At 44.6% G+C, this 121,896-nt stretch overlaps 5 protein-coding genes and 3 pseudogenes across 12 annotated transcripts in view; 6 read left to right on the top strand and 2 right to left on the bottom strand.

Moving 5' to 3' along the window:
* The window catches only part of Hspa6 (heat shock protein family A (Hsp70) member 6), a 17,225-nt gene extending 16,843 nt beyond the window's left edge, over positions 1-382 (top strand). Inside the window, 1 exon segment of the mRNA XM_042054006.1 lies at positions 99-382. Within this exon segment, the coding sequence (XP_041909940.1) occupies positions 99-382 (284 nt within the window).
* LOC119827206 (low affinity immunoglobulin gamma Fc region receptor IV-like) lies at positions 357-8,752 on the bottom strand. Its single transcript, XM_038348622.1, has 6 exons — positions 8,670-8,752; positions 8,169-8,189; positions 7,572-7,826; positions 3,940-4,197; positions 745-919; positions 357-573 (listed from the first exon to the last, which is right to left on the bottom strand). Exons 1-6 carry the CDS (start codon positions 8,707-8,709, stop codon positions 504-506), a joined length of 819 nt encoding a protein of 272 aa, XP_038204550.1. The 5' UTR covers positions 8,710-8,752; the 3' UTR covers positions 357-503.
* Positions 8,753-45,458: 36,706 nt separating this feature from the next.
* Positions 45,459-58,913, top strand: LOC119827067 (annotated as a pseudogene).
* Positions 58,914-66,639: 7,726 nt separating this feature from the next.
* On the top strand, positions 66,640-83,070 carry Fcgr2b (Fc fragment of IgG receptor IIb). Of its 2 annotated transcripts, XM_038348621.1 has the most exons (8): positions 66,640-66,815; positions 72,071-72,091; positions 73,886-74,143; positions 75,474-75,728; positions 76,384-76,509; positions 78,620-78,760; positions 80,625-80,662; positions 80,760-83,070. In XM_038348621.1, the coding sequence occupies exons 1-8, from the start codon at positions 66,713-66,715 to the stop codon at positions 80,844-80,846; spliced, it is 1,029 nt and encodes a 342-aa protein (XP_038204549.1). In that variant the 5' UTR covers positions 66,640-66,712; the 3' UTR covers positions 80,847-83,070. The 2 variants fall into 2 exon arrangements, with proteins under 2 accessions (XP_038204549.1, XP_038204548.1); XM_038348620.1 differs by lacking the exon at positions 78,620-78,760.
* Positions 83,071-93,074: 10,004 nt separating this feature from the next.
* Positions 93,075-93,894, top strand: LOC119827068 (annotated as a pseudogene).
* A 2,199-nt stretch (positions 93,895-96,093) lies between these two features.
* Positions 96,094-100,567, bottom strand: LOC119827069 (annotated as a pseudogene).
* Positions 100,568-101,619: 1,052 nt separating this feature from the next.
* On the top strand, positions 101,620-109,281 carry Fcrla (Fc receptor like A). 7 transcript variants are annotated; one of them, XM_038349806.1, is made up of 6 exons: positions 101,632-101,710; positions 105,302-105,316; positions 105,577-105,738; positions 106,215-106,481; positions 106,973-107,276; positions 109,017-109,281. In XM_038349806.1, exons 1-6 carry the CDS (start codon positions 101,632-101,634, stop codon positions 109,279-109,281), a joined length of 1,092 nt encoding a protein of 363 aa, XP_038205734.1. The 7 variants fall into 7 exon arrangements, with proteins under 7 accessions (XP_038205732.1, XP_038205733.1, XP_038205735.1 ...); XM_038349804.1 differs by lacking the exon at positions 105,302-105,316 and having other exon boundaries at positions 101,620-101,710; XM_038349805.1 differs by lacking the exon at positions 105,302-105,316 and having other exon boundaries at positions 101,620-101,710; positions 106,973-107,257; positions 109,037-109,281.
* Positions 109,282-115,436: 6,155 nt separating this feature from the next.
* Fcrlb (Fc receptor like B) lies at positions 115,437-121,438 on the top strand. The gene is made up of 6 exons (XM_038349798.1): positions 115,437-115,467; positions 115,749-115,769; positions 116,107-116,361; positions 119,580-119,846; positions 120,340-120,618; positions 120,782-121,438. Exons 1-6 carry the CDS (start codon positions 115,437-115,439, stop codon positions 121,207-121,209), a joined length of 1,281 nt encoding a protein of 426 aa, XP_038205726.1. The 3' UTR covers positions 121,210-121,438.
* The last annotated feature ends 458 nt before the right edge of the window (positions 121,439-121,896 follow it).

The following is a 121,896-nucleotide window of genomic DNA, read 5'->3' on the forward strand; positions in this document are numbered from 1 at the left end:
TCTTCTTCTGAAAGAGTTTCTCCCTCTAACTTTCTTTTGTGCTTTGCTTGCTTGTTTCCCACTGAGTTTAATAATTTGGGTGACTTGCATGCGAACAGGTAGTAGGTTATCTAGTGGAACAGGGGGAATTTACAGAGGATCCACTATTGAAGAAAGGGACTCCATCCTCCCTCCAGAAATCATCAACTGGCTCTGGCCTCCCCTCCCCCAGCTCCCAGCTCTTTACCTTATCAGTTCAGCTGCACTGCCTAGGTCCCCTGGACTTCCCACACTCTGCAAGAAGTCTGGGGGCTCCATGAAGGTAAGCAGGCCTGAGGAAGAGATGCAGACAGCTCTCCCACTACCTGTAGCAGTCATTCACGTTTCTACAGAAGTTTATTAGGGAACAATTGCTAAGCATGAAAAGGGTCACCACCCAGAGCCCAGGCTGCTGCTTCGCTATGAGTGAATGCTTGGAACCGAAAACGTGTAAAACTCTGAAGCATCACTTCTCCGGAGGGCAGCTACGTACTCACTGGGGCTTCACTGTCGGCTCTCGAAGATCTGAAGCTTTTCTTTTCCTCAGAGGTGGTCCTTTAGAGACAAAAAGAAAACCGGGTTGTGGGAGGGGCCTTTGTTTGTCGTGTTCCTGCTGCTCAATGCATGTTGCCCGATGTCGATGAGGTGGCGAGTTCACGGAGAGGTCCGTAGGTACTACCTCACCGCTCTTACCCCCCCCCCCCCCCCCACGAGATAAGGGCTCACTTGTCCTCGGGTTCCTTGCTCCAGTGCAACTCGGGCTCCTCATAGTCTGCCACTGGCCTCCGAAGACCCCTCTGCACAGAGAAATACAGCACTGTGTCTACTGCAAACAAGAGTCCTATCAGCAGGCAGAAAGTGATTTGAGGCCACAGTAAAGAGGTGGATGAAGATATCGGACCTAGTAGGGAAAATAGAGAGATGAAGAAGATGACTCTCATTAAGGCAGAGATTTGGAATAAACAGTGAGGTCGACACTACCAGGCCGTGTTCCTCCTGATGCCTGCCGGGAATCAGGTAGGGGGAATCGATGGGAGAGCCTGGGCCAGTTCTTTGCCCCCTTGCACTGAATCTCCATCCTAGTGTGACCTAGGTGGGAGCTCAGCAGGCCACACATATAGGCACTGCTTCTGCTTGTTCAGTGGTGACACAACAGGGGGTTGCTTGGCGAGGTAAGTTGCCTACAGGAGTCATGTGACAGCCGTGAAGTTGTCATGTTGCTGTCGTCTAGAAAGAAGACTGATTTGTGTATTTTATTTTATTTTATTATTTATTCTCTCTCATTTTCTCTCAGTTAATTTTTAAAGACAGGGTCTCATTATATAGCCCTGACTGTTCTGGAACTCACTATATAAACCAGACTGTCCTCAAACTCAGAGATATCGACCTGCCTCTGCTTTCCTGAGTGCTGCGATTAAAGATGTGCGCCACCAAGTCCAGCTCAATACTTTCCCTATTTAGACATTTTTAATTTTAATTTTATGTGTACCAGTTTCATGTCTGGTGCTCGCAGAGGCCAGAAAAGGGTATTAGGTCCCATGGAACCGGAGTTGCAATTGTGAGTCACCATGTAGGTGCTGGGAGTCAAACCCAGGATCCCTGGAAGAGCATTCAGTGCTCGCAACCATTAAGCAGTCTCTCTAGCTCTGGGTTCAATATTTTTCAATTAAAAATTGCATGCACATGGGGTGTGTGTGTGTGTGTGTGTGTGCGTGTGCGCGCTTGTATGCTTGTGCATTTGTGTCTCTGTGTGTGCACTTGTGTATGTATGCATGGGTATAAGTGAGTGTGTATGTGTTTGAGTGTGTGTGTGTGTTTATGTTCATGCATATGGAGATCAGAGGACAACCTTGGGTATTATCCTCATAAATGCTGTTCACAGCTGGGCAGTGGAGGTGCATGCCTTTAATCCTAGCACTTGGGAGGCAGAGGCAGGTGAATCTCTATGAGTTCAAGGCCAGCCTGGTCTACAGAGCTAGTTCTAGGATTGCCAGGACTACACAGAGAAACCCTGTTTTGAAAAAACCAAAGAGAAAGAGAGAGAGAGAGAGAGAGAGAGAGAGAGAGAGAGAGAGAGAGAGAGAGAGAAAGAGAGAGAGAAATGCTCGCTTCCTTTAGACCATGTTTTGGTGAGTTTTTACTCTCAATATGACACAACCTAGGGTCACAAGGAAGAGGGAACCTCAGTTGAGTAATTGCCCAAGTCAGAACGTCTGTGAGAAAATGTCTGGATTGATGATCGATGTAGGAAGGCCAGCCTACTATGGGCAACACCGTTCCTAGGCAGGCATCCCTATACAGACACCATTCCTAGGTAGATAAACTATACCTATAAACAAGCTGAGTACAAGCCAGAGAGCAAGGAACTCTGCAGTGTTCTTCCATGGTTTCTGCTTCAGTTCTTGCTTGTGTTTCTGCTGTGACTTCCCTAAACGATGAACTATGCTAGAAGTATAAGCTGAGATAAACCCTTTCCTCCTCCAAGTTATTTTTGGTCATTTATCACAACAATGGGAAGCAAACCATAAGTCTCTCATTGGCCTGGAGTTCACCACTTGGGTAACTGGGAGTGCCCCAGGGTCCCTGGTCTCTACCTGCTCAGTGTCAGGATTAATGTGCTACCACCCACACCTGGCATAGTTTCCTGGCTCTAGGGCTCTGCTCCAGGCCCCGTGTTTGTGATCACTTTAATATGAACTGAGCTAGCTGCCTAGCTCTAGTTGTGCTTGTTTGTTTGTTTGAAACTCTGTGGCCCTGGCTGGCTTGAAACCCACCTCCAATTCACAGAGATCCACTTGCCTCTACCTCAGAGTGTTAGGGTTAAAGGCATGTGCCACCATGCCTAGCCCAGTTTTAATCTTAATTTTTATGTATGTGTGTGTCTGAGTGAATGTATTTTTATTTTTATGTATGTGTGTGTGTGTGTGTCTGGGTGTACGTATTCACCACATTCATGCAGTGCCCTGGCAGGTGAAGAGAGGCATTAGAGTCCATGGAACTGGAGTTGTAGATGGTTGTGAGAGACCATGCGAGTGCCTGGAATTGAACTCAGGTCCTCTGCAAAAGCAGATAGTGCTCTTAACTGCTGAGCCATCTCTCCAGCCTCTTAATTTTAAATTTTGATATAGTTTTAAACTATGAACAAATTTACCTTAGTAACATAAGGAACTCTCAAATGACTTTTACTTAGATTCATTCTCTCATTGTTTACATTTGACTTTTTTCCCTCATTATTTGGTCTTTACCACCTTTCATGGTGGTTTGAAGGAAAATGGTCCCCAGAGGTTTATATATTTGAATGAGCCTAGTTGTTGTTCCCTAGTTGGTGGAACTATTCTGGGGAAGATTCATAGGTATTCATAGTGAGGTATGTCCACACTAGGCAGAGTCTCTCGTGCTCTCTGCCTGCTATGTGGAAGATAGCTAGTGGAGAAGATATGGTTCTCAGCCTACTACTCTAGTGCCACACCTGCGGCCATGCTCCCCGTCACGATGGTCATGGACTTGCCCTCTGAAACTGTGAGCAAACTGCCAATGACATGCCTTCTTTTATAAGTGACTTTGGTCATGGTGTCTCTTCTTGGCAATATAAAAGTAACTAAGACAGCTTTTGAGAGTACAATAGGTCCTCCTTGTCTGTGCCAGATTAAGAGTAAACAAAAATTGGCAAAGGCCAGCAAAGGCTCTCGCTGCCAATCCTGACCACATTAGTTAGCTCATCAACTCTCAGGACTCAGGTGGTGCAACGAGAGAACTGAGTCCTAAAAGTTGCCTTCTGGCCTCCACAAGCTCACTGTGGCATGTGCACACAGACATGCACATATATGCACACACACACACACACAAATAACAGTAATAATAACAGATGATAATAATAATGAAAACCCTAGCACACTGTAAAAGCTTCCGAAGAGCTCTCACCTCTTACAATGATTCTCAAGGCCTCTGAAGACTTGTTATTCCGTCCAATTATCCCCCTGCAGAAGTAGGAGCCACTGTGATTTTGCATAGCGTTTGGAATGTATAATTCAGAGTTCTGGTGGAAATACTTCTTGCCTTTGCCGTTCTGTAAATAGGTGACCTTATATACAGGTCTGTTTTTCCAGCTGTGGCAGTTCAGCCGAATGGAGTCCCCCTCCTGGAATTCAGGCCGCTGAGTGGTTTGAAGCAACAGCCAGCCTGAAAGACAGATGGGGGTCTTAGAGGGGGAGCAGACGCGGAGTGCAAATCTCTTCTGAAGGGGATGCTCTGAACCATTCAATCCTGGATGCAATGGAAAACCAGACTGAGAGAGAACTGTCCTACACTGCGCCTCAGATCACACCATGACCTTTTGTTTAAGGAAGAAAAGGGACACACACACACACACACACACACACACACACACACGAATGAAAAACTAAGAATGAAGGAGGTGAGAAGCAAAGTTGATGATGTCTGCAGGGTCCCTATATGCTGGGCTCACATTTTGTTTGGCAGCTAATAAGGACTCACAGCGTTTCTAAACGAAAGGGTAAATGTTACATTTAAAAATGGTTTTCTAGGGGCTGTAGAGATGCTGCTCGCTGCTCTTCCAGAGGTCCCAAGTTCAATTCCCAGCAACCACATGGTGGCTCACAACCATCTATATAATGCATTCTGGTACCCTCTTCTCATACATGCAGGCAGAACACTGCATACATAATAAATAAAAAATGGCTTTCTAGCTGGGTGGTGGCGGCACATGCCTTCAATCCCCGAAAGGCAGAGGCAGGCAGATCTCTGTGAGTTCAAGACCAGCCTGGTCTACAAGAGTTAGTTCCAGGACAGACTCCAAAGCTAAAGAGAAACTCTGCCTCAAAAAAACCAAAACAAAACAAGAAAAAACAAAAAAAACTAAGTAGGAGGGTAGTGAGGGGAGGAAGAGAGGGAGACCATGACTGAACATGGCTTTCAAGGGAGAAATGACCCTGCTCTCACATCACCTTTAGTAATCAGACTCCACAGAGAAAATGTGACACCAAGGTGGGAGGGTAATTGGGGAAATAAAAATTATATGTTGGATAAGCACTGAGGGCAGGTGCAAACACTGATGCTTGAAGATTAACAGGAGTTACTTCTTATTGATTTTTGAAATACAACCCTAATGATGTTTATAGTAAGAACAAAGCAAAATATTTGGTGGCTTTTAAATTTGACTGCTCAGTGCTAAACAAAATTGGTAGAACATTTTGGTGAAGATTCTTTACCAGGAAGACTTGCCAAACAAAGGGCAATTTCTAATATTTAATAAGGTAGGTCATTTATCAGTGAAGACAGTATACAAGAAGCAGAGGCAAGAAAAACAGGAGTTTAAGACTAGCCTAGACTCCACAGAGAGTTCCAGGCAACTCTGAACTACATTGTACTTATTATTAAAGAAATGCTCCCAAATAAACAAGATATATTGGTTATCAAAAATATCAAAAGTCTATTTAGCTTCTTTTTTCAGCTAAGGGATGCATTTTGATTAGCATAAGATTGTGACCGTCATGGATGTAGTTTGATATGCTTTGCTACAATGGCTCAGGGAATATTCTTGTTTTATCTGCCTTGCCGTGACATAGCTAATACACCGACAGATGCTTATTCAGCAAACATGTGACAGGCATTTTACACTAGGGATTTTCAGATGGCGAAGGTGCATGGTTCCTAATCTCGTGGAACCTACAGTCTAGAGCTTAGAAACATGTACGCTCCAAAGCATTACACGGCAGTGTGGTAAGTTCTAGAATGGGCTAAGAGAAAGGGAAGGTAGAACCAATGAGATTAGAATAATAATAATAAAAATCCTACCCAAAGAAAGTCCAGAGCATGAGCGTAAGGCAAACTGGCCCCAAAAGACAATCTGGGGCTTCCCCGGTGAACTTAGTGCTCACAGTGGTGGCCTCATAGAGGTCTTGTTAACAAGATGTCCAAAGCCCATTTCAGGAGCAAAGTTGAGGCAGATTAATAACCCTTAGCCTTGAGATTTATTTTCTTTCCTCTTTTTAACTTTCATTTTTATTTTTAGGTGGGGTCTCACTATATATCTCTGGCTGTTCTGAAACTCACTATGTAGACCAGACTCACAGAGATCCTCCTGTCTCTGACTCCTGAGTGCTGGGATCAGAAGCATGAGCCACCCTGCCTGATCCTTGATTTTTCTTTTTTTTTTTTTTTTTAAAGTATGTGTGTGCATGTGTGCGTGCATGCGTGTGTGCATGCGTGTGTGTGTGTGTGGTGTATGTGTGCATGCCACATCACATTTGTAGAGATCAAAGGGCAACTTACAGGAGTGGCTTCTTTCCTTCCACCCTGTGGTTTCTGGGAACAGAATTCAGGCTTAGCAGTCTTAGCAGCCAGCATCTTTACCACCGAGCCACCTCCTTAACCCTGAGACTTGATTTTTCCTGTTGCCTCCTCCCATTAATTCGCTTCATTCATAGCCATCTCTCACCCAACAAGATAGTTAATATTCCTTCTTGAGCCTCTGCCGGGTGAGAACCGTGCTGTCCGGGTGGTCTGGTTAGAGGCAAAGGAGCCACAAAAGCCAGCTGTTTGAGAGGCCCAATTCAATGAAACCGCACTGTAGATCCACTTCTGGGTCACCTTCTTCCCCTCCGGGCCTCTCCACCAACTCACACTGCACAAGTGGCACAGCCGTGTACACAGTGCAAAACTGGCGGAATCTGATGCGGTGCCACGCATACCGGGAGAGACCTACGCCTGGAAAAGCCAGTCCTCTTACCGGCTTGTGATACCAGGATGCTGCTAACTGACACAGACATGTTCATCCTATGATAAATGTAGATGAGTGTGTAGACACTCCACACAGCCGTGCTGAGAACTCTAGAGCCTCAGACCCACGGGAAGATGACAAGGACTTCGAGGGACAGCCTGAGTGTAGATGCTGACCAGTGTGTGCGGGAAATGTCCACCATAGCCCTCCCCACCCCCGGATGCTTATGGCCTGAAGATAGCTTCAGAGACTGTCTCTAAACCTGCCCCCGTGACCATCTGTGTACAACAAGAACCCTGCCTCCTTGTTTATCTGTATGTAACAACCCAGATTTCTTGTTCAGTTGTGTGTAGTAACTCCACTCCCTGTTCTGCTGTATATGACAAACAAGCTACATATAACAACCACGTGAGTTCCAGCATGGCATTGGTGGGAAGATAGTACAGACAGACACTAAGTGCTGCGGTCACAGACGGTGAAAGATCTGAAATCGAGGAGGACCGGGTCTAATAGCTAAGATCCTAAGAAGAAATTCATCGGTCTAACTAAAGAGTGTTATGGAGCATGCCCCGACCTCAGAGCACCTGCCTGTGTTGTATGTATTCTATGAAAATGCCCATTCCTGCAATCGTTCCACGTCACCATCCTGTCTGCACCACATGACAGGTTTGGATGCTCTGCTTAGGGCTTACTTACAGTGATAACTACAGTTCTGCTCACATCTGATGGGACACATATCATCCCGCTTCCTTATTAACCCAAACCGCAGGGCTTTCTCCAAGTGATTCAGGGCCCTTCTTTCCCCTCAACTCACCTGTACGGACTTCTAGGTTCACCGGGTCACTGAGCGTCGAGAGGGCTGTCTGACACTTGTATTCTCCACTGTCCTTCACTCTGGCCGTACTAATGACATAGGTGGCGTGCTGGTGTGGGATGAGGCTCCCATTATGGAACCACTTGGTAGAATTGTCCTCAGGGGAGTAGGGGGCCTGGCACCTGAGGGTCACACTGTCGTCCTCGAGTACCCTGACCCATTTAGGGTCTAGGATCACCACAGCCTTTTGGAAACCTGATGAGAGAAGGTAGAGTAAGAACTCAGATGAGTGGGCCTGTCACTGACACTCCCAGGGCAAACACAGGCAGAGTGAACAAACCCACAGTGCTCTCCAGCCATCTATGACTCACTCTTAGGGCATCTAGGCAGGGAGGCACTTGACCCCATTTTGACACTTTCTGTAGTTGGAGAAAAACCAGCCGGAGAGACGAGAGACGTAAGGCTGATCCCAGCTGTGTTAGGGAATTGCTCCTAGCCCCCAGACATGCCAGACACCACACAGCAATCCTTTCCCAACTTTCCATGGCCTTTGTGTGTGCCACACTCAATCAGTCTAAGACCCTGAAGCAAACTCACCAGCTCGAATGCCAGAGGAAACTGCAAGGGAAAAGAAAAGCATGCATCAGGTGTTGAGCAGGGTGGCTCCCTCCCACCTGTACTGCAGGAAACTCAAATCTTAGTTTTTGGACATTGTTCCCTTTATCCTGTTCCTCATTAAAACTGTTGGGTTAAAAGTAAAGATTGCATTGCCCTCAATCAAGCCACAGAAACCACTTTGAACCCAAGCCCCACCTGGAAAGAGAGGAAACAAAAAGGGAAGCCTGGGATGTCAGACGGGAAGACCCAAAGCGCAGGAATCGCCTGGTCCTTGCTCTTTGATTTCCACCTAGGGAAATGGAGACCCAGATGGGTGAACTCACAGTCTGCTCCTGATGAAGCACAGGTCAAAGCCAGGATGCTGCTTATCTAACAATCTGTCCTAGGAGTTAAATCTGGGCCTGGCCTGAAAAGAGGAGAGGTCTCTGCTGAACACAGACCACCCGAAGCTTACCTTCATCCAGACTGAGCCCCACTTACCTATGAGTAGCAGAGCTGTCGGTAGTAGTCGTGGACACATGCTGCCGGACTGTGCAGAAAATGTCACCACAGATATCCGGAACCCTTAAGGGCCTATTTGACTAGAAGAGAGGAAGTAAATAGCTTTTCCCCAACCTTCCCCAACCCCCATCATCACCCCCACCCCGTCTCTCTCACTAGTTTTATTTTCCAGAAAGAGCATCTGATTCCTAAAACAAACTCTGATGAGAGAGCCCTGTGGCAGGGCAGGAGCAGGAGGGAGAGCTCCCGGAGAAGATACCAAGAGGGATGGGCCCACTTGTTCTGTGGATGTCACAGTTTAGCAACTGGGCGACACGCACAGAATCTATCAGAGGTACTTTTGGCAGTCTCAGGGCACCCAGGGCCAAGAATGGGACAGCATGACCTGGTGATGGCCTTCACAGCAAGGGTCATGTCCCGGGGTCCCTTGGCTCTCTCCTGCCTGGTCCACAAACAGACCAGGGTCTGACTGTGTGTGTGTGTGTGTGTGTGTGTGTGTGTGTGTGTGTACATGTGTGTTTATATTTAAAATAGTAATTTAAACTTTTCAATTCACTAGTAACCCTTTTCAATATTATCTCAACCTACATTTTCTTTCAAAATGTCCACCCCTGGGATATATAATCTGAAGGAGTTACCAGCTTCTTAGTGTGAATCTGAACACTAAATGATCATTGTGTTGTTGTTATTGTTGTTGTTTTGTGTTTTTGAAGAAAATCACACAGGAAGGAGTGCTCTGGAAAGAGAAAATGGTGGTAGGCTGGGAGACTCACAGAGAAGTGGGCACGCCAGGAGAGGACAAGAGCTCCTTAGAGGTGGTTTTCCCCTGTATGGTTCCACTGGTTGTAGAAAGAAATCGGCCAGAATCCCAAGCATACATTCTTCTCTTATGGAAAAACCAAGGTGAAGGCATGAGCTTTGAGGGCTTGGCCACTGGTTTGGGGATGAAACAGCAGCTACTGGCGCTGAACCCCAAACCTTGTTGCTGCTGTCACGGTAAAGTATGCAGTAAGGACTGAAGGAAGTGGGGGGCTCCCCTATTTGATATGCCACCATCTTTTTTGACACCACTCTCAGGGCATTATCTTTTTCTATTGAGCTTGAAAGGGGACCAGAGGTTCCAGTCCACGACCGCTTGGTGCCGTGTGCCAAACCTGTGGGGAGGCAGGACACTGTGACGGCAGGAACATGTAGCAGAGGAGGTTGCTCAGCTCATGGCTACCGTTAAACAGACAGCTGGGTTAGGCGTTCTATGTTTGCTCTAATGTGGCTGTGGCTGTGCTTACCACAGTAGCTCAGGGTCACTATATCTTTAACCATTCTCTGGGTTTGGGCTGGTTTATAGGTCACAAGGCCAGAGTGCCAGGCTCCTCAACAGAAAACATGGAGGGAGGAACAGGAAGTGGTAAGATTGGTTAACATCTTCTGATTCCCACCTCCTCCCTAGCAATAGTCACACATCGTTCTCCCTCACCCCCTTCTTAGCAAAGCTAAGTGTTTGACAATCACACCAACTCAACCCCCAGACTAAAAGAAATCAAATGGCACTGTTTGGTAGGGCAGTTCCCCCAGGGGGTTCCTAGGACTCTAGGCAGCAATCACCTGACTTAGGGGAGCAATTCAAGCAGGGCAAGTGAGGGTTAGCAAGGGTTGAGTGGAGTAGGGGCTGCTAAGGGGGGCCTGCTGACCCCTGCTTTGGGCTAAGGCCCTCTCTACTCCAGAACCATAGAGCAATCACTTCTCAGGTTTTTGCTTGTGGATAGAGCTTGTTGATTGTTGCCCATTGCCATCCAGTCCTACTCGTGATCTCGCTGAAGCCCCTCCCTAACTGGCCCATCGTTTAGATGTCTAATGAAGGTGGACAATAGGCATGATCCAGACAGTCGTTAGAATGCTGCTTAATAAATTCACATTGTGTATAATACAGCTGAGGGTCTGGAAACTTCAAGCTCTTTGCTATAGTGCTTTGATACCTGTCTAGAAAACCTAAAACGGGAAGAAGAAAAAAAGATGTTGGTCAGCCTGTGGGCAGTCTCTAAGGTAAAGGGTGTGCATTCCCAGGCTCTTTCTGCAGTTTCTTGGTGGCTTGCTGCTGTTTGACTTGTGACATAAGGGTCCACTTTACTTTTCCTTCTTTGACTTTCGGTTTTGTCTCTGACTCATCTTTTCTCCATGGTCCTCAAATGAAGGAAGAAGTTGTTAGTAGCAAGGGCGTAAGCTAGATAGGAAAGAGAGGAGAAGGCACACAGGAGAAGAGAAAGGGGCCCAAGATGGATCATATCTTAGTTCTTTTTTATTGCTGTGATAAGATACCACCATGAGCAAGGCAACTTATAGAAGAAAGAATATTGGAGCTTGGAGTTTCATTGGGTAAGTCTATGACCTGATGGCATAATTGGCAGCAGGTTGGCATGGTGCTGGAGAAGCAGCTGAGAGTTTACATCATTATCTGTGGGGAGGAGGCAGGGGAAAACACTGGCAATGGCATGGACTTTTGAAACCTCAAAGCCTACAGCCAGTGACACACCTCCTCCAACAAGGCCACATCCCCAATCCTTCCTAAACAGGTCTACCAACTGGGGCTTAGGTATTCGAATATGTGAGCCTATAGGTACCATACTCAATCAAACCATCACAGGCAAGCAGCATCCAGAGGGATTTTATGAGTTCTTGTTGAGTCCTTAAATGGAACATCATTGGGGCTGTTGCTGGATTCATTTTACAGTGTGGGGTATGGTTAAAGTCTTACAGAGAAGCGTGATGCACTTGGGATGTCTTATACAGAATCTGTGAACACGTGATTAGCTTCACCTTCAGTTTTCTCTCCTTCCTCTCCCCCGCCACATTCTTTTCCTCCTTCTCCCTTTTTTTCCTTCAGGGATATAATTTAAAAAACCCTGTGGCGAGAAGTCACACCATGCAACAAGGCTCTCATGGGAGGTTTATTGAAAGAAGGGAGAGAAGGGTAGAGGAGGGGACAGAGGGGGGCAGAGACCAGTTCTTGGAGACAAGAGTGGCAGAAGAGAAAAAGAGGAGGGAGGGAGGGAGGGAGAGAGAGAGAGACAGAGAGAGAGAGAGAGAGAGAGAGAGAGAGAGAGAGAGAGAGAGAGAGAGAGAGAGAGAGTAAAAGAGAAAGAGAGGGAGGATGAGCAGGCCCACCTTTTGAAAGGAAATGTAGCGAATGTGCACAGGGGGTGCTCTTAGTGGCTGCAGAGAGGGTGCATCTTCTCAGGACCTCAAGGGCAGACAAGTACAGATGCCTAAACACTAACATTCCTCCCTTTTGTTTATTATAAAAAGGTAAGGAGTTAGAAAGGTGTAGCGGGTGAGGTGGGGATGAGGATGCCGCGTTCTCCAGACTGCTTCATGCTGATCAGGGGGCATCACAATCTTTGGGGGTCCTGAGAAAACTGGGGGGCTGGCCACTACCTGGGGTATCTGGCTGTTTCGGTTCACTGTCCAGGCTCTGTAGAACCGTCAAACGCTGGCAAGATGCCGTTGGAGGTGGGTGCAAGTCGACTCCCTGGAGCTCACAAGAACTTAAAGCACCTGCTCCTTTCCCACCACTGCAGCGGCTCCTGGGCACCCTCTTTCTAGCTGATTCACCAGGACACACAGGTGGTTGGTAACTGAGGGCAGTCAATAGTCAAATGTGAAACAGAACAAATTTGTACCAAAAGAGTAAGGCTGTCTCCTGAGAAGGCCAGGAAATGTGACAGGGGATGGATCACCAGGTCCAAATGGAAACAGGAGCTGAGTAACTAGAAAGAAAGGGAGAACCGGTGTGTGCCAAGCAAGAGGAAGCTGGCTTCTCCATCTGACCTGCACATTGCAGCAAATGCACAGGACATTTAGAGAGGGAGAGGAGACAGAAAAAGAAAGAAAGTAGAGAATTCTTTCAAGGAATACTGAGGCCAGAGTTGATTTGAAAAGAGTGGTCAGTGGGTCTCCAAAAGACATCCCAACGAGAGTAGGGAGGAAAGACATGATACAGTTCCCATGAGTGAACAGAGAAGACCCAAGGGTCTGCAGTTCCTAGCATCCCAGGAATCCAGGGAGGATCAGACTGTGTGGGCACAAGCTGTTTCAGCATGTTATCATGCAAGAACAGGGGCCAAGGGCTCTGAGCCCGAGAGAGACACAGTCGCCTGGTACCAGAACTTCGAGAAAAGCAAGAAAGTGAGGAGAGGACTGTGCTTGAGAAATGCGGCTTCACATCTAGGGAAAGAGTCAGAGGTGGAAACCCTGCCAGAGACCCCTTTATTGGTATCGAAAAAAAGACAAAGATAACAGCGAATGAGAAAGCAGGTTTGTTGCAGGCGGAAGAGAGCAGATCAGAAAGCAGCATCAAAGGGGAACAGATCTGACTGCAAAGGTGGTGGAGTTCAGAAGCCCTTAAATCGAGCTCTGAATGCAAACGTTGGAGGAATAGATGATGTAAACATTCCCATGAGTGAGGCAGCTAAGCGAGGGTCTGTAATTCTAGCATCCTAGGTATTCAGAGACGGTTGATTTCAAGAAGGCACAGGCTGCCTCAGTGATTTGTCAAACACAGAGCAGGGGCCAAGGACTCTCTACCCAAGAGAGCCATGACAGAGCCATGGTTGTCTGGTACCAGGGCTTAACAAGGCCTAAAGGTGAGAAACCATGCCCGAGATGAGTCTTCACTTGTGGGAAATGGTCAGAGGTGGAGAAGAGGGGACTCACCAATCATGTTGGTGTCGGATGGAGGGGCCCAGTGATCCATTAGTTGGAGAAGTGAGGCTGTCATATGAGAGGACTGGTTCCAGGGTCCTAGCACACTTTAGACTGCCGGCGGGCAGGAGGAAGTGCCAGGAGAGCCTTTCCTGGTCAGGGAACCAATGTTGTACCTTAAAATAAATCCACAAAGAGAAGTCACACTATGCCACAAGGCTCACATAGGAGGTTTATTGGAAGAGAAGTGAGAAGAGGCATAGAAGGGGCAGAGACTTGTTCTTGTCCCTGGGGACAAGAGTGACAGAAGAGAAAGGGAGAAGGTGGGGAGAGAGAGAGAGAAAAAAAGAAAAGAGATGGCAGGTGGGCACCTTTTAAAAGGGAATGTGTAGATGGAAGTTTCTGACCTGCCTGGTTCCATCCACAGCTGTCTAGTCCCAAATAGACACACAGAGGCTTATATTAATTATAAACTGTTTGACCTATTAGCACAGGCTTATTGTTAGCCAGCTCTTAAAACTTAAATTAACCCATAATTCTTTTCTATGTTTAGTCATGTGCCTTTTCTCAGAAGGCATTCTCATCTTGCTTCTCAGTGTCTTGCCTGTGAGTGACTCTCTGCCTTTCCTTGTCCCAGAATTCTCTTAGTATGTCCACCCCACCCATACTTCCTGTCTGGTTACTGGCCAATCAGCATTTTATTAAACTAATATAAGTAACAAATCTTTACAGTGTATAAGAACAATGTCCCACAGCAGGAATGTAGCGAGTGTGCATCGGGGGTGCTTTCAGTGACAGCAGCTGAGGACGCTTCCTGTAAGGACCAAGGGCAGGCCGGTCCAGATGCCTAAACACTAACATTCAGTACTGGGATTTAAAGAACAGCACGAATTACTGAGATTACAAAAGTCAATCAGCTGCAATTCCACAACACTTACAGATTCCTGGAGAGGCACCACCACCAGGCAAGAATCTCAAGTGCTCTGAGGATAGCAAGGGTGCTTTGGATGCACTACACATGCACAGAGAAGGTGATGACTGATCCATTTAGATGAAGGGTCTACATAGAAGAGCATGTGCTAGTTGGACCACAACAGATGAAGAAGAAGCCTAGACTTTTTGTTCATGTGACATCCGTCTGCTCTCAAATGAGCCTGGGTCAAATCTCAACTTCAACCAGTTACTTAACCTGTATAGGACTCAGTCTTGGTCGTAAAGTGGGACTAGTAATAATAGCACTAAGGCCAGGGAGTTGTGGAGTTTAAATGGGACAATTCAGACAGAGTTGTTGCTTTGGTATCTGGAGCCATACCTGTTGGTTAGAGGAAGAAGATGGGCAGTTGAGGATTTCCTTAGTTTTCTAGATTCCGTGGTATTTGTCATTTTTTTCTCTTTACTATGACTGAAGGGTTTGTTTTGGTGTATGGTTTACATAAGACACAGTCCAACATGGTGGAGAATGTACATCTGCAGCAGCACCGTGGCCATGGGAGCAGCAATTGGGACTCGATCTACTCATGGCTTGGCAGAGAAGAGGGCAGAGACAGAGGGCCTAGAAGCAGGGTGAGGCTATAAACCTCCCCACAGTGAGCCAGTTTCTTCAGGTGGATAGATGTCACTTCCTAAAGGTTGTGCCACCAGCTAGGGGCCAAGGGCTTGTTGGTGACATTTCACATTTAAACCGCAACCATTGCAACACAGCTGGCCTCGGAAACTCTTTTAGGTCTGTGTTTCAATGTGACTCATCTCATCGTGGACTGCAAGGCCTTGGAGGGAGTGGGGTTTACTCATCTTGTTTAATGACTTCATTCCCAATATTCAGCTCAGGGACTGGCACCTAGTAGGGACTCACTTAATAGGTAGGCAGGAGAGGTTAGGTGGGACTTCCTGGCAGAGAGAGGAACTCAGCATGAATCTAGGGGCATGTGAGATGCTAGTGAGATGTGGAGGGAGTCGGACTTACAGAATGGAGGAGTGGCAGAACGTAGATAAATAGAAACAGGTTAAGTTGTAAGAGCTAGTTGGGAACAAGCCTAAGCTAAAATCCAAGCTTTCATAATTAATAATAAGTCTCTGTGTTATTATTCTTGGGCTGGAAGTCCCAAAAGAAAGCCAGACTACAGAAAATTGTTTTTTATTTTTTTTATTTTTATGTGTATAGGTGTTTTGTTTGCAGGTTTATCTTTGCTCTCTCTCTGTGTAATGCCAATAGAGGTCAGGAATCCCTTAGAACCAGAGCTAGAGATGGTTATGAGCTGCCAGGTGGGTACTGGGAGCTGAACCCAGGTTTTCTTCTGGAGCAGCCGTGCTCTTAACCATTGACTCATCTCTCCAGCCCCCTAGCTAAATACATTTTTAAAAATAAAAAACATTGTCATATTTAAAAAGCACTCTAATTGCCTGAAAAGTGAGCGACAGGGCAGAGAGATTAAGAACAGGGAAAAGTCAGATTATGACAATTATTTAGTTGAAATTTAGGCTTCATATTGTAAAGGTCTTCTGTTTTGCCACTCATGGTGGCAAGTCTTTAGTCCCAGCACTTGGAAGGCAGAGGCATGCAGATCTCTGTGGGTTCAAGACCAGCCTGGTCTACATAGTGAGTTACAGAATGGACAGAGCTACCTAGAGAGACCCTGTCTCAATGAACGAACAAAGCAAACAAAAACACAAAAGATCTTTCTGTCCTAAAATATGCATTTGTAGAACATAAGAGAGGTGCCAAGAAGGTAGTCTTGACAAGACTTGAGTGCCTGTCGTTTGTAGGAGGTGATGGAGAGGGAGGTCCTAGGTGAGGCTCAACTCTTTCCTTCTTCCTGATTAGAAGGGTAGTAGTGTCTTCCATGGACACGAGAGATGCAAGAGGAGCAGGAAGCTTTGCGAAGGGGGATCGTGTTCTCAGCTTCTGTTGTTGCTGAGTGGAAGGCAGTTGTGGCGATTTCAGGGGAAGACGAGAAGGATTCAGTGCAACGTGAAGCCCTGAACTGCAGAAGGCAGATTAGGATTGACGATACAGTTTAGGAGGCACACATGTTTGATGTTCTAAACTTTAGATGAGAGTTTGGGTTCTTTCCCAAGATACCATGCATATGCACACTCTTTCCCCTCTAATTTAAGAAGATCCACGCTGACCCCTGCAGAAATCCTAGGAAGATAACATGTAGCTCAGTTGCAGAGTACTTGCTAGCATGTTAGCCTCCCGGCATTATAGGGAGAAGGACTCACAATAGAGTATGAGTAAGATCTACAGCATCCCTATACCCAACTATAAAGAGTATCTGGGGAGAGAAGAGGAGGGCAGTGAGGGAAAAGAAGGTGGGGTTGAGAAGGAGAGAGAGGCACCCAAAGAGAGAAACTTAGCACAAATTTCCACATCCTATAAAAAGAAAGAACAGCTAACATTTGGAGTTTGGGCAGAAGATGTCCAAAAAGAGAAAGTAGGAAGGTCATTAATAAGTGAGTGGTCCATAAAATTGGAAAGGGCACATGGGATTCCATCAGTGTTATGACTGAGGAACTAGCAATGGCCCAATGTCAGTCAGAGTTCAAGGACAGAAGCTTGATAGTTTCGACTGAAAATTAAGAAGAGGAGGGACCTTTTAGTTCCTACTCCCTTTTAGGATCTCCATCAGGAATGAATTCAGGACATTTGTCCTGGCTGTGCAGATCTCTTTGCCCCTCTTCCTGTGAACATTTCATTCTCTTCTGGGGAAGTCCCGCTGCTCAGTGTTAAAAAGCGGCTACTGCTTTCTACCACAGAAACTAAAGGGGTCAGGTCCTTCTTTGCTCCATTTTGAGGCAGTGTTATGGGCTAAAGTGTATCTACCCCAAAGCCATATATAAAAGTTGATGTGTTGAGCCTCTTGTACCAGGGATAGGGCTTTAAAGTGGCTAGTCATTAAATCAAAGCAAAGTCATTAAGATGGGTCCTACTAGAACATGATCAGTATAAGAAGGAATTCAGGAGGCTGGAGAGATGGGTCAATGGTTAAGAGCACTGGCTGTTCTATCAGGGGAACTGGGTTCAAGCCCCAGGACTAACATGGCAATTCAAAGCCTCTCTGACTACCTTGAATGGCAGTGGAATGTAGCAATAGGCCAGGCCTAGAATTCCAATAATTTACTATTTAAAGACCTAAAAAATTATGTGTTTAGTGGGGAGGGGTATGTGCACATGAGTGCAGGTGCCTGTGGAGACCAGAAGGTTGCACTGAGCTGGAGTTACAGGTGATTGTGAGCCACCCCGTGTAGGTGCTGGGAACTGAACTGTGGTCCTCTGGAAGAGCAGAGCGGTTTGTAATGAACCACTCTGAGACTTAGTGTCTTAACAGAGCAATAACTTCAATGTGAGAAACAAAGATCCTTACTTCATCGTCTGAGCACTGGGGAGTCAGCCGCAAAAGCAGTCACTGTGTATAACCAGAGACTAAAATCTTACACATCATCCAGGTCTAAGCTCTCCCCGAGAACTTATATTTGTCTTTTTCTCAACCCAAGCCTTGTGGAGGTCCATCTCTCTGTTTTAAATCCTGCTTCTTTTAAAGCTTATAAGGTGCATGACCCTGAAGGAAAGCTTGGCTGTTGATAATTTTCTATTCCATACTTATGGTTTGAAGAGCCTGGAAGATTTTGGGTCAAGGGTGGTGTGGTATAGACATCAGCAGAAGTCTAGTGATTTCTATCCATTTGTAGTTGGACCTAAGCTGGTTTGCGGCACCTTTGAGATAATTTTTGTTGTTGGTTTTTCAAGACATGGTTTCACTGTGTAGCTCTGACTGTCCTGGAACTTGCTTCATAGACCAGACTCGCCTCGAACTCACAGAGACCCGCCTGCCTCTGTCGCCTGAGTGCTGGGATTAGAGGTGTGCGCCACCTCCCTGGCAAGGCACCTTTGAAAACAAGCCACCAGACATTGTTTTTTACTGTTGATCTCAGGGATTCTGTTGAACAATAATTCAGACTGCCCAATGTCTGGTGCATTCTTTCAGAAGACTCGAATAGTTGGAGATGTTGAGGATTCATCCAGACCAGGAAAGCCTGAAGTCTGAGCTCAGCTGTGAACATCAACTGGAGAACCCACTTGTGCCATCTCTGTGTGTTGATTGAACTTCTTACACCGTAGCTCAGAGTTCTAAGAGTAAAAGCTCCAGAAAAAAACTATCTTTCTAGTTTGTTCACACGACCTTTATGAAGTCACACGTCCTCACCCAATTCAGATGTCTTCAGTTTAAATTACATCTCCTGAGAGCTCAAACAGCTCTTAAGTCTGGGCTGTTGCCACAGCTGAAAGAACCCATGGGATATATAGACATTCCCTGAGAATCTTCTCAAAGGATAAGAAACTCTCTGATTTTTTTTAAACAGGGTCTCACTCTGTAGCCCAGTTGGCCTTGAGCTCATAGAGATCTTCGGATTTTAGCCTGTTCAGTGCTAAATCCCAGGCATGAGCCATGACCCCTTGGCAAAGCTCTGTTTTGGGAGGGAACTAATGATGACTAGGGAGGAGGGGCAGTTAGTGAAGTAGAGAGAATCCTGACCTAGAGGCCAGGAACTCTAGATCTGGCTGTTCAACCCAGGTGAAAAGTTGAGTCTGACCAGATTTCATTGTTTACATCTGTCAAATGAGGAAGTGCTCTCTGTGTTTGCTAAGAGGCCCCTCTGGTTACAGGTCTTAATATACTGGCCAAGATGACCTTCATTCACTGTAAGTAAGAGGAGAAAATGGCATGGAATTTAAATACATATTGTGGTGTGACCTTAAACCGTAGCTTGTTTACTTTGCCTGTGGGTATTCAAATAGCATGTTGGCATATGAAAACTTTCCAAATCATGATGCTATTTATTAGGCTGACTTATAACCAGCCTACCTTATGTTACACTGCTTTAGAGCACAGTTAGACTCTGTGTGAAGGTGTATGCTGTGATTGGTGTAATAAAAAGCTGAACAGTCAAGAACTAGACAGGAGGTGTAGTCAGGATTGGCAGGAAGAGAGAGGAAGAGGAGGAGGAATCTAGGTACAGCGGAGACTCCAGGGGACACAGAGGGGAAACAAGAAGTATAAGACGGAAAAGGAGTAATATTTCATGATAGGATGTAGATCAATGCAAATGGGTAAATTTAAGTTTCAGGAGCTAGCTAGGAACAAGCCTAAGCTATACACCAAGCTTTCATAGTTAGTAAGTCTCTGTGTTGTCATTTGTGAACGGGTGGTTCAAAGGAAAGTCCAATTACATATGGTGTCCGACGTGGAGGCTGGAATACCCACATAAGGCCCGATAAAGTGGTCTCTCAGGTAGGCTCAGTGTGTGCGAAGATGTGTCACTGTGATTGGTTTAATAAAGAGCTGAACAGGCAGGAAGAGGTTAGGTGGAACTTCCAGGGACAGAGAGGACTCTGGGAAAAGAAAGGTGGAGTTACCACTCAGACTTGGAGAGGAAACAGGAGATGCAAGATGGAAGAAAGGCACGTGGCAGAACATAAGTTAATGTAAATGGGTTAATTTAATTTCTAAGAGCTAGTTGAGACAAACATAAGCTAAAGGCCAAGCTTTCATAATAATAAGAAGTCTCCCTATTATTATTTTGGAGCTGGCAGTGTAGAGAAAAACTTGCTACACTCTACTCAAATTGCTAAGTAATTTTTTAAAGATTTAAAATGTATATTTATTTATTTTTTAAAAATATTTTTATTTACTTATATTTTATGTATGAGTATTCTGCATGTATATCTGCATGTCAGAAGAGGGCATCAGTACTTATTATAGATGGTTTTGAGCCACCATGTGGGAATTGAGCTCAGGGCCTCTGGAAGAGCATCCAGTGCTCCTAATTGCTGAACCATCTCTCCAGCCTCATATATCTATTTCCATTATTGTTTATATCATGTGTGTATGTGTGTGCTTGATGAGTGTGTATGTCTGTGAATGTGAGTGCAGGTGCCCTCAGAAGCCAGAGGCATCAGATCCCCTGAAGATGGAATTGTAGGCAGTTGTGGGCCACCAGATGTGAGTCTTGGGAACCAACCTTAGGTTTTCTGAAAGAGTAGTATATGCTCTTAAGAGCTGGTCCATCTCTCCAAATGCTATAAAATAAATTCTTTAAACGTTAGTTTTAGGGGGCTGGAGAGATGGTTTAGCTACTAAGAGCACTGGTTGCTCTTCCAGAGGACCTGAGTTTGATTCCCAGCACTCACACAGTGGCTCACAACCATCTGTAACTTCAGTTCTGGGGCATCCAATGCCTTCTGACTTCCACAGGCACTGCATGCCCATGATGCACATATACACATGCAAGCAAAACACCCATACATGTAAAATAAAAAGGAAGGTTAAAAATTTTTTAATAGATAATTTTTTGAAAACTTGGTTTTTACCTTTTAAGTGGTATATTAAAAAAAAAAGAAAGGCTGTATGCATCTATGGGTACTGTGTGAAAATTCCACGCTGGTTTATAGCTATATAATGTTTAAATTAAATGAAACCAGTCTCCTGAAGCATTTACCATTTCTTTGAAACAGCAAAAATTTTAAAGTTTCAAAACAGAAGACTGCTGGTGGAGTGCTTACTTGTGAGACGAACTTGGATCTAGAAGGAAGGAAATCCAGGTTTTGGTTTCAGTCTCATGGGGCATCAACTACTTCCCTTCCCTGAGTCGGTTTCCTCATTCATAACGTTAGGTAATTAGGTTAGATGTGTCTGGCTCTTACTAGACTGTCTAGTCTATAGTTCTGGATTTGGCTTCCAGGTGAGCTAGGGCAGAAAGACAGGAAAAATTAAGGGGACATATGACAGGAAAGAAGCCCTTCACCCAGAAGTCTGAAACCTCTGTCAACAGAGAAGCAGGAATTGCAGTACAATGAACATTAGCTATGAAGGATGTCAACATAAAAATAACATCCCTTCCAGCACTCGGGAGGCAGAGGCAGGCGGATCTCTGTGAGTTCAAGACCAGCCTGGTCTACAAGAGCTAGCTCCAGGACAGGCTCTACAGCTGCAGAGAAACCCTGTCTCGAAAAACAAACAAAAAAAAAAAAAAAAAAAAAAAAAAATAACATCCCTTTATGTAGATGATATGTTATTTTAAAATAACAGTGAGCTAGGCTTAAGGACTGTATGCATATGACCTTGGATCCCAGGACCTCATTCCCTTGACAGTTTCTGAGACTCTCAACCAAGACTGTTAATTTTGTTTACAGTAAAGATATCTTTCTACCATGTATTCAGGTGAACCAGACTCTTCCTTTATCGAGTGCGATCCTGTCAGCCTCCCCGAATCTGTCCTCCGGGAGATCTCGTTTAGATTCCTTAGCAGATCTTTAAGATAGTAACTACAAAATCCACCCAAATGTTCGAGTACTGTGAAGATGAGGAAGAACACTCAGGCAACCCGCGCTCATGCTTTCAAGTGTATCTTGTGGCTTCGGCACCTCCTCCCTTCCTCTTAATCCTCATGCTAAAAGTCTCTGTCAAAATTTCTTTCTTAGACCCCGACTCTGCTTCATACTGACTACGCCTGAAATTGTTGACTGGGCCAAAGCCACAAATCCTTTATTAGACCAGAGTCAAGGAATCTAAAAGATGAATCGAGCTTTTGGGGTGCTGTGGGTGACAGAATGAGAGAGCTGGGCCTCCTGTCTCCACCCCCACACTACCGACAGCAATGATAATTTCTAGACAGTGTAGAAAGTGATTGTTTGGTTAGGGGCTGGCGTCCATTAAACCTGGACCTTTTGTTCTAATTGGGGTTGATATTTGGATTATTGCATCAACAAAGCTTGTTGGGCCGAAAAAAAAAAAAAAACTTAACATCTGGAGGTCCCACGGGGGGGGAGGGGGGCTGTTTTTCACCACTGGCCCAGGACTACGTGTTAAAAAAAAAAAAAAAAACAAAAGAACGCCCTTCTCGCCAGTGCGCTCCACCAGGCTAACGTCCGCTTCGTCTGGGTGAGTTCCTCTTTTTCAAGTACACGATGTCCCTGGGGCTCAGGGCCCATTCACCACGCTGACCCCCCCCCCCCACACTAAAGCAGAGATGCAGTTCTCACTCGGGTGGGATTCCGTGGGACACAGATGGCTGTCCACGGAATTCTCATGCTCCTCTGTTTTTTGACTCAAGAGTCTTATCACAGTGGACACATTGTGGTAGGCACTGAGTCCCAAGACTTGGTGTAGACGTGTGAAAATGTACACTTGCAATTTGAGGCCTGATCTCCAAACGTCCTTGGGCTGCCTTTTACAAAAATTCTTTTAAATTGGGGCTATCTAATGCCTAACGTAAAACAAACAAGGTACCATATACCCATAGTTTCTGGATGCTGCGCTCCCGCTCCCACTCTCCTTCCCTGTACTCCCCTCCCCCTTCTCTTGCTGTTTGCTCTATACAACGGATCCATTTCCCCCTGTGCTTCCGCTCTAAAACTGTATAGGTATTCCATCCTTATGTTTCTGTTCCCTCTTGCAGCGTCTGCTAGTCTGGTCGTTAATGGGATCACCTGTGTGCTTCCCTGGCTACTGCCACCTACGTACACCAGGATTTTTAAGTTGGCCAGCTGACACAGGTTCCTAAAAAAGGTTTTATATGTCTGTATGTTAAAATAATGTGACCACACTATGATTTTATGTCTACATGTGAACATGTATTTGTTTCCATAGTATGCTTGTCTTATTTCTGTGTGTATGTGTGCATGTTTTAAGATCTGTAAAATTTGTGACTCTAGATTACAACAGCTCTAAAAAGATACAAACATGTGGGTGACCACCATTTTGACCTCAGCTCCATCTTTGGTAAGAGTACCCACATGTGCTTGATCTACCAAAGAGACATTCCACCTCCAAAATTCTTTAATTTACTAAAATATTCCTTTTAATCTTTTTACATTTACTAGCATTGGTAAGCTGTAACTAATTGGGTAAAATACATGTCTAAATTTAACTTATATATTAATTTAAATATAACAGGTAATGGTACCCAATTCTCAAGTGCCTTTACAGATCTGAGAGTATGGTATTTAACAAAAGAACTTCTAATTCAAAGACTTGCCAGCTCCTGCAGCATCCTATAGCTCCTCCAAGAAAATGTATGGTTACAAAAGACCTTCCACCTGGAGGCTTGCCTTTGGGTTTGGCAAAGTCACCCACACAGCAAAAAAAAAAAAAAAAAAAAAAAAAAAAAAAAAAAAAAAAAAACAAACAAACCCCAAAACAGCCTTCTACCTCATCAGCTTCCTGAACGCTATACCTGGGGATTGATCTCATCCTGACAAGACAGGTAGACTAAATCATTCCCCCCACAGGAAAATCTTTGGGCCTCTTGTACTCAGCAGCTAATGGCAAGCACTGCTTCTAAGGCTGGTGTCCTTGGGATTGCCTGTGTAGCTAAAAAGCTGTCTCATTTCTACTCATTTATCCCCCTTATATCTGTCTAATGGCTTTTGATGACTTAAGTACTGGTAGCTCATTACTTCATTTGTTAAGTTTCCTGCTAAAAATACAGACAGGTGTGCCTCTTTCACAGGCTCCATAGCCCTGCATTAAGAGGTCTCAGATGTATCTTCAGAGATCCAGAGTTCCTAATTTCCTTTAATTGTCTTCTAAAATGTTCCTGTTCCAATTGTCTCACAGATACCTGCAAGTTCCTAAAAATAGTTCTACTGCTACATAAAAAAATCAGATCTGGTAAAAAAAAAAAAAAAAAAAAACAAAAAACTAACAATCTCCAGAGCCTATTTTAACCCTACCCATTTTAAAGCATATTTTACAGATCACTCCTGCTGTCTGGGCCAAGACCAACTTACAAAGGGCCCTCCAGACAATGCCAACACCTGCACGAGCTCCTGGGACTTCACCATTGGTACCAACTCTCCTAGCTCAAAAGGACACCAACCAACCAAAATCTGGTTTTGAAGGGCGTATCTGCTCTCGTGTCTCAGCTATTCACCCAAGTCTCACCTGTACAACAAGGGCACGTCTCAGTCCATTCTTTCGAGCAGTTAATGATCCTTTCCATGGCTAGTTCCAGTCATAGGGCCAAATTATATATTTCTTCTAGCCCCCTGCCTTCTCATCTCCCCCAAGAAACATATGCCTGAGGTCTCCAGGATGGCAGTAAACCAAATGCTTCTCCAACCACACCTCTCAATGAGAATGAGCCCACCAATATCCAGCTCTCCCCTCTCACTCCCATGTCACCCATGCCCACAGGAAGTAGCCAGACTTGAGCTGGTGCCCCCTTTATCCAAAGAGTCTGGAATGTTTGGTTGGAAGTATCACCTCAGCCCCTAACATCCTTATCAAAAAAGTCTGGAATGTTTGGTTAAAAGCATCACCTCAGCTCCCTGCCCCCCCCCATTATCCAAAGAGTCTGGAATGTTTGGTTGGGGGCTTCACCCCAGCCCCTGGCATCTGTTTTGGAATGTTGGGTGGAAAGCTCCATTTCAAAGTCCCCTCCCCTGGGAATTGCCTCAGTCCAAACTCCACCTCCGAGAAAGCCTGCCAAATGGTAACCCCTCCCCAGGGAGAGTCAAGACCACTCCCACGGGCTATTTATTTATTTTAAGAAAAAAATTTTTTTTTCAAGGCAGGGTTTCTCTGTAGCTTTGGAGCCTGTCCTGGAACTAGCTCCTGTAGACCAGGCTGGCCTCGAACTCACAGAGATCTGCCTACCTCTGCCTCCCGAGTGCTGGGATTAAAGGCGTGTGCCACCACCACCCAGCTTATTTTAAGAAATTTTATCTATTTATTATGTATACAACATTCTGCCTTCATGTATGGCTGCAGGCCAGAAGAGGGCACCAGATCTCATTACAGATGGTTGTGAGCCACCATGTGGTTGCTGGGAATTGAACTCAGGTCCTCTGGAAGGAACAGTCAATGCTCTTAACCACTGAGCCATCTCTCCAGCCCTCTCCCCCCCCCAGGACTATTTAAACTGCCCCTTAGAGAACAAACATGTGGTCGTTCCGGTCCACCTTTCCCCTCTCTGAAGGGGCCACCCAGGAGCACTGGCATCCATTAAACCTGGGCCTCTTTTCTAATTTGGTTTGATTTGGTCTGTTTTGGATTATTGCATTGGTGGAGAGGCTTGTCGGGCTGAAAAAACTTAACATTGGTATTCTTTCTTTCCTGAAAATCCAAATGAAGGGCTTTAGACAATGTCGGACAGTCAGCAAAGCAAACCTCTAACATGTAAAAATTACTATAAAATGGAATTCTTGCTTTTACTCAGATGCAAAATAGTCAGAGAGCCGGTTAGGAAAATGAAGACATGAAGACTTAGTTCTTGAAAAGGAAGTGGGAGCCTGGTGGTAGCAGAGCAAGCCTTCAATCTCTGCAGGCAGGTGGATCTCTGTGAGTTCAAGGCCAGCCTGGTCTACAGAGTGAATTCCAGGACAGCCAGAGCTACACAGAGAAACCCTGTCTCAAAACAAAAACAAAACAAAACAAAAAACAAATAAAATAAATAAGAGAGAGAGAAAAGGAAATGGAAGTACCGCTTTGTTTTAATTAGTGCGTTCTGCATCCCGGGGGGGGGGGGGGATTAGAAAGAAGGGTAAATGTAAGAATGATGAGAAGAGAAAAGAACTCCCATGACCAGAAGCCACTCACCAGGGAAGACCAAGAATCCCAGTGCAACCTTCAGTCATGTAAGGCCTTCCTCCCTCCCGGCCTCAAGTCTGTGATTTTCTCCGCATTACTACAGAAATCTTGTTTATAGGAAAGGACCTGCCCACAATTCCTGTTTAATCCTAATGGCTTCTGGTTTTGTTTCATCTGATTATAATTCTGAACAAGGTACCTCCAGAACCACCCTAGAGCCTCACTTAGCAAAAGAGTGGGTGGGTAGGTGGGTGGGTGGACTTACCAGCCACCTCTTGAGATGTCACCTGAGAGTCACCAAATTGGTTTACATGAGGAATTCTAAAACACCGAACTGCGACTTTCCTTCCAGGAGCACACACTAAACATGACGGAGTGTCTTTTTCTGTGTCTTTTAGAGAAGTCCATATGCACATCTTAGGTGTATCGTATTTTCTTTCCCTAAGTACCTTCCTTTCTCCTAACCTTACTACTTAAATTAAATCCTTTATTAAAATATCTTGAGCTGGGCACATCTTTGATTCCAGTACAAAGGAGGCAGAGGCAGGTGAATCTCTGTGAGTCTGAGGCTAGCCTGGTTTAACATAGAGAGTTCCAGGTCAAACAGGGCTACACAGAAACCCTGTCCTAAGAGAGAGAGAGAGAGAGAGAGAGAGAGAGAGAGAGAGAGAGAGAGAGAGAGAGAGAGAGAGAGAGAGAGAGAAAGGAAGGAAGAAGGAAAAGAAAGAAAGAGAAAACTTAAGGCCAGAGAATAGAAATGGCCCAATGACTCAGTTAGTAAAGGCTCTTATGGCCAGAAAGAAATTTGATCACTGGAGCCCCACACAGTGGAAGAAAAACCAGTTCCAGCAAATTGCCCTTGAACCTCCACAGGTGCAGGCACACACACTAATAGCGATAATAAGACAAAGCAGGGCATGTTCTCCAGCTCTCTCTCTCTCTCTCTCTCTCTCTCTCTCTCTCTCTCTCTCTCTCTCTCTCTCTCTCTCTCGGTTTCTAATTTTGGTAGGGCCTGAGAATTTGCATTTCCAGTAAGTTTCCAAGTGATGCTGATGTTGACCTGGAGAACCACAACTCTGACGCAATCCTGGGGATCTCCTGTCAGTCATCAGGCTGAGCATGAGATATGACTGTGGATAGCGAATCCCAGTCTCCTGGGTTCAGCGGCACGAGGCTGGGTGAGTTCTGTCTGTCTTTAGGTGTGGTACTATTTAGAGCGTGATGCCAGGAACTATTTCAGTCATCTTTGTCATACTTTTACGAGAAAAACAGCTGGCGTGTTAGAGAGAGCCAAGCAGAGAAGGAAGTGCCTGGGTTACTGCTGGCATTGTGGTCGGCTAGGGGCTGCTGCCACGGCAGCCCTGTGGTGCATAGGTATGCCAAGACTGCTTAATGAGTAAAAAGCAAGACCACTCAAAGCCGACTGGGACTCAACAGAGATGACAACTATCATTGGCTTCGTCAGGATGATGTCTCTGTATGATTAGCCTTGTAACATGGCGCCTTCCCTGTAGGCATCTGCTCTGACACCTCTGAGGACTCCATCTAAGGACGAAACCGGGCAATAACCCTGTGAGGGAAGTGAGAGGGATCCCAACCCATTCCTGGGGTTCCCTGATTTTTCCCTGCCTTTACTCATGAATAATCTTCCCCTCCATTCAAGTTTGCCCAAAACAAGCTGTTCGAAATCCCGTGTAGCGTGACTGTATCGGGGAGCCCTCCCTCACACACTGCCTGAGCCTCCCAATTCCTTACTTTGCCCCATTTGGAAATTATTTTTCTTTTCTTTTTATTTATTCTGTGTGTCTTTTACATCATGTATCTTCATCCCACTCATTTCCCGTCCCTTCACATCTGCCCTCCGCCCCTGAACCCCGACTTCTCTCAAATAAAGCAAAATTTAAGAAAAAAGAAGGAAAAAGGGGTGGTCTCATCATGGAAGCTGCAGTGTAACACAGTGAGTCATGCAACAACCCTCCTTTTTTGTCCGTGTATCTTTACTTGCAAGTGTTCATTGCAAAGAGTCATTGGTCTGGTCTGAGGCCTCTGGTTTTTGCTACACTATTGATGCTGGACCCTCACTGGGAATCTTCTTGGTTATCCTGTTGTTGCCCCGTGTTGTGGAGATCCTTTGGGTCTGCAGGTCAAACCCCTTCGTGTGCTCTAGCAGATCATAGATGGGGTGAATGTTGGGGCCGGCCTAGTCATGACCCTGATTCTGGGCCTGAGCAGCTGCAGGGTTGGTCCTCACCACCAGGATGAGCTCTCCAACATTGCCTGGGCTAATTCACCTCTAGCAGCAATGAGCAAGGTGTGGGGCCAGTTCTCCTGCTTTCAGGCCCTCAGGGTCAGTGCTCCCACACCTGTGCTTTCAGGGCCAGCTGAACTGTGTGGCTCAGGTGAAATACAGGGGCCACTCTCCCAAGTGTTGCAGTTGGTGAGAGGCAGGGACAATTCTCCCACTCTTATGACCCAGGGCCAGCTCCTCCACCTGTCCCAGGGGTTGATGCGTGGGGTGGGGGGAATGTGGAGGAGGGCATCTCTCCTCCAGCCATACCACCACATGTCAGATGAGTAATGGGGACAGTTCTCCCTTGCTCACAACACCAGGGTTGGCTAACCCTCACCTCCAGTGATTGCCTGACCAGCTCCGCTCTGCTGCCTAGACAAGGAACAGGGCTCACCTTCCTGAGTACTGCGGTTGGCAGGGAGGACGGTCAGCTCTCCCTTGCTTGTGCCACCACATGTCAGATGAGTAATGGGGACAGTTCTTCCCTGCTGGCAACTGCCAGGCTGACTCACCCTCACCTCCTCTAACAGAGCAGGTTCTACTGTGCTGCCCCAGGAGGTGCAGGGCCTGCTCTCCTGAGTGTTGCTGCTGGTGGGGGTCAGGGACAGTGCTCCTGCTCTTATGAGCACAGGGGCAGCTCTCCTACCTGCCTGAGGCATTGGGGTGGGGGACGTAAAATTATTTTTCTGATGATGAAGATGAGAAACTGGAAACACTAAGCAGAGGTTTCAGTGTGGTCTCTCTCTCTCTGACACTTTCCCAGTTTTACCCCCAGGCACATTATTACAAACTAGAATTCTGGGACTGTCTTTTTTGTTGTTTTATTTTATTTTGTTTTTTTGAGACAGGGTTTCTCTGGCTGTCCTGGAACTCACTCTGTAGACCAGGTTGGCCGCAAACTCAGAAATCTGTATGCTTCTGCCTCTCAAGTGCTAGGATTAAAGGCATGAGCCACCATTGCCTGGCTAAGCCATTCTTTCTATTTAAGCAGTTTTCTGGCATTTGCTGTGGAAAGTCGCCTTTTAATAGTCAAAGACCCAGTTAATGCAGCAGAGTCTAGAGGACCCATGGTCAACAGACCTCAGGCTGAGGACTATAATGCTGGTCAGTACTAAGCTCTAAGGAATCCCTACTTCTTGATCGTATAGCACAAAGGCTACAAAGAACTCTGGCTCCCACCAAGTCTGAGGGATAGGAACATGTAGGACTGACTGGAGACTGCCCATTGCCATAACCCAGGGTTAGGAATCTCTGCTTCCTAGATGAACAAATTAAGAGCAGCATTTGCAGAGGTCTTCACAAGGACAGTTGTAGGAGGCCACTAGTTAGTTCCTGGCTGCTCAGCCCTGAAATAATCACACAGAACCCATATTATTTGCAGTACTGTTTGGCCAATAGCTTAAGCATATTTCTGGCCAACTCATATCCCAAACTAGCCCATCTCCATTTATCTGTGTATCACCACATGGCTGTGGCTTACCGGGTAAAGTTCTGTCCTGAGCGTCTGTCTCCAGCAGGGCTACATGGCTTCTCTAAATTCTGACTTCCTTCTCCCAGCATTCAGTTTAGTTTTCCCCACCTAGCTCTATTCTTTTGCCCTATCACAGGCCAAGATAGTTTCTTTATTAACCAATGGTATACACGGCATACAGAGGGGAATCCCACATCACCTCTCCTTTTCTGTTTAAATAAAAAGGAAGGTTGTAATTTTAACATAGTAAAATTACATATAACAAGACAGGTATCAAGCAAGAATTACAGTTATAATATTTATATCTATTTATCTTTTATCATAACTAAGGAAAACTATAATTCTACTATCTATTCTTCAACTCCATCAAAGACTCCAAAAGGATATAATATTACCTAAGTAAACAGGAAGTGCATTGTAACTTTCAAAACTCTAGAATTGATGGAGACATCTCACTGCCTGGACAGTCACCCAAAGTTCTTCTGTACCATTGGGGCATCCATCTTCATCCTACAGGCCCATAGTATCCAGCAGACTTTTCCACGAGGCAGGAAATTTCAAAGACAGTTTCATCTATATTGGCAGTTTGTCAGTCACATTTTTCTGTGTCCTGCCGAATGTCTAGCAGACTTTTTCATGAAGCAGCACCCCAAAGGATTGTCTCACTTTTAGGCAAGTTCAGCAGTCATTTCTCTGTGGGTCCTGCGTGTCCAGTTCATACAGCATAGCATCAAGTAGTCCAGGCAAGAGCAGTTTCTTGCCCAGATGGCTAACCAATGCCATGAGGAGCCTCTTTGGTGCCCATCTTCCTCTTGAAGTTTCTCCGTGATTATCTCCACCTACCTCTGGAGATAGTGCCTGCCACCCTGCACTGTAGCCATCTGGAAATTGGCAGGCCTCAGCCTAAAAGGCCAGAGGGTGAGCTCCTGGCAAGATTCACAAGAGGAGAGGCAGACAGAAACACCTACAGAAGGAGTGCTGTGCCCCCTGGCGCTGACAAGAAAGCCTAGGCTGGGGCTGGCTCAGCCACTGAGTTCCAGTTTGGAGAAGGCTTTGGTTGTGGATATGGTCAGCCACTGCAGTGAGCTTGAAGACTGTTGTTTTGAACAAACTTTAAAGGAAAAAGGGCTGGAGAGATGGCTCAGCAGTTAAGAGCATTGCCTGCTCTTCCAAAAGTCCTGAGTTCAATTCCCAGCAACCACATGGTGGCTCACAACCATCTGTAATGAGGTCTGGTGCCCTCTTCTGGCCTGCAGGCATACACGCAGACAGAATATTGTATACATAATAAATAAATAAACATTTTTTTAAAAAAGGATTTCAAATTCTATTTAAAAAAAAAAAACTTTAAAGAAAAAAAAAACCTGCCAGGAGCAGATGTGTCTCATTGTCATGAAAAGTCCTAAGTCATTAAAACATTTTAAATGCCATATTCTGAAGGTCTTTGAAAGATTTAAAGAAATGTATCTCTGTACATCTAGAAAACCTAACTAACACAACTACAAGCTTGGCTCTTATAGATGACTATCTATTAATCTATATTTCTTAACTATACATTACATTTTTAAATGAGCTGTACAAACACAATACCTTAATCAAGAGCAGAAATATATATAAAACAAAACTGATCTTAAATTTGTATCAATAAACCAAGATCCATACCAATGCAAAGTATCCATCTCTATAGCGTATCTCTCTTTAAATGTAAACAAACAAACATTTATAAACAATATTTGGGGGACTGGAGAGATTGCTCAGTGGTTAAGAGCACTGACTGGTTTTTCAGAGGACCAGGGTTCGATTCCCAACACCCACATGGCAGCTCACAACTGTCTGTGACTCCAGTTCCACAGGATCCAACACCCTTACATAGACATATATAAAGGTAAAAACACCAATGTGTATAAAATAAATAAGTTAAAAAAAAGTATTTGGAAGTTTGGGTGTAGTTCTCTCCAAATTGCTTCCTGCATTTTGTTGGGTGAAGTTATTTTTTGTGGCTGTTTACAGTGACCTTTCTGGGGGTCTTGGTCCATAAAACCACATTAGTCTGGAATTAATCCACAGGTTCTCATCTTCTGTGGAAACAAAAGAAGAATCTTTTTTTTTTCCAAAGTAACAAATCCTTAGGCCCAAATTCTGAAGACATGGTACCTTTAAAATATCTATGCTGGCTTAGCTTAGCAGCCCATACAATGAAATGTCTCTCTGTACTTAGCTCCTTCACAGTCAAAAAATGTAAAGAAAACACAATAACATACACAATCTAGACTAGACTCTGTGTGTAGTCCATCTTTATGTGGGTTAGTTTTCTTAGTCTATTACTTTTGCTACAAGTTTACTCTGTCTTTTTAAGAATTTTGTTTTATTTTTTAAAATCCATTTACTTCTTTTTATAACTCTCTATACTCTTTTTGTTCACTCTCTCAAGCCTACGTACATTTATTCAACACTGTGACTCATTTAGAGGTCTTTCTAAAAATCCTAACCTATCTTTATTGTATATATGTAATTATTTTCTGACCAGAAGTGTCTTTTTCTTTTTTGCTAAGCAGGTGTGGCTAGGGCTAAGAAGACCTTGCCTGCTGGCTCTGCCCAGTCCAACATGGAGGAAGCATGTTTACTGCCTCTGAGACTGCCTGGTGGGAGCCGACCCCACCACCTCAACTCTGGGAAGCACTGTGCAGCATATAAACCATTTCAACTGGGTAAAAGCTAAATCTGCCATGCAGCACAATGCATGGCCTGGAAATATCTCAGCATATGGTGGTGGGAATCTGCCAAGCTCTCCTGCTTGTGTATGCCTAGAAGACCTGCATACCTTATTCCACCACCTGCCCAGGCGGGGAGCACTGAGCCCCAGGCATAGTCTCAGCCACTTTCCTCCTAACCCCAAGAGGGCATATAAGCACCCGGGCCAACAAACCCCATTCAAGTGCTCCTTAGTGTGCCACATCCACGGCTGCCTCGCCTGTGTGGCAAAATGCCTCTCAGGTGGTGGCCGTTTCAAAATGAGGGGCTCGTGCTTCCCGGAGCTTGGGCGGCTCCCTGGCAGTCTGCTTGAGTTGTGGTGCCTGGTCGGCCTCAACGACCCCATTCACTTTGTTCCTGGTGATGGTTCTTTGCATTGGCTCTGCTATTTTCTTTCTCTGTCCTATTTTTCTCTTACCAAAAAGAAATTAATCTGTTCAAGGAACCAGGAAATGTTCCCAACGGCTCCTTGAATACGGAGGAACTGATGTGTCAATTCCCTCCCTTGATTCAGGCCATTAATGTTATGATTTAGACTCTGGCTCGCTCTCTGGGGAACTTATGGATACCCTAGAACAGAAAGAGCTCATGATAGGAGAAGATGAGTAAATGATGAAGGAAAACGTATGGAGTGACATGAGTTACCATCTATGGAGAGGCTAGCCAGAATGAGAAACCCCTGGTGCATTTTAGATAGGAAAGAAAGGCAGGCTATTCTTGACAATATGAAACCAGCCATTCAATATTGGAGCAAGCTCTGGGGGTGGAATCCTAAAGAATAGTGTTTGGGTTACCATGAGAACAGATATGATTTAGGGCCATGAGAAAGTTAGCAGCTGGTTAATGGTGTGAGACAAATTTCAAAGAAAAGCTCTGCCCACATGGCCCTAACCACAAGACATACTGAAAACAATCAATTGTCTGTAATCATTTTTTTTCTTATTTTTTTTATTAAAAATTTCCATCTCCTCCCCTCCTCCTCCTCCTTCCCTCCCCTCCCTTCCACCCATACCCCCACTCTGCCCCTCTCCAAGCCAGAGAGCCATCAGGGTTCCCTTCACTATGTTAAGTCCAAGGTCCTCCCAGCTCCCCCTAAGTCCAGGAAGGTGAGCAACCAAACTGACAAGGCTCACAGTGAGCCCGTCCATGCTGTAGAGTTCATGATCATCGCCGTTGTCCTTGGTTTCTCAGTCTTCCTCCACCGTCAGCCACATTCAGAGAGTCTGGTTTGGTCCCCAGTTCCATCAGTCCCATTCCAACTGGACTTGGTGGTCTCCCGTTAGATCTGTCCCACCATCTCAATTTGGGATATAGGAAGGGTGGATATGGGAACAAGGAATTATATATCTTAATTAAGGGAGCCATTCTAGGGTTGGCAGAGACTTGACTCTAGAGGGGTTCCCAGGTGTCCAGGAAGACGCCCCCAGCTAGTTCCTTGGGCAGCTGAGGAGAGGGTGCCAGAAATGTCCAGATCCTTTTGCCATACTCATGAATATCTTGCATATCACCATAGAACCTTCACCTGGCATTGGATGGAGAAAATGACAGAGCCCCACATAGAAGCACCGGATTGAGCTACCAAGGTCCTGATGAGGAGCAAAAGGAGGGAGATCATGAGCAAGGAAGTCAGGACCGTGAGGAGTGTGTTTAATCATTTTTTTCATGTAAAGCTTTTGTGTTTGCCAACTTCCTTCTGTAATCTCATAAAAGTGATGTTTGAATTTTAGTAAATTTGCAGCAGATTCAAAACTCATTAGAGTTGTGTCTGTCTGTCATTCGCCACATCCCGGGTTCTCCTAGCCTTCACCCCTGTTCTCCCTCAGTCTTCGATCTCCAAGAGAGTCGGTCCGTGGCATTAGTGGGACATCCCAAAGTGTCAGAGTGGTTAGTGCTGGAGAACCAGGAAGCCTTCTTAAAGGAGTTGTGCAGCTTTTGCTGCTACCACTGAGTCAGGAAGCCTTGTCTTAAAAGAATTGTGCTTCTGCTTGTTTCTAGCAAACAGAGCCCACCCGAGAAAAAAAATGCAGCTAAACTTTGTTTTTTAGTGTCTAGAAGCCCTTTACCAGCCCTCTTATGTCTCATGTGGATTTTCTAGCACATGTTGGAGTGTCGACTTGTGGTAGGAGGCCGCTAGTTAGTTCCTGGTTGCTCAGCCCCGAAATAACAACACAGGTGATGGAGGACTCTCATTGGTTAATAAAGAAACTGCCTTGGCTTTTTGATAGGGCAGGATTTAGGTGGGTGGAGTAGACAGAACAGGAAGAAGGAAGTGAGGCAGATGGCTCAGACAGTTGCCATGCCTCTCCTCTCCGAGATGGATGCAGGTTAAGATCTCTCCTGGTAAGCCACCCCTTGTGGTGCTACACAGGTTACTAAATATGGATTAAAGCAAGATGTGAGAATTATTTAATAAGAGGCTGAAACTAATGGGCCAGGCAGTGTTTAAATGAATACAGTTTGTGTGTTGTTATTTTGGGGCATAAGCTAGCCAGGCGGCCAGGAGCAGGGTGGCAGGAACGCAGCCCGCAGCTCATCACTACACACAGGAACCATATTGTTTGCAATACTGTTTGGTCAATAGCTTAAGCTTATTTCTGATTAACTCTTATATCTGAAACTAGCCCATCTCCATTTATCTGTGTATCACCATGTGGCTATGGCTTACCAGGTAAAGTTCTGTCCTGAGCGTCTATCTCCAGCAGGGCTACATGGCTTCTCTAAACCCTGCCTTTTTCTCCCAGCATTCAGTTTAGTTTTCCCCCACCTAACTCTACTCTTTTGCCCTATCATAGGCCAAGTCAGTTTCTTTATTAACCAATGGTGTTCACAGCATACAGAGGGGAATCCCACATCAGACAGTAATGCTAGAAAATACCACTTGTTCACTGCTGCCAAGCGCTGGGGGAAAGGAAGCCTGCCAGAGCCCAGCACTTGGAGAGCTAACAAGCTCATTACTATGTCTCAACCTCGAAAAGCCTTACTAACTGCTAGACAATGATCTTTGGTGGCAACCCTTTGCTTGGGACCTACCCTTGCCTCTTGGGAGCTCTACTTGCCTTTCCCCCCAAACTCTTCCTTGTAAACCTATATTAAAATTTATAGACTTACCCTCCTATTGTTGCCTGTGAAAGTCATGCTTTGAGTTTCTAGAGACAAAGGACTCAGACACCTGCTGTGGGAAAGCCTCCATGTCTCTCAAGGACCTCCCACTTCTCCCCTGCACCAATATAAATGGCAAAACTTTCTTAAACTCTTCACCTTTAGGAAGGACAGGCATCTTGTGGACAAAGTGTCAAAATGAGATGAAAGACCCCTGTGCATTGAATGGGTTGCATTTTGATTATGAGGAGTGTAGCCTAGTGAGATGCAGGTAGAATGCCAAGAGGCGTTTGCACATCACCAGTGTGCTTCACAGGCCCTGATAAGTTTTGAATTTATCCCAAGGTCATGGGGGGCCACTCATCATTTTAAACAGAGACACTAAAGAGTCTTTCAGAAGACTCTTCTGGTACCAGTTTGCAGACAGGTTGAGGAATAAGACCGAGGGAAAGATGAATCAAGTTGTTGCAACAGTTCTGGTGGCAGATGAAGGTGGCTTCAGATTAAAGAAAAAATGGTGTAGTTTGGCTGGGGTGGAGCTGTGTGAGAGTTTGGGTATTTGGAATCTGGTGTGGGGTGTGTATCTATGGGTCACACCAGTGGCTTGGTTAGGACTAGCTGGGTATCTGCAGGAGAGGTCTTTGCTAGAACTAGATACATAAACTTGAGATGAATTGTGGTTTGAGAAAATCAACTGGAAGCTGAAAAAATTAGAAACTTAGTCTAGTACTCAGTAACTGATTCTCTAAAAAGCACTGACTCTCTTGGATCCATGTGGTAAAAAGTAGGAGAAAAACCTGGCATTTACTCTGAGATATACTATTTCCCTCTGCATAGCCATGTTGGTCTTCCAGAGTATTCCTCTAAAAACTGGTGATGCCCAACCGACCTCGTCCTTCTTCAAGGCTGGAGACAGAAAGATAAGAGTAACTGAAACTAAGTTTTTACAATGCCCTGTTCCAGGCACCCTAAAGTTTAGTAGAAATGGGTTAATTCACATTATAAGAGCTAGTTAGAAGCTTGGGTTAATTTACATTATAAGAGCTAGTTAGAAGCATGCTAAGCTAAGGCCGAGCTCCCATACTAATAAGAAGGATCTCAGTCATTATTTGGGAGCTGGCTTGCAGGGCAGAGAAAGATTCATTATGTTTTTGAAAACCTTTATACTGACTTTCATAGTGGCTAGAAGAATTTACATTCCCACCAGCAGTGTATAAAGTTTCCCCTTTCTCTGCATCTTCCTGCCTCTGCTCCCTGAGTGCTAGGGTTACTGGCATGCACAACCACACCTAGCTTTAGTGTAGTTTTGATTTGCATTTCTCTGATGGCTAGTGATGTAGAACACTGTTTCATATTTCTTGGCCATTGGTGCTTCATCTTTTAAGAACTGCCTGTTCGCCTTTCTAGTTTATTGATTAGGTTGTTAGGTTTCTTGGTATATAGCTTCTGGAGTTCTCTGTATATTCTAGATATTAATCCTTTGTTAGATATATAGTTAGCTAATGTCCTTCTCCCATCCTACGATCTAGTTATTTACTTGGCTGTCTCCCTTGCTCTGTAGAAACTTTAAAATTTCATGCTATTCCAGCTGCCGATTGCTAGCATTGTTTCCTGTGCGATTAGAATCCTTTTTATAAAGTGCTTGCCTATGCCTGTATCCTGAAGTGGTTCCCTTATTTTTTCCTTCTGTTTCAGAATTCAAGATCTTACTTTAAGGCCTTTGACCCATTTAGAGCTTGTTTTTGTGCAGGATGAGTGAAAGGGATCTAGTTCCATTCTTTTACATGATGACATCCAGTTTCCCCAGCGCCATTTGCTGAAGAGATTGTCTTTTCTCCAATATATGCTTTTGACATCTTTGTAAGAAACCAGGTGGCTGTTGTATGGGTTTATACCATCTCAGAATTCAGATGAACAAAAAGCAAGCTAGAGTTTCTGAATGCCACAGTCTGAGGCCATGCTGAGATCCAGGGTCACTCAGTCAGGGGCTGAAGAGATGGCTCAGGAGTTAAGAGCACCTGTTGCTCCTGTAGAGGACCAGGGTTTGGTTCTCAGCACACACAGCAGCTCACAACCATCTGTTATTTCAGTTCAAAGTAATATTATGTATGCCCTCTGGTCTCCAGTGGCACCAGGCACACAGTGTACAGACATATGTGCAGGCAAATTACTCTCTCTCTCTCTCTCTCTCTCTCTCTCTCTCTCTCACACACACACACACGTCACTCAGTCAACTGAGTGCGATGGTGCACACCTTCAGTCCCAGCACCCAGGAGGCAGAAACATCTTTGAGAGCTCAAGGCCAGCTTAGTCTATAAAGCTGGTTTCAGGATAGCTATGACTACATAGTGAGGTCCTGTCTCCAAAACAAAACATGAATCATTCAACCAGAAGAGAGGATCAAGCAGGTTAAAGCAAGGGTGTCCTTAGCTTCTCTTTGTTCCTGAAACTGACTCTCACTCCCTCAGACTACTAGCTGTCTGTTTCTTATGTTAACCCACTTGGATCTTCCTTCAGCAGCCTTAAATTCTCTCTGTTCCCTTGTCACATAGAAGCCAATATTCATTTTGTTTCAGCAGAGGGTGGTAGAGAGCGGCAAAAATGTCTATATTTTTAAGTTCAAAAAAAAAAAAAAAAAAACCAACATAAACCCCATGATCATCTCCAGCGTTACACAAGCTCCATTTCGAATGGGGGATCTTTGTGCAAAAAAAAAAAAAAAAAAACACAAACAGATAAAGAAAAGACAAACTTGATGTAGTTATACAAGAAAGATAAGGAAGGGACTTATAAGAAATATATAAAAGCAGGCAATTTTAATTTGTCATAAAAACAGTTTGAATTTACCTAGGTACCCAGAGACCCGATAACTTTATACTGCCTGGTAAAGTCAGGTACTCTTCATTTTTAAAACCTGTTAAATGGTATTTTGGGCTCTATTTAATGCTTCTTAAAACACGAAAATGCTTTGAACACAGTATTAAGGGACACCTGCACTTCAGTCTGGGGCTAGGGCTGGGGCTGGGGCTCAATTCATACCCTGCCTAGCATTCATGAAGCCCTGGGTTTGCGCTCCAGCACCGTACAAAGTGGGCGTGGTGAAGCAAGCCTGTAATCCCAGCACTTGGGAGATGGAGGATAACAGGTTCAAGGCCATCTTCAGCTACAAGCAAATTCAAAGCCAGACTGATGATGATGAGAGGAGACAGAAAGTGGTCCAGCATTTTGGATACAGGGACCTCAGAGTCCTTGGTCAGAAGGTGGAAATGTTCTTGGTTCTGTTGTGGTCTGAGGCCAGAAATGCAAAAGGAACTGTGGCTCTGGTTTCTTGTTATTTTTCTTCTTCTTTTACAGATCCTCTGGCTACTTGTGAGGATGTGACCAAAATGAAGTACATGGATATCTCATGGGTGGACCAATAATACCAATCAGTTCATCCTCCTTGCCTCAACCCAGCAAAGCCTTATTGGATGAGAAGCCTTGATGAGAATGCCCTGCTCTTGCTACACAGGAGCTCTCTAGGCTTCTTCCTCATAAGCCCTCATCCACGAACCTATAGTATATCCCTTTTTAAAAACCTTCATTCATTGTCTGCAAAATTTATTCTTCAAGTTCTTGAGACAAAGGACGAAGAAGCCATTGTCTTTAGGTGACCTTAGTAGCTGCTGATTTTTCTGGGACCTCTTTCCCTTAAGATACTGCCCATATGAGATGAGAAAACTTCTGTCATATTCAGAGATCCCCTGATCTTCTCCCATGTCCATATCACTGGGGTATATGAGACCCCATCTCAGAGAGGAGACAGACAGAGGGAGAGAGAGAAAAAGAGAGACTGAACTTTACTCTCTGAGCTACCTCACCAGCTATATTATTCAGGGGTCTCTAGAGTAACAAAACGTAAGGAATGAACCTCTCTCTATATATAGAAAGAAGATTGATGTTTTTCTGTTGGCTTAACAACTGCACATAAATTTACTGATATTTTAATTATCACCTGAGGCCTCAAGACCCCAAAGTCAGCACTCTGCCTCAGCTGCAATATATAGGTTTAAATTAAGTCTCTATCATTCTATTTACCAATAAGACTCAGAAGTCAAAGACTAGGGCAAACACCTGCTAGCTCAGAGAGGTTGAGTAGCAACTAGCTGATCTTGCTTTCTGGCCAGAGAAACTGCAAGAGTCTTTCTGTCCCAGAACCAAAAGGATGCTCAAACTCTAGTCCTTTCCCTTTCCTTCTTGTGTGTCTTCTCTATCCAAATCGCTAACTTCTCTATAGCTAATTCTGCTCAGCTAGTTGCTCGGTCCGCTGCCCTGATTCAAGGTAAACTTTATTTGACGGTTATTTCTTTAACAGTCTTGGAGTGTCACAGTGTGATCAAAATATTCCACAACAGGAGATTTATTATAGTTATTTACAGGCTGCACTACAGCTAATCCAGTACTAGCTGGCTGTGAACAAGAATCCAGTAGTTGCTCCATCCAGGAAGCTGGATGTCTCAGCTTATTTTCAGTATACATTGGAATCCCGAAGAAGCAGGCTCAATGCCAATGAAGGAATGGATTTGAAAGCAATATAAGGGCAAGCAGGCAAGAAGCAAAAACCTCCTCCTTCCATGTCCTTCTGGGCTACCAGTAGAAAGTGTGGCCCAGATTAGAGGTGTGTCTTCCTGTCTCAAGATCTAGATTAAAGGAGTATATCTTCTCCCCTCAAAATCCAGATTAGGAGTGGATCTTCCCACTTCAAATTAAACAAAAAAATTCCCTCACAGGTGTGACCTCCATTTTTGGATTTTAGCTAATTCCTGATGTAGTCAAGTTAACAGCCAAGTATAGTCAGCACAGCATTTGAAGTTGTATTTGAAGTACTTGAAGAGACAATACACATCTAAGTAAGCATCTAGTTGTGAAAGTACATTTGGTTTTTTTTTTTTTAAAACACCATTTACCAAATCAAACTATGTAATATTAAAGTATCCATGAAGGCCTTGGAGGATGGATATTAGTGTACTGTTGAGACCCATTAAGGAAAAGCTATTTCCTCCTGGTCAAAAGAATGGAATTTACCTCTGGATGAGGGTGGAAACACAGGAGTTTTGACATATTCTAATATTATAATTGTGTGTTCCCTTAAGAGGTAATCTAGGGGCTGAAGAGATGGCTTAGTGGGCAGATACTTGCTTCCAAACCCAGCAACCTAAGTTTGATCCCTCGTTCCTTCATGGTGGAAGGAGGGAACTGACTCTCACAAGTTGTCTTCTGAACTCTACACTTATGCCTTGGCACATTCTTCCACACGCAATATATATACCTGATCCAGCTGGGTCTACCAATCACTTAGCCAAGAGACCACCCCTTGGGGGGGGGTTGATTCATCTAAAGCCATGCTAAGAAGATGGGAGGAATAATTATCCCTTCAGTGGGATAATGTACTTACCCTTCCTTCCCAGAAACTCATCTCCCAGATATCCCTGCTAAGTCTGCTTACTTTCCTGAGTTACCCCGTTTTCTTCTCTTTTTCCCAGGGCCTATACATGCTTTCCTTGATGCCCTAGGCTTTCTCACTTTGTCTTTGAGGCTACCACATCCTTCCGCCACAAGGATGCTTACAAAAGGTGTGACTGTTTCTCTTCCTCTTCTCTGCCTCCTTCCTCCCGGCAACTGCCAAGATTTATAGTTTACCTATCTTGTTTTTCTCTCAAGTTTCTCTAAAACTTGTCATCAAACTTCCTTTCAAGTTCATTAAAATTTTTTTAATTAATGGATCTAAGAACCCCTGGAAGGGAACCCCAATCCCCAGAAACAAGGTTGTTGTGGGATGTTTGTACACTGAAGATGTGTTGCTCTGTTTGCTGTAATAAAAAGCTGGACAGGCAATAGCTAGGCAGGAGGGATAGGTGGGACTTCCAGGACAGGCAATAGCTAGGCAGGAGGGATAGGTGGGACTTCCAGGATAAGGAGAAGAAATCGGGATGATTCTAGGCACTCGAGAGAGGCGCCAACAAGATACAGAGGGAGTTGGGACGTACAGAATGAAAGAAAGATAAAAAGCCACAAGGCCAAAACGTAGACTAGTATTCATGGGTTAATTTAAGCTATAAGAGCTAGTGGGATAAGCCTAAACTGAGGCTGAGCTTTCATAATTAATAATAAGTCTCCATGTCATTATTCGTGAGCTGGTGGCCCAAATAAAAATGTGACTACACAAGATAAAAGTTTTAAGTTACACATTTTGGACTGATTTCATAGATGTTGATGATGATGTTTTTCCAAAGCAGGTTCTAGAAATAATTAAATTTTATCCATTAAAAGTCAAGGGTAAAAGAAAATTAGAGGATATTAGAAATAAATAACGTACAATAAAACCCCTTTTTTAGATTATTGCTATGAGGCTTTTTTGTTTGTTTGTTTCTATGCTGTTTTTTTGGTTTCGGTTTTTGGCTTTTTTGTTTTTGTTTTTGTTGAGACAGAGTTTCTCTATGTAACAGCCCTGACTGTCCTGGAACTCGCTTTGCAGATCAGGCTGGCCTCAAAGTCACAGAGATCCGCCTGCCTCTACCTCCTGCTGGGATTAAAGGCATGTGCCGCCACTGGCTAGTAGCTATGTTTTTTTTTTCCCCCCAAAAAAATGTTATCAGAAATTTTACGTTCAACACTTTGGACTGAGCAGGTTCAACAAGCTAAGTTCAGCTACTCATTCCAAATACATCAATTAAAAAAGCAAGTAATATCAAAAAATAGAGATAGAGGATGGATTTAATATGGCCACCTTGGGAAGAAGGAAAAATGAAGGGGTCTAATAAACCCAGATCCACCTCCAGGTTACTAACATGAAGTTTATGTTTAAATAGAGGCCAAGGAGGATGCATAGTTAGACAGTTTTGTTACAGAGAAGTCCCATCCATCCCTGACCCATCTCTCACTCCACTCCTGCCAGTCCAGCAAGATGGTCTGATAAGTATCGGGATTGTGTGAAGTCTCTTCCTGGAAAGCAAGTTCCTCCTCTGGCTGCCACCCCTTTCCCCCCAGCCCCCAGCAGGGGATTCCTGGGGAAATTTTAATTTTTTTGAGGTCCATTGTTTTAAAAATCCGAGAGCCCAAGAGAAGAGCACAAAAGTCCTCTTTTTATTTCCAGACCACAGCATTGAGGAATATGAGGTGATTTCACGGTTTGCCATTCTTACGAATTACCATTACCATTTGAGACTGGAGAGAAGGCTCAGCAGTTAAGAGTGTTCCTGGCTTTACCAGAGAACCTGAACTCATTTCCTAGGATCCTCAGACACCTGTAACTCCAGTTCTCCAGGGAAGCTGACACCCTCTCTAGCTCCATAACCACCCCACACATATGGCATATACTCACACAGACAACACTTACATGCATAAATAAAAATTAAAGATAAATCTTTAGAACGGCCATCATTTCACCAGGAAACTCAAACTTAGCATTTCAACAACTATATTCTACCTGGCTGAAGTTAGAATTTCCTTTGAGCCACCAACCAGCTCCCAAATAAAGACACAAAGAATTATTATTAATTATGAATGCTTGGCCTTAGCTTAGGCTTGTCCTACTAGCTTTTTTAACTTAAGTTGACCTGTTTCTATTCATCTATGTTTTGCCTCAGGGATTTTCATGTTTCTATCATTCTGTATGTCTTCCTTTCCTGCTTCCTCTGTGTCTGACTGGTTGCTCCCTGGCATCTCCCTGACATCTCTTTTTCTTTTTTTCTCTGAGCACAAGATCCTCCTCTTACATACTCTCCCTGCCTGGACACCCCACCTACATCTCCTCCCTTGCTATTGGTCATTCAGATTTTTATTAGACCAATCAGGTACCTTAGTCAGGCAGGCAAGGTAAAACAGCAGCGCATCTTTACATAGTTATACAAATGCACCATGAACAAATACAACACATCTTTACACAGTTAAACAAATATTCCACAACATAAACAAATGCAATACTTCTTTACACGGTTAAACAAATTCAACACATCTCTGCATAGTTAAACAAATATTCTGCAACAGCTGACCGAGATAAAACTCTTGAACAGTTTTTTTTCTTCAGTCCTGAATTCTACAGTTAACTCTTTCTGTCTTTCCTTTTTTCTTCAGTTCTGGGAATTGAACATAGGACCTCATGTGTATTAGACAAGTGCTCTAGCACTGAGCTATATTCCTAGCCCCAGTTAATTCTTAAATGCTAACATTTTAGCTAACAACTTTCTCAAAAGAAGAGGTAGATAAAGAAAGGCAAAAGCAATTAATGTAGTTCAAAAATTATCCCCAAGACAGATTCATACACACACACACACACACACACACACACACACGCAATCACGCACACATGCAAGCACATACACATGCAAGCACACACATGCAAGCACACACACACGCAAGCACACACACACACGCACAAACATTTTAAATATAGACTACCAAGAATAGTAATTTTAGTATATAGTAAGCTGAAAAAAATTCAAGTCAGTTATTTTTAGGAGCTCTGGGGGCAGATCAACTTTTGCCTAAACTGCTTCAGACAGAGAATGATACTCACAATAATAATTACATTAATTCAGACACATTCTTAGATAATTCATCATGTTGGCAACTGGCCAGCTAGAATTCTACTAGGAGCACCAGGACAGCACAGTGCTTTAATCTGTTTCCTCAACACTCTTGTTCTACACATTATATCCCCTTTTGCTAGTTACCAAAACAATTTAAATGTCCCTGCCATGCTGGCGGATGCCAGCTGTTGTGGGATATTTTGATCACACTCTGACATTCCCAAGACTGCCCAATAAAGTTATACCTTGAACCAGGTGTAACCAGTCAGTGACCGGCTGACTGGAATTGGCCATAGAGAAGCCAGCAATTCGGATAGAGAAGATGCACAGGAAGGGAAAGGAAGGGAATTAAGAGTTTGAACTCTCTTGGTTCTGGGCGAGATGTATCTCTTGTGCTGTCTCTGGCCACAAAGCAAGGTCAGCTAGTTGCTAACTCAGCCTCTCTGAGCTTGGAGTTTTCACCCCAGCCTCTGACTTCTGAGTCGTATTGATAAATAAAATAATAAAGACTTTTAAGTCTATCATAATCATGGCCAAGGCCGAGCCAGAGCTGCTGGACTAGAAGTCCTGCCAGCCATGCCCAGCAGGGTGCTGACTGAGGGGCTGTGGAGCAACAGATGATCATTAAAGTATCAGTAATGTGCAGTTGCTAAGCTGACAGAAAATGTCAGATGCCTAAGTAGTTTAACCAAATTCCAGATTCATTCAAGAGAGCTCCCTAAGATAAAGCCTGTTACAAAACATCAGCCTCCCAACAAGTTCAACAGAGTCCCAATTTGCTTTAAGAAAAAAAGAATGTCCAAATACAGGCGCTGTCATAAATATAACAATTACCCAAATGAATCAGTTGAGCCCCAGAGGCTCAAAAGAATCTCACAAGGAACCATGCTTACTGTCGGATGCATTGTAGGCATTCAAATCAGTTTAAGAGAAACCCAAACAGCGCCAAAGAACTCCCAAACTGACAAGAAAAAGGAAGGGTGAGGCCCCAGTTATGCCCACCTGAGAGTTCTTATAAAGGATTGAACTTTAGGGTATATGGAGTCCTCACACTTTCTCTGTCTTATTGAATAGTGATGGAGAGCAGGTGACACCAGCCATAAGGACTCTGGGATAGCGCAATTCCACATCTGTGTGGGACCCTTCCACCTTCCCTCTGCATTCTTCTGGATAAGCAACTAAAGTGTTGCCAGAGGTTTATAAGGTGAAAGCCTGGTCTCAGGTAAGCACAAGCTAGGCTCAGGCATCCATCTCCTCTATGACAATTAGAGAACAAGTGACAGCCTCTGCCAGATGGTCACCAGGATGGACATGAGCTGCTGGCAGCCTATCAAGTTGTCCAGGGTAGTCAACATGCTGAACGGGCTTGCAGGGACAGTGCACACATCTGTGCCTAGAATTTATGGATGACACCAGCCACTCCTTTATCTGCATCATGAAAAGTTCAGTGTGATGTGACAGGGTAAGGTGCTCACTCCTCTGGAGTCAGAAAGAGAGTCCCAGAAGTTGCACTGAACTTGCGACTGGGTCTCCTGTATATATGTGGACCTTTTGGCCCACGTGATGACCTGTAACAATTGAATAAAAGTTTTGGAGGGGGTAGGGGGAGGAGGAAGAGAGGGAGAGAGGGAGAGGTGAAGATGGACATTATAAAGTAATCCCACACTAGCTCAGAATTGAGTATAATAAAGAACTCTTTATTCAGGGACAGACTCATAGATCATAGTCCACTGCATGAACAGGGAACAGGAACTGAATCCAGTAGCAGAGAGAGAGAGTTCGTGCACAAGCATTATGGCTGCATTTATCGTATAAGACACCATGCCCAAGTGGGTTGGTATCTCAAAGGCTACTGGCTGAAGGAGTTCCCACAGAACCTCCTCCTTTTGTCTAAATAAGAGAGTTCTAAGCCTAATTCAAAACTATACAATAAGAACAAATATCAAGCATAAAAATTAGAATTACAACCAGCATAAGCAATATCAAGCAAGAAACATGTGCTAAATGTTTCAATAATTATCTTGTCCTAAGGAGTCTAAGTCTTGTATTAGCATATAGCTTGGCCAAGTTGTGAGAGGAAAGCAACTACAACTATCTACTTTTCAACCCCATCAAAGACCTGAGAAGGGAAATAGTATTACTTAAATAAGCAGGAAGTGCAATCAAGTAACTTCCAAAATGTGCAATAAAAGACAGAGACAACCAGCTACCTGGGCAATCATCCAAAGTCTCATTTGCAATGTTGGAGCAACCAACTTTGGCTAAGGCCTAGAGTAACTGACAGACCATTTTCAGGGGCAGGAAAATTTCAGAACCGCCTTACCCTGTCTTGGCAATGTTTGACAGTTTGATAATCTTTTTTCTTGTATCCTGCTTGTTTTGTCCAGACACCATTCATTTTGTCAGTGGTCAAGGCACGAACAGTTCCTTGCCCAAAGGCCAGTTTTGCCAAGAAGAAAAGAAGCTCCAAGTGGAGTGTCTTCAGTATTCAACATTCTCTTGGGAATAGATTGGTGCTGCCAGAAGCAATTGGGTCTCACATCAACAAAATGCTAATTTATTTAAATATTCTACAGTCCTTTGAAGTGGCTGAAAATTACCTACCTATGTGGAATACAATCTCCATGTATCTAAAGAACCTTATTAGTCTAGCTATAAGTATGATAAACATGAATGACTATTAGCCTATAATTCTTATACCTATATAGCTTAAAGACTAAGACTTCATATTAAAATATTAAACAATCTTTAAACAACTGTGCAATAAATGAGGACAAGAACCTCAAAATGGCCTGGTCTACAAGAGCTAGGTCCAGGACAGGCTCTAAAAAAGCTGCAGAGAAACCCTGTCTTGAAAAACCAAAAAAAAAAAAAAAAAAAAAAAGAAAGAAAAAGAACCTCAAAATGTAAGCAGTGTATAAGTATCTTGATCAGAAGTAGAAATGTATAGTGCAATATGATAAATATATCCTAAAATTGCATCATTATACAAAAAGTCTTAAGCAGAAGTAGAAGCATACATACATATAATATGACAAAATAACTTTGCCTAGGTATACAAATATTGTAAACAGAAATAGGAGCACATTCAATATAATTTGAATTTGCATCAATATACAAGAATCTATACCAATGTGATGTGGGAAGTACTTCTATATATGTGGTATCAAGGAGATGCTATGTAGCTACTGGAGGAGAAGGACGTGAGCTGGAACTTTGCCCAGTAAGCCACAATCATGTGGTGATACATAGATTAATAGAAATGGGTTAATTTAAGATGTAAGAACTAGTTAGAAATATGCACAAGCTAGTAGGTCAAGCAGTGATATAGTTAAATTAATATAGTTTCTGTGTTATTATTTTGGATCTGGGTGGCCAGGAACAAGTGAGCAGCCTCCACCAACAAAACAGCTTGCCAATGTGTGCCAGCTAAATCCACACAAAACCTGAGAAAGCTTGGAAAGGAATTCTAGACACAAAATAACAAAGTTAGGCATGACTTTTTGATAGTTGGCATTTTTTTAAAAAATTATTTATTAATTATGTATACAACATTCTGCTTGCATGTGTCCCTGCAGGCCAGAAGAGGGCACCAGATCTTATTGCAGATGGTTGTGAGCCATCATGTGGTTGCTGGGAATTGAACTCAGAACCTCTGGAAGAACAGTCAGTGCTCTTAACCTCTGAGCCATCTCTCCAGCCCTAGTTGGCATTTTTTTGATGGGCTCTGCTTACTGGCATCCGGCAGAAGTGCCACAACTCATTTAAGAGAAGGCTTACTGACTCAACATAAGAAACGACTGCTTCCTGGTTCATGGTGTCAGCACGAACTCTGGCTCTTTCAGGAGGCTAAGCTTTTGAATGGGGTTTGTGAACAGTGAGTTACAAACTGCTTAATGGCATGACATAGACCCACTGCATATCTGGAACTGGGGCAGTGTGCATGGCTCACAGAGGCAATGAACAGACCTCTGCCATATTGGACTGGGCAGAGCTAATAGTGCTTCAGAGTTGGTCCTATCCACACCCACTTAGCATTCCTGGTCCAAAAATAATTACAGATACACACACAATAAAGGCAAGTCCAGATGAAAAAGACCTCAAAATGTGCCACACTGTTGAATAAATGTACATAGGCTTGAAAGAGAGAAGAAAAAGAGTATAGAGAGTTATAAAAAGAAGTAAATGATTTATTAAAAATGTCTTTTAAAGAATCAGAGTACAGACAGTCATAGATTAAAGATGTGTAGAAAAATAAAAAATTTCATAGAAATATGAAATATGCACAGAGGGTCTGGATTATGTATATTATTGTGTTTTCTTTGATTTTTTGTTAAGATTTTTAATTATTTTATAAATAATACTATTCAAAATTTCCACTTCCTCCTCTCCTCCCATTTCCCTCCTGCTCCCCCACTCATTCTCTCCCCACCCCCTCCAGTCCTAAGAGAGGGCAGAGTACCCTGCCCTGTGGGAAGTCCAAGACCCTCCCCCCTCCATCCAGGCTTAGGAAGGTATGCATCCAAATAGACTAGGATCCCAAAAGGCCAGTACATGCAGTAGAGACAAATCCCAGTGCCATTATCATTGGCTTCTCAGTCTGCCCCAATTGTCAGCCATATTCAGAGGGTCCAGTTTGATTCCATGCTCATTCAGTCCCAGTCCAGCTGGATTTGGTGAGCTCCCATTAGATCAGGCACACTGTCTCAGTGGGTGGACCAACCCCTTACGGTCCTAACTTCCTTGCTCATATTCTCCCTTCATCTGCTCTTCAACTGGACCTTGGATTCTGCTGTTTACAAGAAACACACCTCAACCTCAAAGACAGATACTACCTCAGAGTAAAGGGTTGAGAAAAGGTATTCCAATCAAATGAACCTAAGAAACAAGTGGGTGTGGCTATCCTAATATCTAACAAAATTGATTTCAATCTAAAATCTATCAGACGAGATGGAGAAAGACACTTTATACTCATAACAGGAACAATTCATCAAGATGAAGTCTCAATCCTGAATATCTATGCCCCTAATATAAAGCACCCACATATGTAAAAGAAGCATTACTAGAACTCAAAGCACACATCAAACCTCACACACTAATAGTAGGAGATTTCAACACTTCTCTCTTACCAATGGACAGGTCAACCAGACAGAAACTTAACAGAGAAATAAGAGAAGTAACAGACGTAATGAATCTAATGGACTTAACAGACATCTATAGAACATTCCACCCAAATAGGAAAGAATATAACTTCTTCTCAGCATCTCATGGAACCTTCTCAAAAATTGATCACACACTTGGTAACAAAGCAAACATCCACAGATACAAAAAAAATTGGAGTAACCACCTGTGTCTTATCAGATCACCATGGAGTAAAGTTAGAATTTAACAACAAAGCCGGGCAGTGGTGGCACATGCCTTTAATCCCAGCACTCGGGAGGCAGAGACAGGCAGATCTCTGTGAGTTCGAGACCAGCCTGGTCTACAAGAGCTAGCTCCAGGACAGGCTCTAAAGCTGCAGAGAAACCCTGTCTCGAAAAACCAAAAAAAAAAAAAAAAAAAAAAAAAAAAAAAAAAAAAGAATTTAACAACAATTCCACTCCCAGAAAGCCTACAAACTCATGATTATTTTGACTGTGAATGAACTAAGACATTTCATTGTACAGGCTGCTAAGCTAAACTAACCAATATGTTTTAAAGGTATCTTGACTTCAAAATTTATGTCTAAGGATATGTTGCTTTGGAAAAGAAGTTCTGTTTTTGTTTCCACAGAGGATAAGAACCTATGGATTCCTTCCAGACTAATGTAGTTCAATGGACCAAGACCCCTCTGAAATGTCTCCATGAACCCCCAAAAGAAAATACTTCATCCAACAAAAATCAGGAAGCACTTTGGAGAAAACTACACCGAATTCCCTAAATAATTGTTTATAAATATTTGTTAACATTTAAAGGGGGATATGCTATAGAGATGAATACTTTGCATTGGTATGATCTTGGTCTATTGATACAAATTTAAGGTCAATTTTGTTATATATATATATATATATATATATGTTTCTGCTCTTGATTAAGGTATTGTGTTTGTGTAGCTCATTTAAAAATGTAATGTATAGTTAAGAAACAGGTTAATAGTTATCTATAATAGTCAAGCTTGTAGTCATGTTAGTTAGATTTTCTAGATGTACAAAGATGTATTTCAGAAGGATAGTTATTCTTCAAACCTTTCAGAGACTAACAGAATATGGTAATTAAAATGTTTTAAGAACTTAGGACTTTTCATGACAATGAGACACATCTGCTCCTGGCATCACCAATTACTTCAAGAGGATGATGAGCCTTAAAGAGGCTCCTTATGGAGTTTGCTAGCCATTTGGACAAGAAACTGCTCTTGTCTGTACTGTTTAATGTTATGCTGTATGAACTGGACATGCAGGACCCACAGAAAAATGACTACTGAACTTGCCTAAAGGTGAGACAACCCTTTAAAGGCCCAAGTATCTTTTTACATTCTAAGTTGACATTTTCCAAAATCAGAGATTCAATAAGCACTTGTCTAGCTTTTGAGTCTGTTACTCCTATTTGTACAGCCTTAGTTAATCTTGTAAAAAGTCACTAAAGTGTAGTCTTTGACTCTGTTTAACCCTAATATAAGACTCAATTCATTTTTTCCTGGTTCTTGAATCCTCTCCTAAGCATTTAAGGCTGCTGTGTGGTACAGGGACAAGGTGTGTTCATCATAAAGAGTTTGAGCCTGTGGGTCAGCATAAATGACCTCACCCAGAAGTTGATCTTGGGAAGTCTCAAATCCTTTTACCTTTTCCTGTTGTTCTAAAAATTTTGCCTTTTCTCACCAATAACATTTCCACAGTAGTTGTGGCCTGCCTTCCAGAAACACTGAAACTAATTGAAGCCAGTCATGTGGGGTGGCCTTATTGCTGGAAACCCATGTCTTTACTATCTCCCTAACAAATGGTGAATGCAAGCCACAAGATCCTAGTGCTTGCTTAATTTCTTTTAGATCATTGCTACCTATAGGTTTCCATCTACATTCTTTAAATACTTTAAGGCATTTAGAACTTGATGCTTTTTCAGATGTGATTACAGGGTAGGTAGGAAACTCAAACCCTGGGTAAGTCATCTCTGACTCTGACCGGTACTGGTGATGTTAAATCCTGTCCTTGTACATTCTCTCCCTGCTCATCAGCTCTGATAATTTCCTCAATCATTTCAAATCTTTTTTTTACTACTGTCTTTTGCAAAGCCCGAATCTCTTGGCCTATATATATTTCTAGTGATCTCATTGATACACCTAGCCTCTGGTTCTCATTCTACACATGTGATTCGAAGGTATGAAGTTTTTCCTTTAAAGATAACATCTCATCCTTGGACATTATTTGGATAGTGTACAGATTGTCTTCCTGAAGAAATACTCTCCCTGCTAACCTATCATAACTTTTTAAGAGATTTTTATTGCCAAGTTCAACAGTATGAATTATTTTAGATAATTTCTCAGTACTCCTTGATGTGGATTGAATTTTGTCTGTCAAATTAATGTTATACTTTTCAATGGTATTAATTTTTCACCTAACTTTTAATTTTTGATGGTATTAATCCTGTCAGCTGTTCATCATTAGTCTGTAAAGACTGTATCATTTCTAAAAGTGCCTGATTCTTGGTTCTGTTATCAAACCATTTTCTTAAGGATATAATATGAAAAACAGGGATAAAGAAATGTTTCAACTTGCTTTTTTATAGCACCCAAGACCACCAACCCTGAAGTAGCACCTCCCACAATGAGCTGGGCCTTCCCCCATCATTCACCAATCAATCAAATGTAGCCCAGGCTTTCCCTCAGCCAAGTTTCTTTTTAAAAATGTGTTAGTCTTTTTATCATTAGTGTGGGGATGGGGGTTGCCACAATATATATGAGAAGGTGTCACAAGACAACTCTGTGGGTTCTTTCCTTACCTTTTGCATGGTTTCTAGGGATAGAACTCAGTCAAGCAGACCTGTGTGGCAAGTACTTTTGCCTGATAAGCTATCTCAATGCCCCTGGAACAGGTAACGTTTCCTTATGATACAAAAACCACAAGAAATAAATAGTGAATAGGCTTAATCTACAAGAGAAGCTTTGTTCTTTGAAAGGAGCCTCTAAAGTGCACAAAATAACGAACTGCAGATCTGAAGAAATTGCCTCTGTGAATAGCTGATAAAAGATATCAGTCCGTAGCAAACTAAGAGCTTGTATTTTAACTGGCAAAGGAAAGAAACAGCTCAGAAATCTTAGGAACAAAGCATGAAGACATAAAATACATCCAGATGACCAATAAACAAATGAAAACACATCCCACGCTTGTGCTGGCTAGTTTTATGCCCACTTGACACAATCTAGAGTCATCTGAGAGAGGGAGCCTCAGTTAGAAAATGCCTCTGTAAGGTCTGGATGTAGGCAAGTCTGTAAGGTATTTTTTTAATTAGTGTCCCCTGGGAGAGGGCCCAGCCCATTGTGAGTGGGGCCACCCCTGGACTGGTGGTCCTGGATACTGTAAGAAAGCTGGTTAAATAATATTCTAATAAGCCTGAAAAAAACCCTGAGACTGAGGGATAGGGTGGTGCAGGCCTTTAATCCCTGCACTCAGGAGGCAGAAGCAGGCAGATCTCTGAATTCGAGGCCAATCTGGTCTACAGAGTGAGTTCCAGGACGGTCAGGGAGACACAAAGAGATCTGGTCTCCCCTTGCCCAAAAAGTGACAGTTCAAATCAGATCTATTTCATCTCTTGAATTTTAATACAGTATTTCACCCAAGGAGACATACCAGTCGCAAAACCCTCACCCTTTGTAGTCCTTCTTTGGGCTGTTTTACTCAACTTACAATAATAGTTTTTTTTTGGAAAACTCAAATAAATTTAACTGAAAATAAAACAGAACTCCATATTAACTAAAAAAACACAATATAAATTTGACATTATGGGGTTATAATATCATGGCCTATTTTATATACATATAAAACCAAACTCTGCTGGAAGAGTAGCACATACTCTTAGCCCCTGAGTCATTTCTTTGGCCCTAGATAATCAAATCTCAAAATTAACCAAAAACAAAACCTAAAAAAGCCCAAGAACTCATAATGAAGCTAAGTACACACTGCTGTTGAAGAGGCCCACCTCAACATTGGTGCAGCCATGACAGGCAGCAGAGTAACACTACTGGGAGTAGGCCTCACCCTCACAATAACCAGGAAAAGCCACACACTGTACCCAGTGGGACCAATCAGAACTGAGACAAACAAGTCCTAGATGCTCCAGAACATTAAGGATAGCTTACCTCACTATATGGGTGGCCAATTTCCTTGTAGCAACGCCAGTACCAATCCCTGTTTGACAAGACTTCTGTTGCCCCACTCCTGACCAATCAGGAGTTCAACCCCCATCTGAATCTGGAATTCCCCTATCCCCATCCTTGACTCCTTAAAAACCCTGTCATAGCTGAGCTCAAGGCTCTCCCTGACCCAACCGCTGTGTCAGAATGGACGGACAGAGAGCCCAAGCTAAAGCTTGCAATAAAGGCTCTTTCTTTGCTTTTGCAGACAAACTCGGACTCCCGATGGTCTCTGGGGAGCTCATGACGTGGGCATAACAGCTGTAACTGCAAACAAAGTCCATTTCTAACATTCATGGAAGCCAAAGTGGTGTGATGCAAACACAGACGGAAACTTTAGAAATTTCCTGAACGTAAAGAAATCAGGACACACTTAAAGTTCCCGCGGGAGCTATGGAGAAGGGCCTTGGTCTTGTGAAGCACACACACCATCACTTGCAACTGGAGCAAAAGGCTGCTCTAGGAGCCGTGCAGAACAGGCTGGGTGTGGCATGACTGGAATACTGTCGCAAGCAAAATGTGTGTTGACGACACACACCCAACAGTAAGATCAGAGGTGCTGTCACATATGAGAGGGGTGGCACAGGCTGGTGAAATGGCCCCAAATCACCACTTGATGAAGTACATGGGATTTTAATGAGTTCACGGGGTTATACAGAAGTGGAACTCAGAGCCTTACACCTGCTGGAAAAATGTTCTGCCACCACTGAACACACCTAGCCAATTTTATATTTTGAATGGAAATTCTCAATATATGGAGAGCGATTGCAATTTTGTCTTCTTGACCTCTTAAATGTAGACCGAATTTTAGCAAGGAAGTATGTGTCACTTTAGGAAAAGAATCGATAAACAGACCAAATTCATGATGAAGGCAGCGGGCCCAGTTCCCTCCCCCCAGGGAGACAATGAACAATGCGTGACAGTGAACAATGCTGTTGTTAGAAGTGTATAGCTTTGCTATTATCATCATTGTCAAACACACAGGGGTTATGTCATGTGTATGAGTGCTGTATCTGCATGTATACCTGCAGGCCAGAAGAGGGCATCAGATCCTGTTTCAGATGTTGTGAGCCACCATGTGGGTGCTGGGAATTGAACTCAAGACCTCTGGAAGAATAGTCAGTGCTCTTAACCTCTGAGCCATCTCTCCAGCAGCCTAAGGCTGCCACTTTAATACCAGAAACCCGCACTAGGCAAGGCTTATTGTCCACATCAAAAGTGGTTTTTTCCTTTTTTTTGAGACAAGGTTTCTCTGTAGAGTTGGAGCCTGTCCTGGAACTAGCTCTTGTAGACCAGGTTGGCCTCAAGCTCACAGAGACCCACCTGCCTCTGCCTCCCGAGTGCTGGGATTAAAGGCGTGCACCACCACCACCCCGCCCAAAAGTGTTTTTAAATATCTAGAGTGACAGACTAGAATTGAGAGATCCTCAAGAGACTTAGACCTGTTCTATTTCCCCACATCCGTCTTGGTATTTCTTGTCTCAGAGCAGAGAGAGAAGATTCTGGAGGCGAATCAGAGAGGTACATGCCCCGTAATGTGATGAGTGGTTTTATGCATTTCTAAGGCCCAGAAATAAGCAAAATGGCTTTTGTTGTTGTTGTTGTTTAGATTTTGTGTGTCCTGAAAAGGGCCTTTTGCATATGGATGACACAGCTGCCGAAGCCATAGAACTTGTGACATTATTGCTTGAACGTATTGACCGCGTCCACGGCCACAACCAACCCTGACGCTCCAAGTGATTGCCTAGCACTTGGTGTGTTCCATGTATGTAATGGTCTGGCAGATCAAGTTCTCCAGGTGTACTTCCAGACCCTGCCGGTTCCCAGGCACTTGACTCTGCTGCCAGGGCGCATTCAGGTTTAGTGATACCCAGACGTGGTCAGGTGGTTGAGTACAAGAAGAAGTTTTGCTAAGTCAAATGGCGTTTTTAATCATCCTGTATTTAAACATCCAAGAAGCCAAGCATGGTAGCACAGGTAATCCCAGCATTCAAGAGACTGAGGAAGATAGTAAATTCTAGGCCAGCCTAGGCAATGATAGTGACCTTGTCTCAAAAAACAAAACAAAACAAAACAAACAAACAAACAAAAATCCCAAATCAATAAGGATGCTTATTTTCCAAGACAGGATAGCCATGGCTGTTCTGGAACTAGCTCTTGTAGGCTAGGTTGGCCACAAACTCACAGAGATCCTCTTGTCTCTGCCTCCCAAGTGCTAGGATTAAAGGTGTGCACCACTGTTTAGGGGTGAGGACGCTGGTCAAAGAATTCCAGGCTAACTCCAAAATATTTTAATTATATTTTCTTTATTATAAGGGTCCCCATCATGCCACCACTGCCTGGCTCAATAAAGATTATTGAGAAACCTGCACAAACACGTACTTAGACAAACACATGTGTGCCTGCATGTGCGCAAACACACGCACATACAAAACCCACAAAAACGCACAATAAATAAATGTGAATATTTTTTAAAAATTTATTAGATTTTATTTTTTATTAAATTTATTTATTTTATACAAAGTCAAACAGTAGTTTCACTGGCCACTTGGGAGGTAGAGACAACAGATCTTTGAGTTCAAGGTCAAGGTGTTCTATGAGTGAGTTCTCTGACAGTCAGGGCTACACAGAAAATCCCTATCTCAGGATATAGGTAAAAATAAATAAACAGATAGATATTTTATTACAAAGAGAATTCCTTAAATCAATGTCTCATTTTTATCATATTTGAATGACATATGACTAATGACTCCATTAACTTATTTTTAAAAAATATTTATTTATTTATTTATTTATTATGTATACAATATTCTGTCTGTGTATATGCCTCCAGGCCAGAAGAGGGCACCAGATCTCATTACAGATGGTTGTGAGCCACCATGTGGTTGCTGAGAATTGAACTCAGGACCTTTGGAAGAGCAAGCAATGCTCTTAACCTCCGAGCCATCTCTCCAGCCCCCATTAACTTATTTTTGAATGGAGATTAAACCTGGGACTCTTGCATGGGAATCTAAGAAAGATCAGTGGAAAAGACCTTCTGTTTTTACTTAAAATATTTTTAACCTTTCGAGGAATGAGATGAATGGAGGAAGCAACACAGTAAGAAGTGAGTAACTTTTCTTACCAGTAAATGCTAAATTTAATATAAAACACCCATTCAGCAGGAAGAAGCCAGCACATAAATCATTGTAATATTTTACTTAGTAAAGACTATTCTAGAGTGCTAACATTACAATATATATGTATATATGTGTATATATCTGGTCCTGCAGCCATTCAGTTCCAAAGAAACACAGAAAGGCTTATATTGATTATAAACTGTTTGGCCTATTAGCTCAAGCTTATTATTTATTAGCTCTTACAACTTAAATTAACCCATAATTCTTGTCTATGTTTAGCCATGTGGCTTGATACCTTTTCTCAGTGAGGCATTCTCATCTTCACAGATTCATCATCACAGAGGAATCTGTGTCTGGCTGGTGCCTGACTCTCTGCCTTTCCTCTTCCCAAAATTTCTTAGTCTGGTTGCCCCACCTATACTTCCTGCATGACTACTGGCCAATCAGCATTTTAGTAAACTAATAGGAGTGACAAATCTTTACAGCATACAAGAGCATTGTCCCACAGTAGGGAACAGACAGAGAAACACAAAGTGGCCTGAATACCTCACTGCCTGAGAGAGTACTGGAAGGCACATTGTGCCCTAGGAGCCCTGGACTCTAAAAGGCCTATGATGTGTGCCTTTCAAGGCAGCTAGACCAAGCCTAGTTTAGGCTCATTTCTGGCTAGCTCTTTTATCTTAAATTAACCTGATTCTCTTTCTCTACCTTCTGCCTCAGTCCTTTTTACCTTTGTTTCTGTACGTCATACTCTGTGTCTGTGGGCTGGCAGCTGCCAGGCTGGCCTGGGGAGTCTCCTTTTCTTCCTTCATTCTCTCCTCCATCATCTTGTTCTTTCTTAGCCTAGATTTCTCCTCCTGTTTGTTCTCTCTGCCCTCCAACCTCACCTCCCCTCTCCTGCCTAGCTATTGCCCATTCCGTTCTTTATTAGACCAATCAGGTACCTTAGTCAAACAAGGTGAAACAAATGTAACACATCTTTACACAATGAAACACGTATCCTTACATTGTTAAACAAATGCAGCATAAACAAATGTAACGCATATTGAAATACGCGTTGAAATAATATTCCACAACACAAGCCTGTAGAGCATTTTCTTAATGATTGATGGGGAAGGGCCCATTCCACTGTGGATGGTGTCACCCCTGAGCTGGTGGTCCTGGGATCTATAAGAAAAGAAAGCTGAACAAGTCATGAAGAGCAAGCTATTAAGAGGCACTCCTCCATGGTCTGCATCAGCTCTGGCCTCCAGGTTCCTGCCCTTTTTGAGTTCCTGCCTGGCTTCCCTCAATGGACTGTGACATGTAAGCCAATAAACCCTTTGCACCCCACGTTGCTTTGGTCATGGTTCTTCATCACAGCAATAGAAACCACATCTAGGATACTCAAGTGTCAAACCTCAGAGGCCATTGAAGAAGCAAGTTAGAGTGAAAAGCAGAAAAGGAGACTTAGCCAAATGTCTCCACATTGGGGAGAAGAACAAGAGGTCTAATGACAAGCCCTCATTCCCCTGCAAAATAATCTGATGAGCTGTGAGAACCATGTGAGAACTGCTCCTGGCAGGCCAGCTCCTCCCCTAACTGCTACCAACCTCATCTTCCTCTTAGCACAAGCTTCATGGAAAAAATTAATTCTTTGGGGGAAAATTTTGCCAGTAATATGAGCGCTGAAAGGAGGAACATGTATGCCTCCTTAGAACGACTTTGTTCCTGCCATGATGACCAGACTTTAATGTACCCAGTGCGTGTCACCACACCCTGTAATGGCAGATTAAAAGTCTGTAGGGTTAGGGACGTGGTTCAATGAAAGAGTGCTTGTCTAGCACGCATGAGCTCATAAAATATCGCGAGTGTTTTAGCAGAGTTGTTTATTGAAGCAGTTCTCAAAAATGCAGCATTTGGATCTTCTCACACTAACTTACTTTTCCTCCACAAAGTATTTCAATAAAAGCTCTTAGGAAAGTTTCAGAAAATGTGACTAGAATCAGGAACACGAGCCAAAGGAGGCTGTGACAGAGGAGAGAGAGTGTGTGCTGGAAAGCGATGGCCCGGGGGTCTGCTTGCACTTGTGTGGGGCAACCCAGAGGCAGTGGGTGGAAGGGTGTCAGCCATAATTAGCATGTTCATGATCTTCCCATCCACAGGTTCCCTACCCTTGCTGCTGTGAATAGCACAGCAACAGACACGGATGTGCAGGTCTCTGTGGTGGGAAGCAGCTCTTCAAGTATGTATGCCCGCGTGGATCTTGTGGCAGTTTGAGTTTTAGGTTTTTCAGAAACCTCCATACTGATTCCCAAGGCTGTACTAGTTCCCACTCCCCTACAGTGAACCAGACTCACTTCTTTCCATTGTTCTTGCAGCTTTTGGTGACATCCATTTTCTTGAGAATGGTCATTCTGACTGAGACAAGATGCAATCTCAAAGTCATCTCATTTTGCATTTCCCTAATGGCTAAGAAATAGACTTATACCTTTGAGTCCTAGCGAAAAACATAGATTTGGGTTAAAAGTATGTAAGCCTATATTCAAAAGACAACCAAAAGAAATTTAAAATCTTGATCTTGTGACCCAAACAGTAAGCAGTCATCACTCAATCAGCTTATCAGAATTATAATGTAGAAGAAAGAAATCTGAAACATTTCTATATTTTAATTATTTATTTATATCATTGTATCTTGCATTTATATTTTAAATAATTTTTAAGACCCTTAAAGCTTATGAGCTTTTATATCTCCAGACCTTTATATATCTTAGAACATTTTTCTCATGCTGCCAAGGTAACAAAGCTATAGCTAGCTTAGCCATCAATACTGTCAGAGATCTCAGAAGGGTAAATAAATCATATGCAAGTACAGACCAAACAGTTCTTGAATCTATAAAAAAACGACAGGGACCAGTCCATACCGTCATACCCAGGTCTCCATAGCTTTGGAGGCAGAAGTGTCAGAGCAGCAGGCTTTGCCAGGCTCATAAGGTGAGAGGTTCCTGTGGAAGAGGGACACGGAAAAGACTGACCTTATTTTGTCAAGGCAAAAGTTGTGCAATCGATTCTCCACTGTCCACAGTCTCGGTTGGGTCCAGGTAGCACGTTGTAGCATTGGGGCATCTCACCCAGTGGTCAGCATCATCATTATCCAGGTGGAGACAACGTGGTGTCCCTTGATCTTCTTTGGAGACCTTGGATCACTGCTAGGATTTGGGAGTCTCTGTCTGATATGAACTTTTTAATTGTCATTTTAGATGTCATATTCCAAAGATCTCCGAAGTATTTTAGGGCTGCCTAGGTATATCTGATTAGACAAACTTTGTTATTAATTACTTGTTTTAAGCTTGATTTTAAAAACCTATACAGGGAAATAAGGCTTATCCCTGCAATTAATTATATTAGTACCTCGAGGAAATGTGACTATTAACTTGTGTTTTCTAATTGTCTACAATAAGTTAGTAGCTTTCCTAAGACTAGAACTTTATGTTCCATGTTTTTCAGGTTTTAGTTTTAAAAATCCTTTTAGTATTAATATAAAATATGACTCAGTTTTAAAAATTTAGTATTTGCAGGCAGAAGAAACCATAGAAAAGATATTTTATATCCTCTAGCCTTTTAAAAACTTTTTATTTACCTTTTATGACTTTTATATACCTTTTACAATGTTTAGGTCTGGCTCTCCCTGTAGACAAATTCCTCTTCTTTTCTTCACTTTACTGTTTCAGTCTCCTGCCTTCTCTTGCTTTCCAGAAAGCAACATAAAAACAAACCTCGGTCACACACTTGTCTTTCCTCTCACTTTTCAGACAACATGCAACATTTTATCAAAGTCTTTTTGTGACTTTCTTTTTTTAGCAGTTAAGAACATTTAAAACAAAGGCAGAAATATACATATATACATATATATATCTTACTTATTATTAATTTGTACCCAATTTTTTAAAAATGGTGATAAGTATTTGTAATCCATTGGAGCTAAATGACTAAAATCCATATATTTTTCCCCTGTGGAAACAGAAGCATAATTTCCCTCAAACATAATGTATCTTTGACTTTGACTTTAAATCAATGCTTTTCAAAGTATACAGGTTGGTATAATTTAACATTTCTTATAAGCAGTATCAAGATAGAAAAGGGCTTAAGATGGGAAGCTGCTGGTCAGCAGAAGAGACCTTCAATTCCCTGCCTCCTGGGCATGGGTCCCTTCCCCTGCATAATGTGGTGGAGACCTTCCAGATACAGAAACAAGGCCTACAGAGGGGAACGTGGAGAAAATGCTCACGTCCCAGGTGGCTCCCGGTCGTGTGGTTCAGCTGCGCCCCAGGTCTGTGCTGTATAAAAGCTCTCTCTGGACGTGGGCCTCTCACCATGCCCTCTCTCCCACTTCCCCACATTCAAGCTCTGGCCGGGTAGTGGGTGGAGAAAATTATCTGTCCCATAGTCAGTTAGAAACAGACATCGCAAAAGACCAGCAAAGCTTTTAAAAACAGTGAGAGCTTAGTAAGAGCGACCCTTTGGCTCTCAACCATGCCAGAAACAGTCCGGACTCGTGGCTCTCCTTTGATCAAACAAATTGCGGAGGATCCCACAGCCCTGCCCAAATAAATACTGAGGGGGATTCCACCTCCTTGATGGTGTTCAGAACATACTCTGGAACCCCGTGACCTGACCTACCAGCACGTCTGCCAGCTGTCTCTAGACACCGACCTTTAATGGGTCACTTCACAGATTCAGATTCAGCATGCCACAGAACAGAAAACAGAGAGGACAGACAGAACAGAAAACACTATGGCTGGCAAAACCCTCGGGATTCTGGGGGTCCGTGGAATCTTGGGGATCCCAGACAAGTTCCCAAGTTTCTGGCCCCCAAATGAATTCATGGAGCTGGATTTCCGATGCAAATTACATGAAGGTTTTTAATAATATTCAAACTTAAGTTTGGACCAACACCTTTCCAGCACCCCAGCATGGTGGGTGCAGAAAATGTAACAGGGAACCCTGGGAGGGTAGACTTTTTAAAGGGGAAACGCTGCTGTAATCAGGGGAGTTCATGTCCTGTCGTCTTGGGATTGGGTGAGGAGTACATAGGATAAGGTAGTTGGTTTCTGAAACCATTGGTTAGTTTTTGGGCACAAAAACCTAACAAAGAGCCATACATTACTGACAAGGTATCTTCAAGGACAGGATGCCTCCCAAGAACATCTGGACCTCATTAAATTTTATGGCCTTGCTCCCTATCTTTTTAATTGACCATTTTTATGATATCTGCTTAAATTTCTATTATGGCAGCACATTTCTGGAGCTGAGGCACTCCACTCCCCCTCCCCCGGGCCATTATATGACTTAAGATGAAGCCCCTTCTTTCAAATGGAGCTTGCAAAGTCAGGTCCTCACACTAGCTTACAAAAAATGCACATTCCATCCTTGTAGACTGAGGTTTCTGCCCTGCCTGGTTCCTGCAGTCGTCAAGTCCCAAAGAAATCACACAGAGGTCTACATTAATTATAAAACTGATTGGTCCATTAGCTCAGGCTTCTTATTAACTCTTATCTTAGCCTATAATCCTTGTCTATGTTAGCCGCGTGGCTTGGTACCTTTTTTTGGCAAGGCAGTCATATCTTGCTTCCTCTGTGGCTTGGTCACGACTGCAGAATGAAACTTCCCTCTTCCCAGAATTCTCATTGCTCCACCTCTGCTTCCTGCCTGGCTACTGGCCAATCAGCGTTTTATTAAAATAATACAAGTGACAGGATAAAAGACCATTGTCCCACAGCACATCCCCATCACTTCCTAGAGTCCAGAGAAGTGGTACTTTTTCTCAAGGTTATGTAGTTTTATTGTTGGGCAGAAAATCAAGTTTCCTCTGTCTCCCCCTTCCCCCATCCCCACCAGGTGATTAGAGATAAACTTTCCTTGTAGTTTAAATCTTCACTATGCCAAAGGTCTTGGCTTCCTTAGAAATAGCTGTTACTTCACCCCCACCCCCTTATTAGACCTCTTCTGCCTGTTGCTGCTCTGAAGAAAACCTGTGAACAACTTTATATTCTGGAGCTAATGATCCACAAAGCCTGGAGCGTTTGCATCTCTAAAAGGTTATTGGAGATGGTTGTGTTTGAACGAGAGGACCTGATTCCCTTGGGTGAGGCTGGTGATTGGATCTAGCTGAGATGTCTCCAACCAGTGTCTCTTTAACTCAACCGTCCTCTTTGATTCCTTCTTTGTGGTTGCTATCCCTCACAAGCCTGCACTTCCCTGGAGTTGGCCTCTGCTTTTATTGTTGAGGGAGACTCAGTTCATAGGGAAGTGGTTGTAACCAGGAAACCCTAGAGGGGACTGATAAAGTCATATCACAGGCATACACTGACATGGTGGTCAGGATACTAAGAGGAAGAGAAACCAAACTCAACCAAGAAGAAAGAACACTCAGAGAAGATGCAGGATATGAGAAAGTCTAGAACTGGAACCCTTTAGGTTTACAGCACTTACTACCTTCTGCAATTTGGGACAATAGATACCCTTGCTCCTGGAAGCTGGAAGCAGCAAACTTGACTTTTCTAGTCTTTAATGACAGTACTTTTAGAGTACTTTAAAGTGAACCTTTGTTTGTGTATTTTGCGTTAATCTTTACAGCATCATAAATACTGTTAAAAAAAAGAAGGCAAAGCAAAGGCTACTGCGGAAGCTGCCAAGGAATTCCCTTCAATGAGTTATTATGAGAGGGCCTCAAGGCCATGACAGCCTTGAGATGGGAGGAGAGCATCAAGCAGAAACAGTGTAATGTATGGAGTTATAAACATGGTAGGTCTTTAAAGGGGAAAAGCAAGCTTCCTTTCAAAGCTCAGAGCAGAGATTCAGTAATAGTGTAATAAGAGAGAGACCCAGGCGGGGTGGGGTGGGAAGCATCATGAGAGGGATAGTGGGAATAGGTCAGGGAATCCTCTTCTGAGAGTAGTAGCCTTCATTCACCTCTGGACCAAATCCCCATGGGGAGTCTCAGAGTGATCCCCCGAACAAAGGAAAGGCTGAGTTTTTGTAAACTTTCGAAGGTGGCGGGAAATTTCGTATGACATGATATAGTTCACCATAGTGCGTGTGACAAAATGTGGAGGAGCCTCGATTGAAAGCTGAGTGAGCTGTGAAGAGGCACAGCCCGAGTCAGGCCTTGTTTGGGCCTAAAGGTGCAGGCTGTGCTTCAACACTAAGAAAAATCTCCATTTCCCAGAGCTTAGAAGCAATGAAAAATGTATACCCAGGACCCTATGTCTGTGAGAGGATCAGGCTTTGGTTTTCATTCTTGTTGGTTTTAATCCTTTGAGATAGGATCTTTCTATGTAGCCCAGAGTAGTAGCCTTGGATCATTTTTTTCATCAACTTTTTAAATTGATTTTATTGAGCTATGTTTTTCTCTGTTCCCCTCCCTTCCTCTCCCCAAGCCTTGGATCATTATGTCATACAAGTTTCCACTGAGATCACCATCCTCCTGCCTCAGTCTCCTGATGGTTGAGATTGCAGGTGAATGCTGTCATGCTGGCCATTTTGTTCTTTAACCAATGGACTTCCATGATTTTTCTGCCACTTTGACCTTTTCCAGGACTAGGAAAACGCTTCCTGTCATGTGGCCCTTTTGAGGACTCTGCCTCTTCGGTTGGTCTATTCCAGTTTTCAGGTGTGTATCCCTGTGTTTGTAACCATTTCCTTTTAGACATGTCTCCTCTGTAGTCCTTTCCCAGGTGTGATGGGAAAGAAACTCCAAGTTTTGTTTCAGTGTAGCGTTCCTGGACATGCCCGAGATGGCTTTGTGAGGGTCTCACTTAATAGCTTATCCAGATGATTTTGTCTTCAGCTCGGTGAGATGTTTGGGCCCGAGAAAAATTCAAGAGTAACATGTGCAGCGTGCCACACTTTCCGGACATCTTCACATCTGGGTACTCAGAGAAAAAACCACACATGTCATGTAAACAAATGAGGCTCTTCTCAGCTGGCACCGCTGTGCCATCAAGCTAGTCTCAAGCCTGAGGGACACTCAACAGCTGTCCTGGTTAGGGTCGCATCAACTGGACACAAGTTAGAGTTACCTGAAAGGGGGAAACAGAGATAGAGACAGTGCCGCCGCCGTAAGATCCAGCTGAAAGGCATTTTCTTAATTGGGGATTGATAGGAGAGGGCCCAGACTGTTATGGGTGGTTGCCATCCCGTGGCCGGTGGTTCTGCGTTCTCTATGAAAGTAGGCTGAACACTCCACAGGCAGTGAGTCAGTAAACAGCGATCCTCCACGGCCTCTGCGTCAGTTCTTGCCTCCAGGTTCTTGCCCTGACTTCCTTAATAAACCCTTTCTTCTCCAACTCGCTTTTTGGCCGTGGTGTTTCGTTGCAGCAACAGAAACCCCAAGACAAAGGGTTAGTGCGAAAGTTAATGCACACAGGCCCAAAGGCAGTTCCTGGAGACATTGGAAATCTGCTTGAATGCTACAGTAAGATCAGAACCTTTAATAATGAGCACACTTGGCTTTGTATTCTGACTCTGCCCCATAGGATCTACATGTGCTAATGGAGGATAATAATACTTTCTTGTTGCATTAATCAGGCAAGTCTAGTGCATCCTTTATAGTTGGTTAGCATGCCTGTGTTTACAGAATGATTATCTATTTTGTTTCTTGCTATGTTAACTACATTCTGTTCTTATGTTTTAATTTCTAATGATGTTTAAACTGATGACATCCCGTTGCTCTTTCCCACAGGTTAAAAGTCAGATAAAAGCTGGCAGGGGCGGAGCTGGGAGGTAAGATAGCCCCAGTAGTAAAGTCATATGGTAGATAGGGTGGAACTGTTGAAGGTTTCTGAAGACTGCAGAATGTAAGATGGTTTTATGCCATTTCCTTGAGTATTACAGCTTGCTTCCTGAAAGGGAATTTGGGAAAGAGGCCCCAGAAGAGGGCCCTAAAATTGATCCCAGAACATCTCATGATCTGAGGACCAGGAAGTAAGAAAAACAAAAACAGCATCCACTCATGATACTGTCATATTCTTTTTATTTTCTAGTAACCTTTATTACAAGTGGTTCTTCAACAGTGACAGTTTTGCCTTATTCAAAGCCTTGGGACCCTTTTCTTTCACGGCTGAGGAATATCACTGTTGCTTGCTGGGTAGCAGCAGGGTGTGCTGCTAAACATCCCACAATGCCCAGGGGAAGCCCTCAGGAGAGTTATGTGACAACTAATGTGGGGTGGCCCACCCCTAGCCCCCCTCCGCTTCCTACATCCCTGCAACCCTAGTATCCTGGAGGCTGAGGCAGCAGGAGCTTAAACTTGAGGCTACTTGGGCAGCACAGCCAGTTCCAGGCCACCCTGGGTTACATAACAACTTGCTTAATATTTTTTTTTTCTGCTAAAAGTATGGGTGCCACAGAAGCTGAGAAACTTTGAGTGGGTAGAAATGATGATCTTCATTTTACAGCCCAGGAGCTAGGAGCTCTCAGGAGCTCCCTGATACTCAAACTCCGTCTCACAGCTTGGAAACGCATGATCTTTCACTAAGGCCATAGTGGTAAAGACCATTGATGGGGAAAACGGACCAGGGTTAAGAACCAGGGCACAAACTGGTGCTCAGGAGGTGAACAGAGGGGTGAGCAGAGGGAGATGTGGGGGATGAGTGCCTCCTATTGCTCGTCTCATATCTGTTCGTGCTTTTCGTCTACAGAAGTTCCAGAAGATTCTTGTCTACCATACTTCGTCCCCTTTCTTGAGGAACAGAGAGACTGAGGCAAATGATGCCTGAGCTGAGTTTGGGTGGCCATCTCCCGTCTGAGTCCCAGGTCGGCTATGGCTCCAGCAGAACAAGCAGGGAGCTGGGTCTCAGTTTATCAATGTTTTGTGACTTGAGCTGAGCCAAGTTCAATCGGTCAGTCCTGACTCTTCTAGTAAAGAAGAAAGGAAAGAGGGTGGAAGGGGAGGAGCCAATGATTAAACAGACCGTTTCTTTCTACTTCCTCTTTTGGACTCCAGAATTTGTTCTCTGGCTACAGTCTGCCAAGGCTGGAGAGAAGCCTGTGCCTGCAGCTGACTCGCTCCAGGAACGATGCGCATCCCATCATTCCTACCTCTCCCCCCGGAGAGCAACTGGGCTGCCTGTATGCTCTCCCAGACTTTGTGCCAAGTGCTACTGTGGGCAGCTGTGCTAAGTAAGTCAGAACCTCCAGAAGGGAAGCAGGGGCAAGGACACCTGGGCTGGGGTTGGGCTTGTGCAGGGATGGACTTAGCACAGGAAGCATGTCGGTAGGTAGCAGGCTAAGAACTAGGCTGTAACAGCCTGGCTGGGCTTTGAAAAGCAAAGCTGGCAGGAGTTTTTGTTAGTTGCTTGTTTTCCTGTCACTTGGTACCCAGGTCCCTCTTGCACCCTCCCCACCAGAACCTTCTCTAAGGGAAATCTAGTCAGCCAGTTTCCCTTTGAACTTGGGATTCACGCAGGACCAAATCTGGCAAGATGTCTAGTGCTGCCTTAGACACGAGTTGGGAGCGAGCACTAAGATGCATCTGAGGGGGTGGCAATGGATGTTCTCTGTGCTTACGAAGCCACTCTATCCACCAGAAGAACCCCCCTCCCTTTATATATAAGGGCAGGCACGAGAAGGTCTGGGCTGTCCTGGGATTTTAGGTTCAGATTATCACAAATCTGGCCAATTGGAGTTGTCAGCTATGGGGCCAAAGAAATATCTCTTGCCTCCTTCACTGTATAGACCATGGGGCTTGGTCTTGGCTCTGCATAGTAAGAAAGTCAGGGTTGGAGGTCTTAGACTGAGACGGAGGAAGATTCCTGGTCCTGGTCTCACCTGTGGGCCAGAGGGCAGAAAGTGATGGAGCTGGTTGATTAGAAGACTCTGGGTGAGGTACAGTAAGGGAGTCCTGTTGTGGGAGCATCTTCTAAGCTCAGTTCTGGGGTTTTACCCACATTTCTGAGAGGAGAGACACCCCACCCCCTGTCCCATGCTATGTTACGTGCTGTGACTAATAGTGAAATCTGGTCATCCCTGAGGGACCTCATCTGTCAGTGCTGGGTGGGATTCGGCTACCAGGGAGAGCGGTATGGAAGAGAGACTATTTGCTCACAAGTAGGTATATTAGAGTGACACCAGATAGCTCGGTTTTCACATGGGAAGGCTCAGTCCTAGAGATGCATATGCCTTTCTATTTGTGCTGTGCAGCCATCAATCATCTGGTGAATACTCCCAAGAATGGCATGGTGAAGGCTCCCAAGAATAGCATTTTCTTCCATTTTCTTTTGCTAAATCTCTATTTTTTTCCCATTGTTTTCTGGGCCTCCACACTTAGGATTTCATCCCTTGATTCAATACTATAACACCCTCTGACTGTGTCTTGCTTGCTCCTGCCTTTGACCCTGTGTAGCTCTGGAATCTTCCAGGACAGCTATGGGAAGACTTGGTGCTTTCTAAGTGTCTTCAGGGCTGGCCCTTTGGCTCCTGACAAACCTCCAGTACCATTTCCTCCACAAAGGACCTTCCTCAGCCAGCAGTGTGGACACTACACTTGCCTTTTACTACCTGTGTTTCAGTTGGTTCTTCTAAGTTCTCTGTGCCAGAGACTAGATTTGGAGACATGTCAGAGAACAGAACAGGCAGTTTTTCTGACCTAAAGTACAAGGTATTTGTTTCCCTTCTATTGACTGCATTGGACAAGAGCATAGTTTTCATATATGTTGAATATAGAATGAACATATAAATGATGCCTTCTCCCTTCCACATATCTGGTTTTTCTCCTTTCCATGCACTGTATGAGCCTCCATGCACTGTACTGGCCTCCATGCACTGTATGAGCCTCCATGCACTGTACTAGCCTCCATGCACTGTATGAGCCTCCATGCACTGCATTAGCCTCCATGCACTGTACTAGCCTCCATGCACTGCATTAGCCTCCATGCACTGTACTGGCCTCCATGCACTGATCTCACGCACTCAGGGTTTTCAGTTATTACTTCAATGTCGCTTATTTGTCCTTCCTTCCTCTGTAGACTTTAATTTCCCTGCCTGTTGATTAGACATCTATAAGTAGATTTGTCAGCTTAGAAACAAAACTATATCCAAAATCGAACATAGCATCATCTCCTTACAAATTTTCTTATATCTTTCTAATATTTCTAATTGCATGAGCAATGCCACCTTTCCCCTGCTCGTTCACATTTATCAGCTTCGTGCTTTATTAGATGCTAACCTCGTTAAGTTTTTCCTCACATGTGGGGCTTCTTTACTTCCTATTGTCAATGCAGATGAAGAAGCAAAGTCATGGGGGACTATCGATGCTTTTGATAGAGTCAAAGGGGTAAATAAGGGGATCCGTTCATGGTACCTGGGAAGTAGAAGCAGGAAGGACTGGAGTTCAAGACCAACATGGGCTACCTGACAAGTTTGAAGCCAGCTTGGGCTCCAACAACAACAGCAACAAAAAGATAAAGGGATTTGCAATGAGGTGAGGTAGTGACGAAACACGCACTCTAAGCTCGAGGTGTGGGGGGGTGGACTTAGAGGTAGATACTGGTGAGATAAAAGTTGTGGTCAGGTGACTATAGAGGCTGTACTTGGGCAAATGGGAGGAAAAAGGAGGAGGTTTATTGTTGTGACTGAAGCCTGGAACATTTGATTTTGTGGTTTTGAAGTTGGTGTGTCTGGGAGTGATAATCACAAGGCCTTGAGGCGTAACATGGGCCTGTGTGGCTAATCTATATGAGACCAGGGTCACTCCAGATGAGAAAGAAAGAAGCCAGATGTTGCACACATTCTAGATCACCGTCTTTTTCTTGCTAATCTCTTGCACTTCCTCTGTCCCAATGAGTCTGACACAGCACTTTCAGCCCCAACGTGAACTTCTCATTGTTTACCGAACTAAACATCAAACTTTGAAAGTTTGTTCGTCAACATTTAAAAGGTTTTCATGTGGTGCCTTTGGCACCACACAGATGCTGTGTCTGGTGTATCACTCAATCCTTGCAACAGTGTATGGCATGGGCATTGCCATAACTTTATACATTTCCATTTATAAGCAAGAAGATCAAAGTAGAGAGAAGTAAACTCACCTCTGCAAGGTCATTGTCCATTAGTTGGGTTTAATTACTTTTCTCATTACTTTGACAAAACACTAGGCAAAAACTACTTAAGGAAGGGGGCTTTTGGCATAGATTGTGGTGGGAAGGTGACAGGAGCCTGGGCTGGTCACCTCCCACCCCAAGTCAGGAGGCAGTCAGGAGAGAGAGCGTTAGTACACAGCTGGTTTCCTCCTCTTGTTTATTCAGGCTGGGACCACAGCCTACTGGACCCACTGGGCCACACCTATATTCAGGGTGGGTTTTAGCACTTATGTTAAACCTTTCCAGAAATACCCTTTTTGACACAGTTAAAGATGTTTCCATGGTGATGCTAAATCTAGTCAAGTTGACAATGAAGACTAACCACCACCATGATAAAGTCATGGCATAATTCCGTGTGCTCTGACTCGCTGCCTCTCACTTCATTTGGCAACAACGGTCCTCCAGAATATGGCATCTACCTCTATCTTCAGCTTTGTCCCTCATTACTGAAGGAGTCCTAAACAAACCAAATCAGCAACCAGTCTGTAACTTGCTAAGCATGTTGAGAAATATCTGAACATCTTTCTTAGGGAATATTCCTTTCTGTCTGTCACAATTACAGACTACTCGAAGCTTCGTGTCAAACACCACTCTCTCACATTTCTGCCTAGACAAAATCCAGTCAAAATCAAAGTTCTAGACTCTCTCCCTCCTCTGACGCTCCATAACATTTGTCTACATTCTTCTAAAGGCACTGAGAGCATCTCTTTTATAAGATGCAGTGGGGTAGCTCTAGGGAAGGAGAACTGGGTAGATAGATCTCTGTGAGTACAAGAAGAGACTAGTCTACATAGCGTGTTCTAGGTCAGTCAGGGTTACATAATGAGAGTGTGTCAAAACCAAAAAGTCTTTTAAGTATTATGTTGCACATATGTTTAGTTTTATCATCAGACTGTTGGCCTCAGTGGGGATCCGGGACTTATATCTTTTCCTTTAGGTGCGCTCAGGATTAACAGGCAGGGCAGTAGATAGTCAGTGCACTTTTTTGGGATTACAAAAGGATGGAGTGATTGTGTGTACATACTGAGATGCGGTGGCATGGGGATCAGAATCCCATTTTCTGGGCTGCCAGAGTATCGCTCCCCTTGCAGCACCCCCTTCTCAGCATTCACTTTCATACTTTTATCCCTGAAAGGATTCAGACTTGGGAGGCTTGTGATGTTTTCAGCACAAGTGCAAGCGAAAGCTCCTACCATGGACGGGTGCATAAATGTACCCACACAGCACATACATTGGGCTCTAGTTTATCTCAGGACCTGCTTTGCTATTATACCCAACAGCAGTGCATAGAGCTCCATCCTTCCATTCAGCATTCCCATTCCATGCTTGGCTTCTCCTTGGGTCATTCCATCTGCTCCCAAAGGAAGCTACAAATCTAGTGTTCTTTTCTTTTAGTTAAACTTTTGCGAATGAGTATTTTGCTACATGTATGTCTGTGCACCACACATGTGCCTGATCCAGGGAGACCAGAAGAGGATGCCAGATGCCCTGGAACTGGAGTTGGATGGTTGTGAGCCACCATATGGGTGCTAGGAATCAAACCCAGGTCCTCTGGGAAAGCAGCCTGTGTTCTTAAATGCTGAGCATTTTCTCTGGCCTCCTGGTGTCCTTCTATTGTTTCTTCCTCCTATCAAATTTGCCTATCAGCAAAAACTGGAAGACCAAATGTTAAGCAATAGGGATGTGAGATAAAATACAGGAAAATCAAATTGTAGGATAGGGCACAGGTGTTTAAAATAACAACATAGAACAGACTCAACTACTAGATCTTGTATTGCTTAGGGAAAGACCAGGCTGGAGAACAGTTTCTGGTATGGTCTCATTTGCTGTTCATCTCTTCGCAAACATTACACACACACACACACACACACACACACACACACACACACACACACACACACTCTTACATACATGTCCATGGGGGCATTCTAAGGACACATGTGCTAAGGTGATGATAGTTTGTCATGAGTATTTTCTCTTTTTCCCAAAGGATTATGGATTACCTGTGTGATCTGTAGACCCTCCCCACAAAAGAAAAACCCTGCTCTCGGGATGGACCTTGGCAAAGTCTACTGAAATACAAATCACATGTAAACACTGACAGTCTGAAAGTGTCACAGCACAGATGTTACTGGGGACAGAACTCAAATATTTCTGAAAGTGTATTTCATTTAGGCAATCCCAGGGGAAGGTATTGACATGAAGGTTGGGCTATGGGGGTCAAGGGACCTCTGGGTCTGAGTAAGCATGTCTCAGTGTGGAAGTCCAGACCCTGGTTGATGTTTGCTTCTTTTCCTACAGATCTTGTTGCTGGGACACATGGTGAGTCCTCTTTTCATCCCTTATCGCTGTCCTATGCGTCACCTCCCTCTTCCCCCAAAGATCTGCCCAGAAGTGCTCAGAATGTGTCAGCAACCAAGCTCAGGACCGGGTCAGGACCAGGAAAAGGCTATTGTTCCCAGAAGACTTCCTGCCCTTCTCCTTCTTCCCTCTGTCTGGGGAGGCAAGTGGTCAGAAAGCATGGCTTGCTAGTATAGCAATTCTTCTGGTTCTGTTATAGTGAGATGTGGCAAATTATCTCAAACAATGAGAGGTCTGTCCTTGTCCTCAATTGCCTTCTACTCTCTAAGTCAAATCGAGACTCTGAAGTTGATCTCAAAGAAACAGAGAGTAAATGACCAGAGCTTGGGAAGGGTGGAGGAGAGGGTAAGGATGGAGACAGGATGGTTAATGGGTATCTCTATAGAGTTAGATGTGAGGAGCAAGTTCTAATATGCTATAAAGAAGGCTGTCTTAGTTAGGGTTCCTGTGGCTGTGAAGAGACACCATAACCACGGCAACTCTTATAAAGGAAAATATTTAATTGGAGCTGGCTTACAGTTCAGATACTTACAGTTCAGATTGTCATCATGGTGGGAAACATGGTCGCAAGCAGGCAGACACGGTGCCTGAGAGGTAGCAGAGAGTCCTACATCTGAATTAGCAGGTAGCAGAAAGAGAGAAAGACAATGGGCCTGTCTTGAGCATCTGAAACCTCAAAGCCCACCCCCAGTGACACACTTCCTCTAATAAGGCCACATCTGTTCCAACAAGGCTACACCTGCTAATAGTGCCATTCCTATGCACGGAGGCTATTTTCATTGAAAGCACCACGAAGGGTAATTATGGTTGACAATTAATTGTATATTTCACAGTAGCTAGAATAGAGGATTTGAACATTTCAATGTGTGAGGTGATGGACATCCAAATAACTCTGACCATTACACATGTGTGCATGTACTGAAGTATCATATATAAATACAAAGTCATATGTATCAAAGACTTTTAAAAATCAAACAAAATCACACACAAAAACAGTTGTGTGTGGCAGTGCATGCTTTTAATCCTAGCGTTCTGGAGGTAGACATAGGTAGGTCTCTGAGTACTAGGCCATTCTGGTCTACAGAGCAAGTTCCAGGACAGCCAGGGCTATACAGAGAAACCCTGTTGCAAAAACAAAGCAAAGCAAAACAAACAAACAAATAAGAAGAAAGAAAGAAAGAAAGAACGAAAGAACGAAAGAAAAAAAAGCCACCAACCTCCCCCCTCTCTGAATAAGATTCAAGCACATAGAAAACTACTATCTGTCTAGACTGTCCCATGTGTTGGTAAGTCCTCTACTTTGCATGGGTGTCAGGACTTGTCTTATTTAGGGGTAACCAAGATGTCTGGATTATAGAGGGAAGACCCTCTTGGGGGAAGGGCAGCCCAGGACCTGGGTTGGAGAGTTCAGGGGAGGGAGCGGGATGTGCCAGCCCTGGATGCAGGAAAACCCTGGTGGGCAGGTATGCTTTAATGTATTAAATAGGCACCCAAGTTGTCCGGTTTGAAAGTTGACAGCCCTCTCCAGCCTTCTCCCTTGCTCCATCCTGCTGAGAGTCAATTACATTCCTTGTGAGTTCTCTGGGCTTGTGGAACGGAATGAGTAGAAAAATTTCGTGGAGGAAGTTTTCTTTATGGGATCCCACTTTTGGTGCACTCAGTAAGAATACTGGTGCCTTTTCACCGGAGACTCTGGGTCTGCTTTGGCTCTTGGGGCTCCCTTGCCTCATGTTGCCTTCTCTCTCCAAAATTCAGCGGATCTCCCCAAGGCCGTGGTGAAACTTGAGCCCCCATGGATCCCAGTGCTCAAGGAGGACAGTGTGACATTGAAGTGCGAAGGGACCCACAACCCTGGGAACTATTCGACCCAGTGGCTCCACAATGGGAGGTCCCTCCAGAGCCAGGTCCGGCCCAACTACACGTTTAAAGCCACAGTCAATGACAGTGGAGAATACCAGTGCAGACTGGAGCAGACCATCCTCAGCGACCCTGTACAACTGGAAGTGATTGCCGGTTAGTAGACGGGCCCAGGACGGAGCTGGGATACCAGGAAGTTGGGGGTGGGATGGAGTGGTGTGGGGGTGGGTCTGCTTACTGCAAGGATTGCAGGAAAAGGGGTCGCCTGGTTTCTGGGAAGCATCACTAAGAGTGGCTTGGAGGACTTTTGTCTACTCATTTCCCTTTTTACCCTCCCTTGTGCTTGGTCCGCCACACGGCACGTGGAGGGCTTGCAAATTCCTGAGAAATTCCTCAGCATGTGTGAATAGCTGTTTTTTTTTTTTTTTTTTTTTTTTTTTTTTTTTTTTTTTTTTTTTTTTTTTTTCTTGCGGTAGTCCTGATTGAGCAACAGAGGTTCATGGACAAAGACAGACAGCTGAATAAGACAGAAAAAGGAAGTCCCTATTTCATAGAAACCCTGCTGTTACACGACACTCGGAAAAATGCCCACAACTGAACCCAGGCTGTAGAAAGGGTCGTCTACACAAATACAGTTATTTATTTAACTTTGAGTTCAGCTTTCTCCTCTGCTCAGCCGAGAGGGCTACTGTCCCCTCCCCGAGGTTCTGGAGAGCACGGGTATTTTCCTGATCTCTTGCCTTCACAGCCCTGGGTGTCCTTGTCTTTCTTTTCCTTCCACCAGCTCTGAACACAGGAGGTGAAAACCTGTGCCTCATCCATTTCCATATTTGCAGGATCCGGAACAGGGCAGGGCCTATTGAATCTTTTCTGGGCAGATCAATGGTTTTATAAGGCTCCTGGCGAAAAGTAGATTTTTCTCCACAGAAAGGCCACTGCGAGACTGCACTGTCGACTACCGTTGCTGTCGCTCTTAGTGCCTTCCTCTCGCCAGTATGTGCACGGCAAGCTAACGATTTTCCTCTGGCCCTGCTGGACTGTAGGTCCACACCTGTTTCTATTCATCAAGGAAACCAACATTCCCCTAAAGGGAAGGCTCTGTTGTATTCTCTTCACACCCATCAGGCTGGATTCCTTCCTCTTTCCTGGATCTCCATCTCTTGAATTCTTCCTGACAGGACAGGGCCATAGCTGCCTTCTCTCAAAAGAGGAAGGAGACTATTATGCACCAAGAATTATTGTAGCTGCAAAATCTTGACAATGCCCATTTCATAGATGAGGAAATCGAGGCCCAGAAGAGTTCAATGACTTGTCCAAGACTGAAGAGCTTGTGAATGAGTGGAGCTAGTATCAGAGATCGAGATTGTCTGATGTCAAACTAAAGCTCTCTCACCCTTAGCAGATCATATCCCTCCAGGAAGGGTGACCTGTGTCTCAGGACTGAGCCCAGGCCCTCTGAGTCCAATGGTCTTTCTGTGTCACTCAGACTGGCTGCTGCTCCAGACCCCTCAACTGGTGTTTGAGGAAGGGGAAACCATCATCTTGAGGTGCCATAGCTGGAGGAACAAACCCCTGAACAAGATCACATTATACCAGAATGGAAAATCTGTGAAATATCGTCAGTCCAATGGCAACTTCTCCATCTCCAAAGCAAATCACAGCCACAGCGGTGATTACCACTGCACAGCATTCCTAGGAAAGGGAAGACACATGTCGAGGTCTGTGACCATCACCGTCCAAGGTACGGGGCCTCTGTCAGGATGTTGGAAAGGGAGAGGAGGAGACAGACAAAGGCTAAAGTTGTATAGTCCCATGTGGAGCTCTAGGAATGTCACAGCAGCAAAACTGTTCTGGGAGGCAAAGTGGAGAGCTGTGAAGGCCCTGCCAGGTGTCGGCAAGTGGGCTCAGCCCAGAGCTCCTCCCTTGTGGGTGGCGGGTGGCAGGACTGCTGGGCAGCAGAGAAACAGAGCTCTGTCATCGGTGCATGGGTTCTCTGCGTCCCTAGACATCCCGAAGAGCTGAAGTGTAACTCCTTGTATTTCATTTAATAGTCATTCATTCTCAAAGGCCAGACACGTTCTAGACAGTGGCGGTGCCACCAACGGTGGGAGGCTTCAGATCCTTCCTCCCCACTGCCTCTGGGCTGTCCCCTCTGCTCCTACATCTTCGCCCATGTGCCCTCATTGGTTTGGTGGAAGCACTCGGTTATTGGGGAGGTACAAGTCGGTGCACAGAAACCCATGCAGATGAGGTTTCAGGGCGATGTGTTACATCTCTGAGGTGACCCGGACTCAGCAACTCTAGGTGACAAACGTTGGGCATAGCATTGGAGGAAGGGTGGATACACAGAGAGGACTGACTACCTTCCCCCCCCCCCCCCACTCTGTCTTTCCTAGCCCCCAGATCCAGCGGCGGCTCTGTACCAGTCTTGACCATTGTAGCCGCCGTCACTGGAATTGCTGTGGCAACCCTTGTTATTATCCTGGTATCCTTGATCTACATCAAGCAAAAACAGGCTCCAGGTGGGTGGCTCTCTCTGAACCCTCTTATCAGTTCCTACTTAGCTGGGGCTAGCTAGGGCTTAGAGACTTATTCGCTTTTGATATAGTGCCATCATATTCATTCATCTACTTACAAATCCGTCTGTTAAACCAGACTTGAACAAGCTTGGTGATTTGCCACACCCTGTGCTGGACAATGGAGGTGTCCAGGTTCCCTTTCTGCCCTCAGCTAGTTCTTAGCACTGTGAAACAGAAAGAGGTGCAAGTGGATGTTTACGAGAGGGGGTTAGAGCGATGAGGTGCTAGAACTGTGATTGGGCACTGGAGATCGCAGCACATTCTGTGACCCCAGGATGGTAAGATAGAAGGGAGGAGAGGCTGAAGGCACGCCTAGTGCGATGGCTCGGTCAGTACAGGAGCTTGCAATACAAGCCCTGTGATCTTAGTTCACTCTCTGGTACTCAAGTTAAGGTGGGAAGAGAGAAACTGATCCCAGAAAGGTGTCCTCTGACCATCATAGATATGCTAGAGTTATACCACATACAACAAGAAATAAAGATTTTTTTCAAAGAGTCTGAAGTCAGACTGGGCTGAAGGATGAGTCTGAAGGCCAGCCTGTGCTACACAGCAAGATCCTGTGTAAAATTTTACAAAGGGAAGATTTCCTAACCCCATGTGTTTATCAGCTTTCTGTCACCGTGACAAGGCACTTCAGATCATCCACCCATGAAGAGAAATAGTTCCTGGGCATAATGGTAAATACATACCAGCATTCAGGAGGCCAAGGAGGATCACAGGTTCAAAATCCTATTCTCAAAATATTTAAGCAAATACGTCAATAAACAAAAAGGTTTATTTTTAACACACTTTTGTAGGACTCAGTCCATATTTTCTTGGCCCGCTTGCTTTGGGCCTATAGACTGTCATAGAGGAGGTGCACAGCAGGGCAAAGCTGCCTGCCTTATGGTCAGTAAGCAAAGTGATCAAGGAAGAGATGGGAGATGCCACAATCTTCAAGAGCATGTCCGTGATGACCTAAAGACTTCCCTCTCTATACATGATTTTAAAGTTTCCACTTCCTCCCAGTTATTCCACCTGGTGACCAAGCATTTAACACGAGATTTTAACGTGTTTAAAACACATTAAACACAATTTAACAAACTGTGGCAGGCAGTCTGGCTGGGGCAGTTGGGGATGGCTTCCTTGAGGAGCCTGGACAGTGTGGCGATTAAAATCCACACAGTGGAAACAGATTGCTGTGGTTCAAATCTCAGCTCACAGCTCAGCAGATATTCAATGTTGAGTACAGTGCTCAACCTCTGTGCTCAGTTCACTAGTCTGAAAAATGAAGAACACTGTGGGACCCACCTGACAGGAGTGTTATGACAATGAGTGAGTCTGAAGCCTTTGTACCGTGCCTAGCAGACAGTAAAGAGCACGGAAGTGTGAGCTGTTAACCAGGTGGAGAAGGGTGAAGTCTGGGGGTAGGGCAAAGTGGAAGAGCATTCTAGGACCTGTGGCCAAGGCATGGAAATGGGGAATGTTGTGGATAGGTTGATGGAAGTCACTGAGAAAGAGAAAAGGCTGCCACTGATTAATACCTAATACCTCATAACACACTTTGCAGTTGGAATTCATAGGGATTCAGTTCCAGGTGATAACTAAATATTGAGAGATGCAAAGAGAAAGATTACACTTTTTTTTTTTTCTAGGAAAGGTCTCACTTTGTAGTCCTAGCCACTCTGGAACTCACTACGTAGACCAGGCTGGCCTCAAACTCACACAGATCCTCTTGCCTCTGTCTCCTGAGTGATGGGATTAAAGGCTCAGTCAAAAGATTGCACTTTAAAAACTGAGGCTACCACACCCAACCAAAAGATTACGCTTCTAAAAAAGGCCAGGCAAACGTGAGAAAGATGCAGTGGAGTGGTTTTTGCGACGTCCCTTGGTGTTCTCTTGGGTTAGTCACCATGAACTGGAGAGGTTCCAGGCAGGGGAACTGGGAAGCTGGGAGGAGTGTTAGTGACCGCCAGAGGGAAAGGTCTATGTTGCTTTTAACTCATTTCTGACCCTGCTCCTTGATCCAGGACTCATCCCATAATCCTACTAACTTCCTACATGCCCCTCCTAGCTCTCCCAGGAAACCCTGATCACAGGGAAATGGGAGATACCCTTCCCAAGGAAGTAGGTGAGTACAGCGTGCCCTCTGAGGGTTCAGTGCCGGGCAGCCCAGGGCCTCCATGTGGACAGGAACCAGCAAGCAACAGCTATTGTGAGTTTCAGTGGGAGTACAGGAGAGGGAGGAGCAGTGGGAGCATGGCTGGGACTCAAATCTCTTGGTCAGCTCTGAGTCTAGCTCTTGGCCCTAAGGAGGCTCTTACTAGAGAGGAGAAAAGGAGAGAAAGAGGGTGGGCTCTGACTAAACTTCTAGACCAACAAGGAACCTGGAGACATTTCCAGAGCAGGACTTCAGAGGCATTTGGATCTTTCCGGGAAGATGTGGCAGATTTGGCAAAGGATAGGCTAAATGGCTGTACCATGGCGGCCGATGAGATTAAGAAGGGAGGCCCCTTAGAGGAAAGGAAGAGGTCTGAGGTAACCCTGGAGAATTCTTCAGGTGTGTTTCCCTGTGAAGGAGCAGGGGTAGGTGTGGTAAGGGTCAACTTTTAGCAGCATGTTGAGAGGAGATATGAGTTGAGGAAATTCTGGGGATTAGCAGTACTCACTGGTTACGCTCCGCAGGCACACCTTGGCTCCAATGCCTGCTCATTATGGTTTATTAAACACTGGCCTGACCCTTCCACCATCATACAACTGAATCTGAAGTAGATCACTTCCCATGAAGAAGCGGGTGGGTGGGTGAGCGGTTTAGATGACTCTGGAACCCTCATAGGTCCTAGAAGTGAAAGCCAGTGTGACCTTTCAGCCCCGGAACAGGGGGAAGCATGCAGAAGGATTGGGAGTATTTCAGGCGATTTTTTACTGTAGTGAAAGACAGAGCACACAGGCAAGTGAAGTTTTCTCTAGGGGCTTCCATAACAGCAGCAATAGGCAGGAGAAAGACTTTCTTGGAGAGTCCACTTCAGGGCACTGGCGCATGACTCAGAGCAAAGCCAACGGATATGAGAGCTTGAGCAAAAGAGCATTCCTTAGCTTCGCTTTGAGCAGGGTCTGCGTCCTTCAGCTCCATATGAGGATCCACATCTAGGATCAAACTAGGTCTAAAAAAGAAAAAGCTAAGCGTGACTGGATTCACCCCTCGCCTGGCTTTGTCTACTCTGCTGTAAACACATTTCCTACTGCGTTTATGCAGCCTGGTACTGGAGCTGGTGGTTTCCCCTAAAGGCATCGTTAGCTGCTGCAGTTGCTAAGAAGTGTATTAAAAGGGGGAATTCTGAACGTGTTGTGGGGGCAGAATTTGGAACATGGCAAACAGGGCTCTTTGTGTCCAGGGGCTGGGGGAAGAGACTGGAGGCATTGTCTCGGCCTTTTCCCCCACTTCCCAAAATGGTGATTCACTGATACTGGCGCTGCATTTCATACTGGCAAAGGGAACTTAGGGCAAAAGCATAAGAGAATGTGGTGTTTGGGATATTTTTCAGAGAAATATTGTCTCTTTCTTTCTTTCTTTCTCTTTCCCATCTTCCCTCTCTCCCTGCCTCCCTTTCTCTTTTCTTTCCTTTATTTCTCCTCCTCTATTTTTTCCATTCTTTTTAATGTTAGAGCAACTGTTCTTCAACGCTTCCACAAGAATGAACTACATTTGTCCGGTAGAGAAAAGCCATTCATTTCTAATCTGGACCCGATTTCACCCTGACCTGAATATTTTCCCACTCTCCAACCTCCCAGAGCCCCAAAGCTTCTGGTTTGCAGCTGGGAACATTCAGCAATTGTCTGAAAAGAATGTGGCACGTGTTTGTTTCCCTTTGCCAGCATGGCCAGTGGGGAAGGCTGGACTCCAAGACAGTCAAGGGAAGGAGGCTATACTGCCATACTGCATGGTCTGAAGGCCTGGGTTGCCGTTGGCAAGCCTGTCTTGGCTCTGCTTTGAGCTTTGGTTTTGCAGCCTCAATAGCAGTGCGTCAGGCCCTCCCTTTCCAGCAGTGCTCCAGCTGATCACTTGTTTTTCCCCACAGACAATACTCCTGATCTCAGAGAAGTTGCCAAAACTGAGGTGAGTGAGCCCAGGTGGGTCCTTTCCCCTCTCCCAGCTCCTCTGCTTTCCCCAAGACCTCTATGCAGCTCTCAGGACTCACCTCTGCTTTCTCTAGGTTGAGAATACAATCACCTACTCACTTCTCAAGCATCCCGAGGTTCCGGATGAAGATGCAGAATCTGATTACCAGAAACACATTTAATCTCCCTTGTCTTGACTTGGGACTGGAAAAAGCAAACCTTGCAGAAAGGCCAGGATCCAGTATCTCCTGGTCAAGAGGATACTGGAGATATTAAGGAGGCTATACACAGTCCCCTGTGCGAGTCCTGAAACCAACAGACACTATGGTACTGGTCCCCAGTGGTTGATTGTACTAATAACTTCTATGACTTACCACTTCCCAACTCAAGACTCTTCTGCCATAGATTCACATGGTCAATAAAATTAGTCAAATTACTGTCATTAACAGATTACTACAACATGGGAGCTGCTTATACTACAGGCTACATGAGAACAATTACATTAGGATACATGATCTCAGCAATGATAAAATTGGGTTGTACCAACATATCAAAAGTCATGCTTCAGGATGATGGAATTATAAGGGATTTTAATCTTCTTCCTTATTTTCCTATAAAGATCACATATACTTTTATACTAAAATGCTGTAAAAATAACATCCTATTTACTTTTTCAAGGTTGAGGTGATTGGAGTGTAGACTAAGATCTCTGGGGTTTGTTGGTCTTCTGTGAGAATAATCTTGGGGAGATGGGGTAGCTTCTTCTGGGGAGCTGTAAGCATCTCAGCATAAGGGCACTCATGACAAACCAAAGTAATGATTATACCCAAGTCCAGTTTGGTGCGCCAATGAGTTTATTGGGCTTACTTATGGGAACATTGGTGAGCGGTTCCTTAGACGGGTGTGGGTGACCTTAAAACAGCGGTCTTAGCACAGATGACAACTTCTTCACAGTTGCATAGATGGTGCCCCGCCCCCTTCAGTTAGTTAATCTTCCTCAAACTGTCATCCTCCTGCTGCCTTCAGAGCTCCACAGTGACAAGCAGGCCTTCACCACCCACCATGCCTGGCCTGGTAGCAATAGATGGGAGGGAGCGGGAGCAGAGGCTCAGTGTTTCTCTCTTTCGGTGACTGTGATGAGCAGAGTAATCACTCTGTTTTGTAACACAAGTCCCCTGGAAGTTAAACTTCAAATGAATGCCAGTGGGCACTGGAGGATGACCTTGAACTCCTGATCCTCCTGCTTCTACCTCCTAACTGCTGGGATTATAGGCATGTGCCACCACACAGAGCTGGTATATGTATTTTAAAAATTGGATCACATTGTATGTTTCTGTATGTTCACAAGATCACTCAGGTAGAAATTTAAGCATGCTGTAACCACATAAGTTCAGAGCACAGAGGTATAAAAGAAAAAAAGCAGAAGTTCTCTGTTGTCCTCATTCCCCTTAAATTTGTTCTTGTTCTATCTCTCTTCAATCATGAGTAACCACTGTTGCAGGTCTTATGCACATTTAGAGTTTTTCTATGTATATTTAACATATTAGAGTTTTAGAAAGCCTATGTATGGGACCATACTTTACACACGATTATGTTGTTGACTTATTTTGTTTAACAAGAAGATGGCTGGGACTTGCTTGGATGTCAGCCTGGCTCCAGGCTCACTGAAAGACCCTGTCTCAAAGGACTAAGCAGAGAGAGAGAGAGAGAGAGAGAGAGAGAGAGAGAGAGAGAGAGAGAGAGAGAGAATAGAATGCCCGATGGTTTCTTTGTACCTCTGCACACCGCACATAGGCACACTTCCATGTGTGTGCATCCAACAGACACACATAATAATAATAATAACCCTCTTTTGCACAGTGGTGGCATACATCTTTAATCCCAGCACTCTGGAGACAGAGACAGGTGGATCTCTGTGAGTTTGACGCCAGCCTGGTTCATAAAGAGACTTCCAGGACAGCCAGGGCTACACAGAGAAACTGAAACTCTCTCCATAATTTCTGCTTTGAAATCCCTGATAACGAAGACACCTTACATGGACCTTGGTGGTTCAGTGCAAACACATGAGACAGATAAGGTCATCTGACACCAGGGAGAATGCATCGAGAAGCTCTTGTATCCCTAATTTGAACCTTTAAGAAAAGCCTTGCATGCCCCATGAATCTAGTGAGTTCTTTTTCACATCCTCTTTAGCAAGGCCTCTCCTAACCACTGCTATTACTTTGTTTTTACTTTCTCCATGGTACAGTATGGGTGACTATGTATCTTCTTGTTTATATATTCTCATGTACACTAAAATGTAAGCTTAATACAGTCCTGTTTTCATTATTTACTAATGCACTCCAGAGACTAAGACAATGAAACAGATTGTTGAATCAATTCATAAATAAATCTTTCTTCTCATAATTTCTGGGTTATTTGATATTCTTGCATGCTGGTTAATTGCTCTACCACTGAGCTACGTGCCCCAGGTGTTATTTGATGTTCTTAATACTGTGGCTTAGATTTGTCCCCTTGGAATCATGTATTGGAAACATACTCACCAATGCAACAGGGTTGGGAGGTGGTATCTGATCGGAGGTGATTAGGCCCTGTGAAGTCCTTATAAAGAGGTGAATTTGGTGCCGTTTCGGCTCTGTCCTTCTTCCCTTTCTTCCCCAATCTCCCCCTTCTTAGGCCATAGAATGACACAGCAAGAATTCTGGTCCCCCAGGTTTGAACTTCTCAGCTTCCAGAACCACATGCTAATAAGGAATTACCGCAGTCTGTGGGATTTTTGTCATAGCAACTCAGAGAAGGCTTTCTGAATCTCAAGAGTTCAATAAAAGTCTACTTGTTACCTTTCCTTGAAACCTTACTAAATTAATCTAAAATTCTTAAACATTTTAGAAAGGATCTGAATTTAAATACACTTGGAAATCCTTTTTTGAGTTTGGTGTAAGGTAAGGATCTAACTTAATTTTCACCCATGTTAAGGTCAGTTATGGCCATGTTATTCCTTGAAAAAAATGACTGGAAATTCTACAGTTCATTATCAGCTTCCACACACAGGTCTACAGCAGTCTCTCTCTGTTGCCTTATTCCTTTTGGTTGTTTTTTTTTCTGTCTCAATAACACACACTCTTTTATTTTAGTCTTATAGTATATTTTCCAATGTAGAAAGTCCAGTTTTCTCTTATTCCTTTGTTTCGAGATTTTTTTGTCCATTATTGTGCTGTTTCTCTTCCAGGTAGACTTTAAAATTCCACATACTACAGGGTGCTAGGAGAATTACAATGTCTATGTATTTTGTAAGAATTACAATGTTTATATATTTGGGTAAGGTTTGACATCTGTGTTACATCCAGACCCCAAATGGTGGCTTCTGGTTTGTTTAGAATGTAGATGTCTCTAATAACATATGGCCTTTTTTTGAACTAAAGTTTAGACAACCTTTCCCCTTCATATCACTGTTACTCTTTAGAATTTTCTAGACTTTTTAAAGTCAATTTTGAAAATGTGTGTTTTTTTCCCCAGAAAATCATACATTTTATTAATTGGTATGCAGCAAAAATGCTTCTCTTTCTCCTCTCTCTCTCTCTCTCTCTCTCTCTCTCTCTCTCTCTCCTCTTGCTTTCTTTGTCAGGGTCTCAAGGAACTCACACTGACCACCTCCCCCCTTCTTAGCTTTGAGCTCTTTTATCAGGATGACTTTAGTTGAGAATAACAGGAACTCATGGTTCAAATTGGCTCAAACAATAAGGAAATCTATTATTTCCCATAACAAAAAGTTTGGAGACAGAGTGTCTCCTTGCATCAGGATTCTGAGTCCTTTTTTCTGCAATCCTCTGGGTAATGCTCTAGGACTGGCAGGAATACACAGTGATTCTAAATGTCACATCCTGGTTTCTAGAAGAATAAAGGGACTAATTACCTTTTTGATGTGTCCCTTGAGGACAAGGAAAATATTCTCAGAAGTCCTTGGTAATGCTTCTGTCATAGTGTATTGATCAGGACAGACCACACTTAAAGCATGGATTACGGAGAAGACTAAGATGATCTCAGGATACCTCGCTTACTGCTTTCAAAGTAGAATGACTATTGAGACTGAAACCCTTGACCTCTCTGTCTTTGTCCATCCTAGAAGCCTCACTAAAGGTTTGCCTGCTTGTTTGTTTGTCTTGTAATAGCTTTAACTTATTAATCAAGTATTTTGCCTTTTGTTTGCTTTCAAGCATGCTATTTTCTACTTTATTTATATTTATATATTATATTACTTATTTTTGAGTATTTTGTTTTCAAACAAATAATAAAAGATGGTAGCGTTTCCTCTACTGCTGTTTTGGTCATAAGCTTTTTACTTTGCTGGGTCCAGGGTCGCACAAGGATAGGGGGACAGACCATCAAAATCTATTAAACCAGAATCAAGTTTTATTTTAGAAAAAGAGGGAAAAAATCACCATGGGACACACAAAGCTTATCAGCTATAGCTGTGACCAGATAGATATCGGGCTTCTGTGGCTGTGGCCATGGTGGCTGGTTTTGGGCCTCCTTTTATAGTAAAATCAAGCACCAGGTGTAGGTCAAAGAGCTTTTACAATCTTGAGGTCAGGCTTAAAGTCACATTACATTTTAAGTTTTACAACTTTTGGTTATAGAACGTTAGAATGTTAACTCAGGATGTTTGCGAAAGCCTGTGGCTGACACAGTTGCTTTTCACTGTCCCTGAAAGAATGCAGGGCAGAGAGTAGTGTCACATAGGGGGATAGTTAAAAATTAAGAGAATACAAGCAGAGGGTCCCATAGAGGCAACAGTTAGAAGCTACCCTTTGTCCGTAGTACCCGCCTAACTGGGAAGCTGGGAGGCAGGAGACCATTGTTAAAAGTTTACCTCTGTCTACATGGCTGCCAGGATGTCTGCTCTCAAGGCAGAAAGTATTTGTTAAAGGTTAACAGTGGCTGCTAGCTTTATTTTTTTTCCCAAAATGTGTTTGGACTTACAATTTTATATTTCTATAGCTTTAGACCTGACCCTTTATTTCTATATTCTATTCCTGAACTCTTCATCTTCAATATGTCTGTCTGTCAATGTTCTTTCTCAACAGTTTATAATTTTAGCTTCATTTTCTTTTTTGAGATTTATTTTTATTGTTGAGTGTGGCATTTTTGTCAACTTGACCCAAGCCAGGGTCATCTGAGAAGAGGGAACTGAGAACATGCTTCCATCAGATTGCTTGTTGGCGTTTTCTTGATTAATGCTGATATGGGAAGGCCCAGCACACTGTGGGCAGTGCCACCCCTGCCCCCTTCCCCGTAGGCAGGTGGTGCTGGGTTGTACATAGAAGCAGGCTGAGCAAGGAAGGCATAGGGAACAGGCAGTAAATAGCATTCCTCCATAGCCTCTGCTTCAGCTCCTGCCTCAAGTTCCTGTCTTGACGTCTCTACGTGCGGGACTGTCAACTGTAATAAATTCTTTGCTTCCCAAGTTGCTTTTAGTCACAGTGTTTACTCATGCCTATAGAAAGAAAACCAAGACTGTGAGTGGGTGTAAATGTGTGTGTGTGTGTGTGTGTGTGTGTTTGAAGCTGGAGTTACAGGAGGTTCTAAGTTGCCACGAACTCAGGTCTCTGAAAGAGCATCATGTGTTTACAGCAGTTTAACCATCTCGCCAGCCCCTTTACGTCCTTCTTAGGCAAAAGTGGAATTTGAAGTGTCTGTTGTATTTATGTTGAGCACTATCTTTCTTATTGTCTATTTTTATTACACAACAGCCAGCAAACATGGCCTGTCTGATTTTTTTCTGAATGAATTTCCGTGTCTGTGTGAAGGCAATGCTCTTATTTGGAAAAGAAATCACATTTTGCAACGCTTCCACTTAATTTGAGTTGCATCATGGGGCAGGCATAGCACAAGACAACTCTGCCTTCCCTCTTTTCCCACATCCCCTCAGTCCTGCACCCCATATGGAACCATCTTCAACTCTTTTAACTGTGTCTTGCGAGAATTTACTTCCGTATTTCCAAACAATATACTGTGTTGCTCTTCCTTGTTTATGCTTTCAATATCAATATCAATATCAATCTCATCCACAATTGCCTGATGTAGAACTCAGTGACTGTTCTTGTCCCACTGCACTTCCTTGCTTCCCACTTTCCCATCAAATACTCTTGTATAACCTTGTCGCAATTTGATTATCACCATTTATCCTGGAGACCTTTGTCTGATTACACTTCTTTTCTTGAACAATCTTCTTCCCTTGCAGAGATATTCAAGGCTTCTTTTTGTCATTTTCTTAGTTGAATGTGTGTCTATTATTAGCTTTTCCTAGTACTGAAAAAGAAACACTGAAAAGTGACTTAACATTGTTCTCCATACAGTAAAATGCACGGAGCACTTGATTACTTTTTTTTCTTCAACACAATGTCCCTCCTCAACACTAATTTGAATGACTCATCTCTAGGGTTCTTGCTCAACTGTGCTCCTGGGACGTCTTATACTGGCCTTCTGCACTAAATCCCTTTTATTCCAAATCTTGTTTCCTATTTTGGCTTATATTCTTGATTGGCTAAAGTGTGTTTTCCAGGGGCATTGTAGGGAAGGGTATATAGGGAGTCTAACAGATACCATTGATGCCTGCTTCCCAGTCATGCAGCATACCTGAGTTCATCTGCACCTGCCGGCTGGTTTACTAAGAATTAAACTATGGCAGGGACCATCAGCCACCTATAAACAGTCGCTCTGAAGTTAAAGTTCTATACAGGCTTTGCAGCTCCCTCCCCTCCGCAGCTGCCTTCCAGGAGACGAGGTTTCATATTGTAGCCAGGCTACCCTAGAACTCTCTGTATAAGCCAGGCTGTCCTCAAAGGCATAATAATCATTCTGCTTTAGCCTCTCAAGTCTAGTAAGTGCCACCATGTCTGGTTGCTTTGGAGTTTTGTTGTTGTTGTATTTCCTTTGTTTCCTATCTCCTATATTTGAATACTTCTCAGTCTTGAATAATATTCCTATTCTTATTTTTAATTTTTTAAAGAGCCAGGGTCTTGCTATTTTGTCCAGAACAGTATAGTAGCTACAGTAGAGTGGGTATAGTCCCACTACCAGTGCTCGGTATAGACAGACACTGTAGCGTCTGACAAGGGCCTCAGGGGGTCCTCCTGTCATTACCTTCCAGGTATCGGGCACTATGTATATGCACAAACAAACCTGTATATTTTAGGCAAGAATTCACTCTGTAGCCCAGGCTGGCCTTGAACATTTGGATAATCCTCCTGCTTTAACTCCCTGAGTGCTGGGATTATAGGCAAAGGTCATCATGCCCAGTATATATAATCTTGATTATTGTAGTTATATAGTTCTAAAATTATTTATATTTATTCCTCCTACCATCTTTGTGTGTAAATGGTGGTTTATTTATTCTAGTCTCTTTGCCTTTCTATATACATTTAGGATAATATTGTATACACATAAAAATCTTGCTAGTATTCTGACAGGAACTGTGTTAAAGATGTTTATTAGTTTCAGCAGAAATGACTTTATGTGTGCATGTGTGTGTACACGTGAGCACATGCAGGCACACACTCATGCACATGTGCCTTGTGGATGCTAGAGAACATCCTCAGGTATTGGTCCTCACCTTGCACCTGGTTTGAGACAAGGTCTCGTGTTGTTTATTGCTGTGTACTTCCAGCTAGCAGGCCACCAACCTTTCAGCAATTCCTACCTCCAGTAGGGGTGCCCTGGGATTATAAATGTTTGTGCTATGGTGACTGTCCTTTATGTAGTTTCTGGAGAATCTGAACTCTAGACTCTTGCAGCAAGTGGTTTACCCACTTAGCCATCACCTCAGCCCCAGGAATGATTTCTATGTTGAGTTTTTTCAACCCTAATGTGATATAATATTTAGATAAAATATTTTGTCAGCAATAAGAAAAGTAATGAATACACTGTACTAGTCAATAAAATTACAAGCTCTATCTTTAAAGATGAAAACTTCAAAGCTAGATGTGGTGACAGACTTGTATACTCAGTACTTAGGAGGTATGGGCAGGTTGTTCTCAGCTACAGAGGAAGCTTGGGCTACACCAGGCCTTAAAAAATTTTAATGAGCTGGGTGGTGGCAGCACACGCCTTTAATCCCAGCAATCGGGAAGCAGGAGCAGGCGGATCTCTGTGAGTTTGAGGCCAGAGTGGTCTACAAGAGCTAGTTCCTGGACAGCTAGAACTGTTACACAGGGAAACCCTGTCTCGAAAAACAAAAACAAAAACAAAATTAATGCAAATTTCATCACTAATACAAAAGGATTAACTGAAAGAGATGTCCCACTTCCTTTTAATCAACAAGGGGAACATTATTCTTTTGTAGCATAAATGTGGCTCGAAAATATGATTTGGGGCTGGCACAAGCCTTTAGTTCCAGCATTTGCAAGGCAGAAGCAGGCAGATTTCTGTGAGTTCAAGGCCAACCTGGTCTACAAGAGCTAGTTCCATGACAGCTAGGGCTGTTACACAGAAAACCCTATTTTGAAAAGTCAAAATATATGTGGTGTGTGTGTGTGTGTGTGTGTGTGTGTGTGTGTGTGTGTATGTATGTACATATATATGTTTTGATAATGTGTTAAAGACTTTTATATAATTTATTGACCTTGTTTTCTTAGGTAAAAATTTGGCCTGGAGATATAGTTTAGTGGTGGAGCATTTGTTTAACACGCACAAGGCTTACCAGACAGTGATGGTGTATGCCTTTAACCCCAGCATTTGGGAGGCAATGACAGGCGGATCTCTGTGAGTTTGAGGTCTGCCTGGACTACAGAGTGAGTTCCAGGACAGGTTCCAAAGCTAAGAGAAACCCTGCCTCAAGAAGAAGAAGAAGAAGAAGAAGAAGAAGAAGAAGAAGAAGAAGAAGAAGAAGAAGAAGAAGAAGAAGAAGAAGAAGAAGAAGAGGAGGAGGAGGAGGAGGAGGAGGAGGAGGAGGAGGAGGAGGAGGAGGAGGAGGAGGAGGAGGAGGAGGAGGAGGAGGAGGAGGAGAAGAAGAGAAGAAGAAGAAGAAGAAGAAGAAGAAGAAGAAGAAGAAGAAGAAGAAGAAGAAGAAGCACAAAGATCTTGATCCAACCTCCCATCACCACAGACAGTTTTGCCCAACCCCCCTTCTGCCAGCAAGCAGATCTTCCTTCTGCTTCCAGCTGCGTTTTCTCTCTCTGTCCTATTCCCTCTTTGGAATAGGTGGCTGCTGTCTTTCCTCTCCCCCCCCCTCTCTCTCTCTCTCTCTCTCTCTCTCTCTCTCTCTCTCTCTCTCTCTCTCCTTCCCTCCCCCTCCCTTCCCTCTATAACCCACTTTCTCTGCTTGGCATCTATCCATCTTGGGTCACCTGCAATGGCTCCTCATGGGACCCTCTGGCCCTCGGGAAACTGCACCAGTTTATCTAAACCATTACACAAAGAGCCTTGTGTAAATATTTGTAATTGTTTACCAACTTGCTTTGCTAATATCTATCTGTCTTTTGAACTAAAACTTTACTGAGAAGGCCTAATGGAACTCCTTCAAGAAATGGTGCTAAGTGTAATGGTCCGTCCTGTCCCTTTAAGAGACAAGCCCCACCTACTCCCCCCGCAAGAAGATCTTCCTTCTGCTTCCAGCCTGAGCTCCTTCCTTTCTAGCTCTCTCCCAAGGCAGCTTCTGCCTCTCTCTTTTCTCCCCACTTCTCCCCTTCCTCCACCCTGCCTGGCTCTCTCTCTCTCTCTCTCTCTGCCTCTCTCTCTCTCTGTTCTTCTCCCTTCTCCCCTTATCTCCTTTCCTTTAACCCCTCCATAACCCACTAAATAAATACCCACTTTCTTTGCATAGCATGCCTATCCATGTCTCTGTCTCTCATGCTCCACATGGCTCCCTGCCTGGGACAGCTGCCTTCATGGCCCTCCGTGGTCTCGTGCCTGCTGCCCACTGCTGCCACTTGGGGACCGGCAGCATTTTATTTTTACCATAACACTACGTACATTATCTTTCAAGAACATTTTATTATTTTATGTGTGTTTGCCTGCCTCTATATCTGTACACTATGCCGTTTCCATGAAGGCCAGGAGGGAACCTCAGATCCCCTGGAACCAGAGCGGCAGATATTTGTGAGCCGCCATATAGGTGCTGGAAATCAAACCAAAGTCCTCTGGAACAGCAGCCAATGATCTCAACTGCGGAGCCATCTCTCCAATATCAAGAAAATTACCTTAAAGAACATAATTTTATTTGGTCATCGGTTTTCAGAATTTGTTGGCTGGACAACAATGCTGTAGCTAGTGTCCCTGCTGTAGCTAGTGTCCCTGTATTCACATGCAGAATAAATACCTGTCTCTAACAACCAGCTTCAGGCTGACCTGAGGTTCAGGGTCATACTCTTGCCTTAGCCCCCAAAGTTCTGGGATTACAGGTGTGTGTTAAGAAATTCTGTAAAACTTCTCTGTCGAATCAGAAGCCTATCGCGGATCCTTTCATTTCCTCGGCCATGTATGTTGGAGGTAAGAAGTTCTATTGCTTGTGGTAGTAGTCAGGGACAAAGCCTCTACCTATTTGTTTCCAGTTCTTCTTCTATTATTATTATTATTATTCTCATATATTACATCTGGATCTCAGTTTCCCTCTGTCCTTTCTACCCAGTCCCTTCCCCCTGTTTCTAGGTTCTTATTACCATCAAGGAAAGAATTCAGAGACATGACAAAGTAAGGAACTGGAATAACACCTTATTACAGACTGAAAACATAAACTCAAGAGGTGCTTATATGTTTCTCAAAGACTCTCATTGCTGGGGCTTTGGATAACTTGTTTTATGTATAATTTTAATGGAAGGAAGACCTTATTCATGAGTTAAGGTATGTATGGGGATATTGGATACACAAGAGTAGGTTAGAACTTTTCTGAGAATAGCATTTTCTCCCCTCTTCTGTTCTTATCTGAGGTTTTCGGATTGTCATAGTGTCCAGTGAAATGATGGGAACCTGAGACTTTGCAAGGTTGAGACGCCGTCACAGTGCAGCGACAACACATTGTGGTTGTCTTGGTAAGCCCTGTTGGTTCCTCCCAGTTGGGATGGTCTCATGAGATGCCTGCTGCAAGGCAGCCCTGCAATTGCGTCCATCTCTAGCAACCAGCTTCAGGCTGACCTAGAGTTCAGGGTCATACTCTTGCCTTAGTCTCCAAAGTGCTGGATTACAGGTGTTTGTTAATCCCACCAACTGAGAGTAAGACCACAGGCACAGTTTAAAGTCAAGTTTGAAACAAGTTTTAATTACATACTGGCCAGGAGGATGGGCTCTGGCCAGGTCTATAGCCAAGTTGCTAGGAACTGGCCCCAAGCCATGATTTGCAGCTGCTTAAGAAGGAAAACACATAATTAATTACATTTCTCATCAAATCCAACTGGGCAAGCATACATCCTGATGTACCTCCAGCTTACATCCAATAAGGACAAGCATACATCCTGATTTTTTTTTTCCTGCCTGTAAATCTCTTGCCCACGTGTGACCGATCAAGCACATCCAGTGCAGATGGGTCAAACAAACTTGTTTAGAGGAGTAGAAAACACGTGGTTTGTTAATGCGCATAAACAACAGCTTCCAGCCTTTCAGGAACTGACTATCCCTGGGCAATGGGCTTTCAGATCAGAGGCATTTTTGTTTCATGGCTCTCTAAGGCATAGTAATTAAAGCTTAAAGTGTAACTTTGGCTCTCACATGTGAGCCGCCACACCAGGCGCCCGCTTGTACCCCACATCTTCTCGTCTATTGCATTTCTGCTCCATATTTTGTTTCAACAATTATCTCAATTAACACGTTAAATGAGCCGATTAGTAGTGACTGAGAATTAATGGCTGGATTCTATGCTGACACTCTCGAGCAAAGCTACAAAGAACGGAAAGACAAACGTTCGTGTCGCGCCCCAGCCAGAGCCTGCCTGTCTCTGTGACTTACCAGGCAGAATAACCAGTCAAAGAGCTGCTTTGCTGAACAGATCTGCAGTCATCCGTCATTGTGAAGAGACTGTGGCAGTTCACGCTGATTGGCAGCCTGGTGGGAGCTAGAGTCACCTAGGAGACAAGCCTCTGGGCATGCTCATGAAGGACTGTCTGGTTAGTTTAAATGAGATAGGAAGATCCACCTGATGTGGACAGCATCATCAGGGCCTGAGGTCCAGAATTTAGCAAAATGGGGAAAGCTAGCTGAGCAAGGACTGTCATCTTTCTCTGCTTCCCGACTACAGATGCTCCTGCTCCCCACTACTTCCCTGCTGGGATGGATTAGAAACTCTGGTTCCCCAAACTCCGATTCCTAATAAACCTTTTATCTAACAACAGGACAAGCAACTGATATAAAAGACTAAGGCAAAATGACACATATTTGGAGGGGCTGGAGAGCAAGCACTTCCCACTGGGAAGGACGGCTTCCCCATGCTGAGGCACGTCTCTCTACTTGCCCAGGTTTGCCATGAGGTCAAGGCACAGCTGCTGGCGGACAGGGCCCACATCAGTGGCCTCGTGGCTGCCAAGGCCATCCCTTCACCTTTCAAGTATGCAGACATCGAAACCACCACCACTCACAAGACTCCTCGAGGGGCCAGGTCAGGGCTCATCTTTTACCGGAAGGGAGTGCGGACTGTAGACCCCAAGACTGGCCAAGAGATCTCTTACACTTTTGAGGAACGAATCAACTTTGCTGTGTTCCCATCCTTACAAGGGGGCCCTCTGGGGCCCCCCAACCATGCCATTGCTGCAGTAGCTGTGGCCCTCAAGCAGACCCGCACCCCCATGTTCCGGGAGTACTCCTTACAGGTGCTGAGGAACGCTCAGGCCATGGCTGATGCCCTGCTAAAGTGACGCTACTCACTGGTGTCTGGTGGCACCTGTTGACCTGCGACTCAAGGGCCTGGATGGAGCTCCAGCTGAGTGAGTGTTGGAGCTTGTATCCATCACTGCCAACAAGAACACCTGTCCTGGAGACCAGAGTGCCATTACTCCCTGGGGCCTGAGACTCGGCGCCCCAGCATTGACTTCTCGGCAGTTCCGCGAGGATGTCTTCTGTAAGGTCATTGATTTCATGGATGAAGGAGTCGACATTGACTTGGAGGTGAAGCGGAAGACTGCCAAGCTCCAGGATTTCAAATCCTTGCTGCTCAAAGACCCAGAGACAAGGCAGCGTTTGGCCAACCTCAGGCAACAGGTGGAGTGGTTTGCCAGGGCCTTCCTAATGCCTGGATTTGATGAACGCTGAGGCCCACACAGACTGGAAGTTACCTTTCTTTCTGCCTACCTGGACCACAAAAGAGACATCACTGATCTTTCTGGGTTTCAGTAGAGGGAGGAAGGCCTTCTATTTAGGGCAAGAGCCAGGTATAAGCCCCCTCCTGGAATTTGTAGCTGAGATTTCTGTTTTGTAGCTATTTCTAGAAGAAGCCCCCAACACACACCCAGCTTGTGTTTGAGACAGGGTCTCACTTAGCTGAGGCTGGCCTTGAACTGACCTTCCTACCTCCACTTCCCAAGTTCTGGGGTTGTAGGTATATACCATCACACCCAACTTTCCCCTCAGCTGTCTGTCCCAGCCCTCTGCCATATCTCAGCGTTAGACTCTTGCTCTTTTTTGAGGATGGGGAGCTGCGTGCTGAGCCAGAGGACAGGGTGGGCAGACACCCTCCTTCCTGTTTTTATCTAACAAAATGCTAACCTGCCAAAAAAAGACACATATTTAAAATTTGTCTGTAATCAAAAAACTTTAAATTTCTTTCTTTCCTTTCTTTCTTTCTTCCTTTCTTCCTTCCTTCCTTCCTCCCTTCCTTCCTTCTTTCCTTCCTTCCTTCCTTTTTCCCTTCCTTCTTTTTCTTTTCCAAGACAGGATCTTTATGTAGTCCTGGCTGTCCTAGGACTCATAGAAACCCTCCTTCTGGGTACTGGGACTAAAGGTGTATGCACCACTCCCTTCAAGACCTCTCCTTTCCAATTTGAAGAATCTAGAGCACAATTTGCTACTAGTTTCGTTGGTTTGTTGTGTTTTTTCTGTCCCCAAACTGTGTCTCTTTCCACTTTAGAGGGTGATGCTGTTTAAGAAGAGCAAACACTGAGCAGTGAGGGACACTTTCATTCTTGGTCAAGAATAGGAGAAGTGAACAGAGCTTGGCAAACCTCAACCCTTTGAAGCAGGAGTTTCTAGAGATAGCTGGGAGAAGTGAGGGCCAAAGGGTAGGTTCATAAAAGAGAGAAATATTCAGACCTTTTCTGCGACTGGGTGGACTTCCTCTGAGAATTTGGGGTCCACCTCTTCTCTCTCCTTTTGTGGTTCTTTCCGGTGATTTCTACGTAACTGTCAGTTGTCATGGCACCAGAGACTGCATACTTAGCATGGAGAGGGGATTATGACGAAGATGAGGGGACTCTGTGCTTACTCTGGTGGCCTTTTTGATCCAGCCAGCTGTGTGCTCGGAGGGGAAATTCTTAAAACGGTAGAAATTAAGCTAGGTCATCTAGACCTCAACTTTTTTAAATTTATTTTTATTTTATGTGCATTGGTGTTTTGGCTGCATGTGCGTCTGTGTGAAGGCGTCGGATCCCCTGGAACTGGAGTTACAGACAGTTGTGACTGGCCATGTGGGTGCTGGGAATTGAACCCAGGTCCTCCAGAAGAGCAGCCAGTGCTCTTAACTGCTGAGCCATCTCTCCAGCCCCTAGACATCAACTTCTTAAACTTTCTCACTCACAATCATTTCTCACTTGAGAAAAAAAAGTGTTGATTTTGTTTTATTTTTCAAGGTAAGATTTCTCTGGGAAACAGTTGTGGCTGTCCTGGAACTCAATCTTTAGACCAGACTTGCCTAGAACTCACAGAGATCCATCTACCTCTGCCTCTCGAGTGCTAGGATTAAAGGCGTGGGCCACCAGTGAGCTGCCACCACCCACCCAGGGAGAAAAAATTTAAAAGGTATGTTAGTTAGGGTTTCTATAGCTGTGAAGAGACGCCGTGACCATGGCAACTCTTATAAAGGACAACATTTAATTGGGGTGGCTCCCTTACAATTAGGTCAGCCGTTCAATCAGTTATCATGATCATAGCGGCATGCAGGCAGACATGGTGTTGGAGAAGTAGCTGAGAGTCCTACATCCTGCAGGCAACAGGAAGTGTCTGTCACATTGGGCGGTGTCTTGAGTATAGAACTCAAACTCTTTCCCCACAGCGACCCACTTCCTCCAAGGAGGCCACACCCACTCCAACAAAACCACACCTCCTAATAGCGCCACTCCCTTTGGGGGCCATTTTTTAAAACCACCACAAAAGATTTATTTTATTTTCAATTATGTATATATGTGCAGCTCTATGTGTGGGTGTATGTACACGGGTGTGCAGGTACCTGCGGAATACAGAAGAGTGGGCAGGATCCTCTGAACATCACGTCAGGTCACTTCAGAAGCTCTGCTTCTTTTATTTTTTGCTGGCTCCGACCTTAGGCCTTTGCAGTCTGATCTCCCTCATTATCTTCTCGAGTTCCTTTTGCTATTTTCTGGAGGTCTTTTTCTTCTCATAAAGGTCAGGTCTTGCAGGTCTGTGTTTAGGCTCATTCTTCTCTACATAATCCACAGAGTCATAGATCACTCTGAAGTCAGTTGTCTTTCCACCATCAAAATAACTTTTGAGTCCAAATACAGAGATGATCTCTGGTGTGATCCTGCAGATTTGGGCTAGCTTTCCTCAAACTTCTGTCTTTGGTCCTGTTGTCTTCCCAGGGTGAAGGACATCAGTGACCACTTGTTTTTTCTAACGCAGATGGTGGCTGCAAATTCAGTTGAGTTGACAATGCAGATTAACCATTGCATGCACTTCCTAAGTATCAACTAAGTCTGTCTGTTGTCCATTTGTAGGTCACAGGATGGCTACAAAGAGTTAAGAGAATTCTTCAGAGTTCAAGAAACGTCAAAGCAGCCGGAGAGGCTGAAGCTGGGAAATTGATCGGGATGTAGAGCCTCTTCAGGAAAAAGGCTGTGGGCCTGCTGGAAACACCAGGCCTACTACTGCTGTAGAGTCAGGGTGTAAGGACAGAGAGCCCAGAACAAGGTGTAGGACCATAGAAGCCCTAAAAGCAAAGAGCAGGACTGGGTCAGAGGAAGGAACAGGCAGATAGAGAGACAGCCGTTCAGATGGATGAGAAGCCAAACGGATGGATGACAATACAAGCAGTCTGTGCCGCCAGCAGGATTATGCTGAGCAGAAACTCCAGGGACAGTCAGGAGTTCTCTGGTCATCAGTCCTTTGACACACACACTAGGTATGTGCCATCGGCACTGCAGAGTTCAGTGTGTCCTCTTTTATGGGCCCCAGATGAAGGAGTGTAGTACCCTTTCCTCAGTTTGATGTGTCTAATACGTTCTTGGACCTGGCTCTCTTGATATGATCTTCATATTCCATGTTCCTTCAGTACCAATTTATTTTTGGTAAATTTATAGGGTATCACTTTTTCTATTTAGGGCTTATCATTTTGTGCCTCGTGGGTGGTGTTGGAATGATGGTGTCATTTACATGCCCCACAAGGTATAGAGTCACCCTACTCCTCTGTTTGCTTATAAGATAGTCTGTCAGAGCAAAGCTTAGCCTGTGAAAGTGTTGTTTTACACCGTATGGGGGTAATTCAGGGTATTAACAAACCCTCCCTAATAACTGGAGCTTTCCTGTACTGCTGGTGGCACTGTGCAGGCATCAGCCACTGGGAGGGCTAGTTTTATGTGTCAACATGCCTGGGCGAAAGGAGGCCCAGCAAGCAGATAGGACAATATTTCTGGCCGTGTCTATGAAGGAATTCATGGAAGAAATTAACATTAACATTTAGTCAGTAGTTTGAGGAAAGAGGATCTGCCCTCACCCACTGCGGGTGGCCCACACCCATTCCATTCGGGACCTGGAAAGAGCAGGAGGCATAGGAAGGGGCACCTGGTTTCTCTGTTTGAGCTGGGCTGTCTATCTTTTCCCACCCACGGATATCAGCGCTCTTGCTTCTCACTTCTTCTTTAGATTCATCTTGAGAAACCACAGAACTTCCCTGACAGCCAGGTCTTTGGACTTGAAGTATACAGCAAGCTTTCCTAGTTCTCCAGCTTGCAGAAAGCAGGCAGGAGTTGCTGTTTTTTATAAGCACGTGGGCCAAAATCTAGAATACATTCCTCACTTGCTTACATTAGTTTTATTTTTCATGGAGCGCTCTGACGGAAATAATCTGGAAAAAATGTTTAGTATTCTCCTTTAAGTTTAAAAATAAAGCCAAGATGTGGTGGTTCGTGCCTGTATAGCATCCTAAGAGGCTGAGGCAGGAGAGTTGTTGTAAATTTAAAGTCAGCCTGGGCTAGAGAGTGAGTCCCAAGCCAGTGTGATCTACAGCATAAGACCCTGTGTCAAACTGTTAAAAGTAAAAGGGGGAGGGGACTAGAGGAATGACCCTGCAGGTAAGAGAACAGATGCTATTCCAGAGGATGTGGATTTGATTCTCAGCAACCACACGGTGGCTCACAACTATCTCTAACTCCTCCTTCTGGTTTCTGTAGGTGCACAGCCAGACAGGCAGGCAAAACACCAACACACATAAAAGATTTAAAACAAACAAACAAACAAAAAGAAAAAAAAACAACACTTGGGGGGAAGAATCAGACTGGTTTCTGTGAGTTTGAGCCCAGCTAGTTCTACACAGTGAATTCCAGGACAACTAGGGCCATATAGAGAGATCCTGTCTCAAAAAAGCAGAAATAAATGAACAAAGTAAAATAAAAATTAAAAAGTTAAAGTATATAAATACCTAAAAACATACCTGTATGGATCCAATCAGTCCACTCTTAGGTGCTCAACATAAATGAAAGCTTGTGTCCATGTAATAACATGTACCTGGACACATAATAGCTTTGCTTAGCACAGCCTTAAATAGAAACCATCCACTGGTTAACCAGTATGTCAGTGGACGAGCAGAGTGTGGTATAGCCATATGCCAAATGAAAAGAGCTATTGACAGATGCAACAAAAAATGTATCTGAAAGCAGTTATACTGAGTGAGAGAACCCCAGACAAAAAGGATGTGCGATATAATTCAATTTATATATGATTACAGAAAATGTGCCAAAGGTCATAGTGACATTAAATCAATTAGTGTTTTTTTTTTTTTTCAAAAAAGGTAGGCGGAAAGTGTCCACAGAAGGACATTAAAAACATTTCAGGAGCCACCCCTTTGTTGATTTTATTCTGACAACAGCTTCACATGTGCATACTTTACCCAAATTCATCAAAGTCTACTGTTTAAATATGTGAATTGGATATATGTCTTCATAGCTAAATAAAGTGGTCTCAAAACACACAATGTGGGGCCAGGGTGCTAGTTCAGTGTGTGAGAACCCGTCCCACAAGTATAATGACCTGAGCTTGACCTCCAGTACCCACATAAAAGACTGGGCATGGTGGCACATGCTGAGGAGGTGGAGTCAGGTGGTGGACTCTCTGGCCAGACAGCCCAACTTAATTGGTAAGCCCCAGGTCCTAGAGAGAGACCCTGTCTCAAAAAGCAAGGTAGTTGGCTCCTGAGGAATGACAGCCAAGGTTGATACGCACTAGCACCCCCTAATACATGAGCATGTATACCCCTCCATATACTCCCCCAAATAAAAAGGAGGACATAACATGAAGAGGCCAGTCACATATTGAAAAGCATTTATAGTACATCCAATTTATAAACAATTCACATTTAAAGCAGCTATAGATTCCTGGGCTGATGAAATGGTTCAGTGGGTAAAGGACCTGTTGCCAAGTCTGACAACCTGAGTTAAAACTGCAGGATGTGGTAGAAGGAAAGAGGCAACTCCCACAAGTTGTTCCCCTGTGTCATGCTCCTGGTGTATGCAAACATGTATGTACACACACTAAAGTAAATTGGCAGGAGAAATGACTGAGCAGTTAAGAGCACTTGCTCTTGAAGAACACAAGAGTACAATTTCCAGCACCCACATAGCCTGTTCACAACCCCTTGCAACTCTGGTTCCAGAAGATTTAATGCTCATTTCTGGCCTTCCAAGGCACCTGGTATGGGAAGTCCTTCTGTATATGTGTTGCTTTTATTGGTTAGTAATTTTTGCACTTGGTGCCCATATAGACAAGCAGGTATACACACATACATAATAAAAGCAAACAAAGAATCTTGTTAAAATAGATAAATGGGCCCACTGGTGACAAGCCAAGAACAACCCAGGAAGGCCACAAAGTACTAATTGGCCATGGGTTGGGTTTGTCCCATGTCCTTGTGGGTAGTCTGAGGTGATCTGGAGAGCAGAACTAACTCCATGAACTATTTCTTTCCTAGGACAACTAATCTTGCTTCTTTGAGTTTCTTTGACATGGGTGTTCCACATTTATTCAGAATAGTACATTGATAGAGCTTCAACTGTGTGAACCTCTCCATGGCTAAGTGGATAATCAAGTGTAAAGAATATGATCTTCAGAGGCCTTCTTGCTTTCGGCGTTGAGATGAGGTTCTGTCAAGACCAGTGCAGATGGCATGGGTTGTAAGGGAACCCAAGTACAAGGGGTTGTAAGGGAAGGGAAAGATTATCATAGTTTTTCAAAATCCATTTTGTCCTGTCTCATGAGAAGATCTGGTATGCAGTCTTAGTGAAAGTCCATCTAAACATGGTTTCTTTGTTTGACTTCTCATAGAGCTGGCTAGATTGTTCTTCCTCTTCTGAGGCTGTTAAATCCACCACATCTGCTGCAAAACTTACTGCCTCACTGCCTTCCCCCACGCCCATATTCGACCAGCTCTGCATTCCCTAGGGCCATCTGCAAAAAAAAAAAAAAAAAACATACTTATTACATAATGGAAAATTTACTCTAACTGCTTCTACTAGAAGGGGAAAAGCTGTATGTACTCACCCATGCCCGCGTTGCTAACTGGCCTTCCCTGATCTGTTCTACTGTAATCTGTTTTATCTGACCGGCCACCAGTCCCACCCTCTACCTTCAAATCCCATATTTCTGATGGCACACCCCACTTTCAAACCTATCTGGACCTGGGTGTGAGTAGTGTGTCAAGTGAGGGTAGAGGAATGTGGTCACTGTGGTCCTGCAACTGAGCAGACAGTTGACATCAAGGGCAGTGATTCCCGTAAGTCCACATGGAGATAAAGAGAGATGCCGTGCTCTCCGCATGGCTCACGTTGCCTGATCTCATCCCATTGATCAAGGGCTGGGTACTTCTTGTCTTCAGGTTCCTCGGAATCAGTGCTTTGAGCTTTGCCAGGGAACCCAAGTGCTAGGCTTGCCACTGGGGCCTCTGGGAACGGATTTTCTTTTTCTTTATGCTCTTTCCCAGGGTAATAACTCTTCCTTGTACTCAGATTTCCCCGGAGACTAAACAGCCTACATTATGCTGTAGAAACAAAGCGAAGACACGGATCAGGAGAAATTTGGGTACAATTTTATTGGGTTTTAAATGTGCTGAGCCCAGAAGAGACTTATCTGTCCCCTGCCCTTATCAATCAATCCTCCTCTCTCTCCTGCCATTCTTTAATTCCTGGACATAAGCAAAGCTTGGAGCAGGACACTTCCACATCACATCTCTCATGGCCCAGTGGTTTTCTTCCATTAATTTTCCACCTCCTGTCTCCAGCGAGCTGTCATGTGGACCTTTTCCAGATGTGATATGGAGGCCAGTTGATCATCAATCAATCAATAACACATTTCGAAAGGCCCCTGAGCTCAACAAGAAAAGAAAATTTTTTTTAACAGTTGAGAGCCCTAGCATTTCATCTACAACCGGGAGAATGAAGATGACGTCAGAACCAACCTGGCCCAACCTGAGTAAGAAGAACCAATCTCAGACTAGGCCCCAGGTGTGTGGAGACAAGACAGTTACATTTATTTCCTCTTTTCTAATTTGAGAGGTTTCATGTAGAAGAAAATCAGTATGTTGGGGTTGTGGGAGATACAAACACCATCACCATGAAGCTGAGCTGTGTCCTGGGGGCATGGGCTCTTTATGTCTGTCCTGCAGTGCTCCTGGCAACCCAGATGTTCCCAGGTAAGTAATGTTTGAATGTTGGTGTGGAAATGAGATAGGCCTAATGTTGAGGGGGAAAAAAACCTCAAAGGTTAGAAAATGGACTGACTTTGGCTTTTCAAAGAAGCCCTGTTTAGGTGGGACAAGGACAGATAGAAGACAAGTCTGGTGTGCGGGACAGAATGGCTCTCTTTTTAAATAGAAAAATTCAGATATTTTCCATCCTGAAAGTCCCTTCTGCCTATGAATCCTTTGCCAGCCGCAAATCTTATCTCTTGTTTTTCTAGTACAACTTCCTTGGAAGCGTTGCGTGGGCTTGCTGTCTCTCCCTCATGTCTCACCCACCCTTCAGTGCTTTCTGCGTGACTTCCACCGAGTCCGGGACCTCTGCACTGATGAGGCTGTTGCATGCTTTTCAGATTTTACCCGGATGGATTTCTTTGATGGCTTAGTCTCTCTTGTAGCCTCTATTTTCCTGACTCCTGTCCATTTTTCCCTGTACACTGCTTGGGTGTCTTGTGGTCTGTCAGTAGATACCTTTCCCTCCAGTGAACTCAGAGTTCTCCACCCTTTGACCTTCCCCTCCCCCCATTCTTTCTTGCACAGTCTCCTAGTGAGACTGCAGAGATGTATCTGCATGGCTTTGCTGTGGCAGTTGTCTATTTTAGAGCCCCAGGGCACGCTCCCAGCTCTAAGCATACTTTTGACTTTTGTGTTCGAGTATTAAACCTTACACAAGACATTTGGACCTGTGCATGTCACAGGTACCAACACAGCATGACCAGAGATGAATTCATTTGTCCTCCAGACCCTCATATTTTTAATATCATCTTTTTCTTTATCTGATCTCAGTCCCTTGCACTGGGACTCCCCTGGGACCTCGGCTAGAAACCCAAGAGGCATTCTGAACTCTTAACGTCCTCTGAAGGCTCGACTTTGGCAAATTTCACCTCCTAAATTGCTTTCACAACCAGTTCCTTCCCTGAACAACTACCAATACTTCCTTGGGACAAGCCTCGGTCATCTGTGACTGAAGTTGAGCAATGACTTCCTTACTAATCGTGCCTCAGCCTTGTCTCTTTGGAACAAATTTTCCCTCTGCACCCAGAGTGACTTCTAAAATTCAAGCGTTTGTCATGGCACACGAAGTCCCAAACCTGGCATTTACTAAACCTCTTCAGCCCCTTCTTCCACCACCCCCAGAGCCTTCCTACTGCTACTCTGACCAAGGCTCAACCAACCCACATTTCTATTCAGAGCCCAGGTTCCTATCTGCTCCCAGGCTCTGCGCGTACTTTTAGCTCCATCTGAAATGAACTCTGCCAAGGCTCCCCAAGTCCCTTCCCTTTCTAAACTTCTTGGTATCCTTAATTACCCCACCTTGGTAGCATCTTCCCCAAGAAACCTTGGGGGACCCCCTTTCTGCCCCAGTGTCTGCCTGAGACATTTTGTTCTTATTGCTTGCATCCACATACTGCAACGATCCCTTCACGTGTTTGGTCTTCCACCAAACTGAGAGCTATTTGTGAGAGGCTCGGGGATTTTGGTTTTGTAGCAAGAACTACGAACTTGGAATGACATACTCTAATTTCAAGCCCCCTTTCTACTTACTAGTTCTGTATCACTTTGAAAAACTATCACTAGAACAAAGTAGTGTTTCGCCTGCATGTGTATATGTACCACGTGTACCGCCTGATGCCTGCAGAGGTCAGAAAAAGATGTCGGATCCCCTGAAACTGTAGTTGTGGATGGTTGTGTGCCACCATGTGGATGCCAAGAATTGAGCTTGGGTCCTCTGCAGGAGCAACAAGTATTTGTAACAGCTGACCCAACTCTTTAGCCCTGAAGTTTTCTTTTGTTTTAGAGAAACAAGAGGAGGCTGAGTGTAGTCTTATGACAGTGAAGGAACTGAAAAAAGGTAGCATAATAGAGAAGAGGGCTGAGAGGCGCAAAGGAAACACTGGGTACTGAACCGCCGAGAACTAGGAAGTAGACTTGATGAGGAAGTCCACTGGGAGCGGAGGAGAACAAAGGTGCCTGGGGCAGGAGAGAGTGGAGTGGGCAAAGAAGCACACATGAGTATGGGGCTGGGAGAGGAAGAGAGGGGCTAAGGGGACAGGAGCAGTCAGAGCTGGGAGAAATGACACTTATCTACCCCGGGTTAATCATCACCCTAAGAGGGAGATTGATGTGGGGAGGACTCTCTAAGATTCACTCTGGAGACAAAGAAATGTTCCAAGGTTACCAGTACAGCCTAAGTATAAATACTTAGCTGGAGAGAGTAGGATGGAGAAAGCTTTGCCATTGCCGGGGGAACTTCAAGGACAGAGAACATCTAGGTAAGAGAGAATTGAAAAAAAAAAAAAAAAAACGAAAGTTTGGCTGGGTGATGGTGTCACACTCTAGAAGCAGAGGCAGGCAGATCTCTGATTTTAAGGCCAGCCTGGTCTACATAGCAGGTTCCAGAACATCCAAGGCTACACAGAGAAACACTGTCGTGGAAAACCAAGAGAAAGAAAAAGAGAAAAAAAGAAAAATGAAGAGTTGAAAGGGGAAGCAAGGAGGGAAGAGGGGCATATGTAGAAAACGTGTGTAGACAACATATTCCAAGGCTAAAGAGCCAAGTGAGTTTTGGGAAAAGGAGAATGGGGGCGGGATGTCCCCAAGAAAGGTCAAAGGACTGAAATAAGCTATGTTTGGGCACTGAAGTAAGACAAACAAAAGTTCCTTTTGAACTTAAACCTGACATTCTTGCTCCATTCTTGACTCTTGGGGTGGTGCTGTTGCTGGGAATCAAACCCAGTGCCTCATGCAGGCTAGACAGATATTCTCCCACCAGGCTTGCCTACCTGCCTTCCTTCTTCCCTTCTCCCCCCCATTCCTTTTTAAATGTACATGCGTGTATGTGTGGGATGCATGTTTGTATGTGTGTGGGTGTACATGCATATATGTACATGTGTTAGTGTAGCTCAGGGAACAACCTCAAACGTCATTCCAGAGGTGTTTTCTTCTATTTATTTATTTATTTATTTATTTATTTATTTATTTATTGGCAAGGTCTTTCATTGGCCTAGTCATCACCTAGTGGCCCAGGCTAGCTGGCAGGCTAGCCAGCAACCACTGGGCATCTCCTGTCTTTAACTCCCAGCACTGGGGGTTACAAGGCTGTGTTTGATCCTCCTAGATACAAGTTAAGCAATTTTTCCAGCTGAGCTATCTCCCCAGTGAACCCCCACCCCAAGTCTTTCTTTACACTCCTTTAAACTTGATTTTGTAGGCCTGCTTCTCTAAAGTTTATGGGATGGAAAGCCAGGCATTGTAGTTTACACCTATAATCTAGTACTTAAGAGGCTGAGGCGGGAGTACAGTTGCAGGTTCATGGTCAGCCTGTGCCGCACAATGCATAAAACATCAACAACAGCAAAAATGATCCAAGGATGGCGGGGTCACTACCTGAGAGGCTCTTGGGGATTAAACAGAGTATGCAAGTGACAGCAGTATGTGACACACGTTAAGCATCCGGCGGATGCTATACTCTGACGTGCATCTTTCCTTCTACTACCTGCTATGGGGTCATGACTGTCATTGTCTGTTGGTTTCCTCAGCCAACAGCTGGATGTCATGCTGGTGAGTTCACTGGTCCTTCATCCCTTCGGCCCCCCACTTCCTTAAACCACAGTCCTTTTACTGGGAGGCCTGAACACCAGTGAGCCAAGATCACGGCCATCTGGCCGAAGGAGTCTCTTAGAGGGGTTTGGATACCTTTCTCTTCTGACCAGACGGTTCATTCCCTGGGTCAGAAGAGGAGTCCTTGTGGAGGGCCATTCCTAGGCTCTCTCTAAGTTGCAACATCACTTTCTGGTTCTCCCTGGGCCATCCCTCCTCAGCTGCCAGTTCAGAGACTCTGAAATGTGAAGGACCTGTCAGCACTGACCTTAGCAGCTGCCACACTGATGAGGAAGAGGAGGATGTGATCCATTCCGGTGACACTGACTTCCAGATCAAGGGCTACAAGTTCAGCAAACCCTTCCATCTCATCGTTTCCTATGGTGAGGTCCCAAGAAGGTCTGAGCAATGTCTCAAACTACTCCCGATAGCCGGCCCAGTCAGGAAATGACCCTCCAGGAGCCTGACATAGGTGGAAGTACTTAGTTTCCCATCCATCCTCCGCTTCCAGGAGACAGAATGTCCTCAGTCCTATCCCTTAGAGTTGTTCTTCCTCAACATTGGGGCAATCGTGAAGGCACTGGACAGGGTGAGGAATTGTGGTGAGCCATCCATAACTCTAAGTCCAATCTCTAAGCAAAAGCTGTGCCCAAGTCACCAGCATACTTGGGACTAGACGGGGAGGGCAGAGAATAAAAAAGGCTTTGCCATTATAAGTTAAGTTCAAGGGCACAGAGAGCATTAAGGTGGGCCAGTCAGAGTTGAACGTGCCCTGGAAAGTTTAGGGGATCTGTTAGGGGAATTACTTCGGACCTCCCGAGGGATGTGGATGACACTCCGCTCTTGCTCTGGGCTACAGACTGGCTGATCCTCCAAAGTCCAGCTACAGCCATATTTGAAGGAGACCCACTGGTTCTGCACTGTCGTGCCTGGCAAGACTGGCCCCTGACTCAGGTCATCTTCTACCGAGAGGGCTCAGCCCTGGGTCCTCCTGGACCTAAAAGAGAATTCTCTATCGATGTGGTACAAATGTCAGACAGTGGACTCTACCATTGCAGTGGCATCTTCAGAAGCCCTGGTCCTGGGGGCCGAGAGACGGCCTCCCCTGTGGCTATCACAGTCCAAGGTGAGAGCTGGCAGGAGTGTTGCTGTGGTAGATAAGGAGTAGGGAGACCAGAACCATCCAAAGCATAGGCTTTCTGGTACTCACAGATCCAGAACCTAGGCTGTTGTAGATTTGCTCATTTATAGGTCTTTTCTAGTCCTGCCTAGAAGGTAGGGAATTAGAAAAAAAAGGGAGGAGGGAGAGAAGGGAGGAGGGAGAGAAGGGAGGAGGGAGAGAAGGGAGGAGAGAGAGAAGGGAGGAGGGAGAGAAGGGAGGAGGGAGAGAAGGGAGGAGGGAGAGAAGGAGGAGGGAGAGAAGGGAGATGGAGGAAAGAAATAAAAAGGGAATAAAAGAGGAGGCGGAGGGGTTAGAACCTGAAAAGTTCAAGTGTGACCTTTCTAAAAGAACCCTTACCTAATGGAACCGAAGGAAAGAATAATAGGTGGAGGGAGTTGTGGGTCTGCTAAACACAGGATGGTTAAACTTTTCCTCACTGCTTGTCTTTTTCCTAGAATTGTTCCCAGCCCCAATTCTCAAAGCCTCACCTTCTAATGAGCTCCACGAAGGAGGCTCAGTGACCCTGAGCTGTCAGACAAAGCTGTCCCTGCAGAGGTCATCTTCCCGCCTCCTCTTCTCTTTCTACAAGGATGGACAGACTCTGAGTATCGAAGACATCTCTTCAGAACTCCAGATCAACAAAGCTTCAGAAGAGCACTCCGGCTCCTACTGGTGCCAGGCAGCTACTGAGGACAGGCAAGTTTGGAAGCAGAGCTCTCAGCTGGAGATCCGGGTGCAGGGTGAGTTAATGTGTATGTCTGCCTGTGGGGTGTATATGAAACAAGACCCTGGAGGAGGAAGATGAAGAGGGCATGCAAGAGAGACAGGGCAATAATCCAAAGTCATTGGTAATAGAAAGGAGCACAGAAAGAGACTGTCTCCCTCAGACCATGGAATATACCAATTCAAGACCTTGGCTGGCTCTTGTATCTCCCTATAGAAATCAGGATTCTATGTAATATGAACATCTATGGGAGTATCATACCTAGAATGCGGACAATATCTAGAAAGAGTCAGCCAGGACGGCACAGTGATACCTCATCTCAAACAAACAACCTCTAGGAAGAGTATCTATCATGTTCTTGAAGTTACCATTAGGAAGACTGTATTTGAGCTGGGCAGTGGTGGTGCACGCCTTTAATCCTAGCACTTGAGAGGCAGAGGCAGGTGATTCTCTGTGAGTTTGAGGCCAGCTTGGTCTATAAGAACTAGTTCCAGGACAGGCTCCAAAGCTACAGAGAAACCCTGTTTTTTTAAAAAGAAGAAGAAGAAGAAGAAGAAGAAGAAGAAGGAGAAGGAGAAGGAGAAGGAGAAGGAGAAGGAGAAGGAGAAGGAGAAGGAGAAGGAGAAGGAGAAGAGGAGGAAGAAGGCTGTATTTGACCTGACACACCTAAAAGAAACCGCCTAGGCTGATGAGAAAACTTGACAATGTGCCAAGTGAAACATGGGAGGGACTCGTGATAATCATACTGAAGAGCGGGTGTCTCGGGGACCCGCTCAGAGAGGACTGAAACAAAGATGAAGAACTAGAACGATGGCACACACAAGACAAGGCTGAGCCCAGAGCCGACTTGCAGAAGATAAATTCTGGCTTGAGAGAGAATCAACAGGCTGTCTAATGATGGGCTCCCTCACTAAGGCTTCTCAAGCAGAGACTGTCAAGACGGTCAAACCTCAGTCTAAAATTTGCCTTAGGATAGACCTAAGAGTCCTCAAGCCCTGGCTGCCAGTGGGTACCACAGCCACTTTCAGAAAAGAGGGAAGATTGAGTCTGTGGCCAAACACAGTGGGTTCACATCTTGTTGAGTTCAATACCAAAGTAAGCATAGATGAAGCATACAAGAGTGGGGAAGGATTTGTTATCAGTGTCAGGCAAGAAGAGTACAGGCGTTGTTTCCAAAGCAAGGCCCTCCTCAAACAAAGAAAGCATGGGGGGGGGGAGTTTCATTAGACATTTTTACTAATGTAAGGGTTGGCCCATTCTTAAACATGTTAAGCAGTGTATTCTGAGCATGGTCAGTTTAAACTCATGCGTTAAGAAAAGATAGTAGGCACATTTGGGGGCATGCTTCACTAAAATGAAGCACATGCTTGAAACATTAAGTGGATAGATGGGAATACCCCGGGGTATACTGAGTTTCATTCTAGAGTTTTAGCGGGGGTGACAGAAAGAACACTTTGAAGACACATTCATACAGGAGTTTGACCCTGAGTGTGAGGACAGGGCCAGAGTTAGACATCATCCTTATATAGGTTTTATTTATTTATTTATTTATTTATTTATTTATTTATTTATTATTTTAAGATAAGGTCTTACTTTGTATTCCTGGCTGACCTACAGTTCACTGTGTAGGTCAGGCTGGCCTTTCATTTGCAATGCTCCTTTGGCCTCAGCCTCCTGAGCACTGAGATTACAGGTCCACACCACCATGCCCAGCCAGACTTCACTTGTATATGCTTCCTGCCCATAATAATTAAGGTCTCTTAAATCCTGCTGCTTCCTCCCATCTTAAATCCAGCTCTTCAGAAACCAACTGCTTCAGAGACTCCTCCTACGGAGCCCCCTGGTCCTCCGCCTCCGCCACCCACTCCTTCTGCAGAACACCTGAGATTCTCCTCCTCCGACCCCCACTTCCATCACCAGATGCGCCTTCTTCTCAAACAAATGCAGGATGTAAAAGTTCTGCTTGGTCACCTGGTCATGGAGTTGAGGGACTTGACTGTCTACCTGAAGCCTGGTGTCACGAAGGCTGCTGACAAATGAACGCAAACTAATTTATCTGTGATGCTCAACCGACGTAGCAGTCCCAGCTGTTTCTGGACTGTGTGTATGCAGAAATGGTTCTGCGAGCTGCCTTGGTACTTTGTTAGGATAATGGAGCTGGCTGAGAGAAAATAAACACGTACAAAGTGATACCCAGAATGTGCCTATAGCTGTATATTTTCTTTTACCATGACAATGTTATTCTATACCTTAGACCAGGAATTCCTTTCTGTTTCCTAGAACAGAATTTAAAGAGAAGCAGTGGCGGTGGATTTAATACTGCAATATCAAATGGGGGAGGGAAATTTTTCCTCCCTATATTCCCATAGAAAACATTAAGCAATGTCCCCTAGACATTTTGGGTTTCACACATGGTGGAAAGGACAGATATGCTACTAGAATTTAATAAGTTAAGATATTTACAAGTCAAGGAGGCTGATGACCATCCTATAATGCACAGAACAGCCAATAAAAGACTTCCTGTCCCTAAATTTTATTAGTGATAAAGCTATAAATATGGGGCTAATAAAAGCTAGGTGTTAATCACTGTATCTCTTCTAATTACTCTCCTTCAATGACTATTACTTTACATGCTAGCATTTAATTAGTCCTGTGATTTGAATTTTTATGTGCCTCCTCCTCTAAAAATCTATGCTGAAGTCTCAGTTTTTTTTAATGTGTTTGTATATGTATATACCACATGTGTAAGTCCCGTGGAGGCCAGAAGAGGGCATCAGATCCCCTGGAGCTGTGGTTCTCGGCAGTTATGAGCTGCTCAGTATGAGCGCTGGGAACTGAACCCTGTCCTCTGACAGCATAGCAAGCACTCTTAGCTCGGAGCTATCTCCTAGCGCTGCCCCCTCCATGTTGAAATAGTAATCCCTAAGGCCACGGCGTGAGCAAGTGGAGCCTTGGGGAGGTGATTAGGTAGTAAGAACAGTCCTCATGATTAGGGTCACCATCTCTACAGAAGAAAGCCCCAAAGCTAGTGAAGAAGCTGCTTTTGTACACTTTGATGGAAATGAATGGCAGAAACAAGTTAAGCAGGGAAGATTTAGCTTGGCTCACAGCTTCAGAGGGTTGCTATCCATCACAACAGGGGAGCACAGTAGCCTGATTCAGTCCCTGGTGGTAAAGGGTGTATGTTCACATCTTGGTAGGCAAGAAAAAAAAATGGCCAGAACCAGGGGCAGGTATAGCCTTCAAGAGCCTACCCCATGTTATTTAATACTGCCAGGAAGGCTCCTCTGCTTAAGAGGTTCCACCGCCTGCAAAACTGTGCCAAATGCAAGCCCTGAACATTCCAAACATAAGCCTATGACGTCAAGTCCTAGCATCTCATCCCTAGCCCCAAAGGCTTATGGCCACCTCATAATGCAAAGTGTATTTAGTCTAATGTCAAAAGTCTCTATAGTCCTGACGTTATTCAAAAGTCTCAAGTCTCCTTTGAGACTCAAAGCAAAAACTTAGCTGTGACCCCCTGAAAAACATGTTTCCAATAGATGATGACACATGAAAAATAGCTAGGTCCTGTAGCTCCAGGTCTCAGTTACTTTTCTGTGATAAAACACCATGACCAAGACAACTTCCGGAATAAAAGGTTTTTTTATTTATATGGTTCTAGAGGAATACGAATCCCCCACCATCATTGCAGGAAACCATGGCAGTAAGCACAGCCATAGAGGCAGGAATAGCTGAGAGCACAAGCAGGAAACAGAGAGAGGGAACTCAATATGTCATGACTCTTTTGAATATCAAAGCCTGCCCTGGTGACATACTTCCTCCAGCAAGGTCACACCTCCTAAGTCTTCCCAAACAACCATCCATTAGGGACCAAGTATTTAAGTGCCCAGACTGTGAAGAACATCTCGTTTAAACCACCTCACTCCATGCCCCCAGCGTCCAGAGGCATAATGTGACCCTCAGTGGGCTTGGGCAACCCTACCCCCATGGTCCTGATACCTGCAGCACACATGGGCTCTCTCTTTGGCCAGTTCCATTCAGTGCCTGCAGTTTTTCCTGGCAGATGTTCCACATCTGGTATCTCCAACATCCTGAGGTCTCCAGTACAATTCGGCTTCACCTACACGGCATTCCCCCATTGCTTACTTAGGGGCTGTCTACAGGGAATCTGGCCATGCATGGCACACATTGCCTTGTTTCACAGACTTCTATCTGGAAACTCAATGCAATCCTTCATGACCCCTGTAACTGCATGCCTGCAAAGCCAGCACCATGTAGACAGCACGAAGTTCTGCTGGGAGGTAGTCAGGCTGTCTTTTTATCATGATCGCAGCGGGTGATTCAGTCTACAATAACACTTTCCTACACAGTCCTTTGCCAGCAGGGTTCCCAGGAACTTCTTTCTATTCAGGTCCTTTTTCTTCAGGCACTTGGAGCTCTCTCTCCCTCCAGCACCTTCTCTACTGTCTCACCGCAATGTGTTTGCCTTCTCGTTAGTGATGCTAATCTCTGCAGGGATGACAGCTATTTTTCTGACACTTACTTTCCTGTGGCTTTCATCGTTGTCATACTCCTTTGTTCTATGCATGGACTACTATTGTTCATTCTCAAATGTTAAGTGCTAGCCTGACAAATGATGCAGTAACCTTGGTTACTACAACCTTTGGTTGATGAATTAAAAACATCATGTTACTAAGACCTTAGTGGATTCATATTCTACCACGTTATTCTGCATTATGTAGAGTTGTGTTCCCACTGTGCTCTCTTTGTGCTATTTATTTTTTATGAAGTAGTCTATAATAATTTACAACAAACATATACATGATCATTTTTGATATACTACAAAGAAACAAAGAAATAGGATCACACGGATGGCAGAATGAATTTTATGGTGCTGCCTAGCATCTTCAAGGGTGTGATGATTCATCTTGATTGTAAACTCGATTAGATCTTGAATCAGTTAAGAGCCCTGCTACTGGGTAAGTCTGTGAGGAGAGTTCCAGGAAGGATCTGAGTGTAGAAGGCATAAGAACTACGTGCCAGTTTATTTTTAAGATTTCTAAGTTCTAGTTCTTCCTTTCAGCCCTCACAGTATGCACCAAAGGAGTTCACTGTAGCATTTATAATAGTGGAGAATTGGGAGGCAACCAGGGCATTAGGGAGTGGACAGGTACCACTTGGTGGAAGCATGAGGGAGTGGACAGGACCACTTGGTGGAAGCATGAAGCAATAAACGTGATACACACAGAGCAGTAAGAATAAATTTTACATGGAATTAATTCTAAATAAAGAAAAACATTCAGAACACACCACTTATATAAATTACTAATGCTAAATATTTCCTAAGATTCAATATATAAACATATAGGGGATGGAGAGGTGGCTCAGAGGTTAAGAAAAGAAGGACACGAGAGAGGAGACTTACAAAGGCTGAAGACCACCGCCTTCCCTGCTCAGCACCGTGGAGCCCTAACCAGAGATGGACTTGAGAACAGATTTTGGAGTGTGCTTCTCCCCAAGCATCCCTGTTTTCTGTATCCTCAGTTTCCTCACATGTAAAACAGAACTAGTAATAATCCCTCCCTCAGGGCCCCCCATGAGGAATGAATGAAGTAATTTTCCATACATGTGAAGCATGAACATGGTACCGGTCAAACACTGGTGCATTCTCTACATGTGAGCTCTTCTCCTTACCCCACGTCGTCTCTGAGAGCAGTCTACTTACCACAGTCCTTACCATATCTTGCCAGGAAGTTTTGCTGGGACAGACTTCAAAGAAGTCAAAGAATTACTCAAGCTCAGTGTGGTGATGCATGCTGGTTGACCCACCGCGAAGAGGGCTAAGGAAAAGAGGAACATTTGAGCTCACTTTAGAGCTTGAGACAAGGCCAGGCAGGATGACAAGACCCTTAAAGGGGAAAAACAAAACCCTAACAACAAAAATTTCCAAATTTGTCTGCGTACTAAAGGACTTGGCAATGTGCAAAGGAAGAAAACTGACAGGAGAAATTCGGAGGAAAACATAGAATAAACAAGTGCTGGTCGGGGTTGTTTTCAGGTCAAACTCTGGGTGTTATCTATGTGGTTAAAGGGCTCTGTGGCTGATTCCTGTGAGTTCACAGGACTACATATCAAATGAATTTTTGGTGTGATCAGGCTTCTTCTGAAATCCAGTAAAGGGGCTGAGATCTTTGTTCTGGCTTACGAGAAGTCAAAACAGAGTCTGCTTGTATGTGCGGCAAGGACAGCTGTCAGGTGTGTGGCACTCTTGTCGTAGAGGTGGTGGCCTTGCAGAAGTCAGACCGCGGGGAACGGCTGTGGCTGACATGATGAGTCCTGTACAGGCTTTTTCCTTTGGGTCACCAACCAGCTCCCAAATCATGACACAGAGACTTCCTATTAATTATGAATGCTTGGCCTTGTTTAGGCGTGTTTCTGGCTAGCTCTTTTAGCTTAAATAAACCTATTTCTCTTTATCTACCCTTTTCCTCAGAGCTATTCTTACTTTCTTACTTTCTCTATGTCTGATTGGCTAGCAGTTGCCTGGCTTCTTGCCCTGGGTGTAGTCCTTCTTTTTCTCCTCGCTCTTCTTCTCTCATTGTCTTCTCTCTAAGCCTAGATTTCTCTTCCTATTTATTCTTTTTGCCTGCAAGCCCCACCTATCCTTTCTCTACCTAGCTTTTGACTGTTCAGCTCTTTATTAAACCAATCAGGTATCTTAGGCAGGCAAGGTGAAACAACAACACATCTTTACATCATTAAACAAATACAGCAGAAACAAAAGTAACACATCTTTGCCTACTTAATGTGCCACGACAGAGTTCCACACTGATCCCAAAGGAGGAGGCAGGATGAGGAAGCAGGCAGGGTTCAGGAAGCATAAGAGCATTGCCTAGAGGGAGAATTCATCTCTGTTCTCTGTATCTAGCACTCTCTGTCTCCAACTCTTGCTCACCTTATCAGATACTTTCCTACTTTTCAGACTTACTTATCTGCCCCCATTCCCACCATCAAACCCTGCTCCCAAAGCAAGATCCAAAAGTGTCAGCATACTTTAAACAACTGGCCGTATTTTCCTCAGAGACATTTGCATTTTCACAGGGGAAAGCATCTTGCATCTAAAATATCAGGGAATTCTCAGAGTAACACTTGGTGCATTAGCAAAATTGGGGGACGCGATCTTGGCGATCTGATCACCGATCTCCTTCCTGCTAGAGTTCCAAGCAAAGCAGATGTCCTGGTTCTAAATGGCAGCAAGTGTGGGCAGGATAGAGCTCAGGGAGACATGCTATCGGGTTGGAAACTTTATTAAATATTTACATGAAAATTCAGGCTCCCCATTGCCCAGGTGTGGTCACGTGGCTCAGAGTGCATGAGAACCAGAGCACAGAGGTCGGATCTGAGCCGCCTTTGAGGGGCTGAGGTAGTGACTCTTCTTCCAGGCCACAAGCCCTGAGGACTAAGACGTGGCTGGGGAGGGGTCTAAGGGCCTGGGGAAAGGAAAGAAGAAAGGCACAAGGGAGTGGAGGTGTTATAAGGTGAGATCATTGTGGACTGGAAGGGAAGGCTTTTCTAATTTCTGAGGGTTTGGGATTCCAGGAAAGAAGGAGGAGAAAATACATTACACTTCCAGTTTTGACTGGGGAACGACAGATCAGCAGGGGCATGGCAGGAGGGTTGAATCATTCCTTTCTGTTTACTCATTTTGTGGGAGGATGTGAGCTCTGCTTCAGGGAACTCAGCATTGACCTCTCAGGAATTAGGCAGAAACAAGATGGGCTTTGTGGACATCAACACGACTGGTTGGTGGAGAAAGGACGAGAGTGAGAATGAGAAATCGAAGGCACCTGTTGGGGCCTGGGGTCCTATGGGGCTCTTGTGTGCTAGAGAAGACACAGCTTGCTCTATAGGCCCTCCCTGTAGAAGTCCAGGCAGTACTGAGCTGGGGGGATATGGCTCCAGAGGCAGCAGCTGGGATAGTGCCTGATGCTGAGGATAAATAAGTGAGTGGCGCATTCAGGTGATGTCCTGCTTTCTCTACTCCACCATCTTCAAGAAGTAGGAATGGACAGATGAAGCAACAGCGTCTCCTAGGTCTCAGTATCAGATCCTAGCTGCCTCCTCCCCCTCTCTGTCCCTCTTCCATGCCAGTGTATCCCCAATCTTCTACTGCTGCTGCAGGCAGACTCATCATGTGGACCCTTGCAGCCCTCCTGCTTCTAGGTGAGTTGGTGATGCTGCAGTGGCATCAGTAGGATTTGGGGAGGAGGGTAAGGCAGGGCAGGGTGTGTGGGATAAGAGAGCTGGCTCTGCAGATCTCAGGTTTCGGATGGCTCAGTATCTGCTTTGGAAGGATGGAACTGAGGTAGCTCTCTCAAAGCTAGGTGATTTGGCGTGGTCAAAGGAAAATGGGCTTTGAGACAATTCAGTATTTCCTGGGATCAAGAGTCTTTCCTATTGTAGAGAACATTCTTCACCTTCTTACTTCTTTCTTGCTTTTGCAGCTCCAAGCAGTGGGCAAGCTGGTGAGTCGTCTAAATCTCTCATCCAAGTTTTGATAAGTTCCAGTAGGGCAAACGCCCCAGTTCCCGGATGTCCTGAGATGGTGCTTTCTCCCCAGTCTTGCTCAATGTTGGTGACTAAGTCTTCTTGTGCATAGACAGTCAGAACAGGCTCTGATTAATAGAATCCTTGTTTGGAGTCCCATGACTGTGGTCTCCCTTCTCGCCAGGGTGGGTTCATATGTGGACTGGGTCCCAGAAATGGGTGTTTTCTAAGAATTCCCAACCTCAGGCTTCAGTTTTGAGTAGGCACCTCACTCTCCTCTTTTTCCTTACCCTGCCCCATGCCTCACACCCCCAGCTACTCTGGAGAAGCCCATATTATCTCTACACCCACCTTGGACTACAATCTTCAAGGGCGAGAGAGTAACGCTACGCTGTGACGGATACCACCCTCTTCTGCTCGAGCTCCGACCCATTAGCACTCTCTGGTATTTGGGTCATGTCCTCTTGCCTTCCCACCAGAAGAGCATTGAGGTGCAGACACCAGGGGTGTATCGATGTCAAACACGGGGAGCGCCCGTCAGTGACCCCATCCACCTCTCTGTGTCTAACGGTGAGTGATCTAAACACGGAAGGAGGAGAAGACACGGTGTTGTTTCTAGTGATACTGACCCTCCTGGCTGGGCAGACACCAGGCTATGCTCAAAGGACCAGAAAAAGGTCACACGGTGCCACTTTGGGTCTTTGGAGTAGGCAGAGAACTGCAGTAAAGTTTCCCTGGCCCCAAAGGACCCCTTGTCTTTCTGATGGAGCAGGAAGCAAATAAACATTATTAACATATTAAGTGAGGTGACCCAGTTTCAGAAAATTAAAAATTGCCCTCTCACTGTACTTCTGGAATCTTATCTTTCTTTCTTTTCTTTTTTCTTCCTTCCTCCCTTCCTTCTCCCCCCTCCTCTCTCTCTCTCTCTCTCTCTCTCTCTCTCTCTATATATATATATATATATATATATATGTGTGTGTGTGTGTGTGTGTGTGTGTGTGTGTATACATATATATTTCTACCTCTCTATTAATATTAATAGGATCCCTATATTAACATATTATTAATATAATAATAGGCTGGCCTGGAATTTACTCTGTAGACCAGGTTGGCTTTGAATTTACAAGGATTCCTTTGTGTCTGTCTCTTAAGCACTGGGATTAAGGCATGCACCACCATACCCAACCACAGTCCTTTTTGCTTGTTTGTTTTGTTTCTTCTTGAGGTAGGTTGTCACTGACCTAGGCCTGCTGGCTTGGAACTCACAGAGTTCTGCCTGCCTCTTCTTCCTAAATAGTGGGATTAAGGGTGTGTACCACCATGTCCAGCCAGGATTTTAACTTTTAATGTTTGTGTGTATGTAAATAAGAGGATGTGAGAATGGGGTATATTTCATATTAGGTAGGAACAAGAGTGCCAAAAGGTCAGTGCAACATGTAAGTATCCCTAGTGAACACTGCTACTAGAAATGGTAGGCCACAAGGAAAAGAGGGGGAATGGAGGTGAAGGGGGAGAAATAATTTAAAATATTTTTTGTTTGAAAAACAATACCACAGTGAAAGCTAATTATTTGTGATGTTTGTTTGTTTGTTTTGAGACGGGATTTCCCTGAGTAGTCTTGGCTTATTTGTAATGTTTAAAAAAACAAGGGTAGCCAGGTAGAGTAATACACACCTATAATCTCAAATTCAGGAAGCTAAGGTAGGATAATTGCCACAAGTTTGAGACCAGCCTAGGTGGTATAGTAATACTCTATCTCAAAGGTCTTCTTATAGAGAATGGAATAAGAGAGAAAAAGAGATGGGGCAGGGGAAAAGAAGGAGGGAGAAGGAAAAGAATAAAGGCAGGCAGAGGAATTGGACAAAGAACTTAATAAAACGCATATTGTTGGCATGTTTACGTGAGCACCCAGTAGTTGAATGAGAATTAACTCTGAAAAAGCAGAAGCAGAGGATGACTAGAAATCCACAACCCAGACATGGTTACTTAGAGAATAATATCCTGTCTTAAAACAAACAAGCAAGTAAGTCCACCAAACAAAAAACCAGGATAGGAAAAGTAATAAAAACGTACTCATTAAGATACACGATTAGTTGCTTCATATGGAAGATAGATGATCTTACCTTCGCAGGCAGTAATTTTTATTAAGCATCTAAAGAACACTGATTGATACTCAAATTATCATTTAACACTTCTAGAGCTCTCCTGTCTGAGGCCATGTGGAAGCCATGATGCCCACAGACAGTGACCACAGACAGATTGAGAACAGCACAGAAACTGTGACTGTGCCTTGCAGAGGTTTTGGGGACAGGATTTCCATCTGAAGCCCAGGCATGCCTTGTCTTTTAATCCTGCTTCAGCCTTCCAAGTGCTCGAATTACAGGTATACACCAGCATACCTGGTCTGCAGGAGTCTTTTTCAGTGTATAATACCTAAAGCAGGGCCTGGAGAGATGGCTCAGTGGTTAAGTATACATAATGCTCTTGCAGAGAACTCAAGTTGAGTTCCCGGCACCCGCATTAGACTATAACCACCTGTAACTTCAGATCCAGTGGATATGACTCCCTCTTCTGGCCTCCTCTGGCATCTGCACTCAAGAACACATACCCACACAGACAGAGGCATGACACGCAATTCCAAACAAATGAATGAAAGAATAAATAAATAATTAAAAATGTATAAAACCTAAAATGGCATCTAAGATACTAAGTGCTGACTTCAGTGACGATCGTGGAGGTGGTGGTGGTGGTGGTGTTGGTGGTGGTAGAGGCGGTGTAGGCGGTGGAGGTGGTGGAGGTGGAGGTGGAGGTGGTGGAGGTGGAGGTGGAGGCGGTGGAGGTGGAGGTGGAGGCGGTGGAGGCAGTGGAGGCGGTGGAGGTGGTGGAGGTGGTGGTGGAGGTGGTGGAGGCGGTGGAGGCGGTGGAGGTGGTGGAGATGGTGGAGGTGGTAAAGGCGGTGGAGGTGGTGGAGGTGGTGGCAGTGGCGTTGGTGGTGGTAAAGGCGGTGGAGGTGGTGGTGGTGGCTGCGGGGTGGTGACAGTGACGACTGGGTACATACAGGGTGTGTAGGAGATACCTAAGGCTGTTCTTAGAGACCTTTTCTTTGGGAGATAAGGCCTAAACACATGCAGGTCAAGTAGGCTTCAATTTAAGCTGAGAAGCAGGGTCTTTTGAATTTATGAAACAGCTTACAAGGGCCCAGGGCTCTGTACAGAGCCAATTTTCTGAGCAGTTCAATGTGGCTGGGCCTAGCTCATGTTGAATGAAATGGTGAAGTGGATAAAAGAAAAACGGGCACAGGAGAGGCTATCAGGTCTCAGAAGGAAGGCCTTGAAGCCATACTGTAGGGACTAAGCTAAACTGTAAAAGGAGGCTCTCTGAGACCGGAACCAACCTGAGGCATCTTTGCCTCTCTGGTACCATTTTCCTTCCCCTGTTCAGCTTTCTGCACTGTGAGGATTCCAGGTGCTAGTCACCAGGCAAGGAAACAGGAAAGGGGTTTGGGAGTGCAAATAGGGTGGGGGTGGGGGGATGTGGGGACAGGGGATGTGGGAAGTGGTTAAGGGAAGCTGAGAATGGGAGACCTGCTGGCTTTTCTTGTTTTGGTTGGAGGCCAGCTGTGTAACAGCACTGGCTAACCTGGAACTTTGTAAGACCAGCGGGCCTTGAACTCATAGAGACCCTCCTGCCTCTGCCTGCCTGAGTGCTGGGGCTAAAGGCGTGTGCCACCACACCCTGCAGGGCTGGTTTTTCTGATGAGTAAGCAGTGTCTGTGGGGTTTGTTGCAGACTGGCTAATTCTGCAAGTACCTTATGCTGCTGTGTTCGAGGGAGAGCCCCTGGTGATGCGCTGCCGTGGCTGGTACGACAAAGTTGTCTACAAACTTCACTACTACCACGATGGTCAGGCCGTGAGATACTTCCATTCTAGTACCAACTACACGGTGTTACAGGCACGAGCTAGTGACAGCGGTCACTACCAGTGCTCTGGCACCATGCGCATCCCAGTGGAGAGTGCGCCCATGTTCTCCTCCAAGGTGGCTGTCACTGTGCAAGGTAGGAGAGAAGGCCACAGGGAAATTCTGGGGCTGGAAGGGGGAGGGGGGAGGAGGCTGCCCCTCAGCAGCCTGTTGTGTAGGCAGGCTTCCCTATGACGCACATCCAGGTTTCTTTTTCTAGCTAGGGATCCCACTTAGGAGTGATGAGTTCTTTCTTGTCTGAGGGCATACTATATTACTACCAAGAGGGACTGCAGCTGTCCCGTTTAAATATAGAGAATGCCACCTGATTACGAGCTAGGATGTAACTTGTAGCATCTGTCAGCATCCCGCCTACGTTCAAATTGCCCCCCAACCCCCACCCCCGCCCACCCTGGTGGCCGCAGTCTCTCTGTCCCTTCTCTTTCTCCCATCCCTTCTTGTTGTCTGGATCGGCGAGGAGACCTCTTGGAGAAAGCAATCCGGGACGGTGGACAGGTTGACCCTGGTTGGTTATCACTCCTTGCACGAACTCAATGATCATCCTGGCCTCCGGGCCGCCCTCCCTGCAGAACTGTTCCAGACACCCATGCTCAGGACGCTGAGCCCGCAGGAGGCGCGCGGTCGCGTGGTGCTGCGCTGCGAGACGCGCCTGCACCCGCAGAAGCGGGACACGCCATTGCAGTTTGCTTTCTACAAGTACAGCCGACCAATCCGCCGCTTCGACTGGGGCGCCGAGTACATGGTTCCTGAGCCCGAGGTAGAGGAGCTCGAATCGTACTGGTGCGAGGCCGCCACCACTACTCGAAGTGTCCGGAAACGCAGCCCCTGGCTGCAGCTCCCCGGGAGGGGTGAGTGACAGCTAAGCACTGCGGGTGCCCTGCCTCCTGAACCTCGTGGTCCTCCCGCAATATTCCCACCTTCCCATCTCAGTCCTCCACACCCCCACCCCTACCCCCACCACATCAGGCGCAATGATTTCAGTCACGGGTGACCAGGCGTGTTGCCTTGCAGGCGCTGCCCTGGATCTGGCGTCTACCACTGCTCCGGTCCCGGCTGCAGCCTTAGCCCCCGGGGATAAGCCGCTTTCCTTCCGGAAGACCCCGGTGTCCAGATCTGTCCCCTCAGTCACTTCCGACCCAAACAGCACCTTTGCGGGGCTGCAGTTGGCTGCGGGCCACGTCCCCACTGCCGGGCCACAAGTCTGCGCACCTCTGTCCACGTCGGTGGAACAGTCCCGCGAAGCTCTGCAGCCCAAGGTGGACCTCCTGCTTCGCGAGATGCAGCTACTCAAAGGCCTTCTGAGCCGCGTGGTTTTGGAATTAAAGGACCCACAGGCCCTCCGCGATCTTACAGAGACCCCCAAGACACCCAATTCTCACGTTTCTGTGAGCCCCAGAACCCCAGAGACTACTGTCTTGGAGGGTGGGGTGGACAGCTAGTGTCTGCTCTCCAGGATGGTTCCTCCTGGGTCTTCCCTTCTTCAGCTCATTGGCAAACCTGAGACACATCTGCTAGTGTCCCCTCGTGCTGCTGTGGTTTTTAAAGAAACGCCCCTGAAGTGTGGTGCTGTGGACTTCCACCTTGCTAGACAGCGTGTAAGCGATTGCAAGCTTGCAGAGTAGTTTGTAAACAAAAGCACGCTCTCTGGTGTGTCCTTTCTTCCATAATCCAGCAGGGAAGTAGACTGCTGCTGCTTCCTGTTTGTCAGTTTACACTCTCTGGGAAGTGAATTTAGACCTCATAGAAATTAAGCACTCATTCCAGCGTATGTGGGTGCTTTGTTTTGTTTGTAACTGAATTCACTGAAGTTAGTGAGTGCTTTAGAACTAAATTTTAGGGTCTACTTGTAATCATTCATAATGAATTTATTCTCTAATATTAAAACAACTTTCAAACTTCTATTAACTACTGAGTTTAATATCTTCAAAATCCCGACTATGATTTCAACTTAGGGAAAGATTTTAGTGTGAGCTTCTCATTTCTTGCTATAAAGGTCAGAGATTCTGTGCCAGACTCACCCAGAGGCACCCCTTGGACCCATGTAGCCAGACAGAGCTACTCAGGAGCAGCTGAGTGGCAGGCCGTACTAACTGCACCAGAGCTAACCTTACTCCATTTCAGGATCA

This window comes from Arvicola amphibius, chromosome 12, assembly GCF_903992535.2.
Source record: "Arvicola amphibius chromosome 12, mArvAmp1.2, whole genome shotgun sequence".
NCBI lineage: Eukaryota > Metazoa > Chordata > Mammalia > Rodentia > Cricetidae > Arvicola > Arvicola amphibius.

Bases quoted from the DNA above. Each gene is read 5' to 3' on its own strand.
- Fcgr2b (XM_038348621.1), top strand. From the start codon at position 66,713: ATGCGCATCCCATCATTCCTACCTCTCCCCCCGGAGAGCAACTGGGCT. The intron at 66,816-72,070 runs GTAAGTCAGAAC...CTTTTCCTACAG, and splicing joins ACTGTGGGCAGCTGTGCTAA to ATCTTGTTGCTGGGACACAT. The intron at 74,144-75,473 runs GTTAGTAGACGG...TGTGTCACTCAG, and splicing joins ACAACTGGAAGTGATTGCCG to ACTGGCTGCTGCTCCAGACC.
- Fcrlb (XM_038349798.1), top strand. From the start codon at position 115,437: ATGTGGACCCTTGCAGCCCTCCTGCTTCTAG. The intron at 115,770-116,106 runs GTGAGTCGTCTA...TCACACCCCCAG, and splicing joins TCCAAGCAGTGGGCAAGCTG to CTACTCTGGAGAAGCCCATA. The intron at 120,619-120,781 runs GTGAGTGACAGC...GTTGCCTTGCAG, and splicing joins GCTGCAGCTCCCCGGGAGGG to GCGCTGCCCTGGATCTGGCG.
- LOC119827206 (XM_038348622.1), bottom strand. From the start codon at position 8,709: ATGTGTCCACGACTACTACCGACAGCTCTGCTACTCATAG. The intron at 8,190-8,669 runs GTAAGTGGGGCT...TTTCCCTTGCAG, and splicing joins GACAGCTCTGCTACTCATAG to TTTCCTCTGGCATTCGAGCT. The intron at 4,198-7,571 runs GTGAGTTGAGGG...TCTGTCTTTCAG, and splicing joins GAACCTAGAAGTCCGTACAG to GCTGGCTGTTGCTTCAAACC.
- Fcrla (XM_038349806.1), top strand. From the start codon at position 101,632: ATGAAGCTGAGCTGTGTCCTGGGGGCATGGGCTCTTTATGTCTGTCCT. The intron at 105,739-106,214 runs GTGAGGTCCCAA...TCTGGGCTACAG, and splicing joins CCATCTCATCGTTTCCTATG to ACTGGCTGATCCTCCAAAGT. The intron at 107,277-109,016 runs TGCCTGTGGGGT...AATCCTGCTGCT, and splicing joins GGTGAGTTAATGTGTATGTC to TCCTCCCATCTTAAATCCAG.